Here is a 121,896-nt window from a genome sequence, read left to right on the forward strand (position 1 = left end):
AAAGTTTAATTCTTATTTGAGAAGTTAGTTCCGCTATATCGTCATGTGCATACAATTTTTACCTTTCTGAAAACAAACACTGCATATAAGATGTCCACATGTTGTTACGGCGAGTTTGCGGTCAGAGCCTGGAGGGTGGAAACAGAAATTGCAACAGATCCAGAAAGACATCTGCTCACCTGCAATGTAAAATCAGAAAAGTGCCACTGCTGTTATGTCAAGAAAATCATCCTGACCTCATCGTGAAGGTAATGTTAGAGTTTTTAACCTGAAACTCATTTCAAATTTCACATTTTATTTTTAAATTAGCCCAAGCTGTTCTTGGGCAACCGCGAGTCTGGGGGGATTTTTGTTCGTCGCTAATATTTATAACAAATTAATTTAGCTAACATGTGCTAACAGCTAGGTCGTCAAAAACAAAGGCGTTATTCTTTCAGTTGGTGAGATAAAATCTCATCGTTTTCAAGTTATAATCAGCATATTTTTATTATTAACTTGATTATATTGCTTACCTGATCTCACCTATAACCTTTAGCTAACGAGACCACAGGCACGCACCAGGACGTCGCCTGTAGCTCTGGTCCTGATCTCGCTTCAGTAAAGAAATACCGCCACATTTTTATATGTGTGACTTTACCACAAGAAACAAATAACAAGACCCAAAACGGAAATAAACACGCTTCCTACAGCCAGGCTAAAACCAAACTTAAAATACACATTAAATGTTCAAACAACTTTATTACATGTTATAGCACATATTAAACCAGCTTCTTTGCGATGAAGAAATCTTTGAGTTTTTTCATCTGCCAGAAGCCCACTGCCAGCAGGACAGACGTCTGGACCACTGCCCACCACAAGACTTTGCCATTGGTGTCCTCACTAATCTGGCGAAAAGTCTCTTCTTTCTCCTAAAGCACAGGTTTAAAAGAGAGAAAAATAATAGTTTCACAGCAACAATTTCATTCTAAAGTTTGCAGATAAAATAGAAAAATCATGCTACCCGCTGGTATTCCTGCTGCTTGGTGATGTACACCATTTGATCTCTCAGGTGACTGAGACTGTTTTCCAGAATTTCCATATTGTCTTTTGTTTTGTCTGTGTTTCTGTCAATTGAGTGTTCACCCATCTGAATATCCAAGTGTAGCTTCTGCACATTAAGTACAACATTACACATTTGACATGTACATATTTACCATCTTTTCATGAAACTGCAAAGCTCACCAGCCGCTCTCCAGCAAATACAGAAAACCTGGTTGAGTTGGTTTGAAAGCACAGGTAATGCTGGCCAGAATCATGTGAAGTGAATGTGAATTTCCCAAATTTACTGTATCGTTTGGACATCACAACCTAAAAAAGAGAGTGAACTCTATATTATTGTTATTTTTATTATTATTTTTTTTTCTCATCAAGGGCATTGATGCAAAACAGTCAGATGAAAATTCTTTTCCTGTCACAACCAGTGAAATTAGGGTACAGTGTATTACACTGACATGTGCATTTGATTTGATCCTGCCACTGATTAAAAGACAAAAGCTTAGTTTAAAGTTGCATTTCGGGTGGATAGTCTGTCTCCATCACCATGGAGATCTTGATGCTCTGCCTGGAATTTTTCACAGTGTGATATGAGACTTATCTATGTCTATCTATCTTTTTATGGAGACAAGCTAATTTACAGGTTCAGTCTATGGAGAAATGGGCCCCCTTACAGTAGAGTGTATATTTTTCAAGGTATTGTTTTATTGTAAAAAAAAAATATAATTTTAATTACATAATAGGCCATGCTACATTCCAGGGAAAGCGATCTCCCTACCGTCTCTCCACGGACACAACAGATGCTGGACTCGTACCAGAACATGTTTACATAGTGCATAGTGCCTTTAACAGTACAATTGTCATTGCACAAAACACCAAAAGTGTATAAAAGAAAGAACTTGAGAATGAAAAGCATGTTCACTACCTCAAAGTTTGGATCTTTGACTGTCACAGTTACACCAAGGTGAGGAGAATGGCTCAACGCCTTCACATCCCAAGGCTCCAACAAGAAATAACCTTAAGGTACAATTTTCAAAGAATAATCACTAATTATATTATTTCATTATTTAGCGTCAGCTAGTTTTCACAAACTATATTCATACAAGTTTCTGTTTACAGGTTAACATGATCTCAACTGGACCTACCAGTCACAAGCATGTCTTCAGGAAATTCATCGATGATACATTTTTCCTCCTGCTCTCCAAGATCAAAATACATGGATGCTGCTAGCATCAGGTAACACAGAACAAGAAAGCTAGAACATTGAAAATCCATATTCTTCGTTCACACAAAGCTATGAGGCAGTATATAAAAAATATTTAAGGAGGTGTGCAGTAGTACTACAGAGAGTTGTGAGAATGTATGAGAAGTAAGCAGGTGCTGCAAACTGTGATAAGTCACTGAGTTGGTGTGCTGACTGGTTTATCTGAAGGCTGACGTAAAACTGAAAAAAAATGTGGATTTCTTGTAATGTCAGAAGATTCAACTCATAAAAGTGAGATGGTGACTGACATGAAAGATGTTGTTTAAGTGTTATATAGCAGTAGCAGTGTATTATTGACAACTTTTCTGATTCAATAGAATAACCAAAATATTTGAATTTTGTGATTATCTTGCAGTAAAGACATAGTATGATATAGAATGTGAACAAAATATTATAATATATATAAAACATCCTGGTAGCATTTCAATAATACTGATTGATTGATTTTAGGTTAAAAATCCCTTTTCAGTGACATATCAATGTGTTTCGACCTTTATGTGGTTTTCATTAGAATTTAATTTGATTTGATTTATTTATTTATTTGATTGGGACAGAGCATGTTAATGAACAAACATGACAACATGAATGTAAACACACCGGATTGTAGCCTAAGGCTAATTTCCATCCGTTGTCCCAAGGGCTGGGGTCACAGGGGGCCAGACACTAAAATATTGCACACTCCACTCATTATATAGTTCCATTCACTGCACAGTTCCCATTCATTGCACAGTTCCCATTCATTGCACAGTTCCCATTATTGCACAGTTCCCATTATTACACAGTTCCCATACATTGCACAGTTCCCATTCATTGCACAGTTCCCATTATTGCACAGTTCCCATTATTACACAGTTCCCATACATTGCACAGTTCCCATTCATTGCACATAGAAAAACAATTAAAATCACAGTGCAGTTATACATGTGTACATGTTTGATTTGACCATAACCAAGTTTTTGTTTGAGCTTTAAAAGAGCTGTATGTGGGACATTCTTTCAGGGTCAGTGGAAGACTGTTCCACAGATTTCCACCTTGTACAGATAAAACATTCTGACCAAAGGTGGTCCGTCTCTGGGGTATGACCAAGTCACCCCTGGTGGTGGCTCGTGTGGTTCTTATTGAAATGTCTTTACGTTTAATGTAATTATTTAATGGTGGTGGTGCCAGGGAGTGTAGAACGTTATAAATTAGACAAGTCCTTTTGAGTTTGACCATGTTGCTAAAATCTAGAAGCCTGTGCTTTTTCAGTATGTGACAGTGGTGGTGGGAAATGGGTTTTTTGTCAAGTATTTTTAGACTTCTTTTATAGAGGTTTTCAATGGTTTTAAGTGTTGTGGGGCAGGCAAGAGACCAAGTAGTTAAGCAGTAATCGATGTGAGAGATAATCATTGAATAGAAATAAGTTTTTGCAGTTATTCCTGATATGACGGAAGTTCTGAATGTTAAACTGGATAACCTGGGATACTTTTTTAACATGACTTTTGAAGGATAGTGTTGAATCTAGAATTGGCAATGACTATTGTGTAATATAAGTCAGTGAGCATATTATAATTGCCTTGTAAAACTGTTGTATGTGTTTTTTTATAACTTGGTACATTATTCTTTCACTATTTTCTCAACTCTGATGTTATGAGTGGCTACTTTGGTTTAGACACATCCACTAAGAGCTACTCAATGGCTCTGCTTTATAACTCCATCTCTTAGCTCATAGGACATATTGGAGTTATGTCAAAATGAGTTTGATGGGATGAGATCATTTCATAAAGTGAACTCTGAAGTGAAGTCACATTTCGCATCTGCAATAGTTGTCACTCCTTAATGTGAATATCAGAAATATTAAATGTCTTTTTGGTTTCATATGGTTTAAATGGACTTTCAATATGTCTTGCACTTGTAGCTAAATTAACAATAGTGCAATAATTGTCATTTGCAATCACTTTACAATACAGTAGTCAACTAGAATTGAAAAAGGCAAATTGTAAGTGATGCTCACATAATCACATTTGTATTTTCTGTTATCTTGTTTGAAAAACTTAAATAACAGAAAGAGTATTTCAGAAAAGTAAGCAATACCCAAGAGACAGCCTGATCCCACTGAATAAACTAATATTTTTATACGTTAGGCACTTACTGGCGGCACGGTGGCTGAGTGGCTAGCACTCATGCCTCACAGCAAGAAGGGCCTTTCTGTGTGGAGTTTGCATGTTTCTCCCCGTGTCTGGATGGGTTTCCTCCGGGCGCTCCGGTTTCCCCCATCAACCCAAAACATGCTACATGGTGAGTTAAATACAGTCAATTCAATCATTGTGTCCTTAGGCAAGACACTTCACCCCCATTGCCTAGTATGAAAGTGGTGTGTGTGTGTGTGAGTGATGGTGGTGGTCGGAGGGACCGATGGCCCCGAGTGGCATGGCAGCTGCGCCTCTGTCAGTGTGCCCTAGGGCAACTGTGGCTACAATAGTAGCTTACCATTACCAGGGTATAGAGTGAATCAATAATGCTGTATGAATAATGCTGTGTAAAGCATCTTTGGGGACAGAAAATGTCTGTGAGTGCTATATAAATAAAGACTTACTTCCTTGCTTACTTGCTGGTCATGATGTAAATCAAAAGCTGTGGGATAGTTTTAAATAGTTGGTGATCAGCTTTATCCATTTTATAGCCCACACCTCATCACAGCAAATCCTACCCAACATGGGGACTACAGAAAGGGTCAGGAAGTTGACTATGGTTTCTTTGCACTCCGTAAATCATTTAGTTTCAACATCAGAAGAACTTCAGAGCTAACGTCTAATGCATTCTCTTCTATCTACTAGAGTGTAGGTGCAGGTGTCATTTCAGCTTTTATTAGGGACTGTATTAACATAAACAGAGAACTATTCACAATATTTCAGTTTTTTACATTTTTATTATTTACAAACATGTTAACTTCAGTTGAATTTTAATGTATTCGAAATAAGACTGTACACAACAGGTAAAATCCTGTCATTAATATATATTTTGGCATTTTGCCTTTTGGTGAAGAAAGACAAAAAGTAGAACAGCTTACTTACATTAACAAGTTTTAACATACAACTAATTAAACTGTGTATTAAAAGTTACAGGGTCGAAGAAACCTTTAGCTGGGCTTCTTGGCAGTGTTCTGTGCCACTCTTGAATTTCCAACCATGTATAATTTAGAAATTTGAAGAGATGTCTAATAGCAGTTTTGCTACACTACATCTTTCAGAATTTAGCATCACATCTCCATTAGTCAGTGTATCTCTCTATGAGGCAAGACTTGTGACCCTGGATCAGTAGTCACTGTTTGAGATTTATTCTACATTCAAATAGCTAACAGACCTTTTACTGTTGCCTTGTCTTTGTCTTTTTCGTCCTCTCCTGGACTTTCGGTCCTTCTTTTTTCTCCTGACTTTCCTCTCCTTACTTTCCCCCTTTTCCTGGCTTAGTCATAAGCAGTTATCTGGGGAACATTTTCTCTCCTCTTCCAGCAGAGGGCAGGCTGCTCCATTGTTGGCTGGGTGCATAAGGACGTAGCGAGTGCGGTGTCGCACACCTGATTCTCCACACTTGCCTTTACACAAGCCCCAGGGAGACCACACTGACACCTCGCAGTCCAATGGAGTATCTGTAAATAAATAAATGATCAGCCTCAGGCATATTTCCATGCTCCATTCTTGTATTTAATTAATTGGTTTGTATTGACCTTTATATAAGAAACAACAGGGCTATAACCACTGAACCTGTGTAACAGTCTGCTTTTATTTCTTTGGCCAACCTGGGCCAGCTTTGCAAACAACTGATTGGTTTTGCAGGCTGAGTTGAGTAACAGAGAACAGAAGGTGGAGGCTCAGTGGATTGCCAACTAGAGGTGGAATAAGCAAGTCAAGTCTATACAAATTTTGAACTTCAGAGCAATTTTATTAAAGATCTGTATAATAATTAATGACAATATACTGACATTCTGTTATATGGTGTGGTATTACATTAGAATAAGATATATCTGAGCAGAGAGGAGCTAGGGCCTGCTAAGAGACTAAAGCAGGAAACCTGATCTGATTTTGGCCCATTCATCTGTTTGTTGATGTATGTTGTCTAGGGGACAAATTTATATTGTATCAGTTGAAAAACTTTATCACTTTGGTCAAAGATGAGATGAGAGAGATGTTAATGTTTGCCTCTTGTTGTATTGCCCTTTAAGCATGTGCTGGTGTTTTGTTTTGTTAGCATTGTATGCTTTTCCATAGTTTATGTTAAATGCCAACAATCATGTGGAAAATTCAGCATCATAATTTTTAACAGTTTAACAGTAAAACATTTGTTTTTGACAGATTCCCCCATTTTTGATTGTACCAGATGTCCCATTAGTATTTTCTGATGCTCAGAACTAATCAAAGTCTAATTGCAGCTGTAGGTAGCTTTTTCTCCAACGGTTACCAAATACTTTCATTTGAGTTATCAAAGCCCATCCAAAATACTCTTTAAGATTGAGATACTTTGTCTTCTGACTTACTTATAAGTTTCTCTTCAATTTCATTTCCAGTTGGAAGTTGGTTGGACTGGGTGGGCTCCATTGGCAGATTGATGATCTGATTGCTTTTCTTTATTTTAGTTAATGTGATTTTGGCAATAGGTGGCAGGTGCCGTAGTCGGGGATAGTAAAATGAGTTGGCGGGGTGGTTTGGAAAAGAAGATGTAATCTATTCAACAGACAAAAAGACAGGAGCATTAATTTATGGTTCAGGAAACAATGTCAGCTAGATTTGAATACAAAAGTCTAACCTCTGTGATTTTATCCTGTGGAATGGTTTCAAAATTGGGGGAAGAGAAGGTAAAGCCACTATCAGTCCCAGCATCATAGGGGTAAAGCTCCAGAGACACATTGTCCTTCCACTGGTCACCATCACACAGGCTTATGCTATCTGCACCCACAAACCAGTCTGGACTCGGAACTATGCGCACAATAAAGGACAGCTGCAAGAAAGATAGCAACAGTATGTAAATATGGCAGATTACTTACTCCTGTATCTAAAATGCAGCAAAGATGTAGAAAAGCTTACATAGGAGTGCCTGGCCACCACCTCAAACTCAGTGCTCATGTGGCCAGTTCCTCCCACAACAGCCGGCGCAGAGAGGATGCCGTAAACACTTTGGATGCGTTCTCCCGCCTCTTCCACTTCCTTCATGAGGGTCCAGGCCTCTCCCTTCTCACTGAACTCCCTCACTCCGTTGCTGGCAAAGTCATTACGCTGCCACATGTGGAAGTCAGAGCTGTGGGTTACCCCTAAAAGCAGATAAACAAAGATAGGAACCAGTTGAAGCAAGCAAAGGATTACATTGATTATAACTGTAGGATTGAATGCTTTTTTTCTTGACTTACCAACCAGGTTAGACCACTGTGCAGGGGGGCGGTACACAGGATATTGCTTGGGGAAAGCTGATTGGCTCCACTTCCCAGTAAAGGTGAGATTGTACTGGGCTGGCTCTGAAGCTGTGCACATGGGTATGTCAGTGGGGACGGGCATGGGCAGAATTCCATGGCCCAGCGTTGCCACCATCAGGATGAGGCGATAAACAGAGTAAATGATAGGATCCATAATAGAGATAGATGCAAAGTGAAGAAGAAGAAAAAGACCTAGGAGAGGGAAGACATGGAAACAACAAACAAATAATATTTCAACAATATTTCAATAATGGGATTGTAGATTAAAACAGAGAAACTTATTTTTATGCATACACTGACATTTGATGTACCATAACTATTAAACATGCAGTAGTAGCAATTCATAAATTACTCACTTGTTTGAAGCTTGATAATGAAGTAGCAGCAGAAGAAGCAGAGTGCAGCAGGTGAGGAGGGAGGAGGGCAGTGCTCCGTGAAGCTGTGTGCAACAGTGACTGCGAGGTTCCAAAAGTGCTTCGGCCTATTTATGCACTGCAGGATGCTCCTCCCTCTCATTTCTTCAACTTGGTCTTCTTGATATCTGTTCATTAGTGGATACGCCCCACCTGTCTGACCTTTGGAAACAGATCTTCCTGTCAACCCTGTTGCTTCTAAGTGGCCCGGCAACTTCTTAATGTATTTTGCAGTCTCATGTGCACAGCCAAATGTTGGGTGCACGTCAGGGTCCTGCTCTTCATCTCACATCTGAACACAGTAGCCAAGCATCTCTCAGTAGCCCAATAAAGCATCTTTGCATTACATAAACATCAGTCATTCATTTAGACACAGAACTTTTTGTCCGTAGTATGACATAATAATAAAATACAGTGTACACAAATTATGCAAACAGGGAGGATCAGGTGGGTTTCAACATTTTAGATGTGAACCTGACAGAGGTTATCAGGGCTTTTTGGTTAGACAAATTCCTCTCTACACATACATGCAGAATTGAATAGAAATGTGACATGATTTAACACAATTCATCTGCTCTACAGTGCCTCGGAACGGCAATAATCTCAGAGTTGTTTGCTTTACTGTGAGACAGATGAAACAACATGCAATTATAACAGATTTCATTAAAGCTACTTTCTGGAGATGGCATGTCACCTGTACATATCCATGGAAATAGAAATTAAAAAACATACTTTGGAACATAATCAACAGAGATAGGTTTTATGTCATACTATGGATGATTATAGCCAAAGGAATAATATTTCCATGGAAACAAGCAGGAGAAGGCCAAATAAGAGCCAGGTTTGGGCAGATGCAAGACTGTTCAGAGGAAATATGCATGTTTTATTTGTTTTTTCAGTGCAATAAAAACAATCAAAATGAAAAAAAAAAAAACAGAAACACAAAAACATGCTTTTATTTTTTTAAACATACAAAAACATTGACAATTGGTCATACAATAACAAAATATATTAAAACAGAAACTACAAAAAAGTAATATCAAACCCCAAACAAAGAAGAACAAGAACATGTGATTAATTAAAATTTAAATAAGCATTCTGCCCCTTAATTGAGATAACCATACCTTGTGAAGCAGTGAAAACATATCCTATGTTGTGTCTCAGTCAGGCAGATAATACAGAGGCAGTATGTGTTGAAGCTGGAGGTGTGGCGCTTTGCAGTCAACACCCCACACTCTCACGTGTAAACACACAAATATAGCCCACATCTAATGATTTCCACATGCTCACGTTTCTGACACACAAATGAGCACCCTTTTCCACACACAACCTATTTACCCACAGGTTATGGTTTACATAACACCTATAGACATTTCAAATAGAAGAAGCTATTTAAGATTTGCTTTTCTTTAAGTACACATATTAAAAACATGAATACATTGCATGCTTTATTATCATCTTCCTACATACAGAATTTTAGCAAGTATAAAAAATGTTCCACTTATTTCACTTCAGTGTACTGCCTAAATTTCATAAATGCTCCATCTTTCTTAAGTATCTCAATGGAGCACTGGTCCGTTTTGTGCTATATTTACACAGTAAGATGCGAAACCCACTCACATGTTTTTGTAGGCTGTGATCCAAATTGCATGTTGGGAAGGAAAGCAATAAATACTTAAATGTGGAAAGGAAAGTTTTGAATATAGGTCAGTGAACACAGTCTGAGCGGGGAAGGTTAGACTGGCACGTGTCACAGCTGTGGAAGAAGCTGGCAATGGGGATGCAAGAGGGCTACTCAGTGCTACTGTTTAAATCGTTATTAAATGCACATCAAGGTATTGTTTCCATAATGAACTCGGAAAAATCAGTTAGACTACACCAGAACAACTTCCTTGTCTGGTTTCAAAGAAATTACTTTTTGTATGAACACACAACTTTTGACAATGTTGCAAAACATTATTTGAACAAAACATCCCTGCAGTGAAAGGAGACTGAAGACAGTTCCAGTGATGGGGTTGTCTGTGAGTTAATGTCCGGAAAGTGAGGGCCACTGAGCGGCCAACACATGTCAACCTAATTGCAGTCAGTCGGTAAACAAAATATCTTGGTTTGTTGATGTTAGGTTAAAGGGCAGAGTTGCCATAGTGACTGGTTGGAGTCAACTGCCTCGTGGCGTTGTTCACCTCAGCTAGTCCTTTGTTTGTTTGGTGTCTTGACTTGCTGGAGTTTGTATGGTTTAGTACACAGGGGTCTCATATATCTTCTGAAGAGTTTTAGGATAGAGCAGGCTACCAAATGTGGGAAGCTACTACTACTACTACTATCCACTACTTTTCCTTCCTTTTTACGCAAGTTCACACATTTTTAAAGAGTGCTTAATTTCTTTAATACTCTGTATTGAGTCAAATTTGAATACAGTATAACGTTCTAGTTCACACAGCTGGTCTTCTTGCTTTGAGTGACCTGACTCCACAGTGTGTCCCTCGGGTGCTGCAATCTCCCTGATTTTCAATAATAATTTCCTTGTGTGTGGGAGCAATCTGCAAGTGCACTCATTTGTTCTTTTTGACACTCTGGGAGCTGCAGGTCAAACTACTACTCTGCATGTGTGAATTTCTAGTAAACCTTACAGAAAGTATGACTATTGTAAATGACTACACTCAGTGTATGTGCCATCAATCATCATAGCCGACCACATCTAGACAAGGCAATATTAGATGTCGAGACAAAAGCCGTTTATATTGGTGAATTATGGATGAACAGTTCTGGTCCAGACTATTAGGTGACCACAGAGTATTAAAACACAACATGTATAAAGTCACTGTTAGGAAATCAAAGTTGCTGAGTTGGCTGTTTTTGTGCGTCTTGCTGTTCATCACAGCTGGCACCTGGATTGTTCCCTCACAGTTGTGTTAAGATAGAGTAAAAGGCTGCTCAATTTATGGCAATGAGGGTTATTACCATCATCTGCAGTATTATGCAGATGATGCAGTGGTGTCATAAAATATAGTAATTTTCTACATGGATAAAAGCATGACTTAACTCTGACGTTCATCTGTCAGAAAATGCAAGTAGTAAACTATTGCTATGCAGTTCTTTTATTCTCTCAACTCTTACTAAATGATCTGAGCAATGGTATATTATTATAGTTTGTACAAAGGTCAATACAATGTTTTGCTCCCAGACTTTTAATCTCTTGCAGCAGTAAAGAATCTGTGTTGAAGTAATGTTTTGTTATTTTTGTATTTCTGAAAAGGTAAGAAACCCCACAGAATAAATGTTTCTGTTTAATTTATGTCAACGACAGGAATAGGTTTCTGATTTCTAATTTGGTTGTGATTTGGCTATACTCCGGCTTGTGGCTGCAAAATATTATAGTGGTGGTGAGACACTGTATTTTGGTGTGGTTTTCTGTGGTTTTATGTCTTTGTGGTCCTTTTTAATCGACCTTCTCCTCTGTATTTCAATATTTTACCCCCTGCTGTGTGTCTTGCTTCTTCATTGACTGCAAACGGCTCTCCTTGCCTCTGTTAAACCATCTCATTGTCTTTGCCATTTTATTCCCTTTTCTTTCTCACTTTCTGACCCGCTAAAGTGAAATCCCACAATGTTTTTCCCATCATGCTGTCCTCCCACCCAGTGTTGAGGTGGTGAACCCCCGGCCGGAGGTATAAAGCGCATGATTTACAGGGACCATATGCAGCAAAAAGGCAAAACCAATGAAATTCAATTTCCAGAACAGTACTCTTGGCTCTATTATACCTTTTACTAAAACAACAGTAGTTAGCTTTTTGATTAAAACAATCTGATGATAAAACATTGGACAATAAAATGTGTATGTTTTGTTGATTGGTGTTAGCTACAGGAGTTCTATTTTTAGGGAGGAAGAAGATGTCATTTAGGGGTGAGAAGAAGACCTGAGGCTGAGCTGTTGACACAGAACAACAAACAACAATTTATAATATTTCTAAAAAAAAAAAAAAAAGTCATACATGGCAAGATGGCTATACTATTAAATTAATTATAACCTTCTAGTGTGTTAAGTCTAGTGGATAGCCTTAAGTAGCTGTGACAGTGTGTGATACTGTATATGACTGTGTGACGCACCGTTTGCAGAAACACCTGCCTTTCTGCTCCCATGTGTGGGCTGGAATGTGTCCATTGTAAACACATACTTATGCCTGGATCATATTCTGCAATAGAGAAGCTTGCAACTTGAGTTATGGATTTTGGTAGATTTTCTAAAGATGCTTTAGTAACCTTGCCAACAAGATGTATTCTCACAATCTATATGAGTTCATATAATCACAAACATCCATCTGGCTCAGCTCCCACTGTTGCAGCTGCCTGGTTAACCAGTGGTTTAGACCAATCACAGGGCAGCATTGTGGTGTGGGCTGAAGCCAAAACACAAGCACCTAAACCAACCAAAGCCAACATGGCGACACAGATGAACATACTTCAGCCTATTTAGCGGCAATGCATCCTTTTAAAAAAAAAAACATGCTCAAGGTAAGAGCTTTGCTTTTTCAGTTTGTGACATGTTGAACAGTCAGATTTTAATATTTGTCTGGACATTCTGCCTTTTCCTGATCACTTTCAGTGAAAGCCTTTCCAGATTGATGTGTAGAATTCAGTTCAGTGCTACACATAGGCCTATTAATCTGGTCTTTTTAGCCTGACACGTTTTGAAAGTATTTCCACTGTCTAAAGTTAATGGCCGTTTTAGGGGTCCAAAGCAGTCCAGGCAAGGACTGGTTCAGACCTTTACAAATCTTACACCTTACAAATCTTCCTGCCTGCAGACCAACACATATAATGCGCTGAAAACCACACCTGACCACTGCCGATTCTTTCCGCAGTCCTACGCCTCACCCGAATCCTCCCTTGCACTTGCAGTCATTGGAGATTGGCTGTGAATGAGAGAGAACAGACACTTATTTTTTAGTTTGGCTTCATGATTAAAAAGTATATTTTGGGTATGATTTAAATGTATAAAGAAACATTTGTTAGGTTTGGATGACATACCGCCACATATTGGACAACCCATGCCAAGCATGGAAATGCATGCTGCCATTAACTGTCATTAAGTGTTCTAAAGAGCCAGTTGTGCCTGTAATCTTCTTTGGGTTTGTGGGCAATTGGGTATACAGCTTGAGACGTGGGTATAAAGTTGCATATATAGAGTGCGTATTAGTCAACTAGAATAATGTTACTGCTGTTACTATTAATTAGATGAGAGCCTTGCTTGTGTAATGTGATTGCTATGTTTGATTGGCCTTCGGACCACATTATTGGCTAAGATCATGGATATGATGATCACATCATGTCCACGCCACTGCTTCCAATCCAACAACATCAGTTAAGTCAAATGCATTGACTGATATCCAGTCCTGTGGCAATTTCTGTTGTTTTATTGAAACTATGGCTTCCCCATCAAGTAACAGGTCCAATTATTGCAGTATCTAAAGCACTCCTTAAAGGAAACCTAGATGCTGTGATGACCCAACCATAGCATGATGAATGGAAATGGAAAACAGATTTGAAATGCTGTAGTGAAATTCCATGTAGAATACCCAATACTTCTGAAATCAGAAGAAAACTTAGTTCACAGATTTGCATGTGCTGCCAATGGGTGACTGCTTTCCAGGAAATTTGGGATGTTCTATATTGTCTGCAGGCCATCGGAATACTGTCCAGATAGCTGTCAGTGCTTGGGTGGCATTCATCCTCCCTCATCTCTGCTACCTCAGTTACCTATTTGTAGTAGATTTATATGTGGTGCAGAGTGCAGCGCAAAATTCTGGGCCCTGAGTACAAATCATCTTTGTGGCTCTTATTACATCTGGATGTTGACAATAAACAGATATGATATGAAAGTACAATGGACTGTTCTCTGTTTTTGTTTGTTGTACCTTTGGGGACTGTGGGATCAGAAGACATCTGTCCAGCTGTCAGATGAATTACTTAGATCTTAAATGACCAGAGAAGGAAATATATTAAAATATGACTGTGTTGAAAAGAAAACAGGGACTCCCTTTGTAACAGTCTGGTTGATAAATACACACAGTTTCCCTTGTGAGATTAAAGACAGTACACTGCCTCTGAAGAATAAGACAGGTGTCCTGGGAAATAAATTTGCTGCAATATTGCATAATAGGAAGGATGGACTATTTGAAAAGGGCTATGTTACATTAAAATCAGTGTACACACTCCAAAGTAAACATCTGGTGGCTTTCAGTATCAGTCTCCATGATCGCCTCATGTGTCCCACTCTCTTCAGGGATTTACTGTTCCTTTTGGGGGAAATAGTTAAGCAGTAATTGTGTGTTGGCAGAAAATGAACACCTGTGCTTCCTAACAAGTCACATCGCCCTATTGCACTAGTGGCGTGTACACTTGATAAGGAGTCAGGGGTCAAATAATGTCAAAGCATTTATTTTCTATCAACCTATTAGGTTAGAGTGCAAAATGATCATTAAACTGATAAAATTCTAGGCTATTTCTGGTGAAGGCTATGCCATTGAGCCTAATTCTAATTTAACATCTGTGCTGCAACCAAACCTTGCTCCCACTGGGATACACGTATATCTTCTCCATTTTGTTAACTTGCAGATGGGCATGGTTTTCAGACCTTTGAAAGGACCGGGATTATTTTTAAAGCGATTACCATCACAGTGTAATCCGGTTCTTCCTATAGCTCTTCCTCTGACGTCTTGATGGTCCCTTCTTTGTTTTCATAGGTGCAACCAGTTACTGCCTTGCATTCTATGTGAAAGGATTTCTTATCCTTCGTTTCTCAAGTTACGCACAAAATGATGACGAATGTAAACCTGCAAAGCCTAGTCTGACAGTGATGTGAGCCTGAGGCAGTGTGAACAAAAGATGGCTTTCCCGTGTCTTCCCCTGCTACTATCTGGTTTTCTTAAATCATGATATAGCTTTAAGACTTTTGTGTAGTGCTACTTTTTGTTTTGTTTTGTTTGTTTTGTGCTTGGGTTAAAAATCACCTCCCACCATTTCTTTTTTCTTAAAAGAGATCTACTATGCAAAGGACTTTTTAGAGCTTTTAATCATGTTATAATTATTTTCTCATTTGCCCTCCTGAATTGTATTCAGTATGTCATTGCTGTGATCTACTCTTGTTTTCATTACTACTGATACACACCCACTGCTCTTTACTTACTTTGTTCTCCAATTAGATTTTCTTAATTGGTAATACATCTAAGATTCAACAGCATTGCGCTAGCATGATTTGTGGTGATGTAAAGGGGTAGGTGGGAATCAACTCCTAATACCTCATTGCTGTTTTGCCAACCCGGTTGTCAGTATACTTGTTTCATTTATTATGATGTTTTTGCTCAATATTGTGATTTTAAAAGTCCAAAATACAGCATAATGACCCATGGGTAACTATATATAGCAGATAAATGCAAAATATGTCTTTTTAAAATCATGATTTAAGATTGAGATTATTTGTGCAGTCATTTGTTGTTTTGTGTTTATTTAAAAAAGCTTTAAAAAAGCAATCTTTAAATAATCCAAACAGTTATCTCAAAAGATTATACTTATAGATTATATTTCTGTGATTTGTTATGCAGAATTTGAAGTAGTTCTGAGCACAAACATGGTAAAAAGTAATAAATATTGACATTGTTTCCAATAAGATATTATTATTTAATACAAAGTCAAATGTGTGAGGTCATTTTGGGCAAAAAGGTGGCCATGATTTCTAGATTGGTGTTTGGAAAGGATTCTGCTGTACATCACTGAGAAAATTAGGCCATGAGATCTCAATCTTTGCTACAACCACAGAAATGGGCCTTAATTTCTTCTGTGATAGCACTTGTGGTTTATGCAGATGGTTAAACACTTCTTGGAAATTTCCCATGTGAGATCACAAGTTGGTTCGTTTTGCACAACTGAAGGAAATGTAACTGAATGACGGGGACTAATGTGTTGTATTCTTTGACTCAACAGTGGGCTCTAGAAGTTCATGTTGAAAACAAGATCAATCTTGGATATTGCTGTGTGATTATGAGGGTTATGTAAATATTGCACATATAAAACTTTCAATTTCAATGAGAATTTGTGTGAATGATGGGCCTGCATGTAAATCTATTTATCTATCTTTTAGACAGAATACATGATGCAGAAATTGCTGCCACAAGAATTACTTAATTTATTTTGATTTCCAGGAATAAATTGTGCTAAAACTGCAAACCTGTAAAGTAAAGCCATTTGTGGGTTCTTGAAATTTATTTTTCAGGTTGTCTCCTTTTTCCTGTTCTTGCACTCCTTGCTCTTGTGTCCTTAGCTGTCTTTCTCATAATAGTTCTCCTCTCACTTGACTCCTTGCGGTTTCTCCAGTAGCGTAGGCTCAGTCCAGGCGTCTGTTTATATTTTACAATGACTTCCAGTACTGTATGGCAAAAAGTGAGTTTTTCATCTCGAAGATAATAGCTAATCTACTTTTGCAGGTCAGTGTTGAGTAGGTTCTGGTTGATATTTGTGTAGCTGTAGAAAATGGGGATAGTACACTTGATGCTTAGAGTTACATAGAAATAGATTGTTATAGAGAAAAAAAGTAGATTAATAAACTTGGCATTAAGTTAAGAGCCTTTAGTTTATTCAACCTGGCAACTACAGTTGTTAACATTTACAAGCAGATGTCTGGTGTCTGTTAAGAGCCAGACATTTTCCTTGGCTGAGAGGAAAGACCTTGTGAAAAGTGTAGGTCCATTGAATAGCTACACCCAAAAGGAAACAAACAGTCTGCTGTTGCTCCCGGTGCGGTGCATCACCTTCTCCGAGTTCGGACTGCCACTGTATTCCACTGTTTATGGAGATAATTATCCTCTCAGCCTCTGTTTGGACTGCACCCAGTTTGAGAGGAGAGGAAAGCTGAAAATGTCAGGGAATAAAAGTCAGGCACGATACCATGTTGAAGGAAAGGTGAGAAGAGACCTAAGGAAGTGTGAAAATCCACCTATTTCCTTCTTGTCAATCATCAACTGCCTCATCCAGAGCCTCAACCACAACCCACACAATCAACACCTCATGCACTGACAGCAGTGACCAGTATGGTGTCCAGGCCTGCTGTACTTAAAATTAAAATACCATCTGAACCATGACCAAGATGATGAGCAAACACAGTGTAGTATGTGTGATAGAAATTTAGATTGTGGAAAGATTTCTCTCCTTCTGTCTTTGTGTAAATTAATGTGATTTCCAGACCCCCACAGGAAAATATTGATTATGATTGATTACATTAAAATAGTGATTAGTTTATCTTTTAGAAACACATTTGGTCTTGTAATTAAAACTCATTTGGCTTGTTAGAAAGACCCTTCAATGTAAATACTTCTGTTCCCTTTTGCTTGCTAATCATGTCAGGAAGTGACAAATGCAAGTGAATATGGATGCAAATCAGATCAAGCACATCTGGCCACACCTCAGTAGGAGTTGTCACCTTCTCACTTTGAAATGTATGTCATCTGGTCATCTCAGGCTATATAAACTTGGTGCTTTGCAACATTGAGAGATACGGTGGGAGATGTAGTAGGAACATACTGCTGTTGGGGAGAGGCTGTTGGACTTTGGCCAGAACAGGCTTAGTCCCTGTCCATATCTGCTGTAACAAGAATAAACCTTGGTCTATATTCGAAAAACTCATCAGGCTTTGCAAATGGATTCATTATTTATCTTCAACAGATATATAATTTTTGCCACAACAGTATACATGCATTACTGAAGTATTCAACATAATTGTTACTGAAGACCATATTTTATTGTTCATTTCCATCTCTATATATTTCTTTATATGTGTTCTATATGTTCTGTAAAATGGAGGAGAAAAACATATGTGTATACTTTATGAGATTCCCATGTACACCCTTGAGAAGTCAGTTTGAACATTTCTGTGACACTATGAAAGATTAAGACAAATTAGTTTTAGGAGTTTCCTTTGCAGTACTCAGTTGTTCCATTTATTTTAAATAGAGAAAGTAATATTACAAGACCTGATCTGAAATCAAAACATGCAACATTCTAGGTCAGATCTGACAGTGCCTATTTTCAACATTAACCACACTGGTCCTTGGTCTACTTCACTCTCTATTCTTACTACTTAAAATCATGCATTACCTTATTACCAAAACACAGAGATCCAATCTGATGTTACCCCGTAGCTGATTTCTTGGAGCTTTTTGGAGGTCTCTGTGCTTCATCTAAAACCATGTCTGCCCATTTTTGTTGACTACATCTGATTTCCATTTGCTTCCTGAGGTTTTGCTTGACTCTGAGTTTCCAGCTGGTGTGGAGTAATACTGAATGGAGGAAACAGAGGTGAATGAAAATCAACCTAGTGCTTTCTATTAAAAAGGGAAATAAGTGTATGAGCAAAGATAAAGACAGGTACAAATTTGTAATGTTTAATGTCAGAAGTTAGTGGTGTGAACTAGCACCAAATTCTGAACCACTCAGAACAATGGAGTTCTCAGTTTATTTACGTCATAAATTTCAACTGTTTATCAGTGTCATGATTATATTTGGCTTAGAAATACAGTGATCAAAAATATCTTCATTACAGAATAATTTATGCAGTACACTTAACTTGACCACAGGGTTGCCTACGCTTGCACCATTCAGCATAGAAACTCTACTAGCTCCATCATGTGGAAGCCTCTGGGAAATAGTGACTGAGACTCCTAAAACAAAAATAATCTCTAGGCAAAAGACACACACATAACCTTCCACAGTTTATTTTTTAAAATAATTCATACAAATGCATACAGTCACAAACATATCTTTGTCAGTTTGTCAATCTTGACCAAAAATAATGATATTTACTGTAGAATATAATATGTATACTGTATATTGCTACGCCTACTACCTAACTATAAAGGGGACCAAAGTAGGCAACAGTGGACTGTGTGTTACTTCCAGGGATAGAATTTCATGCAGTTCTTTGACACGTTTGCGTTGGCACACACTGGCTTGAATCAGGAATGCAGTTCATATGAGTTATCTCTATGGGCAGTGCTGCTTATCAGTAGTAGTTCATTTCTATGGTCACTCATGGTGGGTTATGAACAAAGTTTTACATTCTCCAACATATTTGTATAGGATTTGGGGCTAACAATATTCAACACATTAATTTCACTGATGCTTTGATTCCATTACTTGTGAAATACTGAGCCAATGAAATGTCCATCCCTGATTGTTACACATACTACCTCACCAACAAGACTAGGTAGGCAACAGTAAACTGTTTTACTACTCAGCTGCTGGGAGAAGTGGAACCAGGATGCACTGTCATGTTGTCAAAACAGCCTAAACATGAGTTGAACACATACACGTTGAACGTATAAAATGTCATTACTGCTATTACAGTGTAGTGTTTTATAATGGCAGTCTTATAAACATAACATGCTTGGGCGCCTACTGGTCCTCATCTCCTCTCCCAGAGCTGTTTTAAAGACACAGATACAACCAAGTCACATTGACACAGGCAGGCAGTACATATGTACACATAGACACAGAAGCCACAGAGGGTGGCTAAATGGTATACTCAAGCTGGACCCATTTCAAAGGAATACTTTGTATGTCTTACTACATTGTGCAGAACCATTCAGTTCAACTATTTTGTTTGAATTTTCACTCATCCATTTTTACCCAAACAGGAAGTGCAGTTTAGTTTTCACTAAGTCAGTGTTGTTTTACAGCAGAAATGTATAATGTCAGTTTTAATAATACACTGAAGAAATGTGATGTAAAATGTCATCCTTGCCTTTGTACTAAACTGCTCCTTGGCCTGTTCTTCTTTAGTAGAGGAAGCCCTGGTCTCAAGATTGAATTATTTATAATTGTAACCATGTAACTAATCTTGTTTATCCTGCAAAGCACATCATTTTGTGACTGACCTTAGCCTTTCCTCCCACAGTCCAACAATTTGGATCAAACATTTACACACATGTCCCAAGAGCGAAATCACTTGCTCTTTAACCAAAACATATGGGCAAAGTTAATCTTCTAATGTTGCAGCACACAAAGGCAAGCAGGTAGAAAACAGAAGCACTAAGTGGCATAAAAGTGATCCTTAAAAAAAACCAAAAACTAAACAAATAATACCAACTGCGGAAACTTAATTTCCTGAGAAGGTGTGCAAAAGCTGCCTCTTTTGGGGCCTTGTTAATCCAGGGACACTTAAAATCAGATATTGTATTCAAAAACCAGTGTGGCTACATAGAGGAAATGCACCTATGGTTTTTGTTAAGACTTGAATACAATTACCTGTATTTCATTGCTGCATGTCTAACTGTACACAAACAGGTTACATTCATTTCATAACCTACTACTTGTACATGAACTTAGGAAGTGACACGTGAAGAGGAGACATGAAACATGCCCCTATAACTTTGGACAGGCAGTCTAAGACGGTAGAATTAAATCCAGTATTTTTGATTTCCACATTGACGCATAGGTTTGTATCTTCTGGCTGAGTAAAGTTTTATCTCCGGGTGTCTCCGTGTGTTGCTCTTTCTCCTCTTTGGAGTGTAAACAGTCTGCTTGCAGCAAATTGCAAGTTGGTTTTGGATCATCGTCTTGGAGCTTGACATCTTGGGATCTGACACTGTTAGATAGCAAGTTGTCAATTTGATCTTTGCTGCCGTATTCATGCACAGATCTTTTGGTCACCAGACAACCCGCCAAGCTTGTGTTTTTGAAGGTAGCTACAGTTGGTCATTCGGATGCTGCTCTCTGTCTCCCTCTGGTGGCTTGACAGTGTTCTGTCCTGGTGATGGTGCATGTGGAGGGTGACTGACAGCAGGAGGCAGAGTGTGTGTGATGGGCACTGCACTGGGCACAATGCCTTCAACAGGGGGAGGAAGCCCTCCGGCAGGTAAGCTCACCACTCCTGGGGGGTACCTGCAAGGACAGGCAAAAACCACTTGGCAAATGAGAACATTTATGAGGTATAGCACAAAGCAGAGTTTGTACATAGAGTGAGTTTAATATAATAATTTCATTTGTTAAACATTCTGATTTAATGTTTTTTATTTGTATTCAAAAAACTTGAAACGCTACACAAATTTGATTTAACAGTCGGAGCTATTGCCTCTGCAATGTTGAAATACCTACGCAATGTGGAAGCACCAATATCCTTGAATGAGAAGTTAAGAATTCTTGCAGTGAGGCCTAGATCTGCAGTATAGTATCTGTGTTCTTGCATATAAACATGCTTGAGATTTTACCTATAAGCTCCATTGAGTTCAGGGTGGACAGTGGCAGGGTCCACTCCTGTCCAATGGTTATTCTGCGAAAGAAACTCCTTATTCACACAGTTTTTAAGACTGTCTGGGATACGACCTAAACAGGTGAGAGAAAGAAAAGTTTCAGGTTGAACATCTTGCGCAGGAGAATGCCAGCGTAAGCCATTCAGATGTGATACCCTCTTTACCACATCTATTGTTGAAAGCTCAACATTACAAGCTTAACATTACTGGGAAGTTACATAAAATGTCCATGAAAGAACTGACCAACAACCTGATAGGCTGCTCGGTCTGCTGATGGTGAATATATTTATCACTCTATAATGAATGAACACTAGATTTAATATGTAGCATCCTAAAATCATCATTGGTTTCATATGAATACAACTCTATAGCTTTCTCAGAACAGGTATGCCTTTGCTTTATTGCTTTTATGCCTGTACTCAAGTAGGCTCTAATGGAAAAGCATTGTAGTCATCCTTTCACAGAGCCTTTTTCATTGCATAACAGGACACTGTATAAATATCAGTATGTTGGTCTTACCAGTGACAGCCCTTCGGATTTCTCTGGCTGCTTCTTCTCTCATCTCGAGCGAAGCCTGTTCGCTGTACCATGCTGCATGCGGGGTGCAGATGAGGTTGGGGGCATCCTTAAGTGGACCCTGGCTGAAACTGACAGAAATCTTTTGTTTGTACCATTTTGTTCACACTTGACTGTTTGTTCCATTGACTACCTGAAGGGCTCGGACTCATGAACATCTAGAGCAGCTCCGCGTATTCGTCCCTCTTTCAGGGCCTGGGCCAGGGCCTTCTCATCCACCAGGCCCCCCCTCGCAGTGTTCACCAGAAATGCTCCTTGACGCATCTGTCTCACAAAAATGTTTTAATAATTAGATGAGAATGAATTATTTTTTTCTTCATCTTGACATCATATTTGTGCGTTACCTGTTTGATGGTAAAGTCATTGATCAAATGGTGGTTGTGCTCATTGAGACTGCAGTGCAAGGAAACACAGTCTGAATGGAAGAGCAAGTCCTGAGGGAGACAACACTCACTGTGAGGCAATTACATTTTATTACATTATAAAAGAAAACATGCGGTTAAGGCAATATTATCTATGTATGTAACCTTATTATCCAGCTTTGTAGTTCAGATAATAGAATCATGATAATATGCTGACAGTCAGTGGGAAGTGGCCTCCAGATTTTCAGTGTGTACCTGTAGTGTAGTGACCCTTTGTAGTCCCAGTGATCTCTCCACTCCATCGGCTAAGTAAGGGTCATAGAATATCACATTGAAGCCAAATGCTTTGGCTCGCAGTGCTACCGCCTGGCCCACTCGACCTACAATGGGGATTACAAAGGCATGTTACACTTTTTTTTCTTACTGTTACACACTTTTGCATTCATCGGTGCTAAACAGCTAACATAGGATTTCCCCACAAAGTTCGATTTCTGCTCTATTCTGCTCGATCAGTTTTGTGTTTTCATTGACAGCTGGACAACAATAGTCTCTAAGCAACTCCAACTCTCACTGATCGAGATTCTTTTTCTTTTTATTGCTGAAGAGACTTCACAGGGACAGCAGGGATATTGATAAGAAGTTCCCTCATCTGCTCATGTAACTGGCTGAATTAAAATGCCAGTTATAGTTTAGTAAATTTGTAATGCCATGTATTCAATAATATTAATTAATTAATTAATTAATTAATTAAGCTTTGGAATTATATAGTACCTTTCAAGCTAAGCTAAATTGCTTTGCAGTGCATTATTCATTCAGTCCACACTTTTTGGTGATTGTAGTCACAGCTGCCCTGGGGTAGACTGACAGAAAATAGGCCACCAATCTGCGCCATCATCCCCTCCGACCAACAGTCACGTACACACCACATTCATACAATATTAATAACAATGACAGTTTGTTACCCACCAAGACCAATGAGGCCGAGAGTCTCTCCTCTGATCCTGGCTGCTCCTGATGCCACCTCTCGTATCTGTTCCACGCTCTGGGCCCGCGTACCTTCTCGTAGAGCCTAACAAAACAAAGGCCCTCAGATCTCAGTAATGCTTCAGTACATTACAATGAATAACTGTCTGTAATGATTAGTCATTCAGAGCTAACAAACCTGGTGCAGCCAGGTGGTGCGTCGGTACAAGGTGAGGATGTGACACAGTGTGGAGTCTGCAGTTTCCTCCACCGATGCTGCTGGCATGTTACACACTGCAATGCCTGCAGTCCACAGACAACAGGATTAGCTACTGGTTTGAAGAAAGACAGTTTTGAAGCCATGCACTGTGTGTTGTTATCAGTGTTTGAATATGTAATTACAGTTTTCAGTCAGCTATTGTTAGTGAAATGTATTAATTGAAATATGATGCAAAAAGTAAAACTTAAGAGCAAATAGGCCTAACACCTCCTAGATTATCACTGCTGATGTTGAGAGAGTGTGCTGTGCTCTCACCCAGTTCCCCTGCAGATTTGATGTCGATATTGTCATAGCCACTGCCAATGCGAACAATAATGCGCAGAGCCTTAAACTTCTCCAGGTCTTCTCTCATTAAAGTTATGGTGTGGTACATAAGTGCCCCTACTGCTTCATTCAGCACCTGGGCACACACCGTTTCAAAGATGTTGTGCAAAACACTACTACAATGAGCAACTACATTTTGTCATATAGTCAGTTCACTGATTGCATTTTCATGCTTTCATGTGCTGTTTAGTAATATTAAGATTACATTAATACACATCTGGTTATTGTTTGTGTTTCCAGACAATTTCTGACCCTATTTAATTTGTATTTATTTGATTAAAAAAAACATACATACCGCCTATTATACTCTTTACATGTATGGATTATTTCTGTAAAGGCTGTTTAATTACACAATATGGCGATTCTTACGAGACAGCATTTACTAAGAGGACAAGAGCTTGGTGTTTGAGCCAAAGCCATCTGTTTCTCCCACGCTGTGGCCTACTGAGCGTGCTCACAGAGAGGGCCTGCTTGGCAGTCACCCAGAACAAGACATAACCCTGCCAGACACACAGACCCACTTACAGTCCACAGGGACTGATATACACTGACCTAGGCTTGTTCATTCTCGATTTCATAATTTGTAGCTAAATCAAGATTTATATTGCCCAGTTAGAAAATAAAAAATCAGGCGGAGCATACCTTCTCGTGGATCTCCTGTGTGGACTGGGCATCACAGAAAGCCACTGTTGCTACATCTTTGAGGATTGGCATCTCTACTGTGCAGTCCCGTCCATCTAACAGTGCCACCAGTGGGCGGGGGTGCATAGGCCCATTCATGATGGGTGGCCTGATACCTAAAAAAAAGTGAGGAAATGTTGTTATTGTAGTATCATAAAGTCTGATGTTACCCAGTTTGCTTTTATCTAAAGCTGGTGAATGTCAAAGTGTGCATATTGTCAATAAGCATCAACCTCTGTTTATATCTCTTTCTCAGCTTGTGTCGTGTGTCTGCAGCACTTGGATGCTTAACAGACTGATCCTCGATCCAAGAGTATTTTTGTCCCTCTCTCGGTATAAAAAGACTTTCTGACTTCCAGCATTGCTCAAGTGTCACATATCATCAGTTGTTTGTCACTTGTGAGAGTTGCCGCTGGACTCAGAGGACACTTGCCTAATCTGCATCCCATAATATCTCTGCTCTAGGCTGATGCAGTTGCTATGGTGACTGTAGCCTTGTGTGATCTTGAAAAAATTCCTGGAGTAACCATGTGTCTGAGATGAGAAGATGACAGAACTTTTGCAGCTTTGTTTTCTGGTATTGATAGTAAAAATATTTGGTTTGTTGTAGTGTAGTGTAAAAAGGGAGTTCTGTATCTATACTGTTGGTGATGCAATGAACGAGTGTGTGACCCATAATGACTGGACAAGGTTAAAATAATCAGCTATATGTGTATCCAATATTTAAGCACTCAACACAGATGTGATATTTTACAGCTTAATTGGGCTGCTTGACGTGACAGACCAGGCCCAAGGTTAGCAGACAGTGAAGTAAGAAATTGAATGAAGAGTAAGTCATTGAGCCAGCTTTATAAAACCACTTCTTTACATCATGCAGTCACCCATAGAGAGCGGCTAAGGCCATACTCAAGGGTAAGTGGCAATTAACAAGTAGATTCAACAAATGACCCTACAATGAGTGTGGACCTTGGTTTAACAGACAAGTGTAGGTAATAAAAGGTGAATTAATTTGTATCACGCAGTCTTTGACAAATGCTGTATTGTGGTACTAAAAGTATTCTGTAATCATTGCCATTTTGAAGTAAAATGTCCCATATTACACAAAATGTACTTTTGTGAGTTTTAAGCAATGTTGTAATGCAGCTACCTTTACTTTACTTTAGCTACCTTTTGTTTTGTTTCATTCACATATGTTTGAATAATATTTTATTACTACTACTACTACTGTCTACATCTCCAAAGCTCAATCTTCTGTGTTCTTGTTTTTGTCTGACTTTACCTCACACAGAGGCACAGTGCACAATTTCTGCGTTGTCGTCTTATCCACATATTACAGCATGTAACTTGATCTGATAACGCAGTCCGAACAGCACTGTAAGACCAATAAGGTGAAACTTAAATCTTGCTAACAATGCACTCTGCGGTCTGGTAAAACATTAGCTTTCCATAAAAGGGTTTGCCTGCAGGCCGTTGCACTTACACATCAATACAACATCAATGGTGCATAACTGAGAAATAGGAATTCAATGCGAGCACAGAAGTAGGTTTCAACAGCGTCCATTGCAAATCAGATGTATTCATGAATAACAGTTTCCTATTGCAGCTGCACCACACTGCACTGCACACTCAGCATTACTATTTCATTTTGCTCTAGATGTGAAATCGCATTCAAGCCGCTGCACCATGTTGTGTGGAATTATTAAGAGACAGTATTTCTCCAGTGAGGGAAAGTGGTATTTGGAGTGGTTGAGATTTTCTAGTGGAATTCTTGATATTTCTACTACATGTCCTTTGCTGAGGGAGGAAATAACTATCATTCCAGTCCCATGCATGACCTTGGGAGGACCAGCCCCTAAACTGCCACTGACTAGTGCTGTGTGATAAAAATCTCACACTTCAAACTGCCTTTGTCACTCTCTCCTACTCAGCATTAGTGTGTGGGGGCGCTTCATTGTAATTACTTAATCCTCTCTTGTTTTGAATACCACAGCTGAGAAAGTAGCTGTCACCTTCAAATCTTTCTATGAATATCATGTTGTTTTGAAATAACTCACTTAACTTTGTCTTAATCCATTGTTGTGGATCTATAAGTTTCCCACAGATTTCTACTTAAACTATAGTTACACTAGCAATTATTCAATAATTTTTACAATAAACATTACTTATCTTCTGTGTTTTAATCAGTGTAGTTACAACCAGTGCCATTTTTACTGTTACATTTTATAGTTGCTTATGTTTTACAAAAAAACTAAAGGTTATTTGGCATACAAGTTTATTGCTCTGTGTATATTTGAGTTTATTTGAGTTTAGTTTTTTTTTTTTAATAGAGAAAATTAGACTATGGGGAGCTCTATTTGTTTCTGTTAATGGAAGCACATTTCACATTGAGTTCATATCAGTTTGCAGACAGCTGTCCATGTCAGGTGTGCAAACAGCTCCTATTCAGCCCTTGAATTATGATATTATTCTTTTAACTTAGTGAGTCTAACTATCGCACAATGCAAGAGCCCTCCTCTCACAACAGTAAGGATGTACTACTGAGGTCTCGACAAATTCAAGAGTACATGAACTTTTCAATGTTTTTCTACTTTGCTAATAGACAAACAGACATATTAACTTGCTACTTGAGTGTTTTACCCAACATGAGCCTCATAACATAATATCTTAACATTTCAAGAGGATTCTAAGTAAAGAGGAAATTAAATCCCCTCGTGATCAGGCTGAAATTATGCCGTGAAAATTTGACTGACAATTGGAGATGGAAAAAGCATCTGCTGCTGACTGTTGGCAGTGCTGCGTACGAATGGGACAGTCCACAGGCGGGCCACATCACTGACACCAGAACAGCTGGAACTGGTCCTGGAGGATTTAAGCAACATTTTGGATCTGTCACTCAATCCAGACAGTGTTGAAGTGCAGTATTTTGTCGCTTGGAAGGCTGCCAAATTTGAACTGGGTTATGTGCCAAAACATGCAAGTCTTTATTTTTCATATAAACATGGCAGGAGAAAAGACACAACCTAAAGTACACTTGAATTATTTATATTCACTTTTGCAATATTACGAAGTAGATCAGCTAAGAACATTACTTTTTACTGAGGTTGGTTGAAAGCTAAAAATATATCCAAACACGTAAATATCAGATTTTGACAACATCAGTGGAATCAGTGAGTCACTTGCTAGATTATTTTATTTTTACAAGACTGCCTATAGCTCATAATTTGTTGTGTTTTGCTAATACTGGCTGAAAGGATCAAACACAATAAACCTTGTTTTTTTATCTGAAAGTGCACACTATATGTGGTTGCAGTCATACAGTGTTATTTTAGAAATCTAAAGAGGAAAGAAGCTGGGGGAAGTGAGAAGAGCTATGCTAGCGACACCTGTGATAAGTCAGACACTCGTAGGCGACGCAGCCAGCCATCAAGCCCAACACAGCAGATTTGTTATGCCACTGACTCTGTTGGCATGCGGCTACACGGCCTTGTCTTTAGGATGAATCTCACCGTACTGTTATCTACAGTCACATGTCTTCTTTCATTTTCCCGTGTATAATTGCACTGTTGAATCCTACTGGCAGATTTTTATATTTCCCAAGTAGTGTTGAAAAATGCCCTGTCTGATCAGTAGTGTTTTTTCTAGCTGGCTGCTTTGTTTTGTGCTCATTCACATGGCCTCAGTCCCTTCCTGGCTACAGTCGATTCCCAGGAAAGAAACGTGAGAAGACAGAAAGCATCTATCAGCAGCACCACCTCTGTACACGCACACACTGCCCCACCTACATTTTAAGATTTAGAAGTGCACGCTCCCTCTCTGATGTGTGCAAGCTGACATGAGCTAGATAGTGTGGGGAAGCAGGGTGCCCACACAAGACCAGTATGATACAATACCACTCTCTTTACTCATTACATAACATTGACTTTTATCTTCTTGTTATATGGAGAAATGCAAAGTGAAAAATTAGCTGTAGAATTTGATGCAACAATCACAATGACTAATGTAGCCAAGACATGAATCAATAATTCAATAAAACCATATAGAATCCCACAGTGTAGCAGTCTAAGCACTAAACTCTACAGTATAATAGAATTATGAAGACATACTTAGCTAGGCAGCAGCCATTGAAAAGACTTACTGCTTCATACATGTGACTATATAACATGAATATTACGTTTGATCTTTTCATTTGTGATTTAGTAAGTGTTGAAAATTATGTATTAGGGAACAAAAGATCTATAAATGCTTTAACAGGCTTACTGTATGTGGGCGGATTAGCTGTTATATGATGGGGCCAGTTACCCTTTCAATTGAATTGGGTTCTTAATGTTTAATAGATTATAGGGACATGATTCTTGAGGTAAGTGGATCATATATTTAGCAGGTTTTAATAGGTTTAAATTTGCTCAGAGTAGTGTCTACTTTATCAGTATTGCCCAAGCTTTTTATACTTAACTACATAGTACCACAAATGATTCAAGACAAACTGATGACATATAAATGACAGAACATCTATAATGTCTTTGTGGATCGCATGTTAATTATAGCCTTATTCTAAAGTATTGTTTTGGGATGTGACCCTGTCTGGCCTGTTATTTCTGCGGTCTGTTGACATCATAATTCTTCTGTACTAGTTTACTCATGGTGTCTTCAGTGGAATGTGTTCTCAAATATTGGACTTTAACATGTTCAGCGTTTAATATTTATAATTGGGCTGCCACTGTAGATATAGCCAGTTCATCAAAAGGCTGATAGACAGGTACCTATCCAGTCTCTGTTCTCAATCCTGTCCTAGCAATCATTCATGGTATCAGTCTGGTAGCTAAAGCTGGCCAGTATGTTACAAAATAGCACTCCTTGTCATATTAAAGCAAAAAAGAAAAATAATTTTCAATATTAATTTCCTGAACATAAACCACACACATTTTGATCAGTGCCATTTAACACAAAAATGTCAAATTTCTAAATTCTTCAAAGTCTGAATTCCAAACTACATGCGTGTACTGACAGAGGATAGAGTGTGGACCACATCAAAAGAACTAAGAATATCATTGGAGATTAGAACTGATTGAATCTTGATCTCAATTAAAAATTTATTAATTGCACATGATGAGATGAGATTTGATAAACAGAATGGAATATTTCACTTATGAAGCACCTCAATACTCAGATAAAACATGCCGTCTTTCAGAGCCTCTCTCAGCTAAAGCATAAATCAGCCTTTCAATCACAGGGACTGACAAAGGCACTTTCTAACAGCTCTTAAAGCTTCAGCACTCTTTACTGGGAGCTGAAACTGATACAATCACAAGATCAATACAGCAGCTGATGGGATCCCATGTTTTGCATTCTAAAATGTACAACGAGCAATGCTTCCTCACTCATAATTTATAGCCTTTATTTCCTGTGACCTTGGACTTGAGGAGTTCAATTGGATATGGATATGAACTTCTTGAAATAGGAAGGAATACAACAGTTTAATATACAGTTTAATCTTTGATGTCATCTAAACACACGTCTCGCAGCCTGTTGATGACATCACAGAATGAGCAATCTTCAAAAACATGTCTAATAAGAAATTCTCATTCAGGTGACTACAGACCATCATCATGTTTGCTCACACCCACCTCCTGCTCCACACCCAAACCTCCACCCCCCTCCCTTGTATCTTTGCAACCCTACCTTGATCTCATGTTCTGGAATAGTCTTTTTCCCATATCTTAAATCACATCCCTCCCTCACCTGTGCATATTCTGCGCGCATGTCCCAGTTCCTCTAAATGTGTAAATGCTCTTTTCTTAAATGACCAACAATGAAAAGGAAATATGTGTCATGTCCTCGCTAGCTCTGGAAGGAGAGTGAGTAGAGATCTATTTCTGTCTCTACAAATGGATGTGTTTGAGCAGGCTTCAACAGCAGATATTTGCCTATTCACACATACACACATGCACACAGATCGGAGGTGGAGTAAAGGCTAACCATTCCGGTGTGGTGTGAGGAAGGCTGATGTGAAAGATAATAGACTGGCAGAATTAAGAGGAGAAAGAGGAGGAGACGAAGAGGGAGAGAGAGGGGAGGGGGAGGGGAGAGCATGGCAGAATAATGTACACTTAGTTCACAAATATTGGAAGGCGCGCACATGCATGCAGAGGTCCCCGGCGCGCACACACCACATAAAAGCCGACATGTTTACCTAGAGGCATGCCTTTGTTGAGGAGATGTGAGCTTCCCATGGTGTGTTCCCCGGCCAGCCAGCGCACTACGCAAACTGCAGTGTTCTCGCAGCACACATGAACAGGAATCCAGTCAGCATATGGCGGCTATGGCCAGCTACCTCGCTTCCCTTAGTCCTTCTCCCAGCCCCTTAGTGACAAGCATACACATGTGCTCCCCCTCTTTTCTCTCTCTCTTCCCCCTCCTGCCTGCCGCTCGCCCGCCCGCTCTCGATCTGCTTTACCCCTCCCTCGGCCCTATCTCAAGCTCCCTTCCTCTCCTCTTCTCACTTTTTGTTACAGCAAGTCTTTCTAGTCCTTCTACCCATGTCTCGCAAAAAAGTACCCACACGGAGAATGAAAGCAGTGTTACAATCAAGCAGGGGCACCAGGATGTAAAGAGAGACATCTGAGGGATGATACAGTGGAGAAAAGCAGAGTGTGTGAAAAAGAGAGAGCAGGAATGGGGAGGGGCAAAGGGCGGACAGAATTCAGCTTTTGTTTCCTGAAAGAACGACTGGGAGGAGAAAAAAAGTTATGCAATTACAATGAGGAGAGGAAAAACGAGTTTCTGTTGCTACAGGTGAACTTTAACTCCCCTTAAATGTTTGTTTTAAAAAGCCGCAGTACGTAACCTTTCAGCTCCCACTGCCCCCCAAAAAATTTAAATAAAAGCATGTTTAATAAAACCCTCTTTACTGCACTGCTTCTGCACAAACTTGATTCTTATTTGGCTTGGAGGACGGCCTTCTCCTGCTTGTTTCCATGGAGGTGAAAAGCCACCTTCAGAAAATCACACACTGTACCTTTAAATATGAACCGTGTATGACACTGTTCATATTTAACCAACTATAAACCATTTTAGTGACCCTGGATACTTTCATGGCTACAGAAGTTGTCCTAAAAGTAAGTTTATATGAAATCATCTTTAAAATTTTGAATGTTACATGTTTTATAAACATGGTGCAGAAAGTTTACCTTTGACAGCATCTGAATTTTTAATTTCAGAATACTTGACAGTGTTAAGCGACAAGAGGAGCCATCACAGCAACAAAATTCCTATACAAAAATGCAGTATTCAGTAGTGTTTTAGCCTTTTCCTCTTTAACATACTGAACTGTTTGTATTATTTTTTACTGCTTGCTTACGCACATTTTATTGAAATAAATTAATTTGTAATCTTGTCTTTTATTCCCTCTACTGAGTTTTGATGGTATCTTTGGTTCTACCACATGATTATGATGGAACATTGCTCAGTCATAACTGGTTTAGTTGTAAATACAGTTACATCAATTTCTGTCTGATGGTAAATGCTGAGGCTGTCGGGATCCCAAAGTAGATTGAGCTCAAAACGTCTTAATAGTTAAATGTGCGATATATGTAACTGTTCTGGCGGAGGGTCCTCCTCTTGCTTGTCTTCATAGACAAGACATTTTATTACTTTGTCTGATTTTTTTTTTGCCATTACAAAATACTATATATACTATAAAAAAAAATGTTTTCCTCACCCTCGGTAGGTAGTCTCATTCAGCTCGGGTCCTCTATCAGAGGCCTGGGAGCTTGACCCTTCTGCACAGTATCTTTGCTGTTCCTAGTACTGCACTGTTCTGGACTGAAATGTCTGATGCTTTCCTGGGATCTGCTGTAACCACTCATCCAGTTTTGGGGGTTACTGCCCGAGTGCTCCAATCACCACGGGCACCACTAATGCCTTTACCTTCCAGGTCTTCTCCAACTCTTCTTTGAAACCCTGGTATTTCTCTAGTTTCTCGTGTACCTTAAGAGGGGGACTGGGGGCCCCTTGGGAGGAAAGTTGTTATTGTTTTTCACAACAGTTGTAACTTTTGCAATACTGTTTGTGTCTACCAGGGCCCTCTGTAGCCCTAAGCAAGTTTGCCTGCCTCGTGGTGGCTCTGCTGGCGGCACCACAAAACAGTAACATCTCAATGGAGGCAAACAGGTAGCAGTCACTCTACCAGAAAAGTTATGTTGTGAATGCTTTAATAATAATGAGCACTGCTAACCTTGGAGTGCCAGTTGTCTGTCATGTAGGTTATTGTAACTCTCTTAAGAGTAACCTGTTTGGTGGCCATATCAGCTTGTCAGAGTATGGTCTCGTCAGATCTCAGAAGCAGCAAGCAAGTACTTGGAAAGGAGTAACACCAAGTGCCACAGTCGTTCTGTCCTTAGGCAAGGCCCTTCACCCACATGTGTGTATGTGTGTGCGTGTGTGTGTTTGTGTGCAAGTGTGCGTGTGTTTGTGTGTGTTTGTGTGCGTGTGAGTGTGTGTATGTGTGTGTGCGCGTGTGTGTGCGTGCGTGTGTGTGTGCGCGCGCGCGCGCGCGTGTGTGTGCGCGTGTGTGTGCGCGTGTGTGTGTGTGTGTGCATGTGTATATCTGTGTGTGTGTGATGGTGGTGGTCTGAGGGAAAAATGGCACAGATTGGCAGCCCTGCATCTGTCAGTCTGCTCCAGGGCAGCTGTGGCTTAAGTTTTTCTTACCCCCACTCCCTTTTGAACTACAATTGTCACTGTATTGTGAATATTTAGGTGTGTCTGTATGTATAAACAGCTATGTAAGAAAACAAAACAAACCTATTATGTCATCTTTTACCATGTAGCTGTAAATATTGTATACCTATAACTACTGTCATAAGCTTGACATAAAAGAAAAATAAATAAATAAACTGGAGAAGCTTACCACCACAGTGTGAACTGAATGAATAATGCATAGGAATATACAGCAACTTTGTGTTTTTACCTCAATAATATCTAAAAAGTCAACTTTAAAGTGCTGACACATTTATCATTGAGGTCCATCATCTATTTTCCCTCAAAAATAAGCACACATTATTTGGTGTCTTAAAGAGGTATAGAGATTCTGACTGGTGCTTTTTTTTTTTTTTTTTTTTGCATATGAACACTTAGAGATACCATTCTGAATGATATGTAGGCATTGGGTACTATGTGATTTGTGACTACTGATGATTTGTCTTTGCTGCTGAACACTTTGTTATATTTTATCTGTTTGCACATCTCTCATGTGTCACTTGCAGTTTACTTTCACCTGTCTTTCTTCTTTTTTCTTTTCTAGCTCCTCTTTGTTCCCTTGTCTTTTTAAATTCACTCTGTTTTCCTGTCTTCCTGCTCTAGCATACCCTCCAGTCACTGTGGTGTGCCTAATGGTTCAGCTTCTTCTCAGCAAAAGTGGAGGCTTGCCATGCAGCAGTGCCCACAAACGACTTCAGACTGTTGGCCTTATCAGGGCTGACAGCAGCCCGACCTGCAGCTATTTCTATCAAACATTTACACACATACACAATCACAGCCTTCATTTGAAAGTGTGTAGGGTGAACATCAGCTGCTTAAACATGCACATGCCCATGTGACGTGACATTCAATTAAGTTGTAATTGTTGTAGCAAGATTCAGACTCATACGATGCTGTAAGCACTGAGCCAATGCATGCATCTCAAATGCAAAAAGAGGCATAGGCTCTAGAGCACATTAGATTTATGCAGACAGTAAACTGCAGTCAGAACAATATCTAAATGGATGAACTCGTCTCCTACAAGAGGGTCAGAAACAGTAGACTACATGCAAAAATAACAATCCATGTGTAGCAAAAGAATGGCTGAAATTAGGCACCGATACACTGATACTAGTTTTAAAAACAAACAAAGCTCTTAACATTATCGTCATTTTCTTACATTATGATGAAAATCTCGAATTAAATCTCACATTAAAAAAACAGTAAAAAGCGGTTTATTATGTGTGTTAGATTTTTTCCAGCTAAATATAATAAGTTAATATTATGGCATTTTTAAAGCTTGTATGGTGATGACCTTTTATAAAACTGTTTCTTATTTTATATCGAATCAATGAGAAAAATCTGTTTGTGACAACCAGCTGTGGCACCATGTCAAGAGAGGGCGCTAATGAGCACCACCATCTTCACAGATGGAAAAAAACAACAACACAAAAGCACAGAGCCAAGATGGCGGTGCAAGAGACTGCAGCTCAACTCTCTATGGCCCTCAAAGTCCAAGAATATCCCACCCTCAAGGTAAAACTACCTACACGATGACAAATTCGGACAGTTTATTAGTGTGTGTCTGCGTGAATGATACATTGACTTTAAAAACATTGAGCCAAATGTGAATTAGAAATCAGAAATCTCGAAGTTGACAGGAAGGTAAGCTATAACTGATCTTAGCTTGGTTTGCGAGTTGTGTTTACAAAGCACCCGACCTTCAGAAGTGACAACACAAAGTTAACCTTTAATTTGTTTGAAGCATGTAGGGGATGCGTGTAGATTAGCGACTGTAATTACAAAATGTCGCGAATGGACATAAAGGGAGCCATTACGCCTTGTGTGGACGGTAGAGCTGCTGTATTTCCTTTTTTGTATAAAATGGTGATGTAAAATGTTGTTAAATGTGAGGCTGAGTTCTTCTATATATTATCTGCACTGCGGTTGTTGTGATTTATCAAGTATTACTCTGAATTGCGCGTTGTCAATCGGGTTGTTTATAACGCCTGTATTAAGGGGCAGTGCACGTAACAACATGGTCGCTCATTTCGTGTGGACAGCTTGGCATGAGTGGTATTCAAGATGTGACTGTCGGTATAGCGGCTCGTTTTAATTACAACACTGGGTTTAGATATAGAGAATTCACGTAATATGCATTGCCCTAAGCCTTTGAACTGCAGCTGCCTGTTAGCTGATGGGTAACCTGGCCCTGCAGAGCTACGATGATAAAGTAGGTTTTCAAGTTAAAGCCATGTCATCATGTGGTGCTGACCGTCAGAGCTTCAAAATGGCCATTGAGAAAACGCACTGTTGAGCCTCATGCCAGTGCCGCACGCACGCTCTGTCCCCCTTGCACATAATGTTACTGCGACACCACAGCCCAAAGCAGATGTGTCTGGACTGTTCGCGTCGTACAATAAACCAAGCCGTGAGTACTCCGTGTAATCAGAGTTTTCTAAAAACCTGGCTAGTAATGGTGCCCTTTATTCATTTCTCAAGTTGGTTTCTGACTAGAATAATGTCGTTTGCTGCAGTAATAATGGAGATATCGTCAAAAATTTAGCATCTCTCTCTCTTTTTTTTTTTTTTTAGCATGCCCATATCACATTTAACATTTTGTTTGTTATCCATCCATCTTGAATGCATTTTAAATAAGTAATTAAGATCTGACTATAAGGCTTAATAAATTGTAATACGTGTAAATTGCATCTTACTAAAATCCTCTGTTGGTTTTACATAGTACTCAGATTGACTAACTTAATAACATGAACTTTTTGTCCCTTCATACAGTTTGAGATATCAATGTTGTAACTATATTGAGATCTTTTTGGAGACAGCCCTGCATATTGAGGGTGATAACTGTGATTTCTGAATGTGTTACACACAGTTATGGAGAAATGCAGATGTAAATTATAAATCAAATACATTTTCTGTGATTATATTTTTCAGGTGCCCTATGAGACTCTAAACAAACGCTTTAGAGCAGCTCAGAAAAACATAGATCGAGAGACAAGTCACGTCACAATGGTGGTTGCAGAGCTTGAAAAGACCCTGAGCAGCTTTCCAGTGGTGGATTCTGTGGTGTCTCTACTTGATGGTGTTGTGGAAAAACTTAGTGCTCTCAAGAGAAAGGTAAGGAACTACACATAAGTACTCACACAAAAATTGTTAATTTTGTGTTGTGAACATTGTGATAAAATTTGTTTTATTACCAAGGCTGCGGAGTCCATTCAGGCAGAAGATGAGAGTGCTAAACTGTGTAAACGTCGCATTGAGCATTTGAAGGAGCACAGTAGTGACCAGCCAGCCTCTGTCAATCTGTGGAAGAAAAAGCGCATGGATCGCATGATGGTGGAGCATCTGCTGCGCTGTGGCTACTACAACACAGCCGTCAAACTGGCTAGGCAGAGTGATATAGAGGTAGTTCAAAAGGCTTATACTTTCGCCCAATACCAGTATGTGGACATTAGGGATCTCACATAACTAATTGATACCACTGTAGTGGTGAAACTAAATTATCATATTACCAAATGGTTACGTTTAGGGCTTGGTGATATTGTAAAAAGAGGCATTTTTATTTTTCTTCATATTTATTCATAAAAGTTCAAAAACTAGGACAAATCAGACTCAATCCAAATGTGATTTATTGCCCAGCCATAATTAAAAATATGTTACATGTGAATTATAAATTACCTTGCAATAGCATAGTAGATCATAGATTATGAGACACAGGATTTTTCTACATTGACATGGTGCCTGATAATCGTATTATGTTTTAAGTTCTAATTAAAATAATACAAAACACATTCTCTCTCATAAATATCTGTTGTTCCATTTGTTTCTCTACAGGATCTAGTGAACATTGAGATGTTTCTCACAGCAAAAGAGGTGGAGGAATCCTTGGAAAGGCAAGAGACAGCTACTTGTCTTGCTTGGTGTCATGACAATAAATCTCGTCTTCGTAAAATGAAGGTATCTAATTTTCAACTTTGTACTTGTCAGTTAAAGCATTAAAATCTACTATTAAAATTGGTCTTTGTAAGTAGCATGGGATAATTATTAGATCGGTATAATCCCTGTTTTTCACCTACACCTATACTGGCAGGGCACCCCACCTTAACAATATAATGAAAGGTTCAACTCGCATAATGCATAAAATTTTGTGTAACTAAGAAGTATATATATTTGGTTAATGAGCTCTCACACTAATAATTATTTTCCAGAGTTGTCTTGAATTTAGCCTCAGAATCCAAGAGTTTATTGAACTCATCAGGCAAAACAAGCGAATGGATGCTGTCAGGTGAGAAACTCACAAATGCCATACATTGAATGATGCCAAAAACATTCTAAAGATTCTCTTATCTACAAAATGTTTATGGATTTTTTAAATTTTCTTTAGACATGCCCGGAAACATTTCAGCCAAGCAGAAGGAGGGCAGCTAGATGAGGTTCGGCAGGTGATGGGTATGCTTGCATTCCCATCAGATACACATATTTCTCCTTATAAGGTAAATAAATGCATTATATTTGTCTGTATTCATGTTTATCTATTTCCCACAATATTTAATTATCTATTATCATAGAAATGTGAGAATATATTTGAAAATTTCATGAATAATTCCGTCTATGCCTTTGCTGCGAGGTAGTGTTGTATGAACTGAAGTAGACCACTAGATGGCGTTTCTTAACTTAGGGATATTATATTGTGAAACAAGGGCACTGCATGGTTCTGCCATCAAATCTTTTGGGACAAATTACTTAAGTTAATGTTGTGAAAAGAAAATTTTAAATTCAAACTCTATTTCAGTACAAAAAAAGGCTTGATACTAGATCTAAATACCACAATTGCCATTACAAAAACACAATGTTATACAAATAGTAGTAGTTTCTTTAATATTATATATTATCTTATGCTATTTATGAATTTTGACCAAACCATTCTGAAACTGTTCAGAAAAGGAATATTGGTCATACTGATTTGATTTCCTATATTAGTTTTAGTGTATCTTGAGTATCGTTCAACATGATAATGACAACTATATAGATATGTGTCTCAAAAAGTACTGCTTAGCTAAAAAGTTGGATTTATCTAAGACAATTTTAAGTATTGTATATGTACTGTGATCACATTATGACCTGAGGTCCCCATTCCATATGTGGATATTTTGGCATTGATGATGGGCATTTTCCTAGATGTCATGCCTTACAAAGGCCTAGTGCCGAAATGTTGCACGGTTTGTCCTAATAAATTTCACAATTTGCAAGTAAGACGGTGTGCGGGATTTTTCTCCATGTTCCTAGATGTCATGCCAACATTTGTTGGATTTAATAGTCCAGTGAGTGAGATTGGGAGTTCGTGGAGCACACGGCATCATTTCGAGTAGCACAACGGGCCTCCACAGGGACAAAGCCATAATCCCATTTGCTGGTCAGTGACTGAGGTGGTGAGGAGATCTCATGCTGACACAGGAAGATGAATGTTAATGTGTAGTGTGAAAGGCAGGACATGCCCACTAAACAGCCATTTGTAAAACAAACGTTGCTTTTACTTTCTGGTGTCATAAGTAAATCAAGTTACCGGTAGTTGCCGTGATTTCTTGGAAGTATATCCCGCACATACCCGTCATCAATAATAATGTGTTTTCTCCTCCCAATATTGATAGGATCTTTTGGATCCTGCTCGTTGGAAGATGTTGATCCAGCAGTTCCGCTATGACAACTACAGACTTCACCAGTTGGGAAATAACTCTGTTTTTACCATCACTCTTCAGGCTGGTCTTTCTGCCATTAAGACACCGTATCCTTTTAATACCTGTGTACAGTTGTTTACTCACCCTATTTTGTTAAATGTTCACATACAAGTTTTACTCCTACATATTGACCAAACACTTTTAAATCCATTCTTTTGAAAACACATCCATAACTTTTAATGCAACAGACAGTGCTACAAGGAGGATGGCACCTCAAAGAACCCAGACTGCCCAGTCTGCAGTAAATCTTTAAACAAGTTGGCCCAGCCTCTTCCTATGGCTCACTGTGCCAATTCCAGACTAGTGTGTAAGATCTCAGGAGAAGTAATGAATGAAAACAACCCTCCCATGATGCTGCCTAATGGATATGTCTATGGTTACAATGTGAGTATAGTGACTAAGTTTAATTTGCCAAATAATCACAACAATAAGCACTGTTAACCTGGGTTTATCTTTACGCCCTTTTAGTCGCTTCTGTCGATTCGCCAAGATGACAAAGTGGTGTGCCCCAGAACCAAAGAAGTCTTCAATTTCTCTCAGGCTGAGAAAGTCTACATAATGTGATCACATGGATGACCCTTTGATCATATACAGCCATTTGCCTTTCACCTGTGACAAGGCCTTCTCAGAAAGCCGCGCATAGAGCTGTGATCCAATGCCCTTCCCCATTAACAGCCCTCAGCCATCTCCAGATTGGCCGTATTTGAAATAGATTTTCCTCCATGCCATTTTTCTATAACATAAGTTTGAAAGTCTGTCTGCATACATGGATTATCGGTATTGTCTGAAAAATATAGTAGAATAATGGACACTGTGTGGAAAAAATAAGTGTTCAATTACACAATAATAAATAAGTTAGATTTTGCAGATTTTCTAGAAGTGTTTTAAAGTAATTATAATAACATGTGAAGACAATTTGGACATCTTGACACAATGTAAGGGGAATATATTTCTTTGCTGCATGCTATATTTTAGTGGATTCGACTGATTCCATTTTTACTTTATTTTATGACTGCAACAGTAGCCATTTTCAGGCTTTTTTGGATGTAAATGATAGAATAAGGATAGATAGTTGCTTGTAAATTTTGGATTGTTCAGGGCCACGCATTTAAACAGACCGAAGTTTGTTTCAATCTTAAATCAACATAGGCTTTGGAAGTCAGTACTTCTTACCCTTGTGTAAATAAGAACGTAATCCTTGCAATACTGAATAGGGGGATTTTTGTACTTCAATGCATTTTAGTCTTCCTTTTTTTGTTAAATTTGATTTCTAATGTTAAAGATTGTTGTCTTTTATTCTAATAGATTCTGTAGGCCTAACCTTTCATATTTTTTCATTTATTTGAACCTACAACTGTAGAAAGATTTTAGTCATTTGACCCTCTACAAACTGTCCGTTGTTTGGTCTAAGTCTAACCCCTTTCAAAAAATACTTTTGTTTTAAGTTGTGCACAAATGGTAGTTTGACTTGAAAGATGATGGAGCATTCCAAAGCTGCTTCCTTTTTTATTAACTTGTTAAATTTGGATTATTCTATATCGACAAGTTTCTTTATGTGTGTCTTTGGTGGTTTTGTGCAGAAAAAGACTGTCCTGTGTTTGCTGGTAGACTAGAGCAATGAATTGTTTCATGGGCAGATGTCTCATAAAGATTTAATTGAAAAGAGATGTAGTGCTTCTTCATTTACATCTTCTGTTATTCAAAATACCATGACACTGTCTTTCAAAGTCTTGAAGGTTGATGCTAAATAGGTTACTGCGGCTCTGTTAATATGAAAATGTAATGTAAGTGTTTAGTCTTTCACCTGAAAACTCTCCTTTGTTCTCAAAAGGTTGTCTGGTGTAGGTTGTGGGGGTTGACCCTCTATGGTGGGGGTATCTAAGGTGTAGCCCGGAGCCATATGAAGCCTGCAAACCTATTTCTGTTGGCTTGTGGGTTTCTTGATGAATTGGCCCATAAGGAGGCTACTTATAACTGTTTAACTTCAAGTTTATAAACCCTTCGCCAGTATAACCTCAGCTTCAATTATTCTGGTGTGTAATAGGCTCATCATTTAAATACAAAGCATGAATAAAGAGGTGGTAGTGACTACACTATCATCTCTGCTCAGTGCTGCAATTTATATTGTGCTATACTGACCAGACCATCACGCTATGGCCCGAAGTTCTAATGTGTGGCCTTTGATAAAAGATGAGACACAACGTCCTTTATGGGGTTGCTTGCTTTGGGGGTAACCATCTGGCCCTTTTGGTTTCCTGCTGCACAATGCACAGCCACTGTGACCCCGTCCATTGTCCACTTGTTCAGAGAAGGCCTTATCTTTTCATTTGTGCTGTGTAGATTCTATAAAAGTGAAATCTATACACCACGTAAATAAATCACACATTTCTTTAAAAATATTTACGCTTTGTAATAAAATCTCACAAGTTTTGCAAGCAAACCATTGGCATGGAAAGGGAATCTCCTATTTGAAGACTATACCACGTGAGCTTCACCGATATCCTTGAGACTCCTACTTATTTCTTTTTAAATAACACTTTAAGGGTTAAACGTGAGCGGTTTTAGCATAAACCCAACCTCTTGAGTAAAAAACTGAGAGTAGACGGAAAAGGCGGAGACAAGAGTTTGTCGTCACTGCCGCGCAGTATTTATTGCAGAGCAGTTTTTCTTCATCCACCATTTTGAGAAGAGCTCGCTTATAGGTTTCTCGCCTGTACTAATCCTTTTGTTCTCAAAAATGAGTGACCAGCTCTGCAAACTCTTCGTTGGAGGCCTCAACGTCAACACAGACGATGACGGTCTGCGCAAACATTTTGAGCAGTATGGTACTCTCACCGACTGCGTCGTGGTGATGAACAAGGAGCTGCAGCGCTCTCGCTGTTTCGGCTTTGTGACCTACGCGTCCCCAGAGGAGGCCGACGCTGCGATGGCGGCCAGGCCGCACACCATCGACGGAAACACTGTTGAGTTAAAGCGAGCTGTGGCGAGAGAAGATGCCAACAGGCCCGAGGCTTTGGCCAAGGTTAAGAAAATCTTTGTCGGTGGTCTGAAGGAAGACATTGAAGTGGAGCACTTGGTCGAGCATTTTTCCACTTTTGGAGAAGTAGAGAAGGCCGAAGTCATCTCTGAAAAAGACACCGGAAAGAAAAGAGGCTTCGGTTTTGTTTACTTCACCGACCATGATGCTGCCGACAAGTGTGTCGTGGTCAAATACCACTCGGTCAATAATCACAAAGTGGAGGTGAAAAAGGCCTTGACAAAGCAAGAGATGCAGGCTACACGAGGCTCGATGGCTCCCAGAGTTAGAGGCCGCGGAGGCATGATGAGGGGGAATCAAAATGGCTACGGTGGCAGAGACTTCGGCGGAAACTACGGCTACGGAAATGGCGGCGGCTATGGCGGTGGCTATGGAGGCTACGGAGGGCCGTATGGGGGTGGTTACGGCGACCAGGGCAGTGGCTATGGGGGTGGAAACGGCTACAACGACTTCGGCAGCGGCTATGGTCAGCAGCACTCCGGTTATGGCCCAATGAAAGGACCTTTCGGGGGCAGAGAAGCTCTGCTCCATACAGCAGAGGGGGTGGTGGTGGCGGATACCCCAGGGGGGGCTACGGTGGTGGCTATTAAATCAGAGACAATGGGAAATCGATTGTCCCCACCCCCATCCTTCATCCATCTGTTACCCGGGATCTGGATTCCACAAGCCAAAATCAGTAATGGGGGCTTCTGCTGTGAAACCACGGCAGAAAGTGACAGAGCCCCAATGATAACGAAGACCTCAGACCAAACAGGTAGGAAGGTCACTTCCCAAAACCTGGTAGACAAAGCAGATGTTGCCGTTTCAACTAGGACACAAAAAAATACAACGATCCCTTTTATCGTTATATACGCTTACAATGGGTAGGCGTCGTTTATAGTGAATTTTATTTTGCCGCCACTTGTTTTTGCATTTCGTCGTAGGGTTGTTTTTTGACAAGCTCTTTTTATTTTATAATATTTGCATTTAAAGCAAGTAGTATAGATTTTGTTTCCTGGTGTGGTTTCAATGTATCAATATGGGCAAGCATGTTACTTTAACCTTTAGTTATGTTCTACTACTTCAACCTGTTTGACTGCACTACACGGATTCATTTGATAAATTACAGGAGCAGGATCGCTTCACTCCCCATATTCTGTTCCATTCACATAGTGTAGATTAAAATATTGTTAGTGTTCCATGCAGATATATTGTATATTGTATACTTTGTCTGGAGATCAAAACCTGTTTACCTACTTGCTTATGTATGTTCATTTTAAATAAAACTTTATACCACTTAGCTTAGTTATTTACTTATTTAACCAGACTTCTAAGTTGTTTCACAGGTCTTACACTTTAAATGATATCACCTTTTGAATTAGTAGTTAAATGGAATCTCAACAGTTTATTCATAACTTCAGGTGGGTGAAACATGTATACCAGTAGTCACAGCCAATGCATGTAGGCTTGGAAGGGTTTGCTTGATTTATTCCTGTATATTATATTTATGTGGACTTGAGGGCTGTTATTTACCTTTTATTATTCCCTATATTTAGGTGTTCTAACTCATATTCCAGTAGGCTATCCCCAGCCAAAATAGCCGTAGCAGTTTTTTATAGACTACAGGACCCTGTTGATTACCTGGGGTCGATTGTGATAGGAGTCTGAAATATCTCTTTAGGATATCTACATCCAGCAATATAGGTATGTAAATCAACCTGTCTTCACTCTGTGTTGTTTTTGAGATGGTGCACAAATTATTATACCATTACAGTTATTAAATTGTCATTTGCGATTTATGTAGCTAATAAAGTAGATGGGTATGTTCACACCTTTTATATCCTGAACTAAAGGGGACACTAAAAATACATTTGGTGTCCGCACAGTAATTCCCTCATGTATTCGATTTCTCACTTTACCTCTCTTTTTCTCCCAGGTTGCTATGGTAACCTGGATACAGGGCATCACTCTGCAAATGGCGGGGTGTGTCTTCATGCAACGAGGAAATGGAGGGAATATGCCGCCTTCACTACAGGTGAAGTCCATGTTACAGGGATTCTGCACAACAAGCCTCAAAACAACTAATGTACAGAATTTATGTAGCATATGTTTCTTAAACTAAACCAGTTTGGTTCATGTTTAGGGAGATGGCACTTTGGGCATTATTTTGTGAATTAAATTTTTTTTTAGTGTTTGGTTTTTTCTGTATTACTGACTTCCTTCGATATAGAAACAGTATAATGAATATTTTTTATGAGAATAATATTAACATTTTGGTCAATGAGCCACCCACAACATAAGCATAATGCGTAAACTCCAAACAAATATGAATATAACAAAGAATTTTGGAGAGAATGAAAATTACATGAGAATACTGCATTATAAATGAACTTTTCCATTGGCCAGTTGATTTGAAAACGTGGATAGTATTGCCATATAAAAAAATCATTTGAACTGTAGGTTTGGGTCTATTCATGGTTTACATTTAATGAGTCCTTATTCAAGATCTGGTGAGAATCCTTACCCATTATACTGTTATTGCTATAACAAAGAATGACCATGCAAAATCCTCAAAGAAAAACATGCCTGAAAACCATGAATATACATGCTAAACATTTTATTGAAAATTAGGCTGAGCCATTTTAGAACAATATCTAATTGCAATTTAAAGGACAAGCATTGCAATTTATGTTTTAAAAAATAAATAAAAATTGGTGCCCAGTTTAAGTAAAAAGCAGTAAAGTACAGTTAGCAGATTTTTAAGTAAGATGGGATCTATAGTTTGCAGTGGAAATACAAACCTGTGCTAACTGACTATTAAAATTGGGATTTCGATTCTGTAATCTGTAAGATGTTCTCTTTAACAATTCTCAGCTTTTTTAATATAGTCTCTCTGAAAATGCTCCTTTAGACCCCTGAAAAAAAAAACAACAGATGCTGATTTTTGTTATTTCATCTCTTAAAAATCTCAATGTAGCAATAGTAGTAGTTGAATAAAATTTAGTTTGGATTTGCATCATACCAGGTTTGGGAATATAGGCACATAGTACTGTATAAGATCTGCAAATTAACAATGTAAGCCCTTAAAACTTAAAACCCCATGATTTTGTCGCTGGTAACATATATGGATTGTGAAATCACTTTTATAAAGCTTTTTCTCAAATTTGTTGATTTTAACAGTAAAATTTCAATCCTTTGTAGGCAATGTTTATGGACATCGTGCTGGCCAGGATTTCTTATATTTTATAATAAATGTATATTTTTTATATTATGATTGTTGTTTGGAGTTTATTTTGTTGCATGCTCCAACGTGTCCTTGGCAAAAATATATATATTGTACATGTCTTGTCTCAGAACCTAAAGTCATCAGGATTAATCATCCAATATTAGTTTGTGGTGAAAAAAATTTAACAAACGTGATAGTTGGCTAAAATGTGCTATTTACTACACCTAGTACACCATGTTTTTATCGTTTAAGTTGATAGATGCATTGTTTAACCACAGTTAGTCCCTGTGTGGTGTCCATATTGTATTTTTTAAATGTAAAATTTGTTTTTTCTCTTATTGCACTATGAATGAATTCGAAGGCGAAACCACGCGTTCTTCAAAACGAAACTGCGTTTCCCCCTGCCTTGAAAGCACCATGGTCGCAGCCAATCAGCGAGCGAGTGGGGGCGGTGAATCTTTTGATACAACCAATCAGCGATTGACACGTCTTACGAAGGCGAGCGAGCACACGGCCCGCCCTAACGTCTTTCATTGAAGAAGAAGAGAGGGACTATCTCCGTCCACCGCTTTCAGGCAAAATTCAGACATGTCGTCGAAACTTTGTAAGCTTTTTGTTGGCGGTCTGAACGTTCAGACTGACAATAAAGGCCTGCGGGAGTACTTCCAGCAGTATGGGAACCTTACGGACTGTGTTGTGGTTATGAACCAGAATCTAGGCCGTTCCCGGTGCTTCGGCTTTATAACCTACTCTACGCCGGAGGAGGCCGACGCAGCAATGGCGGTGAAGCCACATGTCGTCGATGGAAACACCGTTGAGCTGAAGAGGGCCATTGCACGGGAGGACACAAACAACCCTGATATTCACGCTAACGTCAAGAAAATCTTCGTCGGTGGCCTCAAAGACCATATTGAGTGTGAACATTTGACCCAGTACTTCTCACAGTTCGGCACGGTTGAGAAGGCCGAGATCATCTCTGACAAGCAAACCGGTAAGAAGCGAGGTTTCGGCTTTGTTTACTTCTGCGACTGCGATTCCGCCACAAAAGCTGCAATCCCCAAGTACCATGATATTGAAGGTCATAAAGTGGAAGCGAAGAAGGCCCAGACCAAGCAAGAGTTGGCCACCAAGACAAGAAGGGGAAGAGGGATGCAGAACTATGGCGGCGGCAGAGGGGGTGGTGGCTACGGCGGCTACGGCCCAGGCTATGGCGGTGGATACGGTGACGGCTACGGTTACGGCGGAGGATACGGAGGGGCCGGCGGCTACGATGGATACGGTGGTTACGGTGAATACGATAATCATATGGGAGGTGGATACAGTAACGGGGACTTTGGGGATGGCTATGGACAGCAGGCCTCCGGCTATGGTCCCATGAAAGGGGGCAATTATTCCTACAGGAGTGCAACTCCGTACAACAGAGGTGGCGGCCCTGTTGGGGGTTATGGAAGGGGGGCTGGGTTTGGTGGCGGTTATTAAAAATGATTTTGTTTTGTGTTTTGGGGGGGATTCATTAGACGATGAACTGAAATCACACACATCAGGTGGGAAGATGGGGGTCTTTCCTTCTACAGACGGGAGGCCATCACCCACACTGAATGAATGACTGTCCTCTGAATCCTTGGAGCCCCCACCTGGACACATCTGTCCTCCTATTCCACACATTATGGACTTTATTACTAAGAATTGTGTATTATTATGTCCTATTTTGTGTTGTGTTGGGGAAAGACTTACTTTGAAACTATTTGTAAAGCCGTAAATCAGTCAGTCACTGCTTCTCAACTTAGCACTGGGTTTGTTGAGCCACAAACCAGCTTGATCTGTTAAATGTTGCATCATAAACTCAGGGTTTTTAAGTAAAGTTGGTGGCAGTGTCTGGCATTGTGGGACATGATTGTGTTAATTTGAAAACTTTGTGAATTCTTCACTCATGTAAATTTATTTTGTCTCTTTACCGTCCCATTGCAGACTATTGTTTAGATTGTTTATACAACATGTTCTGTTCACATTCTGTTTTATTCTGCTTTTATTAAAGTTTTTAATGTTTTCAATTGAATTTTGTTATTTATATGTCCTTGTGTCAAAATACAATGCCAGCAACCATTTTACCAATAGAAAGGCATTTCATGGATTCAATCAAAGTCAAAAACACGTTTATCATGCAAATGATACTCTCAAATCGATAGTCTTAAAATACAGTTGTATCTTCATTTTATAATCTCAGAAGTCACCTAGACTTGACGCATGGCTAGATTTTTAGACTCTTTTGAAAGCTACGCTAGAAGGAAGCACGGGGAAAGTGGTAGGAAAAAAGTTACCAGATCGGGATCAAGTTAGATTTATAGAAGAATGATCAGTGAATGCGTTTTATAAATGCACCCTTTAGGCACTAAAAGTGACTCATGACACCAATAGACAATCTGGCAGTTCCCGCTGCATTGGTTTCCTCTATGGTTGTCTGCAGTGGGAGCAGACTCCGTGAGGATGGACGATGATGGTGGGACTGTGGGGTGAGTTGGATAAGTAGTACTGCGTGAATTTATTGATAACACTACGTAAAGTGTGCTTTAACGATACGCTGGATGTGTAAACATTCACATTATTCGATTAATTAACGTAAATCGAACAAACACGACTAGCGTTCCCTCCTTGTTAGCGAGACAAGCTAATGTTAGCTTCCTTTGCGACTCAGCTGATGCACTAAGTTGTTTTTTGAGCTCCAATTTAGCGTAGAATAAAATGCTGCTGTTCTCACTACATTGAACGAATTATATATGAGTGAGCATAACATCTAACACAATGTCCGTAACATCACTAACAAAAATCAAAGCCGCTGCTAAAAATGTATCCAGTTTTACATTAGCACTGCTAAAAGCTAGCCAGCCAACTTAACTTCATCCAAGATGCTTAAAAACACAATTTACTCTTTACTACTCCGTCTTCTTTTATTCTTCTTTATCTTTATCGTAAGAAATCGCTCAAGTTAAGTAATATGGATAAAATAGTAACTTTATCCATCCTAATATTTACAGCTGTAATCTGCACTGCTGTAGTGATACAGTTGGAGCAAATTGAGTTCATTGCATCAGTGAAAAAGGGTTTAAAAGTGTCCAAAGGCTTAGTTTTTCATACATTTTTGTCCAGTCTGGAGGCCTCCCAGCGTCCAGTCTGCAACACAGATTCAGAAGAGGACATGATAAGTGGTGGGATGCACACTTTCAACCAAACCCATATGAGGAAAGCCTTCCATCTGATGAACGAGCTGAGAAGGTTTGTTTGCTGTTGATAAATAACTGTGTTATGTGACCACTCAGCAGTGTTCAGCTTCACTGTGTAACACGTTAAACTGTATCTACAATGTTTTTGGCCAGTAAAAAGCAGCTGTGTGATGTTCAGCTTATGGCAGGAGGCACTGAAGTCCCAGCTCATAGGGTGGTCCTCGCGTCTTGCAGTCCCTACTTTTGTGCCATGTTCACAGGTACAGGTGCTCAACAGTGGCACGTCATGGAAGTGTATGCCCACTGTAGGATCCTTACTCTGTCTGTGTCTGTAGGTGATATGAGTGAGAGCAAAGCACATCAGGTGGAGATCCAAGAGGTAGATGGATTGACCCTACAAAAACTGATTGACTACATATATACTGCTGAAATAGAGATTACAGAAGACAACGTTCAGGTATCTCATGAAATATATGATTTATTTATTGGTTTCATTATGGTTTGTTTGTTTATTTATTTAATTTAGCTTTTTTGGCAAACAAGTTTTAGCTTTTTTTTTTTGGAAAACAAAACGTTTTAATGGCTAAAACTAGCATATTTTTGTAATCTGAATGTGAAGTCATATTAAATAGGGATTTTTTTAAAAAGAGATGACTGGTGAGTTTTGTCATGTAAGAATGCATCAACATGAACCTTAGAATGAAGCTTAAGGCAGAACACTTCCTCTGATTATTAGTTCAGGAAATGTGCATGAAGAGAGGCAGGAAATCCTCCCACTGTTCATGGAGAGTATGTTCAATTGAGAAGCATAATACAGTACATTTTACCCTTTTTAACAGTAATATGATTCTTTTTTTAATGTTTTATCCCTTACTTCAGTGATATTTCAAAACTACAGCTTCATGTCCTAGCTAACGTTTTAGTTGAGCTTTTGTACTAAAATTACTAGAAACATGGTGATGCTGTGTACAGCAACTCAAGTAGATCATGAGATGTATCAAAGTTGACGTAAAGTATAAAACACTGTGGTGTAAGGTGTAATCTAGCATCTGTGACTGTTAGAGATGGGATACAATGTACTGAGGTAAAATTGCTAATAGATTTTACACACCTGTGGAAAATGACATATACGTTTTCTTAGGACAAAAAAAGGTTTGTATTATATTGAGTTTCTGAAATGCCTTTGATCTTTAGGTGTTGCTGCCAGCTGCCAGCCTGCTGCAGCTGATGGATGTACGGCAGGTTTGTTGTGAGTTTCTTCAGTCACAGCTTCATCCTTCTAACTGTCTGGGCATAAGAGCCTTTGCTGACCTACATACATGTACACAACTTTTGAATCAGGCCCATGCATACGCTGGTAAGTTCACATCATTAATCAATCATAGATTTGATTTTGCTGTTGCATCTTATTAGCTTATTATATTATCTAATGTAATGCTGTATTTTTCTGTCTACTAGAGCAGCATTTCTCTGAAGTTGTACAAGGAGAAGAATTTCTAAGTCTGTCTTTGCAGCAGGTTTGCAGCCTCATCTCCAGTGATAAACTAACTGTCTCCACCGAGGAGAAGGTTTGACAATTTTATCAATGTTTTTGTGTGTGTTTTGTTTGTTTTACTCAGGACAAAAGATACCACTTTGTCAGAAGTAATTAAATAGAATTCTATTAAAAACTCATCTGCTGTGGTAATTTTAACTTAATTAACATGTTAACTGCTCTTTTAGATGCTAAGAAACTAAGTGTGAATAATTTTAACATACATGTATTATTTAAGTTCTAGGCTAGGTTGTGGTGTCTTCCCTGAGATTAGAGGGGGTAAAGTCTCTCACCTTTTTGTTATGGTGATTTCTTACTGGCACCCTGGGTGCATACAGAATCACACATGCAATTTGTAATTTGTTTGGTGTACTTTAGCAGCATTGGAATGTGACTGCATGCATCTATATCAGTAGGATAGCATACTCTTGTAAAGCCTGAAATGTTGTCTTTCTGTCTTCTAGGTTTTTGAGGCAATGATATCCTGGATCAAACATGATAAACCATCTCGTCTTGAGTATATGTCAAAACTCATGGAACATGTGAGACTCCCACTCCTTTCAAGGGATTATCTTGTTCAGGTAAACTGCTTTAGTTGCACAAAACTGCACAGATTTTTGTTTAAAAGAAGGGTAAAATACAGAATTCTTTTTCCGTAACAATGGTATGTTACACCTAACAGCAATTATAAATTAAAATGCATGTTTCAGATTGTGGAAGAAGAGGCACTGATAAAAAACAACAACACATGTAAAGATTTTCTTATAGAAGCGATGAAATATCATCTGCTGCCCGCAGATCAACGGCACCTTATTAAGACAGACAGGACCCGGCCACGAACTCCAATCAGCATTCCCAAGGTACACAGAAATGCACTGAATCAGAACCAAGGCAAAACAACATTGTTAAGTAGAGCCTTTTATTAGGTAATGATCGTAGTTGGTGGGCAAGCACCAAAAGCCATCCGCAGTGTCGAATGCTACGATTTTCAAGAGGACCGATGGTACCAGGTTGCTGACCTACCATCTAGACGCTGTAGAGCAGGTACATTTGGCTTTCTTTGAATAAGCATAATAAAATATTTACCAGTTTTTGTGTGCATGCAGGTGTAGTTTCTATGGCAGGTCGCGTTTATGCAGTTGGGGGCTTCAACAGCTCTCTGAGGGAAAGAACAGTTGATGTGTATGATGGAGCTCTGGATCAGTGGAGTGCAGTGGCCAGCATGCAGGAGAGGCGCAGTACACTGGGAGCTGCTGTACTGGGCGATTTGCTGTATGCAGTGGGTGGCTTCAATGGAAGCATAGGTGCATAGTAAAACAACACTATCCATTTTTTAAATACCACATAGACAACAATGATTTTGCTTTACCAATGTTCCTGTATCTTTAGGCCTTTCCACTGTTGAGGCTTATAGCTACAAAACTAACACATGGTTCTGTGTAGCCTCTATGAACACCAGGCGCAGCAGTGTCGGTGTTGGAGTGGTGGATGGTAAGATATGCTGACTTTGTTATGTTGTTCTATGAATCATCTGCTGTTTGTGTTCAAGGTAAGCTGTATGCAGTAGGAGGCTATGATGGGGCATCACGCCAATGTCTCAGCACAGTAGAAGAATATGATCCTGTGACCGACCAATGGTGTTATGTGGCAGACATGAGCACAAGGCGCAGTGGAGCAGGTATCTCAATCTTATGAAGAATATTCTCTCATTAAACTTTTGCCTTTTGACTTCACATTGTAATCCTTTGCCCAGGTGTGGGTGTGTTGGGTGGTCAGCTTTATGCAGCAGGTGGACATGATGGTCCTCTGGTCAGGAAGAGTGTGGAGGTGTATGACCCTCAGACTAACACATGGAGGCTGGTCTGTGACATGAACATGTGCAGACGAAATGCGGGTTAGAAAGCCAATACAGGTTGTTGATTAGAAAAGTTGAGATGCATGAATGATGGTCTTCACAAGAAAATGGTTATGATTTCAGGTGTCTGTGCCATTAACGGGCATCTCTATGTAATTGGGGGAGATGATGGTTCCTGCAACCTCTCCTCTGTAGAGTTTTACAACCCAGCAACCGATAAATGGAGCCTCATTCCTACAAATATGAGCAATGGGCGCAGTTATGCAGGTATGTCAAGAGTACTGACAGTAGTGCCCTTTTTTTGTTGAAAATGTTACGTAATTTTTTTGTTTTTTAGGAGTTGCTGTCATTGAAAAGTTTGTATGACCAATTCCTGACAGTTAATTCTGTCACTGATGTAATGACATCTGAGGCTCAACAAATGGACAAAAACACATCACTGAAAGTGATGTTTCCATCAACAGTCTTTGGCACTGTTTCTCAACCTACTCGTGTTGCATTGGAGGAATCCTGAAACATTGCACTACATTACAAGCAATAGTCACTGAAAAGCAAGGTCTTAAGAAGTATGACTTCAGCTGTTAAGCACAAAACAAGCATCTCCTTAAAGTATATTGTTTAAGGAATATGGGCCAAAAACAGGACAATGTGCAGTATCTGTACTGGCAGAGTACTCCGGTTGGGACCAGGCCTACTTCCTGCATTTGCAGCCATGGGCAATATTACTGTACCTGAGTGTGACCAAGTACCAGGACTGGTGTGCCAAGGGAGACACAACTCAACATTTCATTGTGTTATGGAGCCAAGTTTATCTGCGAACTGGACCAAGCAAGGCAGCTTTGCAAACAACTTTTTTGTTCAGTCTGGAAAGTGATGGAATGTATAAAACTGAGTGAAATATTATCAGATATATTTTTTCAATCTCTTAAGAAGCCTGAGGTCTGCTGCTATAATAGTTTTGTAAGGAATGCACTACTGATGCACTAACTGATCCTGGCCTGTTCCTGGGCTGTTCCTGCGCCTGACTATTTCCTGCTGATACAGGTTTTAAAGCACCACTTTTTGAATTTTATTCTTGTAATTGTAAGTGGCTGCGGTTACAGGCTCACCAAAATCTGATTCATATGATTTCTTTTCCTTTAAAAAAATACTACAAGAACATGCAAACTGCACAATTTGATGTGAGTGATCAGGAAATCAGATGATTTTGTTTACATTTCATTTTGATAATCTTTTAGCTTCAAAAATCTGATGATCAGATTTTGAGTGTACATGTAATCGAAGTCAGTGTCAGTAACAAACTATAACATTACAGCAGTTATGTTGAGTGGAGCCTGGTAAATGCACTGTAGTACCTTAAGTATATTTTGTAAAAGTTGTGGGATAAAATGTTATATTTATTGTGTTTAGAGGCAATATGCTCAAAGAATTAAATCATTTAATCATTTTATGTAAATTAAGGTAATATTATTTTTTGTGTAACTCAGAAATATGAACTACTCTAAATAGTGTTTGTGCTAAAAAAAAAAAAAAAGCTATATATGATGCTACTTTAAAACAATTTGCAGCAATTTTGTGGATGTCAGCCACATCTGCTGTCATTGAATGCATTAACTGTTTTAGCATTGTCTCATTTGTGTTTCTATGTGTTACTAAGCAAGAAGCCCAAATCCAAAAAACTGTTCATGTGCACTGATGCATTACGTCAATGTATAGAATTCACTTAATGCCATATTTTCTTAAAGCCTAAACTTGTAATATGCGATTGTATCCCATGTTCTTTCCAAATAGCCTGGTGGCCAAATCTGAAATTTTCACCTATGGGGGGTCAGAATGTTAGTCAACTCATTGACATCCATGTTTTTATTATGTTACAAAATCATGTATTTGGCACTTGATTCAAGCTTAGTTCAGATAATGAGGCCATGCACAAACATAGGCCTACTTTATATCAAATGATGAAATTGTGCCAACCACTGACAGGATTAATCCATATTCTTGGGTCTAGAAATTGTAAGCTGTCAGATATTAAATATTTTGCCAAACTGAACACAAGAAGGAGGAATTATACTAAATAATTAACTAAAACTACTAGTTAATCAAAGTAATAAGAAGGCAATTAATTATAATACAGGAAATAAAAAGATATAATAAAGTAACCTTAAACAAACGAGACAAACTAACATAGCAGCAAAACTAACTAAATAGTTCCCCCCCTTTGGTTTGGCATAGACGGTCTCTGCCAAGGTTTGACTACTCATCGGTCCCTCATCTGGCTACTCAGAAAAAAACAAAACAAGTGTGAGTAAATAATTCAGATTTATATGAACTAAAATATGTGCACCCACATTAGAAAATACAAGTCTAAATAAAGTAATTAAATTAAATGTGTACTGAAATTAACTTAATGAAAATCTAAACAAAATGAAATAATACTAACATATCCATGCACATGCCCATTCTCCAACTCCAAGCTCTATAAACTTCAATTCTTATTGCATTTAAGCATATCAGGTTATGTGCATTTGTCTAAAGAGGGAGGGTATGGCTTAAGGAGATCAACACCCTAAGTGTGCAGAATTATTAGGCAGCTTTTTTTTTCAGGCAAAATGGGCCAAAAAAGAGATTTAACTGACTCTGAAAGTTCAAAATTTGTAAAAAAAAAAAAAAAAAAAAAAAAGTCTTCGAAAGAGATGCAATACAGTGAAATTGCAAAGATATTGGGAACCATCAAATGTTTTGTTGCAAATAGTCAACAGTGTTCCAAATAAGTGTTGAGAAAAAAGACAGAAATTAACTGCAAGAGATTTGAGAAGTAGCAAACATGAGCCCACAAGGAACCCATTATCCTCCAGCGCTGACATATTCCAAAACTGCAGCCTACCTGGAGTGCTCAGAAATACAATAGTCGGGGAGCCAAAGTTTCAAAAATGGGTTGAACCTGACATCGCCTGCCATACTGTTTATTTGTGTTTTTTTTGTTAACTGTGACCCTGAGGACCAATAATTGGAGGGTCTGCTCTTTGGGAAATATCGCGAAAAAAAATTGTGGCCATTTTAGTGTAGGTAACCTTCATTTTGTGATAGAAAATTTTGAAAAATGAAAAATTTCCTCAAATCCTCAGTGGAATGGGGAAGCTGACAACATTCAGTGAAAAAAAATTCATAAAACACATTTCTACATGATTTTGGCTCAATTTAATGCCAAAAAATAAGGCATTTTTTCACTTTTTTCCAATATTTTCATCTTTACTTCATTGGCAATCAACTATTCCCCCAAGTTTTGACATCAGCCAATATGCCATTCTTTTCTTCAAACAGTATAGTCATTCCACAGAAAAAAATATTAAAATCCAACCAAAATCAATGGATCTGTGATGATTTCTTTACCATCAACAGGCCCAGAACATCAATAGAATGTTAGGCTCCTCTCAACATTCCATAAGGCACACTGGATATTTAGCGTGGTTGTTAATGTCCACATTATTAAACATCATGGCCTAGGCATCTAATAATAATAATAATAATAATGATAATAGCCGCAAGCGGCAATGATCTGCCCTCGCCTATGCCACACCCATGCCACACCGCACCCCGGCTCTGCACATGCCGTGCCCCACGAATGCACCTTACTCAATGATCTAACTTCTAAATTAACACTAACCCCTAAACCTATGACTGAAGTCATAGTGTTTGGTCCACAGAAACAAAGAGACAGTGTCAGCAGTCACCTCCAGTCTCTCTCTCTAAAACCTTCAAATCAGGCAAGAAATCTCGGGGTAATAATGGACTCAGACTTGAACTTTAACAGCCACATCAAATCAATAATATCTGCAGCCTTTTACCATCTAAAACATAGCAAAAATCAAAGGTTTACTGTCTAAAGCAGAGAAACTTATCCATGAGTTTGTCTCCAGTAGGTTAGTCTACTGTAATGGTCTGCTCACTGGTCTCTCCAAACGAGCTGTGAGACGCTGCAGAACATCCAGAACGCTGCAGCTCGGGTCCTTACTCGAACTAGGAAGTACGAGCACATAAGTCCTGTGCTCAGGTCTCTGCACTGGCTCCTGTGGCTCAGAGAATACATTTTAAAGCAACTCTGCTTATGTACAAGTCTCTCCATGGCTGAGCACCAAAGTACATCTGTGACATGTTAGTGTCATATGAACCATCTCGCACTCTGAGGACCTCAGGGACCGGCCTCCTGCTGGTGCCCAGAGTCAGAACTAAACAAGGGGAGTCAGCATTTCAGGTTCATGCAGCTAAAACCTGGAACAGTCTTCCTGAACATGTGAGACAGACTCTTCGCTGTTTAAATCCAGGCTCAAAACATTTCTGTTTGACTGTGCATATAACTAAAAGGTTTTCATTCCGCACTCTTCTCTCCAATTTATGTCTCTCTTTTTTAATTTTAATCTTCATGATTATTTATGTTTTGATTTGTTTTTATTATGATTTTAATATATTTCTTATTCTGTAAAGCACTTTGAATTACTTTGTGTACGAATTGTGCTATACAAATAAACTTGCCTTGCCTTGCCTAAACCTACATGAACTCCTAACCATAGCCCTAACCCTAGCCTAACCTTAAAGGTTGTATAGAGGATTTTCCAAGGAACGAGAAATCCAGCGACTGTTTGTCCTTTTTCAAATGTTGCGCATGCGTGAAACCACCCCCCCTCCCCTACAGCTCCCTACGTAGAAACGCCTCCTCCCGCCTCCTCCTTACGCCAGAAACAGGTTTGCTTACAGCCGGTGCGCTGCACATGACTTGTAAACTACTAACAGTGTTGGTTAGGCAAGGCGGAGAAGTGAGGAGCGGGGGGAGCGGGTGCGCGGACATTTCGTGCGCGGACGAGAAGTGAGGAGTAGGGAGAAGAGCGGAGCAGGGAGAGGAGAGAGGAGAGGGGAGCGGTGCGCGGAGATTCCGTGCCCGGAGGAAGTGAGGAGCAGGGGGAAGAGCGGATTGGGCAGCGGGGAGAGGAGCAGGAAAGGGGTGCAGAGAAGGTTGCGCGGAGATTCAGTGCGAATGAACTAGCTACAACACGCAGCAGCAAGCGGACTCTTTCTTTGCCTTGAAAATTAAGTTTTCAGACATAGGATATCGCTTTCGTGTCCTGAAAAACCTTTGACTAGCTCTTGGAAATAAAGTACGTTTTCATAATAAGCAGAAGTGACCTGTCCAGGAGTAATTTGGCAACCAATGCGTCAGTCTTTAGACCCTGCGTCTGCTTCAGTTGCGCCATCGCTGGAATGAATCTTCAAGAATCACCTTAGTTTGGCTTCGCTGCTTTTCCCCTTGTCTTCTTCTTTCAGCAATCTCAAAAACGGACTTTCTTTTGCGGCTAACTGCTCCTGGATTCTTGTCTGCCATTGCAACAAACTTTGTGCTAACTGCGAGGAAGATATAGGTAAAAAAAAGCCGCTAAGAACTGTTGCGTTGGTGGAGTAAACAGCGTCTGTGCGGCTTGTGTCTGTGGACTGCGTGACAGGCGTACGTAAACCACGTACCGGCGGCGCACTGGCAAGTCAGTTACGCTAGAAACGTAGGGAGATTGATTGACAGCCTGTCAGCTAACAGATAACGAGGCAGTGTCGTTATCTATTGGCAAATGTTTAGCTGGCCCCAAAACGTCCAGAGTTGATGAATTTTTATTCTCTTTTTTTTGGTCATCATAATTACAAGGCTACTGCATCTCTATAATGCTATCATTGACAATTTGAAACAAAAAAAAAATCCTCCATACAACCTTTAACCCTAGCCCTAACCCGAACCTTACCCCTAACCTAACCCTAACCCCTGATCTTAACCGAACCCTACTATTTTTCTCAATTTCTGTATGTGTTGATTTTTTATTTATTTTTTTAAATCCAAGATGGTGGACTTCCAGTTTGGGAGAGAGCGTGGTCACAATATACTTTATTGTTCCTATTCCCATGATGCATCTGTGTACTAAATTTGGTTTGAGTACATTGTGCAATCAAAAAATACTGGGAAGGATTTTCCAAAAAAGTGAGCATCAAACCTCCATGTTTGTTTTCCCAGTGGGATGTGTCTATTGTCAAAGTCAATCTTTTCAAGTCTTTTGAACCATATCACTTTTGTTTCTGGTTCTGATATTGTCATATTTTAGTTTTGTGATTCAGATATTGTTAATTGTGTGGTTGTTGGATCCTAACAGCGGAAAACGACTCGAGAAATTTGTTTTGCGAACTCCATAAATGCAAAAGTGAATCAGATGTGTGTGACTCAAACCTCTGTTCAAACTGTTTCTCTTCACAACGGAATTGAAAAATAGTGAAAGGTGAAGGTGATGGGCAGGATTGATTCACAGGAAGAACCAAAAAGGAAACCTTTGCCTTCCTAACTCATCCTGAGTTTGCAGAGAACATTTTGTATGTGGAGCGCCATCAAAGTAAAATCCTGTTAGTTAATGGAGAGGAGCAGAAGACAAACAGACTGAGCTGCACTTTCATGTTCTTGTGGTTTTACAGCAACATCACGTCTTGGTCTCTTTGCAGTGGAAGGTGTTTCTTGGTGAACAGCTGGTGCCTTTCACTTTGGCGTTGACTTTTTAAATAATGTTTAATAATGTGGACATTAACAACCATGCTAAATATCCAGTGTGCCTTATGGAATGTTGAGAGTAGCCTAACATTCTATTGAGGTTCTGGGCCTGTTGATGGTAAAGAAATCATCACAGATCCATTGATTTTGGTTGGATTTTAATATTTTTTTCTGTGGAATGACTATACTGTTTGAAGAAAAGAATGGCATATTGGCTGATGTCAAAACTTGGGGGAATAGTTGATTGCCAATGAGGTAAAGATGAAAATATTGGAAAAAAGTGGAAAAAATGCCTTATTTTTTGGGATTAAATTGAGCCAAAATCATGTAGAAATGTGTTTTATGATTTTTTTTTCACTGAATGTTGTCACCACATGTGTTCTTTGCATCTGGAATGTATTTGTAGACAGCTTCCCCAATCCACTGAGGATTTGAGGACATTTTTCAAAATTTTCTATCACTAAAATGGCCACAATTTTTTTTCGCGATATTTCCGGAAGGGCAGACCCTCCAATTATTGGTCCTCAGGGTCACAGTTAACAAAAAAAAAACACAAATAAAAAGTATGGCAGGCGATGTCAGGTTCAACCCATTTTCTAGAGCTTTTGAGACTTTGGCTCCCTGACTACAAGGAGTTTAGTGCTCAGAGACATGGTCTAGGTGAGGAAGGCTGAAACCCGACCACCACCAAACAAGAAACATACGGTGAAATGTCAAGACTGGGCAAAGAAATATCTGAAGACAGATTTTTCAAAGGGTTTATGGACTGATGAGACAAGACAACAGTGACTCTTACCTGACCAGATGGATGGGCCTGTGGCTGGATTAGTAAAGGGCACAGAGCTCCACCTCAACTCTGACACCAGCAATGTGGAGGTGGGGTACTAGTATGGGCTGGTATTATTATAGATGAGCTTGTTGGATCTTTTCGGGTTGAAAATAGACTCAAATTGAACTCCAGAACCTACTGCCAGTTTATTAAGACACTTTCTTCAAGCAGTGGAATAGGAAAAGATTGATGGTGAAGGAAAACCGTACACCTCTCTGAACAGTGTCTGAGGCTGTGGTTGCTGTTGCACAAAAAGTTGATCTTAAACAGATCAAGAAACTGACAGGCTTCATGAATGGAAGGCTTATGGGCTTTACTATACTGGAAATGTTGATTTTTCATTTTGTTGCATAATAATTCTGCACATTAATAGTTGCCCAATAAATGTGCACACATAGATTTTCTCCTAAAAAAGCCAAAACTTCACTTTCACTTTTTTAAATTTTAAAACATTTTGGATTGACAAAGAGCACTGTAGTTGTTCAGTTATATATATATAAAAAAAAACTTACAAATACATCCTCTCTAATAATTATGCACACAGTTTGTACATATTGTGCAGCGTCCCAGACACTGTTCAGAAAGGTCTACTGTTTTCCTTCACCGTAAATCTCCTGTTTAAGAAGGGCTCACAAGTTCAGGCCATGTCATTATTTTTTCAACTTTAAGGCCTTTACTGGCTAGCCAAGCAGTGAAGTACTTCGATGCATGCGATGGAGCATTGTCCTGCAGAAAAATCATGGTCCTCTTGAAAGATGCAGACTTCTACTATCTTCTAAAAACTGGCAATAGGTTTTGGAGTTCATTTGAGTCCATCTTTAACCTGAAAAGGTCCAACAAGCTCTTTCAACAAGCTTTAATAATACAGCCCATACCAGTACCCCACCTCTTGCCCATCCATCTGGTCAAGCAAGAGTCACTCTCAGACAGGGACAGTGCACATTATGCATTAAGTTTAACAGGAGAGATGCATTGTACCCAGTTGTAGAGCAAGTGCTAATTTCCACCTGTAGTCCCTGGGCAGGTTGATGTTATAGTTCATAAAATCAAACATACAAAGAGAATGTCTTTATAATGACTGGAGAATCATATCATTCTGTATCCTCAGTCACACCCAGTTCAATCAGTACCTTAAAATCATCATCCTTATCAAAATCATCATTCAATTCATTCACTCCAGAACATCACTCTCTCTCGAGACACTCATCAGTCCACACTGTGGGTGCAGGTTTGGTTTGAAAGCAGCCACTGTCAAGCCAGATGTGAGAATGTTCCATAGTTTGTACTTGTGATCAGCTCAGTCCATAAAACCTTTGAAAAATCCTTACCTTGGCCACTGAACTTGTATTTCTGGGCACTCCAGCAGTTCTGGAATATGACAGCACTGGGGGATAATGGGTTCCTGGTGGATGTTTGATTCTTCTCAAATGTCTTGAAATTTGACGGTTTTGTGATCACTGCCCAATATCTTCGCAAGTGCAGCATCCCTCTGAAACACTTTTTTACAAATTTTGACCTTTCAGAGTCAGTTAAATCTCTTTTTTGTCCTATTTTGCTCGAGGAAAAGAAGCTGCCTAATAATTCTGCACACTTTGATATAGAGCGTTGGTCTCCTAAGGCCACACCCTCTCTCGTTAGACAAATACATTACTTGATATGCTACAAGAAGAATTCTAGGTTATACAGCTTGGAGTTGGAAAATATGCATATAAAAATCATGATATGGTCAATACCCACTTGCCTAATAAGTGTGAATATTGCTCTAGAAAGAATGATGTTAAGAATAAGAATAATGTTCTTCAGCCTGTTTGGGGGTGCTTAGTGGTGGCTGCTTGGATCATTATGTTCAGGTGTATCACAATGGCCAGCTCTGTATGAGAGTATGCAAATTTTTTGTTCTAGAAATAATTCAATTGTAATCTTGTGTAGCATAAAAAAGAAAATATATGAACAAAATGCAGTGTACTTCAGCCCCCGGGCACAAGGTGGCGCCGCGCACTTAATAATTAAAGCCTGTGAAGTTTAGGAGGCGGGCCACAAATGTCACAAACTGTTCTATATGTAGTTTTTAAACCAACAAGGATTCGAGGAAGAATACGACGGATGCAGTTGTTTGAGAATGGTATCGATCTAGAGCTTCGTTTTGAACACTAAGCCTCGTCTTCATCAGCAGAGAGAGAGCAACACTGTGGAATGTTAGCATCACTGGGCTAAAGCTACGCGCTAGCTACAGCGGCTAACAGCGGCTAACAGCTGGCACCCCGGAAGGCCGCTGCTTCGCCGGGTGGGGATTTAACTTTCTCTCAGCAGCGCGTCTGGATTAAAACCACGTCCAGTCCTGAGCGCTATGTGTTATTACAAACTGCTATCTGTGTAGTCTTGATCAGAATGGATTCATCTGTGGGCTTTGGGATAAGCGACGAAGTGTGCCTCGCAATATCCTTTTTATAATAAGCCACATGAAAAACCCTGATGTCTTGGCTAATGTTAGCATGATGGCAGGTAAATATTGTTGTTGGCAGACGTGACCGGTGTGATTGATTCGTTTATTCTCTTAAGACCGATTGAGCCAAACACATGCACACAGGTGTCTTTATGTTTATCTGTGTGACTTATATTAATGCCACTAAATTCTGTAATGATAATGATTTTCTCTTTACCTTATCCTGTAATTTCCTGAACAATCGTCTGTTTCTGCTTGGTTTTGGCCGCTTACCTCTCAAATCATATTCATAGTTTAGCATTTGCATGCACAGTATTAATGCCATTGCTTCACGTGAACTTAACCTGGTTTGAAGCTGTGCACACACCTTCATGTCATATTGTTCCTTAATCACACTGCTCACACTGTGAGAGGTCAGGAGTTGAGGTCAGGCCTGAGGGAGCCCAGACTACTGTCTCTCATTGAGCGCTCTGGTCACTTTTTGTAAGTATCACTCAGCTTCACATACACAGACTTCAAATTGGTGTTGTGAGTACATAATATTTTACAAACTTCACAGTAATAAGGTGGTAACGTTGGTTTGCATTAAGATTCCAGTGTTGTTTGGTTTCAGAGAGGTGTACTCTATCTTACGTTAAAACACAATTGTATTCACTACCAACGTGTTCTCTGCCCGTTATTGAGAATTCTCTACTAAACCCTGGCCCATAATTAGACTCACATGGATGCACAAGCCCGTGCTTAGCTAACTGTGTTAAGGCCATGCTGCCCTCAGGAGTCAATATGAAACCTCTAGTATATGTAGAAGAAGCCAGGTGCAGCTGTTACTGTTTGTAATCCTTATGGAAAACATACACAGCATGGTCTTTTCATTTCTTGTAATTGTGACAAAGCCAGGCTGCCACAAACACAAGTTGGTGTATCAGTGCTTAATTGACAGCATTCATACTTATTAGTAGTAGTCTTCTTAAACCATGTGGTATTTGTGCAGTTTCTTAACACACTTTGTTGCATACATCATGTTACATCATTTTACTACTAAGCAAGAACATAAACTGCAGAACTAGTGCGAGATTCTGTGAAAGAATCAAGTATAAGGAACTTTCTGCCATATATGGGTGAGGAAGAGCTGAATCATTTTCCTGTTTCCAACTGTTATCACACTTTGCTGAGCATCCTGCACAGAGCAGAGCTCTTGTAAAAATATGGCTTTGCCCACACACATCCCAGTTTTGTTTATAACAGAGCTTTAGCACTTCTCTTAAACACAAGATCACACACTCACACATGTATGATGTATGTGCATGTAAAATTAACCCCTTTCATCATCTTACATTGCAGTTAATGTTTTAACCCGTTTAATCCTTGACATGTGTTGCCATTTTTACTTCAGCACAAACTGCCTCTCTAAAACACTAATTTCTTTGATAGACTTTGCTCTGACAAGTGTTATATTACATACATATACATTATATTAGGGACTTAACTTTTAAACTTTGCTTCTTGTGCCTCTCTCATTCAGGTTGTGTGTGTTGGCCACTCCTGACGCTGTTGTCTCTCGACCAGTAGCCCAGCTTTCAATACCTGTCAATGCCAATTTTGAGTTCCTTCGGGGTAGGTTGTTTTAAGATATAATATTAATGTGTTTCTTAGTAGGTAACAATTCTGATGTGTTCAATAATCCATCTGCTTATTACAATTATATAAAACAAAAACAGACATGGTTGTTGTAGATATAACAACATTTGACCACCAAACTTGTCTTTGTGACAATAATCTCTACAGTGTGAAGTTTATGAAGGCCATTGTTTTTAATATTTATTAAATTAATTATGTTCTGCTATTTGTCTTTTCAGAAGCAGAAGAGGCTCTTCTAATTGACTTTTCTGCAAATTGTAAGTATTAATTTTTGTCCTTGAATCTGTGTTTTTGTCCCCTTAGTGTTTCTTTGTTCTTCAGCTACAGGTTTCAGACAATGATTTATTATAAATGATACAGACCAAGCACTCACTCATATGGTCCCTTTAGTTAATCACCATTAACAATTGAACAAGCCTTTTTTTTAGCCAAATGTCTGCCTCTGTATGTGGCAGCAGGCATTAGTCATGAGTTACTATCGCCTTCTGGAGGAATTCGTAAGACTAATGTGGATCTATGCTTTGTTTCTAGTTTGTGTTTTCAGAATAACTAAATATGTGGGTTAAATATGTGTAACCCATCTGTTATGTGCCTGCACAGCCTTTGTACGAGTCCGAGTCAAAGGAGACAAGAGCCCTGAACTGCTTTTAGAACTTCAGGATGATGAACGTACCCAGCTCTTTCTCACACAAGTGAAGAGTGCCCAGGAGCAAGGTAAGACTGTCTGCATTCTCAATAATTTAATTCCTCATCTAACTTTGATCTTAAAGAGTGGATTACACTGTTTACCCATTTTGTTTCTAGCATCCTTATTAAATAAAACTCAACATTGTAACTTCATACAAAATCAGGCTCATAAACACTTTTTCTGAAAGTATAATTTCAATTTTAGTTCAATCTAAAGTTGTAAAACCAGACGTGATGGAGCCGCTAGCACCAGCTGCCCCGAGAGGTCCTGTGCCTATTCCACCTCATAGAGGAAGTAAGGTTTCAAATTCAGTGAACTCTGGAACTGGCCCTCCAAGAAAGAACAGTTCTCTACCCAACCTCAACAACTCTTCAGCCCAACAGAAAAAAACAGGTTTGTTTTAATATACGGCCTCTAAACAACACATGTTCACTTTTTACACTTTGTTTTGTTTTCACATTGTCAGATCCTGTTCATGCGCTTGCCTCAGACTTCGGTTTTGACAGCAGCAATAACCACACTCTTAAGGTAGAAGAAAAGAAGAACCAGCAGAATCGTTTAGTAGCCACCAGAGACCCTCCCCCTGTTCCTCCTCTCCCTCCTCGTAAGACCACCTTTTCTCCAACCAACCCTCTCCCTCCACCGCCAGTCACCAAGGACAGATCTGCTTCACTACAGACTAAAGAATTTTACGCAAACACCAGACCAGAGTAAGTTAAAAGCCAATCAAATAAACACATGTTGCTCTAAAAAAGCTAACGCCCTTTTCCCCAAATCTCTATCAAGCTTTGACCGTGTGGACAGGTCACCCTCTTGGTCTGACAGTCCGACCACAAACAGCATGAGACAGGCCATGTTCTCGAGTCAGGCAGGGCAGCGTGAATATGTTATCAAACACAGGCTGATAAAAAAAGAAAGCGAGTATGTGGACTTCAAAAACTTTAGGTAAGACTATTCAATTTGCATTGTGTCTCATATTTTTACTTTATTAATACTGATTAAACAACAATTGTGCTTTTCATTAGATTCTTTACAGGTACATGGAACGTCAATGGTCAGTCTCCAGACAGCAGTTTAGAGGCATGGCTCTGCTGTGATCAAGATGCTCCTGATGTCTATGCACTTGGGTTAGTAATTTGTTAAGCTAATTACTTTTCTTCTAAACCTTTACACATTTTTGTTATACATTTTTTCGGTTTTAGATTTCAGGAACTTGACCTCAGCACCGAGGCTTTCTTCTACATGGATTCCTCTAAAGAACAGCTGTGGTTGGATGTTGTGGAGAGGAGTTTACATCCCAAAGGAAAATATAGAAGGGTGAATAACAAAATTAGCAAATCTCCTTTCAGTGAGAAAATATTAGTTTCAACATTATGATTGTCTATAATTGTCTTCCCAACAGGTTCGGGTGATTAGGCTTGTAGGAATGATGCTGGTTGTGTACGTTAAAAAGTCTCATTTAAATCACATCAAAGAAGTTGCTGCTGAACATGTGGGCACAGGAATTATGGGGAAAATGGTTGGTATCAGCTGCTTCATTAATGCTTTTTACCCAAAGAAATTATACACTGATTCTTTCCTTTTTACAGGGGAATAAAGGAGGTGTTGCTATAAGGTTTGTTTTCCACAATACAAGCTTCTGCTTTGTGAATTCACATCTAGCAGCGCATGTGGAAGACTTTGAACGGCGTAACCAGGACTACAAAGACATATGCGCGCGTATGACCTTCCACTTACTAGACCAACCGCCACTCAATATTGTCAAGCATGAGTGAGTAACGTAGGATTATAAGTTTTATAACTGAAAAATGACACTTGATGGCTCAATTTAATTCTGAACGTATTTTTGTTTTGTGTTTAGTGTTGTTATCTGGCTTGGGGACTTGAACTATCGTCTATTTATGTATGATGCATCTGAAGTTAAAGGACATATAGCTAAAAACCAATTAAAAACACTCCTGGAAGTTGATCAGGTGAGGAATTGCATCAATACAATAAAATAAAAGTATTTAGCAAGGGAATTTATTTTTATCAATTGGTTTCTAGTTAAATATCCAGCGATCAACCAAAAGAGCCTTCACTGACTTCCTGGAGGGAGAGATAAATTTCATTCCTACCTATAAGTACGACCCAAAGACTGATCGTTGGGACTCAAGGTAAAACTGCTTGAATCTGACTTATTGCCAACAAGGTCTTCATAAACTACAGTAGAAGGACTCTGATATGAGCTCAACAGTGGTGTATGTGTGACTAACAGCTGACCTCTTGTTGATTTTCCACAGTGGGAAGTGCCGTGTCCCGGCCTGGTGTGACAGAATCCTGTGGAGGGGTAGTAGTGTCAAGCAGATTAAATACAGGAGTCACATGGAACTGAAGACGAGTGACCATAAACCTGTCAGCTCTCTCTTCAGCATAGGAGTAAGACGTTATGCAATCAAGTATATTAGTCCAAAATACATCTTCAGCCTATGGCCTGTAGTATTCTTATTCTCATAAATAAACTTGTAACTTTATTGTATGTCATAGGTCAAAGTGGTAGATGAGCAGCGGCACAAAAAGGTGTTTGAGGAGATTGTTCGGGAAATGGACAGAATGGAGAATGACTTTCTCCCATCTGTGTCCCTGAGCAGAAGAGAAGTATGACAACCTATGTCAAATTTAGCAACATATTTTACATACACTAATGAACAGCACTTTTAACACTGTCTTCACTCTAAATCCCACAGTTTACATTTGAGAATGTCAAATTCCGTCAGCTTCAGCGGGAACGTTTTCTGATAACCAACGATGGACAGGTCCCTTGCCATTTTGCTTTCATCCCTAAGCTCAATGATTCTCAGTACTGCAAGAACTGGCTCCGGGCTGAACCCAGTGATGGACTGCTGGATCCTAGTAAGTAATTTCTTTTTTTTTTTTTTTTTTAAACCATAATTTGTGCAATAATCACATTTTCTACTATAGTTGCTTTACATTTGAACCAGAACCAATATCAGTGGTGGAAAGATTACTGGAAATTCTAATCTTGTACAGTTATATGGCTAAAAATACCACTCAAACTTCTTCTTTCTTTCTTTCATGATCTATAGCAGGTTTTAAACGGCTATCCACATATAACAGAGCAGTGCTGTTCTGTGTCTTTGTATCTGTAGAAAAGACCAAAAACTGCTATTACCTGGTGACTATTATAGTCAATTACAAGTGCATGCTTAAAAATCTCCCCAAGTACAATTATCACAGTTATGTTTGTATATTTGTGATAAGTAACTTCTCACCCTTGGTCATTATAAAGATCATAGGCTGCTAACATTACAATAACATTGAAATTTACTGTCTGTTTTTGACCAGGTGAGACTCTGGAGATTTACTTGGAAGTATATGTGAGTAAAGACTCAGTCACTCTGCTGAACTCTGGGGAGGATTCTATTGAGGACATTCTGGTGCTCCATCTGGACCGGGGAAAAGACTACTTTATCACCATCTCTGGCAACTACCCAGCTGCTTCGGGACCTCGCTTGAAACCCTGTGTCGAATGAAGAAGCCCATCCGAGAGATTCCTATCACTAAACTCATTGATCTGGTGAGCACTGGCAACATCTTGTGTGTGCAACTTTAACCAGAAAAGCTGCTTTATAAATTAGTAAAACAGTATTTCTTCATTTGTTGTGAATCTCAAACTGGTATAAGTGAGGACCTGCTCACTTCAGGGAAACTCACTGGGCCTCAAAGATGATCTAAAAATGGAACAGCATATATTATCTTTCCATATATTTATAGGTCTTGGCTATGGTGGCTTAAGGAACGTGGAAGTGGTAGGGCACTAGGGCTTCCAAAGTTGGATATAATTACATACATTGTTGAATATCTTTGCATACACTTGATACTTTCATTCTTAACCTTGCTTCTGTAGGACTTTTATGACTCAATGTGACTTTTATTGATGCTTTGCAGCTGTCGTCAATGTTCCCTGGGGGTGTGAATGCTAACTGAAGGTAGACTGACCTTTGGTTTAACACAATCTGACCATAAATAACTGACTGATTTGGAACTACAACAGGTGACATGAAACACTCAATTATTGTCACAAGGATTTTTTGGTTGAAAATCAAATACCTAAACTGGACCATGAACACTCATATTGATCACAGGTTCCTGAATAAGTTGTTTAAATGTATCTGTATTTCTTCTTGAGTTCAGACTATGTTAAAGCTTTTTTGACAGTGTTTGTAAAAATCCCTCAGTCGTCCAGGTAGGATCCATGGCAAAGGAGAAATTCAGTTCTGTCAACTGGAGAAGCGGCTTGGATGAGCTTCGAAACATATTCGATCAAAAACCTTTGTCTGGGTGACAGAATTGAATTTCTTCTTTCCTTTTTTGGTAGTGTTTGCCAATGTGTGCATAGTGTCTCCACGGTAGCTGCTTAACACTTCACCATAGAGATGTATGGAGAACACCCCCACTGTGATTGCACTGCAAAGTATCAATATCCAGCCTTTTATTCCTGGTTTTCTTACTTTTCAGTTTTCTATATTTGTAGTTTGAAGTTCTGAATTCTTTGTTTAATGGCATCTTGCACTTTCACTTTTTCTATTTCTTATTTCTCTCCATCGCCTTTTCCTGGCTTGATCATTAATTTCTGACTGTCACTGTGGTTGTGGGCTGACTTCTCTCAGGGCGAGGACAGCTACATGGACAAGGTAAAGCATTAACCAAAGTTATAACTGCTTTATAGCACCAAATATTAAATGTGTTCATCTGGATCTTTTGTTTGGTAAAGTCTGTTAATGTGTAATTAGATGTATTATTCAAGGGTAAACTTCTCGGTACAAATGAAAGTATAATAAAAGTAAAGTACATACCATGAGTGTAGGCAATCTATGCCCAGACACACAATACTGGTTTAGCTATAATCCCTTATGGTCACTCACCCAGAAAATCTTTGGAGCAAAGTCCAACCCACCGAAATATATTTCTTGTATAACCATCAGAACATGGTAAAAATAGACCATGCCTAATTTCCAACACTGCTGATGTTGTTTTGATTAGTTATTACTAGTAAAAGTAAGAGTTTTGATTGGCACTCACTTGTATAGTATATTTGCCTCTGTGTAGTTGCAATGGGTGTGTCTAATATGTGACACACACTCTACTTTTCACTACTAATATAAAATGGGAAGTTTGTCATACCCTTAATGACTTAATGCTGTCACTTCAATATAATCAAATAACAGTGTATTTGTTTGAAACTCATTACTCTGTCTGACACACAGAAAGTCCAGGTTAGTCTCTTCAGTTTGGATCTGCTGTGGGGTTCTTCTATTCTGGCTTTAATATGTCGTGTCATGCAACAGAGAAACACATTTATTAATTGTATTCATTTTAAAATATTAACTAAATTATTTTATTATATCAGGAAAAGTCCAAGGTGAATTTTCTTATGGTGGATGGGGGAAATGGGGAAGATCGGCCTCTGAATATTCCTAAAGAAGTTTGGATCCTCGTCAACCACCTGTTTACAAAGTCATGTGATCAGGTAACAACTGCTGGAGAAAATGTATTGGTACAGGCATAATATGGATTTAACTGCAATAAATGATGTTCTGCGTTTTCTAGGAGGACCTTTTCCAGACACCTGGTTTACAAGAGGAGCTACAGAGCATCATTGACTGTTTGGACACAAGCATTCCAGACATTGTCCGTATCCTTATTTAATTTAATTGTAATGTTTCAGGGACTTCATGTCTGTTGTAGTATTTTTCTTTAACGCTGCCTGTAGCTGGTTGTAATCACTCTGTAGCTGAAGCACTGCTGATTTTCTTGGAGGCTTTGCCGGAGCCAGTGGTTTGTTATGAACTCTACCAAAGGTGCCTAGAGTGCTCGCACGACAGCCGGCTCTGCAAGCAGGCAAGGACTATTTTAAATTTCAAGTCATATCATGGAATAAATAGCACGAAATATAACATAATTTCTGTTTTACGCTTCAGTTAATATCTCAGCTGCCACGGGCTCATCGCAATGTGTTCCGCTACTTGATGGCTTTCCTGAAGGAGCTCCTCAAACACTCTCATAACAACAACCTAACAGCCAATCTACTGGGTATGGTATTTCTGTACATCTGTGTGAGATTGTATGTCTAACTGCAGCCATTCCTTTCACTGTTTAATGTTGTTCTGTTATTTCATGTTTCAGCTACACTCTTCGCCAGCCTCCTTATCCGTCCCCCTCCCAACCTCGTGGGCAAGCAGACATCACACGACCGTCAGAAAGGCATTGATTTTATCCTGGGTTTTCTCATGGCTGGAGAGGAGGAGTGAAACTGCTGTGAAACATGAACTGTGTGGAACATTTTAAGTTATCACCTTCAACCAAAACAAGTACACTTATTTTGCACCGTGTCTCTTTAACTGATAGCGGTACATTCACCTTTCACTTGTTTTACTTCAATAATGGTGTTTTGGTAACGAATTCACCTTAAAGTTTACCTGCTGCGGCTGAATGTGCTGCTGGGAGCCTGATGGGGGTTTAAAACTGATGTCTATGCACTTTCAGAAGACCTAAAGGACCTGTGCCTCCAGACTAGAACTGTGTTGTTTTGGTTTTGCCTAAATTCATTGTAAATAATGAGTGGTTTGAGTGGGTAAACACTATTGGTGAATGCGCCTAGAATGTTACACTAAGAAAGAAGCTTTTAAAGTAGAATGAATATTGCTGAAATCTTTTGGCAGAATATATAATTTTCAAACAGTAATAATAATTTGACAATCATCACAAAACCTTTTCAATAATTTATCATTCTTGTACTTTTATCTGTTATTTATGCAAATCCATCTGGGGCTTCGTCAAGTTAAGTTTCCTGTTTAGTCAAGTTAAGTTTCCTGTTTTAAGTTACTTGTTTTTATCATAAATAAGGAAAACACTTTTTAAATGTTTGCTGTGCTTGTGAATGCAGTTACTGTACGTACGTTGTCAGCCTTACAGAGTCCATTTCACACTAATGTAATTCAAAACACACTCCTTACTACCCAAGTTGACCTCCTCTGTTTTGTGTCTGCAGTGATGTACATAGTGTGTATTTCAATGTTATCACATCTGATAGTGTCATCAAGAAAGTGGTACTGTTTATTTGTTGTCAAAGTTTACTTTTCTTGGTCTCTGTCACCATAAATGCTAAAAAGGTAATTAAAAAAACATTTCACTAATATCGGCAACAATTGTGCCCTCATTTAAATTTCAAGTGAAAACTGCTAACTAAATTGGTAATAACTCCTCCATCTATTTTATACATATTTAACCTTAACTTTTTTGTTGCATACTAAAATTTGTAAATCAGATGTGTGTAATTTAAACTCAACTTTTGACAATCATACTTTTCTGTTTTCTTTTGTCTCAGCCTTATATTGTCTAATAATGTACTTGATCACTAGGTATCTACAGTTAAAAGTAGCTTGATAATTTTAAGCACCTCAAAGACAAAGAAATTAATCTGAAACAAATCTAGGTCTTTTTACCTTTTTAACCATCCCTTTGTGAGTCTTTTCTCATCGACCATCATGCCATCAATGTCATGATCATTCATTGTAGTTTGTCATTGTACCTGATGATGTAACAGTGTAGTTTTGTGTCAGACTGTCTTCACTTCAACTTTTGTAACTTTAATTTATTTAACTGAAATAAATATGTATGTAACTTATTGCTTTAGCTGTTGCTGTTTGCATTTGTGTTGAGATTTTTTCCCTTTACAGAGGTTTTGACTTTGGACAGCTCACTCTTCACGTACATGTAAAATCCTTCCTGGCTGATGTTGACTCTATACTTGGTCTATTGATTGAGCTGTGAGATTTCCTTCACCACTGTGCCAAATTTTTATTCCCAGAGATTATAAAAGTCTCTCATCTGACCTGCTGCTACTGCTTGCCTGTGATACACTAGACCAGAGTGAATCCATTCAAAGCCATGGCCATGCTCAGAGTGTCTTCATACAGAAAGCTGTTTGAAGAGGGCTGGGGGCGAAATGGAGGGGTCAGCCTGCAGTGTGCGGGACAGTACCGCGCCAGGTCAGTGTTCTCTTTTCCCATTTGTCTTTATATCTGGCTCCTGTGGATTATGAAGTACTGGACATTATCAAGTACTGAACGCATCAACATCTACTAAATGCAAACAAATACTTTTTTTTCTCTCCCAGAAATGCTGCCATTGGCAAGTGCGATTGTGACAAGTTGGACTTTGTGGCCTCCAGAACACTAAACAAAGAGGGTCTGAACAGATTTGTCCATGATCGCGTAATCATTGCTGCACTGAATGATCGCTTAGTCAAACTTATTGAACTGGTGAGGTTGAAATTATTATTTTAAGTAGTCACAATAATGTCCATACTTGTCTTACGCCTCTGCTGTTTCCTCTCCAGGCCCATTGTTTTGAGGAGGAAAATGAATCTCTTGAATGTCAGATTGTGGATCTGGAGGACAGACTGGGCAGGACAGAGGGGTCCATTAGCTCCACTGTGGCTGTACCGGAGTCTGGCCTGGATGCAGTGGTGCAGAGACTGCGCGCAGAGCGGGTAGGGCACTGGATGTTTCCATGGGCGGTGGCATGCCTAAATTAAGTTCTCACTTAGATACTCCATGGGAATCCACATACATGTGCCCAGGCATGCGGGCATCTCAGTGGCCCTAATGCTTTTCACAGTAGAGAGTGATCCATCACAGAGGCAATAATCTGTATGTGCGTTTAGGATGAGATTTTGTGTGACAGCGAGACACTGCGGAAAGAGCTGGAGCGTCTAAAGGAGGACTGTGAAAAGACATCACAGCAGCGGACACTAGTCCAACAGGAGCGCCAGTATGTCTCCGAGGTACATCTCCGCTACACTTCACTCAGTCAGTCATAGTACTGTAACTACAAAGGTAGTAAAATACTTAAATATCTTAAATTGCACTTAACATAAATGCAGTCTTAAAGATTACAGTAAATACATAAAAATACACAATGACAATTCATAAATAAATGCAATGGAGGAAACACTGTGTTGTACTTTACAGAATCTAGTTCTTCTCTTTCTACTGCCATAATATAATGATGTAATATTGTTGTTGTTTTTTTATTTTTATTTTAGTTGGTAAGCAGCAGTGGCTTAGTTGGTAGAGTAGTGCGTTCTTGGGCAAGGCACTTCACACTCCCCATGCCTGAGTGAAAGGTGTGAACGCCACACATAGACAAACTTCAAACAGAGCTTTAAACAGGACTGCGCCAGGGGGACTGAAAGAGTATAAGACATTTAGTGGCCACTGGAGGGAGCACACACTGAGTTTTAAACGTTTTTATTTTATTGGTAGCACATCTGCAAATTTAACTTGTTTGCAATAAAATGGTAAAAATAAATAAATAATTAAAAGACTAGAGACAATGCAATTAAAACCAAGTAGACTTGCAGAGTTCAGGAGCACTGTTTAGTCCCACTTTAACTTTACTTCTAATGAAAGCCACACATTATCAATATTGAGTCTGTTTTATATCTGGACTTTCTACAAATAATGTGCAAAGTAAAAAAAAAGTAACAAATAACTTAGCAATACCATGTAAAGGAACCACCTGTTTGTACGTTGTAACTGTGCACTTGTACCACTAGATGGTGGTACAGTTATTCTTCATAGAGTCCACTGCGAGTCAACAGCAGGCCTTCTCGCTTTCCAAATCAGCTGCAGCCCCACACTTGTCACCCCTGCACACCTACATCATAACTTCTCTATGCTTTCATCTGCCCTTGCTTATTGTACTCAGTCCATAGCACCTCTCCTCTCAGGCATTTCAACATGCAAACATAGATCTATATAGTTCAAGGGAAGTTTTAATATCTGGATTGCAGATGTAACACAGCCTGTATTACAGTCTATAATCTTCTTTCTGGCTGAGAGCACTACATCAGTATTGGAAGCAGGTGGAGGATGACATAACATGGTGGGAAAGAGTGCAGAGCAGCACAGAGCAGATGAGCTGATCCTGCACAGCCCACAGGCTCATTACCAACTGTAGGAGACAGACGCGCATATGTTTGTGTGTAACTGTGTGTAAGTGTGGCTGTTACCATTTATCGCTATTTGTAGTAATCTCACTGGTACTAAACAGGCAAAATCAGGCACTTTTCTGTAATACGTGTCAGCCTGTTTAGCATCTGCTCTGGTTCTTTTTTTAGATAGTTTTGAGCCTGTTTAGATGACAAAACAGCATGAAGAATTTAACCCTCATGTTATTCTTGGATCGGTAAATTTTTCTGCTTAGACCAAATGCCCTTCCAAATTCAACCCCTTTGCTTCAGACTCGAGAGAAACCATGTAACCTCTCGGGGGTGGGAGGGCAATTTTTATTTTAGATTATTTAACCACTGGAAATTCATACAGCCTGTTGATACGTTGACCACGCTGACAGAATAGCATTACTGTCATTCAGACCAAACCTTCCTCCTAGTGCGACTACCCAACTTGACTATCAAGCCCTCTCCGCATGGGTCCAACAGATCCCATCTCCACTGTGTAATTGCATTCAATGTCGATTAATCCGCTTCTTTTAAGAGTAGATGTGCTATGGACCCCTGCTGGTGAATAAATTGGTGGACAGAGCTTTTGTGTCTAGTTAGCCTTTGCAAGCCTCCCTTTCTTCCCTTTTTTCTCTGCATTGCGGTGGCTACCTGCACTAAAGTAGACTGACAATGAAAAAAAAAGTTGCTTTTATTAATGTGTAACTTTATTAGTAGTTCATTACATCAGTGTAAGCCCCACTTTGACCTTCTCTATTTGCTTGTAAACTTGATTTCCATGTCTTTTTGCAGGACGTGGATGCTGTGACTGCTGAATGTCTGGCGTTGAGGGAGCAAGTGGCTATCTACGAAGAGCAGCTGGTCAACATGGAGGGCCAACATGAGACGGTGAGAGAGGGGCTGCATTTAACACTGTGGCTCCATGTGACAGAAATATTTTATAGGCGTAAAATTTCAAAATATCAGGTCAGAAAGGAGCGCTGGAGAGAAGCCCGGGTCGGCACAGCTGTGATGACCCCAGTCACCTTTCTGAGGATCTGCAGCCAAAACAACCCTGTTGACACTAACATATGGGGAGAGGATTAAGTCACTATTTAGTCTTAAACCATATTAGGGGTTCATGAGGCTCTGTGCCCAGTTAAATGCAAATTGAGTGCTTTACAAAAAGTGGTACAATGTATTTTTAAAAAGTTTTATTTTTGCTATAGATCTTTATTATCACATCCATTTATGATAAATGGTTGATCATCATCAACCTTAGACATTACAGTTTAAACTCAAAATATGTGTAATAAAGTAAAAATGCAGTAGTATTTTTGTAAGTTTGTTAGTTAGGTTTTATACAATTTCAAATATGATCCTTGGATATTGGCAGACTTTATAGACTGGTGCTTTGTTAGATATATTTCCTGTAACCCCAGCTGAAACTGCAGTATGGCTTTGAGTGTGGTTTGAATCATCAGTCTCTAACAGAAGAAATCCCTGGAGTTATGTAAAACATTTTTAATCAGAAAACTGACAAGAACATACGGGGTTCACATGGTTTCTTCTGAGCGTGTATGAAATAATCTTCCCTGTTCCCAGGGAGGCAGCCACATCTCCATCATGCTGCGTATTCCTCTGCAAAGCATGGCCGCCCAGTGTTTAACACACTTCCTCTGGGACACGCTCAATAACTCACGGTCCGGGAAGTGCGGCTGAATACTAAATGAAAACAGAGGTTCTCTTTGTTTTATCATCTGTAGTTGTTATCAGCACTTACAGATAGCTACAGTCTCTCAACAAAAACGATGGACTTGCTGACAGCTCATTTTGTGCCATTAAAAGTATTTTTAACTACACAAAGGTGTGTTGTACAATGAGCCCATCCTAATATGTAAATGCTTATGTGTGTTGTTGAGTAGGCAGTGGTGAGTCTGCTGGAGCCTGCAGAAGAGACCACAGGAGCAGTGGCAGCCATTAAATTTGGCATCCCTGACATCACCTCGGCCTTGGATGTGAAGGAGTACTACTGCCAGCTGGCAGAGAGCCTGCAGGTACAGCACAGTGTAGCATAAAACACATGAACATGTCAGGAGGGCCAATGTTTCACACAGCATCGCCTGCATACAGATGGAACTGTGTGAGTCTTCTTTCAGGGTGAAATCACATCTGCGTTCTTACATACGTAGTGTTCATTCATCAGATTTGAATAGTGTGGAAAAGAGTACATTTGGTATTTGAGGCTGACATTCAATCAGCGACCTGCAGTTATTTTGTAAGCCCTTCTCTTTGTAACACAGCACTGTTTTCAACTCTTCAACAGACCAGCCATGTCCACATGTAAATCTCACTCTAGAACAAGTCCACTTGTTTTCTTTACCTCTTAACTCAAACACAAGTAAAATCACAGGAATCAGAGCCCCTCCATTTTGTCTTCCTGTATGTGTGAATGTGGGAGCAGAGGTGGCACATTAGGGTCAAATCTCTGCTCCACTTGGTCTGACCCCTCCATGCTGACGATGTCTGTCCATTTCATAGGTCAAGGGTGTAATCAGACTAGGGGCCGCCTTCCCAGAGCCTGGCTGCAACTGGTGGAGACACTGCTCCCATTTTACTGACTAACCCAAATGATTACATTATTAAACATTTATCCTAGTGTTGTAGAGGAAGTCATCTTAAAGCCCTTAGTTCCTCTTGCACTTGTAATAACGGACATCTGCTGTCTGTTCTGTTTTTCCTGAAGATTATATAGAGAATTCAAAAACTATTTCCACCATTCTCACTTTTTTTCTTTGCAGTATGAATGTGGAGTTTCTTCCTCTGCCCTCGTCCGCAGTGATGATGGAAAGCTACTGGAAGCTGGAGAAGCTGTGGGGTCAAAGGTCAAAAGCCCGCCTCAGATAAAGGATATCGGTGAAATGAAGGCGCTGGTGAGTGGGCTTTCGTCTCTCTCTCCCCATCTCAAAAGGTCAACACACAATTTGAAATAACACGTCTGTTCTTCCGGGCATTTCACAGCACAGGAATAAAAGAAAGTTTGAACCTTTTTATAATGGGGTTCATGTTTGAACCCTTTAGACTGGCTTCAGCAGATAAGTTGTGACATTATTACAGAAACTGTGTAAGGGCCATCTAACTCAACACACGTTGGTTAGAACATTTTCAGCTTTCTAGTTTATACGTTTATAGTGAAATCTAATGCACACTTCATTATTGTTAATATTTTAGCTGCTTTTTGGTGTACTCATGAGTGAATACAGCCATTAAGACATCCTTTACGTCTACACTCATTCTACCATACATTATTCAGTTTTTACTGTATAGAACACAAACCAAGAAGAAAATACTTGAGTTTCAATGGACCATCATGTGTATACTTTATGTACTGTAAATCGTACTACTAGCTGATTTAGATCTTCCCATAACACTTATCCCACCTCACTACTTACCAAGACAAGAGGAGTCTTTCCACCCGCAAATGGCTCTGCGTCAGACATCAGCCCCTAAATCAGGCCTTAATGGTGAAAATGAATGGATTCCCATAGAAGAATGAGGGAGCGGAGAGCAGTGAGTGACAGTGGAGAAACAGAATGGAAGATCCCGCTGACCAGTGTGTTTACTCTGCAGACACTTTCAGCCGGAGATGTGAGAGGCTCAGACTGGATTTATTGCCTTCCCTGTCCGCAGTTATTAAGTACAGCCCTACACACTGCCTCCAGCATTTTACAACCTTCAAAACTGCACATGACGCAGACTGGAGAAATAAACCCTCATCAAGTCTTATAAGTGTAAATATATAAATAGCCTTTTTAAAGTTAGTCGTCAGGAGTTACAGCAGTATGTGACAGCTAACCTCCCCGGGCACCATTTGGTGAAAAAAAGCAACTAACCTTGTGCATTCGTGGTCAGGCCGCAGCTGTCACCTGACCACATGTTACAAACAGGAGGGTTTGGTTCTCATTACTGCACTTCCAGCCCCACATTCAGCTATTTAAATAAACATCAGCAACCACAGCGCAGTCCACACATCATCTACTTCTCTTCCAACTCCTGCGCCAATGGACAGCTCGGCTCGATGCGCTCTGTTTCCTCCCTCTCCTGCCTGATGGACGCCCCGGGACTAGTTTCTCTCAGAGACACAACATGGCCAAACAAACAGACTGCAGTAAAATTAGGCCTGGCATTTATGTATATGCACATATATTAGAGTATACAATAGCAATATATACTTTATTGCCTTTTATAGATTACTATATGTGCACTGGACAGAATTTATTGCTATTGAATTCAACAGTGCATAAAACTTGCATAATTCATCCACTGACTTTTCAAATGAGTTTGAAATAATATTTACTGTTCCAGCAGTAAATAATTTTACTGCTGCAACATCCAGCATATTACACATAGTTCACCTATGGCATACAAAACTGATTTACTGACCCTTGCAGAGGTGACTTTAGCGACTTTAATGAAGGCACAATACAAGTATGAACTTAAGGTCCATAGTATCCAGTATAGAACACCAAGCTCCCAGAGCAGTTCTAATTGAAGTCTTGGTCGGGTTGTGAAAACAGAGGATCACATGAGCTCACAGAAAGATGAGCACAGATGTATAGATCCCCATCTGGCTCTCACGGCTAAATGATCATTGTTAAATTATTCATCACAGGACAGTTTAACAGTGGGAAAAATAGTTCTGTTAATTTTGTTCACTTAACCCATGTTATTGTACTGAACTTAATATTAGCTTGTTGTCTTAAAGGTCTCAGAGATGCAAAAGAAGCTTGAAGAACTGGAGAAGTACAATGAGGAACTGGAGGAGCAGTTTGACATAAACAAGACCTCGTACGCCGAGGAGATTGCCGAGCTGGAGGTGAGATGGGACTGATTGTAGTAATCATAGGATGTAATGGACCACTGCCTTCTACTGATTCTGTCATTTAATCTCCTATTGTGCCTGTGCTCTGTGTGTGCGCTGTGTGGCCATGTTCAGTGCACTATAGATGAGATGAAGCACCAGGAGGCAGACCTGCAGTTTCAGATGAAGGAGCAGTGTGAGGACTACAGGGAGTTGCTGAGGGAGAAGATGGCCCGAGACATGGAGATTTGTGCCTACAGGTGAGACAAAATCTGTGCTACAGTCCACCACATTGCATTACACTGAATAAGGCTAACACTCAGGTAAGCCTGTGTAGCAAAAGAACAAAGAATTATAACTACATGTTGGGATGTGTCTGTTGACGTGTGACTGTTGGGATGTTGGTCTTTTAGCAAAAAATAAAAATAAAAATACAGTTTGAGTTTGAATTTCAAGACAAGTTTCTGTTCTCAAATAGGAAAATAGCCATTATTTTAAATTATATCTAAATAAACTAACAGAAAAAAATGCTATTTGAGGTAATTGACTGCATTTACTTTAAAATGGGTAAACTTCTCTCCAATATCCTTCTTTAAAATATCCTTGCAGGTTGTCATTATTAGCCATGACCCATGAAATATTACCATACTGACTGTATTCTATGGGAGGATTGTAACTCTTTCGTTTAATTAATTGTTAGTGGGAGTGTCACTCAGCAGCCTGACCAGAACTCAACTTTCGCTCCAATAAAAACACTCCATGATTATGAGTAGTAATCAAAACTGACCTGTCACCCCCACCCGCAGCTTTGAAAGTAAATGGAAGCCTATAAAAATCTGTTGTACTTGATTTGAGTCTTTTGTTCAGGGTCGAATGAAAAGAGGGACAGTAGATTGTTTAAGGAAGTGCCACACATGCATATACACATTGTGACATGGGATGACTTTATTACATCATATGTTTACAGGAGATATTCTTGATACTTGTGAGTAGATAAGAGCACTAAGAGCATCATTGTCTATGGTCCCAACACTGACTTGTGTGAAAACAATTTCCTTTTGTGTATCTAATATTGTCTGCTCTATCTGGACATCCGCCAGCTCTACACTAAAGATATTTGAGCAAACAAAAGGCTGACATCACAGGGTCACAGGAAGTGACTTCTGAATATGAGACAGTTTCCTGTATTTGACCTTGAAGACGACTCGTGCCACATGAGGTCTCTTAACCATCTGCCTTTGTGTTATGTGGAGTGACTCACGTCAACTTGCAGCTAGAGGCCTTCTGCTATTGTCCCATGGTCCCAAAGTGTGACCCCTGGGCCTCTCAGGTCTGGGCCTCTATAGTCTCATTAGGATGCACAAACAGGACTTCACACTGTCTGGACTGAGCTGGACTAGAGCCAGAACCAGTCTACTGCAGCCTCTGCAAACACTCACATATTCAGTGTTTAGATGCACCACAACAGACACAGACAAGCACCTGGTCAATGTGTCCTTCTCTTTATTTACTCTAGGTTTTCTCATCCGTGATTAATAGCATGAATAAGAAATGAAAATGTCCCTCATTTATTTTTACTCAAGTGTCTGCACGATATAGCCTTAATGACCCTGGCTGCCATTAGCAGGGGTTTTATGGCCTGTGAAAGCATCTCACAGCGTCTGGGCTGATGCTCATGGCTAATGTAAGCCTGTCATATCACTCGCCTATTTACACCTGACAGAATGGAGCTGTGCTGTACCCACAGTCTTACTGATAACAGTTGGGTTTTATGTACTTAATGTATTTTATTAAGATAGCAGTTAAAAAGTAAACTTAAATAATAAACTCTTTATTAAGAACACAGATCTCTGAATAAGCAGGAACACCCAGATGTAAATTAAGTTAAATTTGCTAAAGTATACTATGTATTTGTAATGGCTGATCAACCATATTTGCATAATTTGTTTTTATGTCGATACAGTCAGTACTTGCTTTCAGACCTTCTGTTCAGTCTTTGAATATTGCCATATTGGTTACAATGCAATCTGCAATTACACAATTTGAAAACATAAATGACTATTACCATTTGATCTAGAACTTACGCGATTTCCCTCTTGCCTTTGCACAGGAGTCTGGTGGAGGAAGAGGAGCAGAGATTGTGTATCCTGTGAGCTGTGCTGAGGAGCAGTGCTGAGGAGCAGTGCAAGCTTTGTAGACTGAGACTTCAATACCACATCCCACAAAACATCAAGAAAAAAGTAACATAAAAACACACCTTCATAAACATTAGGGTAACAGTGCAGTTAATAAAGTAACAGTTTAAGGTAAAAGCATGACAGATTAGCATGTCTGGTAACCTAAGACGGGTCATTGATCACAGGGCCACAGCAGATGACCCCTAATCTCTGGGGGAGATGTATCTGTCTAGGTCTGTTATAGTGTGGTGCCGTGACTGTGTGTCCATCAAACTCCTGCTAGTGATATGTTCTTCAAGTGCCTTTATCTACATAGGCCCACTGATATGGCTCATAATAAGTTTTGTCCAGTTTTTTTTCAAGGGGTCACACACTGCGACATACTGAGCAGATAAGAATTAAGGCAAAGCTCTGTGGCTCCAAGCGTCACCGTGGCTACAACAGGGCCTGATCCATCAGTCAAACAGGGCCTGATTACTACTCTTAACCCTTGCCCTCTCCAGTGTTAACCAACATACTAACAGCTCTCTCTTTGCCCTAACAGCAGTTTGTTTTACAAATACAGTCATAAATTCAAGTTGCCTCCAAGTGTTTGTTTTGTAAATGGTTCATAGAGCTCATTTTCCTGAATGTACACCTGGAATTTTCTGTTGTGCTCCGCCTTTCTTTCTCCAGAAGTTTTGGTCATTATAAGAGCACTTGATTCTATATTATATTGAAATGTTTTGCTTATTTGCGATTTAAGGACATGTCTTATTTGGCTCAAGTTAGTCTGTGGTAGTTTTCAGTCCATATGTAATAAAGCTTGATTGATACTTTTAAATGTTATAATTTGTGATTATTAAAATATTTGATCGAACCACACCTCACCACTAAAAAAACTAATACTGATTTATGCAACCATTCCTGGCATTCAGCAAAGTCGAACTCTGTTGTCAATCAGAACTAATCTAAGTCTAAAGCACATGGACTAAACTGGATTTGAAATTAGATTAAAATGTGCCTAAACCAAGATCAATCCTCAACACAAACATTACACACAGTTTGATAACAGCTGGTATACATCACTCTCATAAAACAATGTAAACAATATATTAATAAGAATGGTTTCAGTCACTTTTCTCTGTTTTGTACTTTCCCATCGATTATCCCTCCTCAAAGTCCTCAAGGCTGTGCCATAAAGATGAAATATGCCGCTAATAGCAATTCAGATAAGATTAGATACACCCTGTGAACTAGTGGTGATGAGAAGTTGGCCTGGTTCATATAAGTGGTCCCAGTGTGAGGAGGGGCTGTGCTGGAGCTGTAATTGTCCCGACGTGGAGCATGACCAATGCAGGGGGAAGCCAATGAGTCTGAGGCAGCTCTCCTTAATAAAGACTGCACAGAAACAACGTCCAAGTGCCCTGGCTTCAAAACACTGTGTTCTCATTCAGTCAGTCCTGCTGGACACACACTGGACTAGACTGTGGTCAACAACATTTGCACATATGTAGGTGGAAAACAACATGGGACATCTCCAAGATAAATGAAGTAAACATTAAAATATTACCCAATGGGAAGACGAAGGATTGTGTGTAATGAAATTATAATTATTTTCATACATAACACATCTGCAAAAATAGGAACATGGCCAGTGAATGGGGAAACCTACAGTTATGAATAGCATCATGGAATGTTTTTATTATTTTCAATTATATGTGTATTGACTTTATTACTTCACAGCTTTAACAATTCATTTAATAATTACTTTTTCTTCTGGACAACACTTGACATGATCTTTTGTCACAACTATCTCTAGTGTTGATGTATGGATTGTCTAAGTAACATAATGATATAACAGTTTTCCAATTTGTGTTTTTCCAATACATGGGTCCACAATGATGTAAAGTTAGGACTGTTGCCATAGCAATTAACAATTAACAAAACATATCTTTTTAAAGGCCAACCGTCCTCAAACTGGCGCCATATAACAAAAAAAACATGAATATGTTTATCATTCAATAAAAGTTTTAGTCTGTTCTCCAATTTCTACCTTATTTGTTCTCATAAAAATCAGCTGTTTGCTATATTTAGTTTTATGTGTTTAAATCTGTGCTCCATCATTACATTGTTCTGAAAACACTTGAGTCATTTTCCATGCGTAGCTTTTGTAGCCAATAATCGCAAATTCACCAACAATGTAAATAACCTATTTAAAATTCACTTTTCTCTCCAGCCAAAACAATTACAGCACTATTTTAATCGTCTATGATCCCTTTATAAGTCATTATGCAAATAGTGAACATATGTCTATAAACATAATAACTCACATGTGGGTTAAAGCTTTAAAGGGCACATTTTGCTCTATTTTCTAATCTGTTATAATGCTGTCTCCTCATCATACCTACCATAACTAGAGTTTTGTTTTGTTTCATTCACACATGTTTAACACACAATACCCTGCATATTTAGACTGAGTTCTTCTGAAATCTTCTCTTATAATCTCAACTCTGTTCCACCTTGTGTTGTCCTGTGGTAATACAGGACATGCTCCACTGTGTTTTTAAACTCCATACACCTTCACTAGGATAATTTGGATCTTTTCAGCCCTTATCGATCTCTCGACAACATATAAGGTAGCTTTAAACAAGGAAAACTATTACTTTCTACTACCACTCTTCTAACACATGGTATCACAAGGCGGAAAAGAGCATTTTGAGATGCAGACAAAATAATAATGCAGAATTACTCAGGCATGTGTGAATGAAACAAAGCACAACTCCAGATCTGTTTTTGGGGGAGGTAACAACATTCTAACATGACTTTAAGGTGCATTGTGTAACTTTTCTGGTGGACTGGAATAAATGTAAGATAGAGCTGTTTAATGTCACACTGTGAAACACACAGCCGCACAGAGCAATGAGAATTCCATAGAAACAAGATGACTCGTCCCCAACTGAAAAGGTACATAGTGCACCTTTAAAGCTCACAAGAGTCAGTTTTGTGTAATATAGGACCTTTGAAGAGTAGTTTTCTTATGCGACAATGGAGTGTTTCTCTGAGCCTGATAAAGTGTGGACCCTCGTGCCCCTGTGCCCCCATCTAGAGCCCATGACAACTGAGTAAAATGCACATTAACCTATGAGCTGGCCTGTGACATAGGGTGGCCCCGGGCTTGACCAGAGCAGCTCTGGCCCTTCAACACCCACAGTTTGATTTTGAGGGTCTACTTTCAAAAGCTGAGTCATGGACCACTGATCGGAGAATAGCTTGCACTTTTTTATTTCCTCTTCTTTTCTTTCATGTTGTTTTAGATTGGACAGAGGGGAGGGGGAGGGTGAAGGCGCTAGTCTGCCTAACACCAACAAACACAAGTCAGAGCTGAAAATAAATGAAAGGTTGGCTCATCAGCACGTGACGATAGGGGGTTAGTGTTGACCAAAACCAGAAAAGAGTAACTAGACACGTAATTTACATTTTGTTGGTTTCGGTTGGTTGTTTTTTGTAGGTTTCAACGCCACCTTTATACATACATTTTGTTTTAAGATGGTGGGAATAACATTGAGTCCCTCTGTGATAGAAATTGAGATTGAGTATGTTTATATCACTTGTAGATTGCCGCTTAATCACTGACAGTGAAGTAAGTGATATTTAGTTAGTTCAATTGTATTTGTAGTGACAGAAGTACAAGTAACTCTAGTTCTATCTGAATCAAATAACTGATCAAGTCATTATTACAGTAGTAGTATCAGTGATTTTTTGATGCACAAGGGAAATTATTTGGACACAGTAGCTCACACATCATAATATAATAACAAAAATTAATGATGGTCCCAAATCTGGATAAATGGAGAGAATAACAGACTGAACCAGTGTAAGTTGCAAAATTGTAAACATTTATTTGAGTAGTACAATTTATAAATCAAATACTGTATACATTTTGAATAATCTTTTATCTCTGCACTGACTATCCATCCCATGACTTCACACAGAGATGGACCACCAGTGTACTATAGGATTTATTGAAGATACCCACACTGCTCCAGTTCCAACCAGTGAAATCAGATTAAGCCTGAGGTAATGCTAAGCCTGATCAGCTGTTACTTCTATAGGTCCCTCTAAAATACCTTTACCCCTCCAGGTTCACTCACACAAATAAACACTGTCTTCTACCAGGACATAAGTCATTTATTACAGTCTCTTCAAGGCAGCGTCGACATGTCCAACCGGTCCCCTGTTTAGAAAGCAAATAAACAAGAGAGTGCAGGGTCGAATCAAGGAACAAAATAAGAACAGTACAAATATACAAAGGAGAGGGAGCTATTGAGAAAGTATTTCCTTAACATGAGGGGAACGCATAATAAATTACGGGGCCCCTATCCCCAGAGACACAAATGGCGCGCCTAAGGGTACTCGGAAGTGGGCATCCTTTACTTTTTATAAGGACAAAAATCCACTGTGGGAGCATCTCACTATACAACTCCCATAAGAAAAATGTCGAAGTCACATTTTTACAACATTTCACGCTTTTTGCTATAAAAATACTGGTAGTGTGACCGTGCCTCTTCCAGTCGGCCATGTTGTCATCAGTGCAGTTCGGGCCTTCTTTGTATCTACAGCCCCTCTCTTTTGGCCCGCTGTAACGGAGGATCTGCTGACAGGACTAACCCCAAACTTACCCCTCACTCCCTCACGTCTAGCCCAGAGCAGGTGGCTAACAATCTCAGCATCACCAGGCTTATCTTTCAACCAACATCTTTAGAAAATTGATGAGGGGATTTCTTATACTCTTGCAGAACTGAACAAAAGGCCTTGGGTACAATAAAATCAGTAGAGGCACAAAAACACCTCTGTGCAAGGGCGTTGGACTGGGAGAAATCAGACCGTGTTTACCCAGGGCCCATTGCAGGAAGGGGCTCCTCATAAAGTCTGTGTAACTGCGTTTTTCATATGGAGAATATATAGGGAGGGCCCACCAAAACGGTTGTACCTAACTCCAATAGTTCATGCTACACCCCAGTTTCTGAACCATGGTATCCACTGTGATTTTGTTGTTGGGCAAGGCACTTTTTATAGAAATGCATTGGTAGATGGCTGAAGAAAAACTACCTTTTTTATATTTAACTTGATGTATCTAGGAAGGCACCTAAGTTTTCACTGCTCTATGTTCCCACAGCCCTGTTTTCTCACATTTAAAAGACATTTTTGAAAGTAAATCCATAACCCAGCTGTCACCCTGGCCCAAACCTTGACCAGAATGTCAAAACCAGGCCCTAACCTTAACCAGAACCTTAAAACCCAACAAATGTGGGGACATAGAGACTGTGGGATGATAAAGCTGACCCCCCAAAAGCTGAATGAACCTCTTGGGCTATACACACATCTGGTACAGAATTTGCCAAAACAATCAAGTGCTCTTTTGAAACAGTTTCATAAGTGATATAGAATCCATTACAAACAAAAATCCTTTATTATTGAATCATACAGCTACAAATGACCATTAGAAAGCATACTCGGCCTCCGTTAACAGCATACTTGAGCCTAAACTCTTTTGCTCAGAGCTGTATTTCTTGGCAGGCACTTCAGTAGCGTCTTGTGATGGAGCAGTGGAAGGTAAAGCTGATTTCACAAGACCCCTCACACTGGCCAAAGTCGATGCAACTTTCCCCTATTTTGTCCCAAAGAGTTTAATTAACCCACCTCACGGGAGCACGCTGCACCAAAGCGGATAACAGTTGTGGCTACAGGGAACACAAGAAACGGGATTTGTATTCTGGCAGTATTGCTCAAAGCCCATTAAAAGATGTTCTCGTCTCCGTGGACATAGTGACTTTATTGTCAGGGTCGAGCACGCATGGATTTGACCGTTGGCTCTGGTTTCTTGGCAGACAGCCCGGGCCCAGCGGCTTTTGGCCACCCCTGAATGTAGTTCCCATGTTCAGCTTCACCTTGTCAGGCAACGGGCTGCTCCCTGCACTTAGCTTACATGGACTGTGGGCCTTGTAATGGTTTCTTATCAGGTAAGAAAAATCATATCACGTACTGGTCCTCCCATATGAGCACTTTAGATGATTGTTCCTGCTTTTGTGTGGTGAACGGTCAAGCCCCATTTGACAAAGTGAATTCCTACAACACAAATGTCAGCATATAAGTTATAGTGATAGGGGGAAGAAGGCCATTTGTTATGCTTTTTAATGTTTATCCTATTTTACTTACTATACACGCATACTGTGCTTCTACACATTTTCTGACTTCCCCAAAGGTTGGCAATCATCCAAAACTTACCATGAAGGTTCAGAAGAAGTCTACCATTAAAATATTAATGTTAAAGTATTTTATATTGGTGGATAGACCCTAGTAATTCTGTGAAAATAGATTTTTTTAAGAACAAATTTTGACTCCTAAGTGAAATACAAAGAGTAATAACTATTCTTCCAGTGTTGATTTGTAATATTGTATAAATACATTTTTAGTTTTGCAGCAGTAGCACTTGGACAATTGATTACATGGCTTTACATTTAGAATTAGAAATACTTTGTTGATGGAAACTATATAAGATTTGTTCATCTCCACTTTAGTCTCTCCTTCATCTCCACTTTAGTCTCTCCATCTTCACCCCATAGTCCAAACTCCAGAGCTGCAGTGGTCCAGACCATGAGCATAATTTGCACTGGAGTGAGAAATCACACGTGTCACAGTTTATGGGCAGTTGTAGCCTGGAGCCATGACTGCTTCTGGATTTGGAACAAACTACCAAATCATTTTCTTTGTGCGCTGCTCATTCATCTTTTACCCAGCAACAGACATCTCAGGCCTGCTTCCTCTCAACACCGACAGGTAAGCAGCCTTTTCCATTTCCCAACCCCATGTAGGTTTTTCAGTTGTAACATAACATACATTAAAATGCAATCTGGCTGTATATAAATTGACATGACTTCCATATCTTGAGGTGAGATGTGTCAGCGTTGACATAAAACGTTCCGTGTCATACTTAGGGCAGCTGCATATGGACTCATTTCAGATTATACTCCAGTGTTAAACAAGTTACCCACAAGTTTAATCATAGAGTTCCCCACATGATTAAGTATCGTTTGACTGCTTTGTGGGTTTGTCTTATCATACTTTCCAAATATATATATACATATTCTAGGGTGTATTCACAACAGTGAATATACATCATTATTTCAGATGAAGAACAGGGAGTTACAGTTCAGAATAATATGCTGATTTTGAAAAAAAAAAAAAAAAAAAGTAATTCCTCAAACCTTTTCTTCTTTCCGGTCATACATTGGTCATACATTTTTCATATAAATTAATCTTGTTGTATCTTAAAAGTTCTTTCAACTTAAAAGAATTATGCATTAAAATCTGTTTCATGGTTACTCTATACAGAAGTCTGTTATATTGTTATATTGTTGTGTGAACCCAACCTATTGGATCAAAAACACAAATTAGTAGTTATACTTTTAATTTTAGCAGTAGATCAATAAAAAAAAACTGAAATCCTCTTCATCCAATTCTTCAAAATTTTTAAGACTTTTAAACAATCAAAACTGATTCAAATTGAAACCCACCCACTGGCATTACATGGTTTTGATCCTTTGCCCTTGTACCATTTCACCTCAGAGGTCTACCAGAGGAGCTGTCAAACCTGCGATCCTTTACAGCTCAGTTTGCAGACAAAACACTTCACCACCAAATCTCCTCGGCCACATCTGCGGCCAATTTGGTGCCGGCATTCCTCGGGCCTGCTTAATATTCACCAGGGTTAGGATCTGCCAGGACAGAGGTGCACAAGCTTACGGGAAGGGGCGACCTAACACACTCCCAAGTCCAGACCTGGTGAAAAATGAAGAGGTTAACCAGGCTAATTGGAGTGGTATAGTTGTGTTCACGCAGGGGTCTGTGGAGCAGGAGGTCTGACCCTGCAGCCACACAGGAAGTCTACAAGATGGCCGCCCGTCGATCTCTTCATCCCAGAGCAACTGTGGCCTCAGAGGAGTCTTACTATCTTTACCTGTGAATGTTTTTCTAAGATTTCAAATGGACCATTTAACATCATATTAATTTGTCTCTACCTTTTTGGAGTTTTTGTTGTTTACATCAGACATTCTATACTTTAAAACAGAAGAAAACTGTCAAATCAAAACCAACCGGCGATTTAGCTGAATTATTGGGTGCCATGAGATTCCTTCTACAATACCAGGACAAAGAGTAGGCCTACATTAGCATATGTCCTTGAAATCTTATGACGTACAGAAATATACCATATTTAAAATGTGCAGGAGGTATGTTTCCCTCCAAAAGAATATTTAAGCAAGTATTTTATTACCTGCTTAAAACTACTTCTTTGTAACCCATTATAGAAAAGTCAATACATTAATCAATTTACCTTTCTGTCCCAACACAACATTTAAGTGTTGTGATCATTCAGTCAGTGGATGGATAACATTCACTTGTCTTGAAATGCTGAACTCACAACAGTTTTTAGGCCAAAAGTTCCCTATGTAAATGTCAGACTAATGAGACAATAGTTCCAAACCCTTCTTTAACCCTGCAGTCCTGTGTGTACAATACATACAACAGTGTCCCGGGAATCACTAACATTAGAAACTGAAATCTCATACTCCCCGTTGATGTGTTTATGCCTGTCTTTATGAGAAGATCTATTTTTAATGTTGATTTAGGAAACACAAACCTTCATATGCATGCAATAATACACACAATCTCAATTCCTCAACGTCTTCTCAGTGGGAATATTTATTTTCCATCAAATCCTGACGCTATCATTACTTTCTTTGTTGTTGAAAGTGAAATAGGAGTATACGTCTAAATAAATGTCATCTTTATTTTGTGCTCAGCGTCCTCTTTCCCAAACCACCATGCCCACCCAGGGGTGAGGATGCAGCTGACACAACTAGGGCTGTTTAATAAGAAGGTGACGCGAATCGTGCAACACCTCAGATGCTCTTTCGCTAAAGGACACTGTTCACCATGACAACCGCATAAACAACTGTGGTCTCAAGGGAAAATGGGGACGCAATTAAATTTAGGAAAGATTGTTACAGGCACCTGCTTGGGGAGAAAGAGAATTAAGAAGAAATAATCTCTGAATAGAATATTTGGGGGAAAAGCATTGCATATCATGCCATGAACTAAACTAAATTAAACACAGAGACATGTCAGCTGCAACTTTTCATTCTTAAAATTTATTTGGGAAGGCCAATTGTTTTTCTCTTGCATAGTTCTGGACAACCTTCTTTCTTTTTTAGAAGCTGAATCATAGGTTCACACTTTTTTGGTTTCAGTGTTTGCCCCAGTTTGAGTCCTAACATAGATTTGGTTTGGTAGACCTGCTTTAGTCCTGATCTAGTACAGCTTATGCTCATAGTTTGAATTTTGATGTGGTGATTGTCCTTAATGACAATACATCAGTTTCCCATATAAAGTGAATACATTATACCATAAATTAAATGAGCATGAAGACTACTCAATAATATCACCTGTAATAATTCAAATGAAGTCTATACTACAATACTGAAAGGTAATGTTGCAATGACTAAACTATTTTGTCCAGTCATTTGCGTGTGGCTCTGTTTCAGAATAAAACTAACATCAATGTCAGTTTTCCTCATCTGATTGCGAGACATCTGCTGTACACAAGTTCATCTGTTTAACATGTTTCTCATTCACATCCTGAGCCTCCATTACGCAGTGCTTTGCCCAGCGCTGACTGACATACAAACTGAAGACTGGAGGAGGTGAAAGAGCCACTGAAATGCATGGCCTCTTTTTAGAACAGACCAGAAGATGATTTGTGACAGTGTGATTTATAGCCATGCAATATTTAAGACAAAGTAGCATAAGTTACAAACAAAAAATGGTCTATCTTCCTCAGAACACAAAGCACTTTTACTGTAACAGCACATCACAGGTCTACTGTACATGAGCTAGTTTAATTGCCTCTGCTGACATTGAAAAATTGTTTCTAAATGTGTCCCTCATCAGAGAGTTAATCAGAATGGTATTTGTATAACTCACTCTCTAAAATCTAAAACGAAGACTGGTTTTAATCAAAAAGTTTAATTCAAATCCAAAATGACCCTATATGCTTTGAACCCTGCAAACCTTGATGACAGATCTGTGTCTTCCAATATATTTCCCCTAGGTTGAGTTTTGTGACTCAAGGACTGGTGTGGACTGTGAGTAAACTAAATGGGGCCATGTTACCTTCACTGAATAACACGAACATACAAACAATTGGCAAGTTTGTGTGTTAAAGTTTAAAGTAGTAAAAAGACACTTAACTATTTCAGGTCAAGGAAAATTGAAAGATATTTGGTTTATGCTGAAGAACTCAGATGTTTTACTTTGTGACAGTTGAATAAACACAGATGGAAAGAGGGAAGGCCATAACTGTCGTCAAAAGTTTAAGCAAAAGTAGGCATACTCAGAATTATAAATTAATAATAATTAAAAAATAAATAAATAAATAAAATTACAACATTTGTACAAATGATCCCATAACTGCTACTGCTTTGTTTTCCTGCTTTTTAACTCTTGTCCAACTACTTGTTGGGGTATAGAATAAATAAAAAAATACTACATCAATAAAACACCACACAACAATAATTGGATAGCTTGGATTGTTTACGTTAATTTTGAATTGCATTGTAGTGTATTGCAATTGATAATTTTTTTATTCTATTCCTGGATGTCTCTCACATGTTTACTTCCTCTGTGTAAAAAAGTGACATTCTAGAGTATTTCAAGGGAAGGGGGTTATGCGATGGGAAATGGAAAAGATAAGGGGATAAGGCTTGTCATGTGTTGTTCTATGTTGTTTCAGTGTATATAACGAAGGAGGGATTACTGCAGATGTGAAGGCTGAGGAAACTGTGCTTTACTTATAGCCCGCTGCATAACCTGACAGGAAATAGAAGCAGGATACGAGTGAGGCTGTAAGCTTGTTCTGAACCAATGATGACAGGAACACATGGTGCTTACCTACCTCATACCCAACCATGCAAACTGTAATTTATCTTTAAGGTATGGCTGGGAACATGCCACTGAATGTCTCTGCAAGTCCATATGTTTGGCATTGACATAGTTGGGGGATTTTCAAAGTGCTGCTCTGGTTTTATAGTGAGTCTCTTTGGAATGGGAATACCGCTGTTAGTCTAACTGAGGTCATGTTTATGTGAGTGGAGTAGTTGTCGAAGAGGAAGCCCTGTGTGGCTAAACTTGGCTTGAAAATGATCCAAATCATTCAAACAGTGTTCTTACCTCAGCCCTCTGAGGTCATGACAATAGGCTGGGCTGTCATGTTGAGCTTTGCCCTGTACTGTTGTAGGCGTCTAATACAGGCTCTGTCCAGGGCAGGTTTGGGCCCAATATTTACATTCACAAGCATCTCTGGGAATAACAACATCTAGTCCAAGAAACACCCACATACAAAGAAGATAGTTATAAATCAAAGACAGCTGTTTGTCTTTTTCTTTTTCTGTCTAGCCAATATAACCTGGGGACAATAGTCTACAAAATAAAGCCTATTGGCTACAGCCTACCAGATGAAACAGAAACATCATCCACGTAATTGGAAGCATAAAAACATAGCCTGAGGTAGCTATGAGCTACCCAAACATGTTACAATCCAAAACTGATTTGACTAATTTGTAGTAACATTAGCCTACATTACATGTCATCAGTACAATAACACTGTAATGCACAATTATTTCATAATCATGATATATATTATATAATATTTCATCCATCCATTCTTTCCTTTAACATCGCGGACTAATGTGTTTGATCACCACAGTTTGACTTGTCCCCACACTTCATGTCCCGCACACGTCAGTCTGCGCAATGAGCCGCTCCAGCGGCGCACATCCTCCACCAGAGGCTCTCCACAGGATTACAGCTGCCTCTGCATGCTCTGCACGGTAACAATCCTATGCTTTTTACACTTTACATTCAGTTCAGTGCAAGTCCGTTTTGTTCTATGTGCATCAGCTAAACGTTTTGCATTAGCTTTAGCAGTTTTAGCATATATGTTCACCAACATCCCTGGGTGACTAGGCCAAACTAAAAAACAAAACAAAAACAACAACAACAAAAAACAAACAAACAAAAAAAACAAAACAAAACAAACAAACAAACAAAAATTAATTAATTGCATTGGTAATGCATAACTGCTAACAGTTGCATTCTTCTAGTGTTATTTGTTTTTTAGTGTTGTTTGTTTCCCCTAATGAATTCAATTATGTAATTGACCAAACCTATTCACTATAGGTCTATGTCATCTTTTAATATTATATTCCATTAAGTTGTATGGAAGTTAAGGACAACATAAATCATCATCTTGGTTTTATGACTTCTAAGTATAGTGGTATTTTAAACTACATAGGCTACTACATTTTTATTATCATTCATAGTTGGAAAAAAATATTTACAAATAGCAGTACAAGTTGTACCCCGGTATTATACTGTTTGGTCACTTTTGCAGCCTGGTTTTATCTCTTTGCTGCATCTCCTGATGGACAGCTGGACAGCGACAATTCACCTGCAGTATGCTATGGTAAAATGTTACAGATTAACATCCCAAACTACAAATACAAATACCATAAGAATACCATAACCCAGTGAAACGCTTTGTGATCTGTGCAGGTTTTGGGCTGTCCCCTCATGCCTGGCGGGCGTCCTGACTCATCTCCACTGTGTGCCTGGGGCCTCCGTGGTCAGCGTTCATCAGGTGTACTGCTGAGGTATGTCGTTACAGTCCAGAATGTCACCTACTACCCAGCACAATGGATGTAAGAATGAAAGAGCACTGTATGTACAATTATAGGTAGGTAACAACTGTCCTCAGGGTAAAACTTTAACTTATTTTTCCTGTAGAATATATTTTTTCAACCTGTTTCCTATGGCTTTATGCTATAAAATCAATTCAAATCTAGTATCTAAGAATGTTAGTGGCAGGTGTTGTTGTGTAAGCATTGCATACAATCGACTTTCTGTACACCTCTTAATGTGGTCTCCTTTATGGCTGGGGCAACTGTCGGAAAAACGTCTGTCGGCTGTTTTTGAAGCAATTAGTAGCTCTGACCATTAAGACAGCTGGCCAATTAAAAGTGCTTGTGGCTGCTGCCTCTCCCTGCATGTTGGCTATGCACAGAGGTGTGTGAGCTGAGAGAAGAGATGCCAGGAGAGCTTGGCTGTGGCTGTACTCTCTGCGCTGGCTGTGTGAGCAGATAAGCGTGCGGGCAGAAGAAGAGGTGCTGATTTGAGGTTATTGCAACCCCCCCCTCCGGCCTGTCTTTCTCTGTGCAGCTGCAGGTCTGGGAGCTGACCTGCATTAAGACATCACAAACTGGCTGACGGCCTAATAGGAGCAGCTTTCTAGAGCATCTTCAAAAGCTCGTTAAACTGTGGAGCTTTGGCAGTGATTTGAGGAAATGTGCTATTATGGTTTAAATAGAGTTCAGCTAATCTGTACTGGCAGAATAGAATTTCCTGGACATCACCCATATCACCACAAAAATTGAGCTTTTCAGTGGTCATACATAGAGATTTTTTTATTTTTATATTTGTCAAATTTTATTAAAAGTGAACCTGGAATTATTTTGAAATTGGATGAAATGTAAGAAAAAGGATGACATCTGACAGTGATCTGATGTAACTACATGATGACTCTCATCTTAAGGCCAAAGACAGGCAATCACTTCCCTCAACTCTCTGCTGTTGGCAATTATAGGTCAGAGTGTGTCGTCATTGTCTTTGAATAGTGCTCTGTACTGCACTCAGTAATGTTTGTTATGGCTGGGCCCAAGTGCAAGAACATCTATGTACGTTTGAACACACATTATTTATTTCAAAGTTTTTATCCTCCTTGTGCCTTGTCTGGGACCTGCTTGTATCACACAGTTTATATGCATTGCACAGTGCTTCTTCTGCTTACCTGGCTGTGGCCTCTGTGTGCAGAAGAAATCTTGTTTGAACATCCTTTCATGATTCAGAACAAAATTTTTACCTTAGATTTACATAGTTTAGTGCATTGTTTGTTGACGCTGCGGAAATCTGTGCTTTTTCCCAGTTCCTGTGATTTTTTTTTTTTCTCACAAGCCAATGCGCTTGTTTTGTCACAAATGTACATGCATTTTTTTTTTATTAAAGACTGTTTCACTAACTAGGACCACACCAACAATGACATGTGCAAAGAAGTTTATTGATAATGTACAAAGCGGGGCAGAGATGGCTGGGTTGAGACTATAGGTGGGGGCTCCTTCTCAATCTTCAATTGGCCCAGCTGGAACGGGCCCCCCCTTGTAGGGGTCTTATGACTGAAAGACAAAATAGGGGATGCGAGGGTGGGGTCGAGTTAGCAGAGACAAACTGGGATGATGGGAAAGGCTGCTACATATAGGCTTCTGGGAAATTAGAGGCATGGTCGAGGTGAGTTGTGGTTTGCTGGTGAGAGGAGAAGGCAGCTAAGGCGTGGTCCTGCTCCTGAATCTCAGTTAATCATATTAACTACATTTAACAGTTCAGTCACACCCAGGGAAATTCATTGAGACAAGACCACTACAACTTTGTAAAGTATTAGAGAAGCTTTCACTCATGTGCTTTAAGTAGGACAAACATGGTTGGTGCCAGTGCCACTTCTGCAGATGAACTTTGAACTCTTGGAGGGTGCCTGGATGGCTGGAAAGCCCTCACTGGCTGCCTTCAATGCCCGGCACCAAATTGTAATCCTATAGCCCCATTGTCACGCTCCGTCTCCTCCTGGTGACCCCATGTCCAATTACGCAGCTGACCCAGGCTTGATGATATAACCTTCGGCGTCTTTTTAGGGTTAAGAACCAGGTCTACCTTGTCAGTACTGCGCGTTAACCAGACACTTCCTTGAATGTTCCCAGTGAGTTGGAAATAAACACTGCTCCCATACACAACTATGTTCATTTTGGCTTTTTTGGGTCCAACAAAGGAGCAAATACTTTCAAGGGCATCTTTGCACATGTTTGGTTGTTTGTCATACATCCTTACCATAAGCCTGTCAAGATAATTACTGTATTGACCATTCAACAAGTGACAGATGGAACAATAAGTAATTTATATTCAATCTACACTGCTTAATAGTGCACCTAACATTTGGCAGTTTATGTCACATTAACATGACTACTTGATCATTCAGAAAGTTTGATCTTCATAATGCTAGTCACACATTAGGAATGCATTCATTTTCATAGTGTTACCCTTTGAAACAGCAGTGTGTCAAAAAATGTTGCATGGCGAAAGACAAAAATATAGTGTATTTCCATTATAGGAAAGCATATAAGGGATGTAAAGTGATTTTAGTTTACCCAAGTATTAATGGTCACACTTTATTTATAACCTAATATTGATATTAACCAACTACTATGAGTTTCATTTTGCTATTTCTTAGGAAAATGGTTTAATTTCGTTAGTTTGTTGTTTTAGTGTTAGCCCTCATGCTCTCCTCGGGGTCACATAGACCCAAAGACAAAACAAAATGCTTCTTCGGGTCAATGTGACCCCGAGGAGAGCTTGAGGGTTTTTAAATACACAGATCTTATTTTCACCCCAAAAGCTGCTTTATAATGTATCTTTACTGGGGCAAAACAGAGTTTACTTAATTACAATAAAAAAATCAAGGACCCTTTAGCGCTCACTGCACCATGATTGTACTGCTTGATTGAGGGTTCTAATTCTCTTTCTTGACTGATTTGTTTGGGTTTCCTTGTAACTAGTTGAACTGCCTTGATATTTGTGGGAAGCACATTTGACAGTTATGCTCTGACTGTTTACATGGAAGTCTGTGCGTGCTCAGCAGCTGAGATACATTAGAGAGCCTCATGCTTAGTATGCACTATAAGCCCTGGAAAGCTGACCTGTCAGTAGCCAAGTGTTTTAAATAGATGTGCAGATCATCTCCAGCACTATGTTTGCACTGTGTACTCACTTTGAGAAAAGACACCCGACTCCATGACTTCTTAAAATAAGATTTTAATATTACTTATTATCATAAAGATATATTTACACACTTTACAGAAATAGAAAATAAAAAACACAAAGCTACGCATGAAAGGAAAAATAAAATAAGTACTCCAAGAGCTAAAGCTTATCTTTTATAAATTAGAAACCAAAAGTTCAAATATGTACACAGTATTTCAACCATTTCTGATACACTTGTTTTATTTATTTATTTATGTCATTTATTTTTGCCCAGTTCAACACCAAAACATAGACAGGGACTGTACATTTGGCCTGGTGAGTAATATGAGCGCACATCATGAACAGAAAAGAAGATTGAGGATTAATACATTGTCTTTCTGCTGGAGACCTATAACACTGGTGCAATGCAGACTGCATCTGCACAGAGTCAGGATTCCCCTGGGACACAGTGGCACTCAGATGGAGAACAGGTTGTTATCTTGGCCAGGGGCCGATGCTCCTGTGAGTGAAGGAAGTGTCATACCATACTGAAGCTCCAATGATAATGACAGATCAGCCTTTTCACAAGGGAGATCAAATTTAGTCCTCCTGGGCATCATCCAGCCAGAGGAAACGTGTCAGTGTATTATAAACGTGCTTTTGCGTTGACCACTGTGTCTCTCCATTCAGATGCAGTTTGATTAGCTCAGAGATTTAAAATTACAATCATGGAATGTGTTGAAACAAGATTTCCATTCCACAAATAGTGAAATAGTACAATTTCCTTCAAAGGATTTTCTCAGGTTAATGGTTTGACAAAATGTCAAAAGCATAAAAATAACTTTCTGTATTGTTTATATATGGAAAGTAAAGACTGGATAGTAATTTCTGAATGCTACTAGCTTATTCTTGTCTTCACCTGTAACACTACGTCCCTGCTTATCCCCAGTCTTTACACACTTCTAGCCAAATGCTTTCAGACTCAGAAAACTCAACACAACTGGCCAATGGTTAATTTCTTCAGAAACATGGTTTTCCAGGAAACAAGTGCATAGGAGCATTGCTCAGGCCCTGTGATGTCACAGAGAAGAGGAACTGAAGAGGAAATGTGAATAGGAATAGGAAAACTTTGCCCAGCGTAAGCCTGGAAACCATTAAGCAAAATGGTTTTGCTCCACAAGCATAATGTATTGGTTTACCATTTTAGTTTGAGCCTGGATGTGCTTGTCCTTCCACACCACAAGGCCCATTAACCTGATGCGCAGGGGAGGGTTGTGGGCCATAATCAACAAGGAAGAATGCCTGAAAGCTTTCACGTGCCCACGACATATTGTGCTGCAGACTACTTTTCTATTTTGTTACATCCACAAAATATACAGTATTTCCACTGTATTTAAAGTAAGCTTTGGACAACCAGCTAGACAAGAATCAGACAATAATTGTCACAAACACTGGAAAACCATTTCATACCATGTTTTCAGGGTATATTTTCCAGCAGCATTATGGAATTGCAAAAGTGCAACCTTGCACACCCAAACAGAGTCTTTAAGCAAACCACATCTAAAAGACACTAACTTGGAAACATGGGATATTTGGCTTTGGATTTTTAGATTGAATGTGTGGTAACTATGTGGTATAAACAGTTTTAGGATTTGCTCTGGTCTCTGAAAGGGCAGCATGGCTGGTACAGATGGTGCGTATACATTCATGATAAACAGACGTTGCTCTAACTCTTAACTTCTGAGACGGGACATTGATTTGAACCCCTGTGCTGCCCCAGTCTACTCCAGCATCCAAGCTCCTGCTTAGAGCCTCCATGCTCAGCCTTCTCCAAAGCTTCTCCAATAATACATGAGACGACCTGGGCCAAGCTGTCTCATTCCAACCAGCATTAATGAAATCTACATCTCTGTCTGTAAGCGAATGAAAAAGTAATGGTGGAACTGAAATTATTCCTCTTCACAGTGCCTTAGGATTTAATACATTTTTAATCAAGGTGGGCTTGGCGGCATAGATTACCACTGTGAGTACTGATGCTCTCTTAATAATAGCTTCTCATGCTGTGACTGAGAAGACTGCATATAATAATATTTGCATGAGATATGGCGAGAGGGAAAGGATGTTGTCAGTCTAACTCGGGCTGTTTATTTTTGGCTGAACATTTATTTGAGGAGCACTCACCTCTTCACATTAATTTGAAATTCACACTTGACCTGAATGCAATTTATCAATGTTTAAATTTGTTTTACAAATTGTATGTCATGTAAAATCAGAAGAGGTTGGCGATCTAACCCGGGGGATGGGTGTGGTTTTAGTCTAAGCCAATTTAACAATAAGCTCAGACTAAGTGGCCTGGGCCAGCTTTGGAGAGATCCATCTGAGAAAGATTAACTGGAGGATTTAATGAGCGTAATGATCAAAGCCACGACCACCTGTGCTGTGCACAAGAAAGGCAACTGTACCCAAAGCAATGCGGGGATAGGACTGGGACTACAAAATCAGTCTAGATACGCCACTATACTGGCCTATGCACAGAGGGAGAAGAAAACAGTATATGAAAATAAGTTTATTAAATAAATGCACAAAATAGACCCCTCTAGTACATGCCTCAATCATAGACCCTGAGAAAAAGAAAGTAGATAAACGCATATATAACAGAAACAGTAATATATTCCATGATGGAAAGGCATAGCATTAGTCTGTGATAGGGTCACCAGCCTTATGCTGAAGCAGCCAGAGCATTGGTGTTGTATTAACTAGGCTTTCCACTCACATTGAGACTGTTTTTGGTCAAATTTTGGAGTCATGCTGTGTACGATTTATTAGTCATTGCAACATTAGAAGATGCATATTGTGTCAGTGTATCAAGACGTCAAACAAGAGGTAATGTGTTTGTCCCTAACCATTCATCCTGTGTTCCTGGCAGCATTGTGGAGAGGGTTTATTTGGCACTTTATTAAAAGGCAGGCTGGTCTGTGAGTGGAGCAGACGTCTGCCAGTTAACAGTCGCGTCGAGCAGCTGCACAGGGCAGCAATGTTGTGAGAAGGCTGGGGATTGGGGACAGGATTGGGATTTGGGGTCAAAGGACTCTTCCAAGGTGGGACGAGTTACAGTAACCTTGAGCACATCAGTTAACCCCCTAAGGTGATAATGAGAACAGACACACCAAAATAGATTTGGATTACAGTATCTCCTAATTAAATGACTTATTTACTCTGAAATAGTTCCGAATACACTGTGCGCTCTCTTCTGAGTCCAGCCTCACTGTTAAATGGACATTAGTCATTAGGAGGTACAAAGCACCATGTCTAATGATGATAAAGCCACGGTCACAAAGTCTTAAGTTTATCTTTTGCGTGTGAAAAAATCCTTTTCACAGCAGTGTCTTCGGTGAAATTAGACTAGCACTGCAGTTCTGCATGATCAGCACTCTCTCACTTGTGTAAAAGCACAATAGCTACACAGCAATGGAGTCAGCGGCTGAGGTAACCTTGAATCTGAGTGTTGGAAACGCCTCATCGAAGCTTTCCGATTCTGGTCTTTTGGACAGGGCTCCCTCTCCACCACATGTCATGCAAAGTGTTGGTGACGGATGTGATTTGCCTATCTGATGTCAATTAAATAAATGCCAGGGAAAAGACAGATAACTGGTAAGGGAGTGAGAGAAGGAGAACGAGAGAGACAGAGGAATAATTTCTGATAGCTCGGACTCTATATCCCCCACCCCCCTTCCCCTTGCCCCCCATGCCTCGTAGAGCTGGGGGTGAGCGTCTTGTCCTGATTATTTTGTGGACAGTTGCTTGAAGAACCAGCATGTGCTATGGACATCACTCTTCTGGCTGGGCAAGCGAAGGCCCTTTGTTGCAAGGCCCCCCCAAGGAAAAGGAAGAGCATAGAAATCAGAGCCTGGGGAGGGCGCTCGATGCAGTGTCTGCAAAAAATAAAACAAGAAAAACATCATAATGTATAACATTACAATATACAGATGCAATCCAAACAAATATGTCAGTATTGTAGACATATGTACATTCCATCATAGTTGTTTTGTCTAGCGCATGGTCCTTGCATGCGTAGAAGTCATTTGATGCTTGAAAGAGGATTTTCAATTTCCGCTCATACAGTACCCCCCAAGCCCCATCCTTGTGGCACACCATCTGATTGGATGGTCTGATTGTTCAATAGAGAGGTTACTCCAGACATGTAACATTCAGATTTCACACCATTTGACAGAGGAGCAGACTAGGGAGTAAGAAAAACACAAGCAAAGCATTATCACTGGCCTGAGGGGCCCTTCTTGTTTATGCGGACCTCTTTTATCTTCTCTGGCTTTTTTTGCTGGTCTGTGATAATTTCCTGAGATTGGTGTTGTATAGTTTTGCTGCACCACAGTGAGGTTTCCAAAGTGATAAGAGTAGATTTGGCATATTTTTATGGTGCAGTAATGTTCAGGTAAGTGACATTACGTGTTCCTTATGTGACTGATTTGTTTTTTAGACTTTTTGATTTCAGTGTTGTATTCATTGGGCTTAACAAATATATTTAGTAGTTCATTTCTACCTTTTGTACAGCTTGTCATCTTCTACAATTAATGCACATCTATGTGGATTGCAAAAGATGACCCCAGTTGCCATCTTTTTTCTTAAATCTGTTTACATGTGGAACATGTAACAGCAAGAAGTCAAACTTTGCTGGCATATAGTGACTGGTCTCTTTGTTACTGTAGTGAAATACAAACAGCAGGCAGTAGTGTCAGCTCACGACATTTTGTCATATAGGCACTATTCCTTGGATTTCTGTTTTTAAAAATATAATTGTGTAAATGTAATTTGTGAAAATGTAAGTTTCCCTTATTGGAGAGATTGATTTCCTTGATTGGAGAATAGTGTATTCAAATGTCTCACTTTAGTAAGATTCCTTAAACCTAATGAACTTTGCCAGACTGATGAGAGCCAATGTGGAAAGGAGCTCATTGTAACTTAAGTGGTGTTTGTGAACACAGTGCTGTTACTCACTTTTGAAGAGCTTCACAACTTCCTGGATTTGCTTGTCTGCACTGTTATGGCAATAACCAGGGACTTTTAACTGGCAGTGTAGCGTTATTCTTTTGGTCTTAGACTAAAGATTTTCACCACCTTTGAAATTGTGCACAAAAGCTTACAGTCAAAAACATACAATGGTGATACATAATTATCTTCTTTTTGGTACCATTTCTTAAAGCTTTGCAAAACATTGTTGGCTCTATTTTTAACTACAACTGGGTACTCACTCCAGCTTGGTGTCTTTTGTTGACTTTATGGAGCACTTTTGTGGGGCAGCGTTGTGGACCTCCTGCAGGGATATTGTGTCTATGGAGTGGCTCTGTGGCCCCAGAACATTCCTTCTTTACACAGCGTCATTTGGCATGCATATTTTTTATATCTATATACTTTAAAAAATAATAGCCTGTTCAAGGTATGTTTATTTCAGTTTTTTTTTTTTATAATTGTGGTCAGAAATGGGAAAAAACACAGGTAAATTTTTGTCTTTTTATTGCATTATGACTTCAAACTACTAGTCAAACTACTTTGAGATCTTGTACTAGTATGACCACTATTATAAAATGCCAGTAACTAACAAGTATTTATAATGTGATGTTTTTAAGTTCATAGCAAAACAGTACATTATGTTAGACCAGAATCAAATAATCTAAAACTTTTTTTCATTTGTTGAATCCAAGAATAACATCTCTAACATTAACTTCCCATAATAGTTGCCCCTATTTGAAATTCTCCGTGAATTTCTTTTATCCATAAGAATGTGCTTTGTTGACAAACCAGTGACATCAGGTCAAAGTAAGTGTTATTTTTTTGTTTTAATGGGGCTGTAGGTATTTTGTATTATGGGGGTCTCACCTTGCTCTAGAACGGCATGGGCCCCTTGTGGGACAGACGAGGTCGTGGACGTCTCCGTTTCCAGCCGGCTGGTCTGTGACTCTGACCGGTCCGCACTGGGTTTGGTGGCACCAGCTTTCTCACTGTGGCTGTCTCCTCCAACTCCCTGCCATGCTCTGTGGAGGCCATGGGACCTGGAGGAAAAACAAACATCTGTTTACTAAAAACTATCAAAAGTTAGTTTACTCTATCAGCAGCATGCTTAGGCCCTGAGTGCAAAAGGGTGCATTGCTACAGCGGTGCAAAAGAGTACATTGCAACCTCATTTAAAATAGGTGTAGAATCCCTCAGTCATCCAGGTAGAATTCATGGCAAAGGAGAAAACAAACAACAAACAAATGTTTATCCAGTTGACCAGTCCAATAGGTGCGTGAAATAGTGACACTTTAAGGAGTTTGTGCCCCTTTCATACTCAGATGCACCCTTTGTCAGTTTGGTTTGGATCCAGTCATGAGCATGCTTGAGGAAAGATCCGGCAACAGGGTAAATACACGGTAAATACATTCCATAGCTTTTGTATGCATCCTTTAGCCCACCCAATGATACTATTCATCAGTTTAGCACTTTGAAAGTGAGCATAAATGAACAAACGCTCCAAAGACAAACCTAAACATTAGTGTCTCATGTCTCTGTCACTCTCTTTGAGATTACAGCACACACATGCAGAGATTGTGTAGGGCAGTGAGTCTGAGGCACAGGCCTGCAGTTCACATGTGTGCTGAGAGTGATCCCAGATGGTCTCAGTCATTTCTCAATAACTGTGTCCTGATCCTCTTAAGCCCCTCTTTCCAAATGGTTAGGTCCACCTCAGGTGTCTCTATAACCTTTTCAACTCTTACAGTCTCAAAGAACTCCACTTGGCAGATCTTGACACTAATGTTGATTTTTCATTCACTTTACCATCATTTTTAATATTGTTTTATATAGTTTATGTCCTAAGAGGTTTTCTATGCTTAAAAGACCCCATTACATATATTAGGAGATTTAAAATTTAAACCACCTGTGCTACAAAAAAAAATGTTTGTTTTTTTTCCAAAGGAATCACAAATGATATGGGTATTTACTGACAAACAGCTCATTGACCTCACCCAGATGGGGTCTTGGCATTCTTGTTTCCCCTCTTGTCAGAAAGACTGGCACCATTTTTAGAATCTCTGGATAATGACCTTTCTTGGGTTTACTGGGGCTTGGGTGAGTCTGCAGCTTAAGATAAGTCTCCCAGTTGACTAGTGAGGTGAGAAACACAGGATGTGTACTGAGGACAGCAGCTCTCAAGCCGCTTATGAAAGCAATGCTGCTGCCCTCTTTAGAGCAGTTAGCAGTTTCAGTACACCCGGCTTCATAAACAAACCCGCTGGAATTCTAAGAGTAACTAAACACTACATTAAAAGGTGGAAAACAGCTTAGGGGGTTTTCTTAGATATCGCTGAAATTGTTTCTTAAGTTCCATTTGCTGATATGTTTCACATTGCCCACCATATTTATCCATGAACAGTGGGCTCATTCATTTTTGCAGGAAAAATCTCTCTTGCATATTTCCGCATCTAAAGCCCATCATTGCCCTCTGAAACTCTAATCTGTTTATGATCCGTTTGTTATTGTTGCAGAGGCAGACTGAATGAGAGACGTTCACACATTCTGAGGCATTCGGCTCATTTCACCCAAATCCACAGGGTTAACTGTTAAAACGCTCTACTTTGAGGCAGATTTGAAAGCTTAGTATTAAAGCGGCCCCTGCTTCCCTTTGGCCCCGAAACACCCTTAGCGGTAACCACTCTGCAGTCAGCTCCTTGACATTTAAGACTTACTGTAACTTCAGTGCTACTGTAGATGGACTGGACTCTTAACATGGACTCACACTACTCCACACTCACACACACACTCTGCCGAGTAATTGTACTTCAGCACACACAACTCATCTGCCCATCCTGCTGCATGGCTCAGCCTGTCATAACCTGGTCCATAATGAGACAATTTAGATGTCTATTGCCATGGCAAGCTGTCCGCTACAGCTCAGCACCAGCTTCGAAGGCAGAACCTTCTCTGACAAATACACACACAACCAATCTGGCTACAGGATCGAAACATGTAATGAAAGCTGCTAAAAATAAGCCCTACACTAGTGATAAGTCTGACAGCATAGATTAACCCTTGGGTAGCTGTGGGGAGAGCCTAACCCTCTGACAGGTACACACTATACTAACAAGACTATGTATGCACATGTTGCATAAGATGTTATGATAGGTGGCAGACAGATCAGATTTTCATTTGACAGTGTGCTTTAATAAACAGAAGATATCTCCACTATCTTAAGGCCCTGAGATGAGATCTACTCTTTTTTTTTTATTCAGTTATCCCGTTTGATCCTCTTCCATGAGGCATGTATGTCCATGTGCTTATGCATTGCAGTAACATATGTTTAATAACATATATAAAATATATTTAAAAAATGTACACACATCCTTTTATGACATACATGACTTTTTTATCTTTTTATCTTTCACAGTAATTCCGCATGGTAGTTTAATAAAGGAGCAATTTTTGGAATGCCTGGCCACAGGTGCTAGTGCAGCTGGTTTGGAGATGCTGTGTGTATAGCATAGTGTCTGTGGTAATGAGGAGAACAGTTGTTTATAAAATGGCTAGTTTCCAAACTATGATAAATGACTGTTTTAGTAGTTTTACTTGTTTGCTTCCTGTGATGAGGATTGTAGTCTATCTTTATTAGCCAAAGATAAACTGTTGATTTGATTCTGCAAATCCAATACATCTTCTAAGTGCTTGTCCAAGCACAAGAAAAGAATAATGTCCATCTTCTGATTTTATGCCAGGTTCATCAGTTGCTCTGATGGCAGACTGCAGCATTATATCACCTACTGTTGGTCAATAGAGTGTGAGTAAAGGACATTAACTGCTTATTGAAAGTTGTAAAGCCAGGTTTATGTGTGTACTACCATAATGTCCACAGAATGAAATGTAAGTTATGGCTGCTCCGCTTTCTAGCATCAGTAGCAGCGAAGGTAGGCTCTGTAACTGGCCGAAGACATTTAGTTACAAGATGAAAAAGACACAGAGTGGTCATTTAAAAGTTTAACTAAGCAGTTCATCTATGTATACAAACCTGATAATGTCTTCATACAATGTCTTGTTAAGCCTCTTATTTCCCTATTTGTTAGTAACTGCTGAATAAGTTCAGAATATAACACTTGGCTATGTCATTCCTCACTTGGACTACATTAAAGACCTAGTTAGAGCTTCTGCCCTCTTTTCACAATAGCACACTCTAATTATGCCCTACAATTAAAGTAGATCATAAACCAGTAAGTTATCAGTAGTATTTGGCTGTACTAATCGACAATTTAGGAAAAAAAAGCAACAACAACAAAAAGCTGTCTATTAATGAGGGGTGATTATTTCAAGTTATGGGTAGAGATGAGGAAGAGAAATGCCCTGGAGTGTGTAGCCATGGTTATTATTACCATGACGTTGGAGGAGCAGGCCTGCTGTCTCCACTGCGTGCCACCCTGCTTCATTCACTAAACAGTGAACAGCTTCAGCTCATCATAACCACAGATGCACTTCGTATCCAAAGATTCAGACAGACATGCCACCGACAGAAATGATTGCTCCAGCATAAGCACATTAGAGGCTCTGGGATATTTAGGTGATGTGTTCATTCTGCAGGAACAAGACAAATATTCTTATGCAAGGCCCATCGGTGCATCATTTGGGAATGCCAGATAGCCAGTTATTAGCAATTGCCACATTCTTTAGTATGGACCTGACCCAGCTCTCACAATCTGACATGTAGTGGCAGAAATCTCACATGCCTAATCAGTAGAAGTCTAGGCCTTGGCAGAAACTGGTACCAATTGCATGCCGACTTTCAGACCAAGTTACCATGGCACCCACTATGAAAAGCACTTGCATTTGAAAAGAAAAGAATTGCATTGTCAGCTAAACTCCGACAGGTTCTCAATTTACCGATTTCACTGCACAAATGTGTGTAACCTTGATCAGTCCTCTGACGCTGCACTGAGCCTGCATTGTTTCATTGCACTTGGCCTCTGGGTGATCCACTCCAGTGGTGATAGAGGGGGGTCATAAGGGCTGTCTTTTCTAAGGGGGGCTGTTTGATATGCAGCATTGTTTTGCTTGGATAATGCCAGGCTTGTGACAAACAGAATGCAGCTTTTCTATCTGTAAACCTCACAGAGGAAACAAATAGTAATAGTTTTGGTTGTTTCACCTACACTTTCTATTGTAATTTATTATGCCATTATTGTTGAACATATTGTTGAATATTCAATTGTTTTGTAAGAGGAATGCATTTGGATTCAACATGTCCAGTAAGGGATGCTACCGTAACTCACAGAAAAAATAACTATGCATATGCTACCTGGAGTTGTAAATTTGGCACAAAATAAAGAACAGGAAATATATGAGACAGTATGGTAAAACCACAGCATAAAACAGTAACATTGCTTTATAAAATTACCTATAAAATAGCACACGAGCCAGCATCTCAAACTGAGGTATGTCAAATATCAAAATGTACAGCCAAAATGAAATAGAGCTGCTCCCTCTGAGTTGTCTGTCTTTGGAATAACTAAACTTAAATACTGATACTGATCTCAGGAATAACACAGTCAGACCACATGCATTACTTATAGAAAATCTGCTTTTAATAGTAATATTCATGCAATATTAGATACGTTTTAATCAAGTCAAAGTAACACCTGGCACAGTTCAACAATGCATTCATTTAAGAAATTAGTGTCAACAGCAGTTGTAACAGTTTAATAAAATCTTAATGTAACCAGTAAACTAACCTGAGCATCAAGTTCTAGTCACCCATCTCACATCTAGTATACTGGTCAGATGTTTTACTGCTAGAGCGTGCTGATTATCATTGACTGGTACTTCCAGTCCCCAAAAAATAGGACTTTTTATATTAAACAGAATGTTCAGCGCACTCTAAAATGTTTGGTAGTGAATGTATTTTCTTGCTGTACTCATGAGTCTCTTATTCTGAAATGATGAGGCCACACACTAAGCAGTGATCACAGCTCTGTGAGTTCAAAGGGCCAAAGCTTCACTCAGACCACTAATGAAGCTCCGCACTACTTGACTGCCTGTTGTTTTATTCACACTCACACTCTTTTGACGGGGTGAATTTGTGGTTAGAAGGTCACTGGTTGGATGGGCTCTTTGCTCTTGAAAGACTGTGTTTATCATTGAGTAAGTTTATATTCTCATTTCCAGTACAGTAGGGCATGCTGCCAACTGATGCCCTGGTCCCTAGAGACTAGATGTCAAGGGCAAAGGGATCCTCCAACCCTGGTGGTTTCCATGGGCACGCTAATCAGATGTGAAACAGCCTCTCCCTATCCGAGTCATCACTCCCCATGCTGTGAACCTGCGTATCTTCTCCCATTTGAGATGTAGCAAGAAAGTGAGTGAGGAATAAGGAGGATAGATACGTCACTACTGGGGCTCCACTGCAGCTTTTAAAGCCTGAGGGGACATGACTTCTCCCCGAAGCACACACAGGACACAGCTATTAATGGAAAACAGTAGCAAACATTGCATCAGGCTGCTACTTGTAGACATAGCACACATTCAAAACAATAGCCCTCTGAACAAGACTCTGATACTCCTGCGCACTGTTTGTAGTTCAGTTACCTCACTTACATGCTTCCAGTAGCTTCTAGTGTAATGTAAAGAACACTTCTTTTGCCAGGACATGTTCTTCCTGCTACACTTTTGTTTGTCTTGTAATGAGAAATGGTTATGGTTATGGCTAATACATTTTTTGAATTCACACAGTAAATGACTGGGATCTTCCAAACAGTTTTTATGCGATTTTCCTATGAACATTTTAATATATGTTTAATCACATAAAGAATATCTCCACCCTTTAATATACTGATGTCATACAGGATATTACAACGATTTACATACTTAGGTAGACAGTAGCTTTTAATGCAGTCAATTAGCCTAAAGTTAAACTCTGCATGAATGAACATTTATTATTTTGCTTTTCTTTCTACACATCTCTTCATTTTCAAGAGTGGCAAGTGTACATATGTTTATGAGACAGAGACTCAGCTAGGATCCATGTAGCAATCTGGGAAGTCAAGGAGACCCATGCTATTAGCCAGTGGTCAATATTTAAACCCAGGTCTGTATATGTAAAATAATCTCTGAGGGCATGTTACATTTATGATCAAAGTCATACTGCATTCTTTGAAATAGTTATTGTTGTCACAGACTTATAATGGTATAGTATGGTACAGAATTTAGTTGTAGCATCAACTGACTGTAAAAATTACTGATAAAGGAGCAATAAAACAGGCCATGACTTCTTGATAATAAGTGTGATTTCCAGGCTGTTGCCAGAGGCTTTGAATGAACCACTATCTACTCAGTCCTTGGATACCATCAGTCATTCTTCCCACTGTGCAGTCGTCACAGCTCTCAAATCTCGTGTCTAACTTGGAGCAGCCTAACAACAGCCAGCTGTGCAGAGCTTTTAGCCATGAGAAATATCACTGATCCATGATGGCGCCTATACAGGTTTGACATTAGTGGAGTCAGTACTGTAAAGCATAATTATTTAATTTCACATTATATTTCCCTCCCTCTTCAGTTCATGTTTTAGCTGCTGAAGAAGGACCTGGCTGCTTTTTATGACATCGCACAAGCATTAGGGCAATGCCATATATTGTTTGCCCTTGCTTTGTACAAATTGAGCATGAAAGTAATTAAAGCACCTGCATACTCAAAGAAAATAATATTTATTCTGTGGCATGGCAGCTTGTTCATAAAAATGTCCACTCACATCTCGATCAGGAGTCTGCCAAGACTACTGCTGTAAATGTACCACTTAATGCTCAAAGAGAGACTCATAAATCACTTTAATATCGAAGAAAAACAGAGTTTTTTTTCTACAATATCTGGGCCTGATTAGGTTGTAAGGAGAGCCCTGGGCTTCAGGATAGGGTCTGCTGATCTTATGAGGGCTAGTTAACCCGGGACCCCCCTGCCCACTCAGTGTCCAAACATTAAGATTACGGAAACGTAGCCTGCTTCCTGTATTATTTATTTGTATTCAATCAACAACAATAATAAAAATGTACACTAGAAAAGTAATTTGCCAGAAGAAAATTTATGAAAAGGTTTTGAAACCTTTATGTGCTCAGATAGCCTTTCTTCCTGACCGCCTCCATTATTTTTCTGTACCTTGCCCCGTCTTTTACCCCCCCCACCCCCATTGCTTTGCTTTCTTCCCTTCACTGCATTTGCTCTCAAGAGAGGATCTAAGTGAGTAGATTTATTCATTCAAAGGGTTCTGAATTACATTACACATCAACCCAGAAGTCACATATGCCAGAGTCTTCAACAGTCAAGCTCTCTGGAGAGTTAGCCCAAAGGTTAGCCTTTTATCCCTAACAAATGAGTTATGATTGTTTCCTCTGTCTCTTCCTTAACTCCAACTTCTAATGCAAAAATGATTCATTAGATTGGATAATATACAGATGCATAGTGCTTTATCTTATTTAGAGCCCATTATGCTTTCTCTTTACAACTTCTTGGTTATAGATATGCCTTATATTATCTTCATGCTGGTGTAGTTTATATGTTTTACAATGCCAGATCTAAAAGTCACTTTTGATGTATAGGTGTATGTTGATTTAATAGTTTCATGAATGCTTATCGTCCCACTTTCTATTTTGACGGTATACATTGCCCAGTGTTATTTTATGCCTGGACATCTGGAATAGTTTAGCTGCTTTTGTTTTCCACACTGCCACCCTAATCATGTCTGCAGGTAAAAACAACTTCTTCACATTAGACTGGAGTTATGATTAAAAGCTTCCTTGTTATGGTTGGTTTAACTAAATAATCAGTACACCCTAAATGGTGTTTGAGGTCTATAGAAGATTTTAATGAGTAGCCTAGCCAGGCCTGTAACTTTTGAATTAGTGTCATGTTAGGCCTTCCACTGCAGACTGTATATGCTACAGTGGTACCTTTGCTCTCAGCCCCAACAGTACATAAAAGTTTAATGTGAAATAATGCACCGCTGACAGCACTCATAAAATCTCTCCTTTTCAAACATGCCAGTGCCTGTGCCATCAGCATCACACATGGGCTTTACCTGTACAGCTCTCAGCCAGTCAGGTGCAGTTTGTATGCTTGTATACATCTAAGGGAAGGTGTGTGTGTGTATGTTCGCGTGTGCTCCTGGGCCAGCTGCTATTGTTTTCATCTTGTGCGTCCCATGGTGAAGGCTACAAGAATATTTCCAAACTGTAGAAAACTAGCTTTGATTTCAGGGACTGTGATAGAACAAAATCATAGAATAAGTACTGTTTAAACACCAGAGATAAGTGTTACACAGCAAAGGCAAGCAATTGGCCTCCAGGTGAATTATGAATACCACATGTCTACAGCCTGAGCCCGCTCTTGAACCGGAGTACTGTTCAAATATCTGTAACTGAAGAGGACTGCTAATACAACGGACAAAAGGGCTCTGATGTTGAATATCACTATGAGTATGACTGCTGAGGTGAGATGCCTGTTGCACTGATTTGAGCAGTTATGTCCATAAACAGGACCTGCGCTCCCCTCCCTGATATGTCATACTTCAGATTTGTAATGACAGGTGCCGGTGCAGCTACATGCTTTGTGTGCCTTTTCCACAGACACAGATGCCTGAGAGAGAAAGCCCACTGAACTGGAAAAGCGTTTGTCTCAAGATGAAAGGCTTCACACCCACTGCCTACATGCAGAGCTCTTCCGACACCTTCCCGCGACAGCGCATACTGTAGCAGAGGCTTGTGCTACGCAGAGACAATCCAGCTAGCATCCCTCCCCACACCCAGTAACGCTGCAACACACTTGCATCTCTCCTTCTCGATTTCCCTTTCTCTGTCAATGAATCCGTGGTACTACAGTAGCAGCCGGGAACACAAGCACATAAGCAGCATGACTGGAACAACACTGAGGGAGATCAGCTCTCTGAAAGCTCAAGGCACAGCAGCCTTGTTTTCCCCATCTCTGTTGCGGCGTGGAGGGCTTTCTGGCGAGGAACATGTTTAGCCACATGCAGGGCGTGAAAAACGACACTGACCATGATGCTAGATAATTGCTTCCCATTTACTCATGTGCCGATAGCACCAGACAAAAATAGCATGTCACTGTAACGGACGTGCTTGGAAGCATGGGAACTGGGAGTGCTGTGGCTAGTGATCGATAAACAGAGTGGACAGCATCTTAGCAGCATCAACTCAACACAGCATGCCACACTGGGTCCTATCCAACAAAAATAAGACACGATATTATGAGCACCTGAACTTAGGCCACATTCTCTGATAACAGCTCTGACCAGTGGGTTGTGTCTATAGAAAACACACAGGCAGCTCTGTGTAGGTCCAGACTACTGAGTTTGGTGGGTAGGTGATAATCCCAAAACTGCCTCAGATATTTACACAGGTTTAAGTGTTGTTTTTTCACACTACAATGATACCTGCATCACATCTCTGGATCGTCCACTGCTCTCTAAACTATGCTCAGCGCCACATTTCTCAGCTTTTTTGACCCATAGAGCATTTAAAAATTAGACAAGCCAACACAATTTTGTCAGTGATCCAACCGTGGTCGCAACGTAATGACTCTAAACAAAAAGTTGTACTTAAACTGTATTTATTTAGATTAAACCCTCTGCACATTACCCATATGAGGTAAATGTGTTCCTCATTCATGAATACAACAAATACAGTATTCATTCAGCTCAGACAGCACACCTGCACATATGGGTGCTGTGTAGCTCTACTGCATGTCATGTAAGAGCTCTTGGTAAAAGGGAATACATCAAGCCATAAATTAATCAGATTCTCTCCATTTGTCACTCCACCTCCCTGAACATGTGCTATACATATCTTAACATTTCATAAGAGTCACAAGCATCTCCCATATACTGCTACTCATATTAGCATAAAGACCTCTATTATTCTAACCCTAATTTACAGAGTCATACCATGAAGGTGAGGCACAAAAAGGATACCTCTAAGCTAGAAGCTACAGTGAAATTGACCAGAAAAGCCAAGACAGTACATTATTAGAGAGTATAACCACTGCAGTGCAGTACTGTATACAGCCAGGTGCAGATATTTCTGCCTTTTAGAGCCCACACAAGGCTAACCATGCCTAGTAACTGATCAACTACAGCTGCCTGCATGAGCCAAAGACAAACAGGAGAGAAATAGAAGGATATAGAAAGATATAAGCTGCAACAAAGCAGTACTCACCAGCACTGGCAGAACACAGCAGAGACACCAAGAGCACAATCACCAGCGTCAGGATCTTCACATTCATTTCTGCACTCCCCTCTGGCTCTGCGCTCGTCACTTCTGATATACTGTAGTGGTGTGTGTGTGGACGAGAGAGAGGGCGAGCAGCTGAGCGAGCAGAGAGGGAGAGAGAGAGAGACTGTTTGCTCCCAGTGAGAGAGAGAAGTGACTGTCCAGGGAATGCCTGTGTATTTGTCTAAATGCCTTGTTGTATATCGATGTGTGACAGCGCTACTCCAAGACTGAAGCTCTCCCACTGACTTGCTTTTTCTTCTTATACGGCCAAGTTCACAGGAGACCTGAATGTGCTGGAAGCCAGTAGCCTATGAGTTCTGGATAATGAGACTACTTGGTCATGTGGCTTATGTATCATTGACTCTGGGTCACGGAAAAGACCCCCTCCGTCCCAGCAGCCTCTCCACCCCTTTTCTGTGACCATGCCCCAAGAGAGAGAGAAGGAGAGAGAGAGAGAGAGGTAAATGAGTTAAGGGGGAGGAGTGTGGAGGTGAAGCTTGGCCAGTTTAGCTTTGTCATAATACTCAAACTAACAGTCTTGTTGCACTTGTTGGGATTTTTGAATCCAGTTTATAGGGAAACTGAGATGAAAGAAGTGAAGGAACAAGGTGAGGTCTGTGCCTTCCTGTTTTTGTGGCTCTGATTGATTTCTCTTTTAAACGATTGGCATTTGAAAACTCTGACCAAAGTCAGGTTTAAATCATTGGGCACTGTTTGAAGTTAGTGTCTGTGACACTAAGGTGGAACCGCAGGAAATCACTTATCAGTCTCCCCAGGTCCACTGCATTCAATATTTGTTTCCCTCTGCCCAAAGTCATTTGTTTCACAAACTTTTATTATTTTCATGAACAAAAGCAGCAACCATATTGCAGCCCTGAAGCCAACTTGTTATTTTCTCACACAATAAACAGGAAAGGTTGCATTGCATTTTCTGAATTGTGTGAAGTTTTCTTATCACTCTAAGCCACAGAAAAACTTCAGGGCGAAACCGCTCTGTGTGCTCCAAGCTGAGGATTTTTTCTGGACAGATGATAAACGTTTTTCAAACTTTTCTTGGTATTTTTTTTTTAAATACACCAAACAAGTATTGATTTGTTTTTCTCTGTCGTCATCTACAGTGCCACCATGTCCCAAGTGTTCTACTCTGGACTGTTACCACTTATCTAACAAACCAGTCCTATTTAGTGAGCATTTTTGTGCCACTTCATTTTGGGTCTAAGAAGTCCCTAAAGGTTCACAGTGACACATGATGGATGGACTGCCTTTGGTCACAACATCCATACCCCCTTCTCCCCATCCCGGATCTCTATTCTATGTGCTGTCCCTAAACAGTGACTTTAGTGCTGCAGACCTGGGAAGAGGGGCCCAGTGACCCTGCACTGCAGAGCTCCTGCTTCACACAACCCGCTATTGTCTCCCATAGGCCTCTGGTCCCAGAGGGCAACATGTCTGTGCCACCCACTTGAGATCCAACAACCAGAGCACCTTCCATTTTTACATGCAGCACTTGAAGCCTTCATTTTGTGTGAAGCAATCCTCTCACCTCAGGGGTGGCCAAGCCCAGGGGCTAAAGATGCTTATCCAAGCCTGTCCTTTTTTTAGCTGAAAGATAATTCGCCCAAGTGCCTTTAAAAGAATCGCTCCAGCATTCTCTCCCATGTACACAGTGATAGAAAGCTCACATGTTTCCTCCAGTTATTATGAGGATAAATGCCATAACCCTCCAACTAAGTACTTAGGACATCAAACTTCAGTTTCATTCTGCATCCAGGAATCATTTCAGTGTGGATCAGTGCCCACAGAGTTATTAAACATTAGCAGCTAATGTTTGTGAGCATGTGATTAAACCAAAAAAAAACCCCAAACGTGCTGAAACCAGGTGCTGCTCATGATAATATGCTGCCGAGGATTTGGCAGCCATTAAAATGTCTTATGGATATGGATTAAAACATGCGAGACATTGTGGAATTGGCAACATGGACTCAAACATTTGCACTCTATTAGCTTTAATTGTCTTAGCTTGAAGCAAAGCCTGTAATGAAAATGTAGCAGATGGTGTGAGTGGACGGTGGGCTGTGACGCTGGCATAAGCCAGTGGAGGATTGTCTTGTACATCCAGCTCTGAGAAGAGACCAGTCATCTCAGCTCTTCTGTCCCAGCACAGGCAGGAAACACTTGGATGTTTACAGGAAGTGCTTGATGAAGGAATTTGGTCATTTTGGTGGCAATGACGAATTTCCCAGACCCCGGCTTAGTGCGTAACAAGAAACAGACATTCTTCAGATACTAGCTGTCCACAGATGACATAATGGCTATCTCTCCTAAAACCTCTGTGCCACCTTCCTTTGTAAATGCTCACAGCTGGGGCGTTTGTCATCAGGTGGCGTTTTGCTAAATCAGTCTCCTGATCTTGAATACTTTCTGCATTATTTACACAAATTGCTATTAATACAATTCCTGTTTACCATCCGCTTCCATATCGGGCTTTCTGAAGCGATAATGAAAAGGATGTTTGTTTGTATTGTTGTTCTAGTGATTGAATCAACATTGGCAGGTTCTCATGTAATAATTGTTTTTCTTGAACCAAAGTATAGACTTCCGCCTCTGCACATTTATTAAAATGGCAAACACAACAGAGGTTAATGAGTGAATATCTGTCTGTGCATTGGCTCACTGATGGTTGCTAATTAGTCTCTGAGATCTGATTCTGACGTCTTCATTGAAACGTTCAAAGTGTAAGTCTTCTCTAGAGATTAGAGAAGAACCAGAGCACTGTTGACTTTGTCTCAGACTTTAAACCAGTCTGATCTTCCCCAGAGGCAACTTGTGTTTAATATCTGTTATGCATTATTCACATTTTTCTCATTGGATATCTTAGCCTTGGATTTCACCTTGTATTACAAGTTTTAACAATGTCTTGACTTTTGTGTATAGAAAAAGGCCAGTAGAGGGTTCAAGGATTTAATCTGTGAAGCAGATTAAATTAGATTAAAAGCAATAGCAGTGACTATTGTCAAATAGTGCAATTTCAAATCTGTGTGCTATAAGAGGGATAAATTAATTTATAAATGAATCATCAAATGAAATATCTGACATCTGACATATTGTCACATGGTCAAAGGCTCAAAAGGTTAGCCCTGCACAATTAGGCCCCTTACTCCACTAGTATTTCTGAATTATCATGACGTATAAAGGATCCCTCTATCAAACCTCTGCTCTAGAGTACAGTGACAAAGATAAAGTATTGTATTTAATTTATTTGGACAGTTTGTCCTCCCTAATGTTTGACAGTTTGTGAACTCCATTGTGAAAGACAGTAATAGCATAAATACACATGAAAGACTTGTCTACCTTCTCTTCTTCCTTGGACTTCCAATTAATCTGAAAGTGTATCCAATGTATCCTTTATAACCAAATAGAAATGATTGCATTTTGATTATGCGGCCCTAAATCACAGTTAACTGCAGTGTTTCCTCTAAAGGCCCGAGGAGTAATCCACTGGGACTAAGAGCTTTGTTTGTGTGGGATGTCCAGTCTAATGTTTAGTGATCATTTTTCATACAATAATATGGTTGAACTTTGAGAGTAGTGAATTCCTTTTTATCAATTTTCATTTCATTTATTAAGTTGCTCTTCACCACATACATGATATAGAGTACAAACGAATACATTTACAGACAAAGCAATATACATTTGTTATCATTAGGAGTGTGTTTAACCAAAAAAAAAAATACCTTAGACAGTCAGGATGAGGTATAGAAATTTTGAATCAAATTGCACTATTCTCCAAGTAGTGTTTTGTTATACAGCAATGACGAGATGAAAGCATGAAAACACAGTGAGTAGACCCTCATATGCTGGTCAGACACAGATTCTCTTCTGATAGAATAAAACAACAAATATACGGGTTGGCTATTCAATGGGGCGCTCTGGCTCTCTTTACTGTCTAATCAGTGGCTCAGATCTTGTGAAGTTGCAGGTGACATCACCCAGAGCTCAGCTCCTCACCTGTGCTCTTTATCCGTCCTGTTGATATGTTTTGGACTCTGCTACTGAGGGACGAGTCTATGGCAGAAGGCCAGTTCCACACACTCCCTTGTACTTGTCTGACTGAACCATTTTTCTGGGACTTTTAAGTTACAGCCAAGGTGATGATCATTCACCCATGCTTGATTGTAACAAAGAATTGAAATGATTCTAAAAGAAGAGGTAGGGTATCCCTTCTTAACTGCTGTTTTTATCATGGTGTTTATCAGTCATAGAGGTGCAGTTTATAAATGCTTGATGTGGCTCCTATGGAAGCAGCCAGTTTGAAGTCAGGGCTGATTTGAGGAGGAAGGCCTGAGCGTGCCTCGGCTTGGACCTGCTGACTTACACCAATGCAGAGAAATGTGAATTGACAGATGAGAGATAAGCAAATGTTTTGTGTGACAGAGGACAGAAGCTGAAAACAGACATGAGGTGTCTTTGAAAGGCCCTTTCAGAGCTCACAAAGCCCAGGTCTGTGCTGTGGACAGAAGACTCTGAAGATCAACATATAGTGGAACCCAGTGCAATGAACCTTTCACTAAATTCACTCATGTCTTCCGCCTACAGGCAAGTTAGAGGATGCTCAGGAGAGCAGGAGGACATCTTTGAAACCTCTTTTGATTTGTGTTGTTCAGCTGCTCACTGCATGAGGACTTGTCTTCTCTGGTTGCTTATGGACAGAAAAGCACTTCTCAGAATTGGATCAATGTACAGTATGTTCAGAAAGAACAAAATAATGATTCCAATCTGTACAAAACGATTTACATGTGTGACTTCTATATCCCCCACTGTTATAACATTTGAATGATTGAAATGCTTATACATATCACAATAGCTATTGTTATGCAGACAATGGTCTCATGATATTCATTGACATTTAACTTATAGGATGGAAGCTGTATGGGTATATATATAAAAATGTGATTTACATTTCTTTTATTCATAACATCTGTCATAACAACAGTATTTTCATGAGGTGTGTGAGTAATGTGATTCTTGAAGACCTATAAATGCAAATGCAGTAAAGACACTTTTTCCATAATTTTTGCAACATTTTAAAGAACTTGTTTTTTACAAAGTGAACTTATTTTACAGGTCACAACAGCAGACTTCTTTCATTTCATGCCTACTGTTAGGTAAGGGTTACTGGTGAAAAATATGGAGACTTGCTGGCAGGGGTTTGAAGTCACAGTTCCTTTGTCTCTTATCTATCTGTAAAATTTCCCTTTGATGTCTTGTCACCTGCTCTATTTCATATTCTCTTTGCTCTTTGCGAGAAGAAAACTCCACAATCCAGCATTTCAACATGTCTTTTTCTGATATGTGCAATCAAAGTAAATTATTCATGGTCGCACAGACTATAAAGTTTAAGCGGCAGATCTGGTAACTATTGCTCCAGCTGCTATTGTTCCAGGCAAAAAGAAGCAAAGGGCACAAGAAGGCAACTTCATTAATGACACATTATTTTTATGGCAGACTTGGATGTGGAAGGATCCTGAGCACAATTTGTTGGGTTTTTATGTGAGCCACTGCCCCCTCCACCTGCCCGAGCTGGGGTACTTAGAGGGCATCTCTCTACATGAGCCTAGAAAGCTATAAAACGCCTTTTATAAAAGCCTCAATGGAGTGCAGATGGAAAGCACCTTACAATAGAGAACATGGGTCTTTTCTTAATATTACTGTTGTCAAAAGGTGGAAGTCATGTTACATTTTTGTGAGGGCATACATCACTGCCAGGAATCATGACTCCAATCAGGTTGAATAAGCATTTACATAACATGCTTGGATTACTTTTTCCACTTAACCTTAAAAGTCATGTCAATGGTGGAAATATTCTGTGGTTCTAATAAGCCATATGTTAGATGGTGAATATCCCAGGTGATATTAAATTTATTGATAATTTTGTTACTTGATCCAAAGAATTCCATTAATGGATATCTAATATGGACCAAGATTTAAGATGATTAGGTATAACAAACAAAAGTATACCTTAGACACTTACCAAATAAGCCCCAAACATGGTGTGTCTTCTTGCCGCAACTTAAAACCACCGTTATTAATGTGAAAGAAATACATCTGTGTCATTGTCATGTGACTATTTTAAATAAGTTAAAATACAGCGGTGTTGAATAGACTTTTTAAAAGAGACAAAGTGAAAGGCAATCGGAGATGCTGGAGGATATGGTTTCCTTTGTACTTTTGGGACGTTGGCAGGACTTGATAAATGGATGTCTGTGAAGGAACAGTCTCACACAAAACGCCTGACCTCTTTCAGTTACGTAGCAACTAGACTTTCTCTGTTTCATGGGAATTGTGTTTCATTTCATGTTATCTCGAAACACTGGACAATATTTCTTGCTTTACTGACTTTGTTTTGCATTATGCTCTCATCTAGGTTTGTTCTTGTGACTCACAGATTATAATAAGTCTTTTCCCAAGCACCAAACACATGTAGAAACACATCCACAGAGACTTGTCATCATTTGACTTGTTCACACCACAGCCACTTTGTAGTGCTGTGATGTCAACATGTAACCTCACACATGAAACACATTTTCACTGTGGTCAACTTATTTGGAACAAATTATCAACAGTTCAATGCTGTTGAAAAATAGCAAATATCTTATTTAATGCCAAAATATTTCCTTATTTACAGAGGGTTCTACTACTTTTGGAAAAAAAAAATTACAGTAGTAAATCATAGTTGAGAGAATAGTTATTAAGCAAATTGAAAGTCACCATTGAAAGCTCTCTATAAAGTCTTGTATCCCAACAGAAGAGACCATGACCCTGGTGACCAGCCTGGTATTCCTGCACCGTATGCTGGCACTCATTTCTGCATCCTCAGGTTTCAGATGTTACAGGCGTCTTTCATGCCACACAAACATCACAGCGCTCCAAGATATAAGCTACATCTAGTCCACTTCTACTGACTGGAAATACTCAAACCTTTGCTTCATAAAGGATAAAAATTTACACTTCTAATCTTATGCTTTTATTTTCTGCAAATGGTTCAATGTTAACCAAATGTACCCAATTTTCAAAACGTGAAAGAAGGAAGTAGGCATTTAAATCTAACGGCGGCAAGGGTGGGCTGTCTTGTGGCTTTTTATTGCTTTATATTGAAGATAATGATGCTGGTACACCAAACTAACTACTTTGTTGTGATCCATATTGAATTTTGCTCCAACAAATAACATGATATAATAACTTTGCGACTCAACTTTTCAACCGCAACTGTGGAAAGCCCCCATCCCCTATCGGTCTATTTTTGGTCAATGTGCCAAACAAAACACGTGGTCTCCATCATGTCTCCAGTAATCTTTGCATGAAGAGGTGCTGATGGTCTGTGCCCAACACGACAACATGCTCCCACCTCAGAGACTTAGATAGATTTAATGGTAAAGTCTCTCTATATAGTCTCTGTGTTACACAAACATTTGCTGGTTCATTATAGTATTGGAAGCTGAATGGCTATCAAAGTGAAATTGTAATTTGAATTGGTGTCTTTAGCAAATAACAGACCACAATCTTACAGGCCACAATTATACAGACCATGGGTCTAGCTTATTATGTGGTCATATATACATATACATATGTTTGGGTAATCCTGCATTATTAGTCTGTTTACATCTCCAAAGCTCAAAATGCTCTGTTCCACCTTGTGATGTCATGAAGCTGTAGTTTTCAAATTAACAGCTGTCTTTTACTTTTTGCTTACTGAAATTATCCTAATGATTCTAATGAAGGTGTATGAAGTTTTAAAACACAGTGAAACACTCTGTATTACCACATGACATCACAAGGTGGAACTGAGTGGTGCACATTGTTATGGAGTTTTTAGAGAAGAACTAAATGTATATGCATGGTTTACATGTTAAACACATGCAAATGAAACAGAACACAACTCTGGCTATGTGTTTGATGAGGAAACAACAATATAACATAGGTCAAAAAATAGCGTAATATGGGCCCTTTAAATATTTTCAGTTTTCTTATATTTGAATAAGATGTTTAAAATGTGCACTGTGAAGTAAATTGTAAAATGTAAGCTCTTTGTGAAAGTCCCCACATCATTGTAAAAACATTTCTGCCATATCATAGTGTGAAATAAGCTCTCCTTTCCCATTCTGTGCAGCTTTGTGTCGGTCTAAAGTGGTTTTCACACTGAGCGTCTCCCCTGGCAGCAGCTGGGCTCAGCTCTGTGGGCTGCTGTGGGGATAGTTGTTTGTTGCACATGAAAGATGTGGGTTTGAGCTGTTTTCTGCAGATGTTTCTTCACCATGGCAAAGCCTCACAAAGTCCATGTGAGACCGTTTTCTCTGGCACTGTGTAAATTAATTGATTTATTTGGCTTGGGAGAGAGTGCACGCATCACAGATTTGCAGCAATCAAATCAGCAATTATGTGGTTTCAAATTTCATGTTGGCTTCCAGCTGCGAC

The 121,896-nt window shown here is 39.5% G+C and overlaps 11 protein-coding genes across 15 annotated transcripts in view; 6 read left to right on the top strand and 5 right to left on the bottom strand.

Annotated features, from left to right (window-relative positions):
- LOC110159039 (probable E3 SUMO-protein ligase RNF212) overlaps nucleotides 1–613 on the bottom strand; it is a 3,597-nt gene extending 2,984 nt beyond the window's left edge. The window contains exons 1-2 of the mRNA XM_055159606.1: nucleotides 513–613; nucleotides 63–179 (exon numbers count right to left, since the gene is read on the bottom strand). Of these exons, the coding sequence (XP_055015581.1) occupies nucleotides 63–171 (109 nt within the window). The 5' untranslated portion in view covers nucleotides 172–179; nucleotides 513–613. The remainder of the gene's footprint in view (nucleotides 1–62; nucleotides 180–512) is intronic.
- A 145-nt stretch (nucleotides 614–758) lies between these two features.
- Nucleotides 759–2,250, bottom strand: si:ch211-255i20.3 (transmembrane emp24 domain-containing protein 11). The gene is made up of 5 exons (XM_055159011.1): nucleotides 2,169–2,250; nucleotides 1,958–2,049; nucleotides 1,222–1,347; nucleotides 1,001–1,147; nucleotides 759–908 (listed from the first exon to the last, which is right to left on the bottom strand). The coding sequence occupies exons 1-5, from the start codon at nucleotides 2,248–2,250 to the stop codon at nucleotides 759–761; spliced, it is 597 nt and encodes a 198-aa protein (XP_055014986.1).
- Nucleotides 2,251–5,712: 3,462 nt separating this feature from the next.
- spon2b (spondin 2b, extracellular matrix protein) lies at nucleotides 5,713–7,896 on the bottom strand. The gene is made up of 5 exons (XM_020923543.2): nucleotides 7,677–7,896; nucleotides 7,357–7,580; nucleotides 7,079–7,270; nucleotides 6,810–6,996; nucleotides 5,713–5,924 (listed from the first exon to the last, which is right to left on the bottom strand). The coding sequence occupies exons 1-5, from the start codon at nucleotides 7,891–7,893 to the stop codon at nucleotides 5,746–5,748; spliced, it is 999 nt and encodes a 332-aa protein (XP_020779202.1). The 5' UTR covers nucleotides 7,894–7,896; the 3' UTR covers nucleotides 5,713–5,745.
- Nucleotides 7,897–18,899: 11,003 nt separating this feature from the next.
- On the bottom strand, nucleotides 18,900–31,264 carry LOC110158867 (C-terminal-binding protein 1). The gene is made up of 11 exons (XM_020923398.2): nucleotides 30,827–31,264; nucleotides 24,598–24,752; nucleotides 23,887–24,031; nucleotides 23,551–23,654; nucleotides 23,355–23,457; nucleotides 22,644–22,768; nucleotides 22,371–22,460; nucleotides 22,160–22,290; nucleotides 21,970–22,097; nucleotides 21,409–21,523; nucleotides 18,900–21,082 (listed from the first exon to the last, which is right to left on the bottom strand). Exons 1-11 carry the CDS (start codon nucleotides 30,864–30,866, stop codon nucleotides 20,887–20,889), a joined length of 1,332 nt encoding a protein of 443 aa, XP_020779057.1. The 5' UTR covers nucleotides 30,867–31,264; the 3' UTR covers nucleotides 18,900–20,886.
- Nucleotides 31,265–34,814: 3,550 nt separating this feature from the next.
- maea (macrophage erythroblast attacher, E3 ubiquitin ligase) lies at nucleotides 34,815–40,790 on the top strand. Its single transcript, XM_020923463.2, has 9 exons — nucleotides 34,815–34,908; nucleotides 36,325–36,507; nucleotides 36,592–36,795; nucleotides 37,225–37,347; nucleotides 37,599–37,675; nucleotides 37,775–37,883; nucleotides 39,039–39,172; nucleotides 39,314–39,509; nucleotides 39,594–40,790. Exons 1-9 carry the CDS (start codon nucleotides 34,840–34,842, stop codon nucleotides 39,687–39,689), a joined length of 1,191 nt encoding a protein of 396 aa, XP_020779122.2. The 5' UTR covers nucleotides 34,815–34,839; the 3' UTR covers nucleotides 39,690–40,790.
- Nucleotides 40,791–41,783: 993 nt separating this feature from the next.
- LOC110158978 (heterogeneous nuclear ribonucleoprotein A0-like) lies at nucleotides 41,784–45,904 on the top strand. 3 transcript variants are annotated; one of them, XR_008632993.1, is made up of 4 exons: nucleotides 41,786–42,916; nucleotides 43,698–43,845; nucleotides 44,078–44,176; nucleotides 45,343–45,412. XR_008632993.1 is itself a non-coding variant. In XM_055159500.1 (3 exons), the coding sequence occupies exons 1-3, from the start codon at nucleotides 41,863–41,865 to the stop codon at nucleotides 45,570–45,572; spliced, it is 1,383 nt and encodes a 460-aa protein (XP_055015475.1). In that variant the 5' UTR covers nucleotides 41,784–41,862; the 3' UTR covers nucleotides 45,573–45,587. The 3 variants fall into 3 exon arrangements, 2 of the variants coding, with proteins under 2 accessions (XP_055015475.1, XP_055015476.1); XM_055159500.1 differs by lacking the exon at nucleotides 43,698–43,845 and having other exon boundaries at nucleotides 41,784–42,916; nucleotides 45,343–45,587; XM_055159501.1 differs by lacking the exons at nucleotides 43,698–43,845; nucleotides 45,343–45,412 and adding an exon at nucleotides 45,729–45,904 and having other exon boundaries at nucleotides 41,785–42,916.
- Nucleotides 45,905–45,955: 51 nt separating this feature from the next.
- hnrnpa0a (heterogeneous nuclear ribonucleoprotein A0a) lies at nucleotides 45,956–47,423 on the top strand. The gene has a single exon (XM_055159502.1). It carries the CDS (start codon nucleotides 45,956–45,958, stop codon nucleotides 46,844–46,846), a length of 891 nt encoding a protein of 296 aa, XP_055015477.1. The 3' UTR covers nucleotides 46,847–47,423.
- A 133-nt stretch (nucleotides 47,424–47,556) lies between these two features.
- klhl3 (kelch-like family member 3) lies at nucleotides 47,557–53,739 on the top strand. Of its 3 annotated transcripts, XM_020923449.2 has the most exons (15): nucleotides 47,557–47,877; nucleotides 48,512–48,637; nucleotides 48,739–48,845; nucleotides 48,921–49,042; nucleotides 49,780–49,942; nucleotides 50,044–50,153; nucleotides 50,584–50,700; nucleotides 50,830–50,979; nucleotides 51,046–51,163; nucleotides 51,226–51,423; nucleotides 51,509–51,610; nucleotides 51,669–51,797; nucleotides 51,873–52,013; nucleotides 52,098–52,241; nucleotides 52,312–53,739. In XM_020923449.2, the coding sequence occupies exons 1-15, from the start codon at nucleotides 47,852–47,854 to the stop codon at nucleotides 52,338–52,340; spliced, it is 1,782 nt and encodes a 593-aa protein (XP_020779108.2). In that variant the 5' UTR covers nucleotides 47,557–47,851; the 3' UTR covers nucleotides 52,341–53,739. The 3 variants fall into 3 exon arrangements, with proteins under 3 accessions (XP_020779108.2, XP_055015473.1, XP_055015474.1); XM_055159498.1 differs by lacking the exon at nucleotides 52,312–53,739 and having other exon boundaries at nucleotides 51,873–52,031; nucleotides 52,098–52,232; XM_055159499.1 differs by lacking the exon at nucleotides 47,557–47,877 and having other exon boundaries at nucleotides 48,517–48,637; nucleotides 48,764–48,845.
- Nucleotides 53,740–61,366: 7,627 nt separating this feature from the next.
- Nucleotides 61,367–71,827, top strand: ocrl (OCRL inositol polyphosphate-5-phosphatase). The gene is given in 25 exon segments (XM_055159268.1): nucleotides 61,367–61,807; nucleotides 62,218–62,297; nucleotides 63,337–63,428; nucleotides 63,671–63,709; nucleotides 64,053–64,166; nucleotides 64,345–64,533; nucleotides 64,607–64,850; nucleotides 64,927–65,085; nucleotides 65,166–65,267; nucleotides 65,343–65,457; nucleotides 65,543–65,659; nucleotides 65,730–65,911; nucleotides 66,002–66,113; nucleotides 66,187–66,296; nucleotides 66,423–66,558; nucleotides 66,667–66,777; nucleotides 66,867–67,032; nucleotides 67,486–67,626; nucleotides 67,629–67,717; nucleotides 68,811–68,834; nucleotides 69,551–69,670; nucleotides 69,751–69,835; nucleotides 69,914–70,041; nucleotides 70,122–70,233; nucleotides 70,327–71,827. Coding segments are annotated over 25 exon segments (2,940 nt in total). The 5' UTR covers nucleotides 61,367–61,759; the 3' UTR covers nucleotides 70,452–71,827.
- Nucleotides 71,828–71,963: 136 nt separating this feature from the next.
- vimr2 (vimentin-related 2) lies at nucleotides 71,964–81,964 on the top strand. Its single transcript, XM_020923570.2, has 10 exons — nucleotides 71,964–72,191; nucleotides 72,320–72,464; nucleotides 72,542–72,694; nucleotides 72,869–72,988; nucleotides 74,960–75,055; nucleotides 76,072–76,203; nucleotides 76,948–77,079; nucleotides 78,912–79,022; nucleotides 79,143–79,267; nucleotides 81,118–81,964. Exons 1-10 carry the CDS (start codon nucleotides 72,091–72,093, stop codon nucleotides 81,158–81,160), a joined length of 1,158 nt encoding a protein of 385 aa, XP_020779229.2. The 5' UTR covers nucleotides 71,964–72,090; the 3' UTR covers nucleotides 81,161–81,964.
- Nucleotides 81,965–97,176: 15,212 nt separating this feature from the next.
- Nucleotides 97,177–113,749, bottom strand: apln (apelin). Its single transcript, XM_020923575.2, has 3 exons — nucleotides 113,368–113,749; nucleotides 103,013–103,185; nucleotides 97,177–101,052 (listed from the first exon to the last, which is right to left on the bottom strand). Exons 1-2 carry the CDS (start codon nucleotides 113,432–113,434, stop codon nucleotides 103,019–103,021), a joined length of 234 nt encoding a protein of 77 aa, XP_020779234.1. The 5' UTR covers nucleotides 113,435–113,749; the 3' UTR covers nucleotides 97,177–101,052; nucleotides 103,013–103,018.
- Between the last annotated feature and the right edge of the window lie 8,147 nt (nucleotides 113,750–121,896).

Source organism: Boleophthalmus pectinirostris, unplaced genomic scaffold (assembly GCF_026225935.1).
Source record: "Boleophthalmus pectinirostris isolate CB_2022bp ecotype Guang Dong unplaced genomic scaffold, ASM2622593v1 HiC_scaffold_23, whole genome shotgun sequence".
NCBI lineage: Eukaryota > Metazoa > Chordata > Actinopteri > Gobiiformes > Gobiidae > Boleophthalmus > Boleophthalmus pectinirostris.

Coding starts and splice junctions, on each gene's coding strand:
- maea (XM_020923463.2), top strand. CDS start 34,840: ATGGCGGTGCAAGAGACTGCAGCTCAACTCTCTATGGCCCTCAAAGTC. Junction 36,796..37,224: donor CTAGGCAGAGTGATATAGAG/GTAGTTCAAAAG, acceptor GTTTCTCTACAG/GATCTAGTGAACATTGAGAT. Junction 37,884..39,038: donor CACATATTTCTCCTTATAAG/GTAAATAAATGC, acceptor CAATATTGATAG/GATCTTTTGGATCCTGCTCG.
- LOC110158867 (XM_020923398.2), bottom strand. CDS start 30,866: ATGGGAAGCTCACATCTCCTCAACAAAGGCATGCCTCTAG. Junction 24,032..24,597: donor CACAGGAGATCCACGAGAAG/GTATGCTCCGCC, acceptor GTGTGTGCCCAG/GTGCTGAATGAAGCAGTAGG. Junction 23,655..23,886: donor CAAATCTGCAGGGGAACTGG/GTGAGAGCACAG, acceptor TGTGGACTGCAG/GCATTGCAGTGTGTAACATG.
- spon2b (XM_020923543.2), bottom strand. CDS start 7,893: ATGGATCCTATCATTTACTCTGTTTATCGCCTCATCCTGATGGTGGCA. Junction 7,581..7,676: donor ACAGTGGTCTAACCTGGTTG/GTAAGTCAAGAA, acceptor ATCTGCTTTTAG/GGGTAACCCACAGCTCTGAC. Junction 5,925..6,809: donor AATTGAAGAGAAACTTATAA/GTAAGTCAGAAG, acceptor ATTTATTTACAG/ATACTCCATTGGACTGCGAG.
- vimr2 (XM_020923570.2), top strand. CDS start 72,091: ATGGCCATGCTCAGAGTGTCTTCATACAGAAAGCTGTTTGAAGAGGGC. Junction 72,989..74,959: donor AGCGCCAGTATGTCTCCGAG/GTACATCTCCGC, acceptor GTCTTTTTGCAG/GACGTGGATGCTGTGACTGC. Junction 79,023..79,142: donor AGGAGATTGCCGAGCTGGAG/GTGAGATGGGAC, acceptor GGCCATGTTCAG/TGCACTATAGATGAGATGAA.
- apln (XM_020923575.2), bottom strand. CDS start 113,434: ATGAATGTGAAGATCCTGACGCTGGTGATTGTGCTCTTGGTGTCTCTG. Junction 103,186..113,367: donor GCTGTGTTCTGCCAGTGCTG/GTGAGTACTGCT, acceptor TTTTTCCTCCAG/GTCCCATGGCCTCCACAGAG.
- si:ch211-255i20.3 (XM_055159011.1), bottom strand. CDS start 2,250: ATGTATTTTGATCTTGGAGAGCAGGAGGAAAAATGTATCATCGATGAA. Junction 2,050..2,168: donor GCTTGTGACTGGTAGGTCCA/GTTGAGATCATG, acceptor TTGTACCTTAAG/GTTATTTCTTGTTGGAGCCT. Junction 909..1,000: donor AGCAGCAGGAATACCAGCGG/GTAGCATGATTT, acceptor CCTGTGCTTTAG/GAGAAAGAAGAGACTTTTCG.
- LOC110158978 (XM_055159500.1), top strand. CDS start 41,863: ATGAGTGACCAGCTCTGCAAACTCTTCGTTGGAGGCCTCAACGTCAAC. Junction 42,917..44,077: donor GAAGACCTCAGACCAAACAG/GTAGGAAGGTCA, acceptor TTTTTCTCCCAG/GTTGCTATGGTAACCTGGAT. Junction 44,177..45,342: donor ATATGCCGCCTTCACTACAG/GTGAAGTCCATG, acceptor AATCCTTTGTAG/GCAATGTTTATGGACATCGT.
- hnrnpa0a (XM_055159502.1), top strand. CDS start 45,956: ATGTCGTCGAAACTTTGTAAGCTTTTTGTTGGCGGTCTGAACGTTCAG.
- klhl3 (XM_020923449.2), top strand. CDS start 47,852: ATGGACGATGATGGTGGGACTGTGGG. Junction 48,638..48,738: donor CTGATGAACGAGCTGAGAAG/GTTTGTTTGCTG, acceptor GTTTTTGGCCAG/TAAAAAGCAGCTGTGTGATG. Junction 51,611..51,668: donor CGGTGTTGGAGTGGTGGATG/GTAAGATATGCT, acceptor TTTGTGTTCAAG/GTAAGCTGTATGCAGTAGGA.